The sequence below is a fragment of the Microcaecilia unicolor genome, chromosome 3 (assembly GCF_901765095.1).
Source record: "Microcaecilia unicolor chromosome 3, aMicUni1.1, whole genome shotgun sequence".
Classification (NCBI taxonomy): Eukaryota; Metazoa; Chordata; class Amphibia; order Gymnophiona; family Siphonopidae; genus Microcaecilia; species Microcaecilia unicolor.
Window position 1 is genome coordinate 534,062,266 of NC_044033.1, and position 144,179 is coordinate 534,206,444.

At 44.8% G+C, this 144,179-nt stretch overlaps 1 protein-coding gene across 1 annotated transcript; it reads right to left on the bottom strand.

Annotated features, from left to right (window-relative positions):
• Positions 1-40,830: 40,830 nt before the first annotated feature.
• On the bottom strand, positions 40,831-80,363 carry COL10A1 (collagen type X alpha 1 chain). The gene is made up of 4 exons (XM_030199226.1): positions 80,246-80,363; positions 64,242-64,372; positions 57,091-57,244; positions 40,831-43,199 (listed from the first exon to the last, which is right to left on the bottom strand). Exons 3-4 carry the CDS (start codon positions 57,227-57,229, stop codon positions 41,335-41,337), a joined length of 2,004 nt encoding a protein of 667 aa, XP_030055086.1. The 5' UTR covers positions 57,230-57,244; positions 64,242-64,372; positions 80,246-80,363; the 3' UTR covers positions 40,831-41,334.
• Between the last annotated feature and the right edge of the window lie 63,816 nt (positions 80,364-144,179).

The following is a 144,179-nucleotide window of genomic DNA, read 5'->3' on the forward strand; positions in this document are numbered from 1 at the left end:
TGTGGATTTTGCTGCCTTGGATCATTGGTTTTCTTATATTTTGTCCTTGTGATGACTTATACTGTGCCTACGTCATGCCCCCCCCCCCCCTGCCATTGCTGCCGCCACAGTAATACCGCCATCCCCCTACAATCCCCCTCTCCCACACATTACAACCCTCCCAAGAAGACCTACCTTGATCTTTGAAGGCTGCCCTGGTGGTGTAGTGGCCTCTGTGGCTACGGGGGCAAGAAAGAATCCCACTCTTTCCTGCCCTCTGCCACTCCTCCATCTCTACTTTACTCTTCTGTGCTGAGGGCGAGACTGCCGCCGGAAGCCTTGGAATACTGCAGTGTCACCCGCGGCACAGAAGAGCAAAGTGGAGACGGAGGAGCGGCAGAGGGAAGGAAAGAGTGGGATTCTTTCCTACCCCCGCAGCCGCAAAGGCCACTAAACCACCAGGGTGGCCTTCAAAGATCAAGGTAGGTCTTCTAGGGAGGGTTTCTGGTGCCTCTCAAATGTTGGTGCCCCACTGCCATGCATACCCTGCTTACCGCATTCCTCCCACCCTGCTTCACGGAAAGGGTAGTGGATGTGTGGATTGGCCTTCCGGTGGAGGTAGTGGAGACAAAGACTGTGCCAGAATTTAAGGAAGCTTGGGACAGGCATGTGAGATCCCTTCTTATCTAACATCATGTTTCTATGTTTAGATACCTGAATTCTCATTGTGCTTCCAACCCTACAAAAGTACAAGATGTTCAGCTTTTTTGCGTTGAAACTGGAATGATCTTCTTCCTTCCTTCATGAAATCCGCGTTTGTCCAATTTAAAGAGCTTTCGAAAACTCGCCTCTTTAACCAGGTTTTTGGTGGCTAAGTGCTGGATGTTGCTGTCTAACCATGACATCTGTATGACCTGTATCCAGTATGACTGTTGTTACTGGTTAACTGTTTCTGTCCTATCAATTATTATTGGGAAAGAGATTATTAGGAAAGGAATAGAAAACAAAAATGAGGATGTTATAATGCCTTTGTATCGCTCCATGGTGCGACCGCATCTCAAATATTGTGTTCAATTCTGGTCGCTGCATCTCAAAAAAGATACAGTGGAATTAGAAAAGGTGCAGAGAAGGGCGACAAAAATGATAAAGGGGATGGGACGACTTCTCTATGAGGAAAGGCTAAAGTGGCTAGGGCTCTTCAGCTTGGAGAAAAGGCGGCTGAGGAGAGATATGATAGAGGTCTATAAAATAATGAGTGGAGTTGAACGGGTAGATGTGAAGCATCTGTTTATGCTTTCCAAAAATACTAGGACTAGGGGGGCATGCGATGAATCTACAATGTAGTAAATTTAAAAATGAATCAGAGAATATTTTTCTTCACTCAACGTGTAATTAAACTCTGGAATTCGTTGCCAGAGAATGTGGTAAAGACGGTTAGCTTAGCGGAGTTTAAAAAAGGTTTGGACGGCTTCCTAAAGGAAAAGTCCATAGACTGTTATTAAATGGACTTCGGGAAAATCCACTATTTATTTTATTACATTTGTACCCTGCACTTTCCCACTCATGGCAGGCTCAATGCAGCTTACATGGGGCAATGGAGGGTTAAGTGACTTGCCCAGAGTCACAAGGAGCTGCCTGTGCCTGAAGTGGGAATTGAACTCAGTTCCTCAGGACCAAAGTCCACCACCCTAACCACTAGGCCACTCCTCCACTCTGGGATAAGCATTATTATTATTATTTATTTATTTATTGCATTTGTATCCCACATTTTTTCACCTATTTGCAGGCTCAATGTGATTTATAGAGACCTGTTATGGCATCGCCATTCCAGGATAACAGATACAATTGGTGATACAAGAAGATTAGGGATGGGAAGGAGGATCTAAGCTGATAGGTATAGAAAGATGACTTTCAGGTTTGGGGTGGTGTTAGCGAGGTGGCATAGTTGTTATGGGTTCTCTTTGTAGGCCTTGTTGAAGAGATGTGTCTTCAGAGATTTACAAAAGTTAGATATGTCATCAATTGTTTTCAGGTCAGTTGGTAGCGCATTCCACAACTGCGTGCTCATGCAAGAGAAGGTATTAGCATGTATTAGCTTGTATTTTAGTCCTTTACAGCTGGGGAAGTGTAGATCAAGAAATTTGCGGGAAGATCTTTTGGCATTTCTAGGAGGTAAGTCCACGAGGTTTTGCATATAGGTCGGGACGTCACCATGTATGATTTTGTGTACAATCGTGCAGATCTTGAATGCGGTACGTTCCTTAAGTGGGAGCCAGTGAAGTTTTTCTCTTAAGGATTTTGCACTTTCATTTTTTGATTTTCCAAATATGAGCCTGGCGGCGGTATTCTGGGCTGTTTGGAGTTTCTCGATAGTTTTTTCTTTGCAGCCAGCGTATAGTGCGTTGCAATAGTCCAGTTGGCCTAGTACCAATGACTGTACCAAGTTATGGAAGATGGATCTCGGGAAGAAAGGTTTTACTCTTTTGAGTTTCCACATGGAGTGGAACATCTTTTTCGTTGTATTCTTCACGTGGATGTCGAGTGTGAGGTTTCGATCAATGATGACTCCAAGAATTTTCAGATTATTTGAGACGGGGAGAGAGAAGTTTGGTGTGTTTATGGTGGTGAAGTTGTTTGTTTTATGTTGTGAGGTGAGTACAAGACATTGTGTTTTTTCTGCGTTAAGTTTTAACTGGAATGCATCTGCCCAAGAGTGCATGATTTGGAGGCTTTGGTTGATCTCGTTTATGATTTCATTTAGATCGTGTTTAAACGGGATGTAGATCGTGACATCGTCAGCATATATGTAGGGGTTGAGGTTCTGATTGGCTAGTAATTTGACTAATGGTATCATCATTAGGTTGAAGAGGGTTGGTGAAAGGGGGGATCCTTGGGGAACTCCACATTCAGGTGTCCATGGGGCTGATATATCCGCATTCGTAGTTACTTGGTATGATCTAGTGGTCAGGAATCCTTTGAACCAACTAAGAACTTTACCTCCAACTCCAAAGTATTCTAGTATATGTAGTAGTATTCCATGATTGACCATGTCGAAAGCACTGGACATGTCGAATTGTAGGAGGAGTATGTTATTGCCAGTTGCAATTGTTTGTTTAAATGAGTTCATTACAGTCACTAGTACAGTTTCAGTGCTGTGGTTCGACCGAAATCCTGATTAAGACTCGTGTAGAATTGAGTATTTATTTAGATATTCAGTGAGTCGTTTCATCACGATGCCCTCCATAAGTTTGGTTATGAGTGGGATGGACGCTACTGGACGATAATTAATTAGGTCCATTGTGTTTTTCTTAGCATCTTTAGGTAGAGGAGTAAGTAGAATGTTTCCTTTATCTATGGGGAAGAGGCCATTTTGTAGCAAGTAGTTTAGGTGTTTTGTGAGGTCTGTTTTGAATCGTTGTGGAGCAGATCTAATCAGACTAGTGGGGCAGATATCTAATTTGCATTGGGACTTAGCATATTTTCCAAGCGATTGTGAGACGTCGTCGAACAAGAGTGTGTCAAAGTTGGTCCAAGATCGGTCTTTTTTGGGATCTTGCCAGGTATTTGTGACCTGGATTCGCCACTGTTGAAAACAGGATGCTGGGCTTGATGGACCTTTGGTCTGTCCCAGTATGGCAATACTTATGTACTTATGACTTTCCTGTCCAATCATTATTTTTTGTATGCCGCCTTGACCTGTACATCAGACTAGGTAGTAGAACAAATAATGAATAAACAAAATCTAGCTATCATTATGAAAATATCTGACTGTCTTGCTTATATTTGTTATTCTGTTAATTGTTTATTCTTAACTGTTAATATAAGTAAAGTGAGTTAAAAAAAGATTTAATGCTAAAAAATGCGGGGTCATGCGTTTGGGCTGCAGAACATGAGGGAACGGTACAGTTTAGGGGTGAAGAACTTTTCTACATGAAAGAGGAGCAGGATCTCTGGGTATGATCATAGGTGGCCAAACAGGTAGAAAAGGCGATGACGAAAGCTAGATAGATGCTTGAGTGCATAGGGAGAGGAATGGCCTGTAGCAAAAAGGAGGTGATGATACCCTTGTATAAGACTCTGGTGAGACCTCATGTAAAATATTGCGTATAATTCTGGAGACCGCACCTCAAAAAAGACGTAAACAGAATGAAGTTGGTCCAGAGGACGGCTGCTAAAATGACTTCTACTGTGAGCTAAAAAAAAACCCCATAAACAGGATGCAGTTGGTCCAGAAGGCGGTCAGTGGTCTTCGTCATAAAGGGTATGGGGACAGATGTAAAGATCTCAATATGTATACTTTGGAAGAGATACAGAGACATTTAAATGCACAGGAAGCAAGTCTCTTTCAATTGAAAGAAAGCTCTGCAACAAGGGACATAGAATGAAGGTGAAATGTGAGAGACTCCAAAGTAATCTAAGGAAGAGGGAGGTGAATGCTTGGAACAGCCTCCCAGTAGAGGTGGTGGAGATGAGGACTGTATCTGAATTCAATAAAGCATGGGACAAGCACAGAGGATCTTTAAGGGAAAGGAAAGGACAGTAGAGTGGGTTACCATATGGCTCCATAAAAAGGAGGATGGATTGAGCCAGCCGGGTTAGTTAGTATGGATGGACAGACTGGATAGGCCCTATGGTCTTCAGTTCCCACTGCGGCTCCTTGTGACTCTAGGCAAGTCACTTAACCCTCCATTGCCCCAGGTACAAAATAAGAGCCTGTATATAATATGGCAAGTGGCTGAGAAAATAAAGGCTAAAGAGTTGGCGTTCCAGAAATACACAAAAACTCAAGAACAGGAACACGGGAAGGAATACCGGAGGAAACTGAAAGAAGCCGAGAGAGATACGTCTGGCGAAAGCGGAAGAACAAATGGCTAGAAATGTAAGGAGGAGTGACAAAAATTTCTTCAGGTATATAAGTGAAAGGAGAATGACTAAAAAGGGAATTGTGAGACTAAAAGATACTGTGAACCGCTATGAAGATAGTGATGAAGGAAAAGCAAATTTGCTAAATAGATACTTTTGTTCTGTTTTCACAGAAGAAAATCCTGGAGCAGGACCGCGATGGACTGGAAAAAGTACAAATGATAGTGGAGTGGATACAGCATCATTTACAGAAGAAAGTGTGTATGAACAACTTGTAAAGCTAAAGGTGGACAAAGCCATGGGACGGGATCCACCCCAGGATATTAAGGGAGCTCAGAGAGGTCCTGGCGGGTCCTCTTAAAGATTTGTTTAATAAATCCTTGGAGACAGGAGATGTTCTGAGGGATTGGAGAACGGCGGAGGTGGTCCCTCTTCACAAAAGTGGTGATAGGGAAGTAGCTGGAAACTACAGGCCGGTAAGCCTCACTTCGGTTATTGGAAAAGTAATGGAAGCGATGCTGAAGGAAAGGATAGTGAATTTCCTGGAAGCCAATAAGTTGCAAGATCCGAGACAACATGGTTTTACCAAAGGGAAATCGTGCCAAATGAATCTCATTGAGTTTTTTGATTGGGTGACAGGAGAATTGAATCAGGGACGAGCTATGGACGTAATCTACTTAGATTTCAGCAAAGCTTTTGACACGGTTCCCCACAGGAGCCTTTTAAATAAACTGGATGGGCTGAAGATAGGACCTAAAGTGGTGAACTGGATTAGGAACTGGTTGACGGACAGACGCCAGAGGGTGGTGGTGAATGGAGTTAGCTCGGAGGAGGGAAAGGTGAGTAGTGGAGTGCCTCAAGGATCGGTGCTGGGGCCGATTCTGTTCAATATATTTGTGAGTGACCTTGCCGAAGGGTTAGAAGGTAAAGTTTGCCTATTTGCGGATGATACTAAGATCTGTAACATAGTGGACACCCCGGAGGGAGTGGAAAACATGAAAAAGGATTTGAAGAAGCTAGAACAATGGTCTAAGGTCTGGCAATTAAAATTCAATGCGAAGAAATGCAAAGTGATGCACTTAGGGAATAGAAATCCACGGGAGACGTATGTGTTAGGTGGCGAGAGTCTGATAGGTTCAGACGGGGAGAGGGACCTTGGGGTGATAGTATCTGAGGATTTGAAGGTGACGAAACAGTGTGACAAGGCGGTGGCTGTATCTAGAAGGTTGTTGGGCTGTATAGAGAGAGGTGTGACCAGCAGAAGAAAGGGGGTGTTGATGCCTCTGTATAAGTCATTGGTGAGGCCCCATCTAGAGTATTGTGTTCAGTTTTGGAGGCCATATCTTGCTAAGGATGTAAAAAGAATCGAAGCGGTGCAAAGAAAAGCTACGAGAATGGTATGGGATTTGCGTAACAAGACGTATGAGGATAGACTTGCTGACCTGAACATGTATACCCTGGAGGAAAGGAGAAACAGGGGTGATATGATACAGACGTTCAAATATTTGAAAGGTATTAATCCGCAAACGAACCTTTTCCGGAGATACGAAGGCGGTAGAACGAGAGGACATGAAATGAGATTGAAGGGGGGCAGACTCAAGAAAAATGTCAGGAAGTATTTCTTCACGGAGAGAGTGGTGGATGCTTGGAATGCCCTCCCGCGGGAGGTGGTGGAGAGGAAAACGGTAATGGAATTCAAACATGCGTGGGATAAACACAAAGGAATCCTGTTCAGAAGGAATGGATCCTCAGGAGCTTAACCGAGATTGGATAGCAGAGCCGGTAGTGGGAGGCGGGGCTGGAGGTTGGGAGGCGGGGATAGTGCGGGGCAGACTTATACGGTCTGTGCCAGAGTCGGTGGTTGGGAGGTGGGGCTAGTGCTGGGCAGACTTATACGGTCTGTGCCCTGAAGAGCACAGGTACAAATCAAAGTAGGGTATACACAAAAGTAGCACACATGAGTTGTCTTGTTGGGCAGACTGGATGGACCGTGCAGGTCTTTTTCTGCCGTCATCTACTATGTTACTATGTTACTATATGTAAATCGCTCAGATTGTAAGGACAGAAAGGCAGTATATCAAATCCTTTCCCATTCCCTTATTTGTACATATTTGAATTATACTGCCATCTACTGGTGTTTGTAATGAACTGAAGTAATATATAAGGGCAGGAAAGGGACCCAGCAGCTCATAAGAGCTGGATTTTCAGTAACACACAACTCTGTGATTGCATGCTCACTACTTCTCTCGGAGTGGGTTAACTACTAAGCTGTTCTGGACATAAGAATATAAGAATAGCCATACTGGGTCAAACCGATGGTCCATCAAGCCTAGTGTCCTGCTTCCAACAATAGCCAATCCAGGTCACAAGTACCTGGCAGAAACCTGAACAGTAAACCAAGCAAAAAAGAGAGCCAAGCTCATGTGGCATGAACGAAAATAGTAGACCAAATAGAATGTGATAAACTGTGACTATGAGGCCACTGGATCTTGTATACCGCTGAGCTATTCCAATCCTGAGCCTCCATGTCATTATCAATCACTTGCATCCAGCATTCACTGACTTACTCTATATTTTACTCAATATTTTATTATAATATATGTCATGTCAAGTCAAGTCCAAAAATAAGTACATAAGTAATGCCACACTGGGAAAAGACCAAGGGTCCATCGAGCCCAGCATCCTGTCAACGACAGCGGCCAATCCAGGCCAAGGGCACCTGGCGAGCTTCCCAAACGTACAAACATTCTATACATGTTATTCCTGGAATTGTGGATTTTTCCCAAGTCCATTTAGTAGTGGTTTATGGACTTGTCCTTGAGGAAACCGTCTAACCCCTTTTTAAACTCTGCCAAGCTAACCGCCTTCACCACGTTCTCCGGCAACGAATTCCAGAGTTTAATTATGGTGACTACTTATCTGTCTAATCAGGCACAGCGCTGTCTCGACCTTCAGACACCCGATGCTACTGGAAACTGAGGACGTTTCGGGGTCTAAGTGAGTTGACAAAGCTAAAAGCAAAACAAAAAACATATAACATGAGCAAAAAGAGAAAAACTTCATACCACACACAACAAAAGAAGTACAAACGCCATCTGAGACAAAAGACTGAGGGCGGAGTTCGAAGACATCTACGAGTTTAAAAAGACTCACGTGACGTGATGACGCAATAATAACGTGACTCATATGAACTGACAGCTCAAACAATTTGGAATATAGAAAACACAATCAATGAAAAATCCATGATATCAATAAAACTTTTCAAAAATCACAAGTTCCATTCAAACCCCTGGGTGTTACAGTTTGTACAAAATATATCCAGCGACGTTCTTTGTTTCATAGCAGTGCATTCAGATTACAGAATGACACGGGTACAAGGACCCGCGATAACCACAGGGATGGGGATGGGGACAGATCCCACAGTGACAAGGCGGGGATGGAGACAGAGCCCATGAGGACGGGGACAAACTTTGTCCTCCTGTCACTTTCTACTTTGAAGCCTGTTAATGAACTGGACTGTTATTTATGTTTGATTGATGTAGACGACAATATTTTTCTCTGAGAACAAACAGGCTGCTTATTCTCACACGTGGTTCGACGTCAGCGTCGGCCCAGGAATCGGTATTTTACAATAGCAAAAGTTTTGCCAGAGTCTTCTGGTGCACGTGTAGCGCACTGCGCATGTGCGGAGTAACTTCCCTCCCACACGAGCAAGTACCTCGGTTTTTCTTTTTCCGCGACGAGGTGCAGCAGGTTCCTCCTGTGCTCCTCGTTGAGGCCTGGAAAAGGAGTCTTGTTTTTTCATGAGTTTTTTTGCTGTTCATCGTTGGTTTGTTTAAAAAAAAAAAGAAGAACTTTATCCTTTTAGTTCCCTCTGAGTATTTTTTCCTAATTTTAAGTTTTCTTTCTTTTTGATGCAGACATCTTTTAGGCCGCGCGATCGGGTTTCTCCCCTTTTTGTGCCCTTTCATTTTGGCACAATTGCGTCTTTTGATTTTGCCGAAGCTGTTTTTCCTTCCATGTCATCGAAGACACCCAGCGGCTTCAAACGTTGTACTCGGTGCAACCGGACCACCACAGGTACCGATACCCATTCTTGGTGTATCCAGTGCCTTGGGCCCAACCATAGCCCAGCTGCTTGTAGTCTGTGTCTTTGTATGAAGAAACGGACCCAAGGGGCTTGAGAAGCCCAGTGAGCGAAACCTTTTGGGGCTCGGTCCGGTCCTTCGATGTTGGCATCTACATCGGTACCAAGGTTGGCGGCGGCGTCTACATCGAGGGAGGCATCGACGTCAAGTACAGAGCTAACGCCTGTTGAGAGACCAAGTCGCACTAGGAGCAGTGAGGCATCAAGTGGGTATCCACCTGTCTCAAGGCCTCCTGCTATGCAGGCTCCCTGGGACCGACCATCGTCAGATCCGACCCAGAGGAGACGTGAGGATTCGACGTTGTCCTCGTCGGTACCAAGGAGTCTCGATGACGGGCATTGAGTGAAGGCAAAGGAGCACCATCATCAATTTCCTTCTACACGCGGTGCTGGGAGCTCCGGGGCATCAAGGGATTCGGCACCCGAGAAGCATTGGCGCCGAGAGGACCGCTCCCCCTCTATACAGGATGTGCCGATGTGTCGGTCTCCTAGCAGCCTGGTACCTGCACCTGAAACTCCGCAGATTCTACCACTGGCTATTCCACTGACCCCGCAGCCTTCGATGGCGGCTCTCGACGAGTGCATTCAGGCCCTGTTTCCACAGCTTCTGGAAGGACTTTGGTGTCGGGGGTGCTTGCTCCTTCCGTACCGTCTGTTGCAGCTGTGTCTGGCCCTTCACCTGTGGTGAGGTCCCAGTCCTCAGTGCCACAAGTCTGCTGCCACCCAAGTCGACTCCCCTTCGACATCGGTGGAGGAAGTTTTGCCAAAGTCCATGCGGGTGTCGGCCTCTCGACATCACCATCAAGGACGTCTATCCTCGGCGTCAAGGCAGGCTCAGTCTCGGAGTTCCCTGAGGGAGATATTATCCAATACTGAGGAGGAGCGTTCATGGGAGTCAGAGAGAGAGCCCAGATACTTTTCTTCTGATGAGTTGTATGGGATTCCCTCTGAACCTTCCCCTCCACCTGAAAGGAGACTATCTCCTCCCAAGAGTCTTTCCTTTACATCTTTTGTCCGGGAAATGGCTATGGCTATTTTGTTCCCTATGGAGGTTGAGGATGAGCCCAGGGCTGAGATGCTTGAGGTCCTAGATTATCCTTCTCCACTTAAGGAGGTTGTGACGGCGACTCTATATAAGGTACTGAAGGACGTCCTTATGCGAAACTGGTCATTCCTTCTATCTAGCCCCGTGATCCCGAAGAAAGCTGATTCCCAGTATCGGATCCACAGTGAACCTGAATTGATGAGGTCTCAGTTACCCCACAATTCCATGGTGGTGGACTCTGCCCTCAAAAGAGCCAAGAGTACAAGGGACTATGCCTTGGCGCCCCCAGGCAGAGAAGCTAAGACCTTGATTCTTTTGGGAGGAAGACGTATCAGGCCGCTATGCTCGCTGCCCATATCCAGTCCTACCAGCTCTTCACGAGCATCTTCTTGCGGAACTCGGTGAGGCAGCTGTCTAGCTTGGTCGATGGCCTCCCTCCGGAGCAGGCCCAGCCTTTTCGCCAGGTGGTCAGGCAGCAGAAGGCGTGTCGTAAATTCCTGGCCAGGGGCACTTACGACGCTTTTGATGTGACATACAGAATCATTGCTCAAGGCATAGTGATGCGCAGACTCTCATGGATGCGTGTCTGTGACCTGGCTCATTCGGTCCAGCAGCGGATGGCGGATGTTCCTTGCTGGGGAGACAACCTTTTTGGTGAGAAGCATAATGATGCATAATGATGCTATGGATTCTCTCTCCTGCCGAGTGACTTCTGCTACAGCCTCCTCATCTAGGAGGTATTTGGGCGGGAAGAGGAGCCTACCCATGCTCAGTCCCAGCACGCACATTCTCGTCAACATCGTGCGCCTCAGGACCCTGCTGCTCCCCAGCAAAAGCAAGGGACAGGCTTTTGACTGGCTCCAGTTAAGCATAGCCTCAGTAAAAGTGTCCGTGCCAGACAACTTGCCGGTTGGAGGAAGGTTAATATTTTTTCACCAAAGGTGTCCTCTTGTAACCTCCGACCGGTGGGTTCTTCAAATAGTCCAGTTAGGATACACCCTCAGTTGGGAATCCAAACCTCCAAATTGCCCAGTGGGAGTTCATTCTTACAGCTCCCAGCACAAGCAGGTACTTGCAGAGGAACTCTCCGCCCTTCTAAAGGATCATGCGGTCGAACCCGTTCCACCAGGAGAAGAAGGACTGGGATTCTATTCCAGGTACTTCCTTGTGCAAAAGAAAACAGGGGGGATGCGTTCCATCCTAGACCTAAGGGTCCTGAACAAATTTCTAGTCCGAGAAAAGTTCAGGATGGTTTCCCAGCTTGGAGAAGAGACGCTGAGGGGAGACATGATAGAGGTATATAAAATAATGAGTGGAGTGGAACAGGTGGATGTGAAGCGTCTGTTCACGCTTTCCAAAAATACTAGGACTAGGGGGCATGCGATGAAACTACAGTGTAGTAAATTTAAAACAAATCAGAGAAAATGTTTCTTCACCCAACGCATAATTAAACTCTGGAATTCGTTGCCGGAGAAAGTGGTGAAGGCGGTTAGCTTAGCAGAGTTTAAAAAGGGGTTGGATGGTTTCCTAAAGGACAAGTCCATAAACCGCTACTAAATGGACTTGGGAAAAAATCCACAATTCCAGGAATAACATGTAAAGAATGTTTGTACGTTTGGGAAGCTTGCCAGGTGCCCTTGGCCTGGATTGGTCGCTGTCGTGGACAGGATGCTGGGCTCGATGGACCCTTGGTCTTTTCCCAGTGTGGCATTACTTATGTACTTATATTATGCCATACTTTTTATTATTTGAATATTTTTACTGCTGTAATTGCCGATTCTCCGAGGACAAGCAGGCTGCTTGTTCTCACGACTGGGTGACGTCCGCGGCAGACCCCACCAACCGGAAGAAGCTTCGTGGGCGGTCCGCACGCAGGGCACGCCCACCGCGCATGCGCGGCCGTCTTCCCGCCCGTGCGTGACCGTTCCCGTCAGGCTTTTCTTTTCCGCGCCTGGAGAGAGTCGTGCGTCGCCGCTCTCTCTTAGTCAGCCCCGGAAAACCGTCGCGTTGTCCGAGAATCTTCGCTTATTTTCTGTTTTTTGTTGTCGCGCGCCTCCAAAACTTTTTTCTTAAAAAAAAAAAAAAAAGAGAACGCGCTGAATTTTCCCTTGTTTTCTAGCGGGGGCGTCGCGTTGCGGCCTTGTGGCCGTGCGGTCGATTTATTTTTCGAGGTGTGATTTACCGCCACCATCGACAACTTTAACTTCGCCGACGCGATTTTTCCGTCGATGTCCTCAAAGGTCCCGAGTGGATTTAAGAAGTGTGGTTGGTGCGGCCGGCCTATCTCGCAGACCGACACCCACGCTTGGTGCCTCCAGTGCCTCGGGCCGGAGCACGATATCAAGTCGTGTTCTTTGTGTCTTGGTCTCTGGAAACGGACTCAGGTTGCGAGGCAAGTTCTTCGGGACCGTTTGTTTGGAACTTGCGCCGGCCCCTCGACGTCGACCTCAACGGCATCGGTATCGACGGCCGGTTCTTCGGTACCGGTATCGATGTCCGCGAAATCGGCACCGATGGCATAGACCCCAGGAGTACAGGTCCCGTCGGCCTGCCGGTCCTCCGGTAACGGTAGGGGTGAGAGGCCGCGTGGGCAAACGGCCCCGGTCACTCCCTCTGCTCATGGCCCTGGGGACCAAACCCTGTCTGACCCTGCTCCTCGAGATCGAGGGGGATCAACCTCCTCCTCCTCCGTTCCACCTGGCGCCGATGACGGGCATCACAAGAAACAGAAGAAGCACCGCCATCGGTCCCCATCGGTGCGCCCGGCCCTCGGTGCCGGAGAGGAGTCGACGCCGAAGCGTCCACGTCGGGAGGAAAGGTCCCCCTCGGTAGTGGAGGTATTGACGCGTCAGGGTCCCAGCACTTCGGTGCAGTCTCCTGGACCCGAGCAGCTTCCGGCACCGACGCCTCTACCGGCCCCCAGTCTTTCCCGACAGCGGGCCTGGATGAGTGCCTCCGAGCCATCCTTCCGGGGATCCTGGAAGGGCTGATGCGCCAGGCTGTGCCGGTGCTGGGGGTGCTTGCGCCCTCGGCGCCGTTGACTGTGGCGCCGGCGAGCTCCAGCCCGGTGCCGAGGCCTTCGACACCGCCGCCGCTTGCAGTGCCGGTCTCAACCGCCACGCAGGTGGAGTCCCCGTCGACGTCGATGGAGGGAGCTTCGTCCCCGCCGGCGCGGGAGTCCACCGCTCGACGACACCGAGGCCTCGGTGCCTCGACGTCGAGCCGGGCCCGGTTGAGGACTCAGCTGCATGAGCTTATGTCCGATACCGAGGAAGAGGCCTCGTGGGGGAAGAGGAGGACCCCAGATATTTCTCCTCAGAGGAGTCTGTGGGCCTTCCCTCTGACCCCACGCCTTCACCAGAGAGGAAGCTCTCGCCTCCTGAGAGCCTCTCCTTTGCCTCCTTTGTCAGGGATATGTCTATTTGCATTCCCTTCCCCGTGGTCTCTGTGGATGAGCCGAGGGCCGAGATGCTCGAGGTCCTCGACTATCCATCACCACCTAGAGAGTCCTCCACGGTGCCGTTGCACAATGTCCTTAAGGAGACACTGCTTCGGAACTGGATGCGACCATTATCCAATCCCACCATCCCCAAGAAAGCAGAGTCCCAGTACAGAATTCACTCGGACCCAGAGTTAATGCGGCCCCAATTGCCTCATGACTCGGCGGTCGTGGATTCTGCTCTCAAGAGGGCACGGAGTTCGAGGGATACCGCCTCGGCGCCCCCGGGGCGGGAGTCTCGCACTCTGGACTCGTTTGGGAGGAAGGCCTACCAATCTTCCATGCTCGTGACCCGCATCCAATCTTACCAGCTCTACACGAGCATCCACATGCGGAACAATGTGAAGCAACTGGCGGACCTGGTTGACAAGCTCCCGCCGGAGCAGTCCAGGCCTTATCAGGAGGTGGTCAGGCAGCTGAAGGCGTGCAGAAAGTTCCTGTCCAGGGGTATCTATGACACCTGTGACGTGGCATCTCGTGCTGCGGCCCAAGGTATAGTGATGCGCAGGCTCTCATGGCTGCGTGCCTCTGACCTGGACAACCGCACCCAGCAGAGACTGGCCGACGTCCCTTGCCGGGGGGATAATATTTTTGGTGAGAAGGTCGAGCAGCTGGTGGACCAACTGCATCAGCGGGAAACCGCCCTCGACAAGCTCTCCCACCGGGCGCCTTCAGCATCCACCTCAGCAGGTGGACGTTTTTCCCGGGCCCGGCAGGCTGTGCCCTATTCTTTTGCCAAGCGTAGGTACACCCAGCCGGCCCGAAGGCCTCGTCAGGCACAGGGACAGCCCCAGCGCGCTCGTTCTCGTCAACAGCGTGCGCCTAAGCAGCCCCCTGCGCCTCCACAGCAAAAGCAGGTGACGGGCTTTTGACTGGATCCACGGGAACATAGCCGCCCTCAAAGTGTCCGTACCGGACGATCTGCCGGTCAGAGGGAGGTTAAAATTTTTTCACCAAAGGTGGCCTCTCATAACCTCCGACCAGTGGGTTCTCCAAATAGTGCGGTGCGGATACGCCCTGAATTTGGCCTCCCTGCCACCAAATTGTCCTCCGGGAGCTCAATCCTTCAGCTCCCATCACAAGCAGGTACTTGCAGAGGAACTCTCCGACCTTCTCAGCGCCAATGCGGTCGAGCCCGTACCACCCGGGCAAGAAGGGCTGGGATTCTATTCCAGGTACTTCCTTGTGGAAAAGAAAACAGGGGGGATGCGTCCCATCCTAGACCTGAGAGGCCTGAACAAATTCCTGGTCAAAGAAAAGTTCAGGATGCTTTCCTTGGGCACCCTTCTGCCAATGATTCAGAAAAACGATTGGCTATGTTCCCTGGATTTAAAGGACGCATACACTCACATTCCGATACTGCCAGCTCACAGACAGTATCTCAGATTCCGCCTGGGCGCACGGCACTTTCAGTATTGTGTGCTGCCCTTTGGGCTCGCCTCTGCCCCACGAGTGTTTACAAAGTGCCTCGTGGTGGTAGCGGCGTATCTACGCAAGCTGGGAGTGCACGTGTTCCCATATCTCGACGATTGGCTGGTCAAGAACACCTCGGAGGCGGGAGCCCTCCAGTCTATGCAGTGCACTATTCAACTCCTGGAGCTGCTGGGGTTTGTGATAAATTACCCAAAGTCCCATCTCCAGCCAACACAGTCTCTGGAATTCATAGGAGCTCTGCTGAATACCCAGATGGCTCGGGCCTTCCTTCCCGAAGTGAGGGCCAACAACCTCCTGTCCCTGGCTTCGCAGACCAGAGCGTCTCAGCAGGTCACAGCTCGGCAGATGTTGAGACTTCTGGGTCATATGGCCTCCACAGTCCATGTGACTCCCATGGCTCGTCTTCACATGAGATCTGCTCAATGGACCCTAGCTTCCCAGTGGTTCCAAGCCACCGGGAATCTAGAAGATGTCATCCGCCTTTCCACCTGTTGCCGCACTTCACTGCTCTGGTGGACCGTTCGGACCAATTTGACCCTGGGACGTCCATTCCAAATTCCGCAGCCCACGAAAGTGCTGACGATGGATGCATCTCGCCTGGGGTGGGGAGCTCATGTCGATGGGCTTCACACCCAGGGTCTGTGGTCCCTCCAGGAAAAAGATCTGCAGATCAACCTCCTGGAGCTCCGAGCGATCTGGAACGCACTGAAGGCTTTCAGAGATCGGCTGTCCTGCCAAATTGTTCAAATTCGGACAGACAATCAGGTTGCAATGTATTACACCAACAAGCAGGGGGGCACCGGATCTCGCCCCCTGTGTCAGGAAGCCATCGGGATATGGCGTTGGGCTTGCCAGTTTGGCATGCTCCTCCAAGCCACATACCTGGCAGGTGTAAACAACAGTCTGGCCGACAGACTGAGCAGAGTCATGCAACCGCACGAGTGGTCGCTCCATTCCAGAGTGGTACGCAAGATCTTCCGAGAGTAGAGCACCCCCTCGGTGGACCTTTTCGCCTCTCAGACCAACCACAAGCTGTCTCTGTTCTGTTCCAGACTACAGGCACACGGCAGACTAGCGTCGGATGCCTTTCTCCTCCATTGGGGGACCGGCCTCCTGTACGCTTATCCTCCCATACCTTTGGTGGGGAAGACCTTACTGAAGCTCAAGCAAGACCGCGGCACCATGATTCTGATCGTTCCATTTTGGCCCCGTCAGATCTGGTTCCCTCTTCTTCTGGAGTTGTCCTCCAAAGAACCGTGGAGATTGGAGTGTTTTCCGACTCTCATTTCGCAGAACGACGGAGCGCTTCTGCACCCCAACCTTCAGTCTCTGGCTCTCACGGCCTGGATGTTGAGGGCGTAGACTTTGCTTTGTTGGGTCTGTCTGAGGGTGTCTCCTGTGTCTTGCTTGCCTCTAGGAAGGATTCCACTAAAAAGAGTTACTTTTTCAAGTGGAGGAGGTTTGTCATTTGGTGTGAGAGCAAGGCCCTAGAACCTCGTTCTTGCCCTGCACAGAACCTGCTTGAATACCTTCTGCACTTATCAGAGTCTGGACTCAAGACCAACTCAGTAAGGAATCACCTTAGTGCGATTAGTGCTTACCATTATCGTGTGGAAGGTAAAGCCATCTCTGGAGAGCCTTTAGTCATTCGATTCATGAGAGGCTTGCTTTTGTCAAAGCCCCCTATCAAGCCTCCTGCAGTGTCATGGGATCTCAACGTCGTCCTCACCCAGCTGATGAAACCTCCTTTTGAGCCACTGAATACCTGCCATCTGAAGTACTTGACCTGGAAGGTCATTTTCTTGGTGGCAGTTACTTCAGCTCGTAGGGTCAGTGAGCTTCAAGCCCTGGTAGCTCATGCTCCATATACCAAATTTCATCACAACAGAGTAGTGCTCCGCACCCACCCAAAGTTCCTGCCGAAGGTGGTGTCGGAGTTCCATCTTAACCAGTCAATTGTCTTGCCAACATTCTTCCCCAGGCCACATACCCGCCCTGCTGAACGTCAGTTGCACACATTGGACTGCAAGAGAGCATTGGCCTTCTACTTGGAGCGGACACAGCCCCACAGACAGTCCGCCCAATTGTTTGTTTCTTTCGACCCTAACAGGCTAGGGGTCGCTGTCGGGAAACGCACCATCTCCAATTGGCTAGCAGATTGCATTTCCTTCACTTACGCCCAGGCTGGGCTGGCTCTTGAGGGTCATGTCACGGCTCATAGTGTTAGAGCCATGGCAGCGTCAGTGGCCCACTTGAAGTCAGCCACTATTGAAGAGATTTGCAAGGCTGCGACGTGGTCATCTGTCCACACATTCACATCACATTACTGCCTCCAGCAGGATACCTGACGCGACAGTCGGTTCGGGCAGTCGGTGCTGCAGAATCTGTTTGGGGTTTAAATCCAACTCCACCCTCCAGGACTCGAATTTATTCTGGTCAGGCTGCACTCTCAGTTAGTTGTTCTTCGTAGGTCAATTTTCTGTTGTATCCTCGCCGTTGCGAGGTTCCATTGACCTGGGTTCTTGTTTTGAGTGAGCCTGAGAGCCTGGGATACCCCAGTCGTGAGAACAAGCAGCCTGCTTGTCCTCGGAGAAAGTGAATGATACATACCTGTAGCAGGTGTTCTCCGAGGACAGCAGGCTGATTGTTCTCACCTACCCTCCCTCCTCCCCTTTGGAGTTGCGTTTCATCATTTTTGCTTGTCATTCAACTGGCGGGAACGGTCACGCACGGGCGGGAAGACGGCCGCGCATGCGTGGTGGCCGTGCCCTGCGTGCGGACCGCCCGCGAAGCTTCTTCCGGTTGGTGGGGGCTGCCACAGACGTCACCCAGTCGTGAGAGCAATCAGCCTGCTGTCCTCGGAGAACACCTGCTACAGGTATGTATCATTCACTTTGCTCATGTTTGATCTATTCTTACTGTACACTGCCTTGAGTGAATTCCTTCATAAAAGCGTATTTTTGGAAAGAGCAAACAAGCGATTCATGTCTACCCGTTCCACTCTACTCATTATTTTATGTACCTCTATTATATCTCCCCTTAGTTGACTTTTCTCCAAGCTGAAGAGCCCTAACTGCTTTAGCTTTTCCTCATATGGAAGTTGATTTGATTTCTCCTTAGTGTTTGGGGTGTCAGGTGTTCTACAAAGTTTAAGACTAGGCTAGTGTGTGTTATCTTTGCCTTGACAGGTACATGAAGTCATTGTTCTACCACCATTATGGGTAATTCTACATAATTATTGTCTCTAATTACATTTGCAGCCATTATCTTTAATAAAACAGCTTTTCTATTTTTCTAATACCTAAGCCTTTTGTCCTTTCCTCCGAGTGTGGACTGTTCTGAATTTGGATTGCATGAGTGGGACGTTTAGTGCTGAATTACCATTATTTGTCATATTTGTACTTTCCTTTCTTTGCCTGCCCTCTAATGAGGCTTGGTAAATCTGTTTAGTCCCCACATCCCCATCATTGTTTAATGTTCTGCTTCAATCTCTGGGATCAGTGCTGGAAAAGTACCATTTTATATTTATGCTAATGACATCACTTTGTTGTTCCCTGTGGCTGAGTTATGACCCAGTACATTGAAGGATATTGTGAGTCATAGGAGCTGACTCTGTGGGTGCTTTGGGGGTTTGAGCACCCCCAATATTGAGAAAAGATTCCCTATCAAGTTGTACCGATTAATAACTCCAAAGATTTAGTTGCACTAGAAACTGGGTTTGGGGATACAAATCTGTGGCTCGAATGGGCCCACTATACTACAGCGAGTTTGAATGTTTCTAACTGTTATTTTTGCGCCCATGCAAGGGCAGAACCTACAGTAGTCCCTTTTCCTTTAGATCTTTACAATGATCCAGATGGTTTTTGGTGTATGTTAGAGCTATTGCAGGTAAAAGAAGAAATTAATCAGTCTTGTCAACATCTTGACAAACATCACCCCTACTTGCCCCCTCGGCTGAGGGTACCATCTGCATTCAGAATCCCAGACCCTGCTACAAGGTATCATACATGTCTGGACAGACATGCAGTTAAAAACCCACGGTTTCTGGGAAATTTGACCAATTGCAATACCACCCTAGGAAAAGGGGCTCTGCGAGGTCTGAACCTCACAGACTTTTCACAGGCTAGAGCCGATGTATGGTGGTATTGTGGAACCCACACCATCCACCATCCACTTCACAGAAGTTGGACAGGCAGATGTGCCCTAGTCAAATTGGTAATTCCAATCATTATAGCATCTTTGATTCCTCCTCATAGCAGCTATTCCTCACGAGTGAAGAGACATGCAATGCCTGGATCTTTTGATGATCGGGTCTATATAGATGCAATTGGAGTTCCAAGAGGGGTCCCCGATGAGTTCAAAGCCAGAAACCAGATTGCTGCAGGATTCAAATCTGCCTTCTTTTGGTGGTCGACCATCAACAAGAACGTAGATTGGATTAACTACATATATTACAACCAGCAGAGATTTGTGAATTATACTAGAGATGCGGTTCAAGGTATTGCAGCACAGTTAGACGCCACTAGCAGAATGACGCTTGAAAATTGATTAGTGCTTGACCAATTGCTAGTGGCAGACGGCAGCATATGCCGCAAAATAGGTACACAGTGTTGCACCTTTATCCCCAACAACACTGCCCCAGATGGGTCAATTACCAGAGCTTTGAAAGGCCTTACCTCACTGTCAAAGGAATTGGCTGAGAACTCGAGTGTTGATACATCCTGGACTGGTTGGATGGATAAAGCATTTGGTAAATGGAAGACATTTATCATCTCTGCAGCCACCACCATAATCATAGTGGTTGCAATTTTTGTATTAGTAGGATGCTGCATAATCCCGTGTGCTAGAGGCTTAGTAGAACGCTTAATTGAAACTGCCATAACCAAGAAAGCAGCCACCGGACAATATGTCCTGTATGAAAATCTCCTTCCCAATACCACAGGAGACAACACATTGGACTATCTCCCTATGAGATGGACCAATCGCTATGCAAATGTTAGAGACACTGTAGAGATGTCTGCAACTGTATAATCGATTAAGAGCACACAGGGATGCAAGATAATGATGTAAGGCTTTATAAAATGATGTGATCAATAATCAATATGACTATGTAATCAATGCAAACGTATACTTAGCAAATAATCAGTATATAACCAAAGAATTTATGATTGTTAGCAATATATATACATACATACGTAAAAGCAAGATTTAACCTGCATATTAATAGGTTGAAAGATATTATCTTTGTAATCATAGTATGTTACTTAATCGCAGATATGGGTAAGCCCCAAGAAGGGTTAGAATAACAGAAACAGTGTCTATGTTGTGACCTGAATTCCAAAATCTTGGCCATACCAGCTTTTAATCAGACTCTCTAATCTGATAGTTTTACAGGATACCTTCTGGAATGGATGGTACCATAATGAGATAACCCTGGTGTCACCCTATGAGATAGGGTGAAGAGGGGAATGTTAATATGTGTCCCAGCTTGAGACCCATCCACTGGAATAGTGGTGGGCCGAGTTACATAGCTTAAACTGCTGAAAAGCACTGACTAGGCCTAAAAATCTGATGATGGCCTTGTTGCTGAGCACCTGCAGTAGCAGGGCTGCTTGATAAGCCTTATTAGAATTTAGTGTGACATTCAAAAGCAGTGCAAAAGCCAAGATCAAGGAATTGATGGCTAAAATCCTAAAACGTTTGGTTCAGAACATGGAGTCTGTTGCAGTTAAAATGGCTCCCAGAGTCACAAGATACAAAAAAAACTGATCTCTCTATATTAGGAGAGATGTTTACAAGTCCGGAAATTGACATTATTAAGAAATATCAGAAAGGAGGGGCAGGTGGGCACCTGACCTGCGGTTAAGTATGATTCATAGATGAAAAAAAAAAATAGAAAAAAAGTCTTTCTCAATTGAGTTGTATGGACTGCAAATACTATATAAGGACTGTGAATCTGAGTTAAAATCGGAGTCCTTCCCCAACGGCGAAGCTCCGGTCCGTTGAACCCAGAATTTGACTGATGTGTGCACCAGCTGGCAGTTTCATTTGGTGAGAATAAAAGACTATCTTTATCACTAAACTTCTCCAGCCTCAGTTTCAGTCTTTTCATTATCTATTTGTCTCTTTGAACTGTCTCATACAAATAGTACACACACAAGTAAATTATCTTTCACTCATGTAGACATTATGTGGGAAAATAAATGGCCAAAGATTCACATAGATCTTAGAAGACAGAAAGTTGAGGTCATGGGAATTAGATTTGAACTGCGCCTTCTGTCACCCCCTCTACACCTCCGTGTCCGAAGGCGGTCCTTTGGTCCCCTGTTCACCTCACCGTGGAAAGGGGTTCCACGGAGGTCTAGAGAGGGGTGGATAAAACAACTCCTGAATAAACAATGTCCAGGAAGAGTTTATTTCCACTGGGCTTAGCACCCCCAATAATTCTGAAAAGTTGGCTCCTATGTTGTGAGTTGTGTTCAACTTACTGAGGATTGGATTTTAAACAACCAACTTAAACTAAATCAAGAAAAAACAAAGTTTTTCCCGGCTGTGACTTCTTGATCCTTTAAAACTTCCTCAGCACTTCCTTATCGGAAGCAACTTTCGTCTTTGAATTCTGTTCAAGAATTCTAGAGATAGAGATGGATAGTTTATTAACTTTTTCTAATCACTTCAAATCTTTAATTAACAAGTCATTCCTTTCTCTGAGGAAATTCAGAGCAATTCGGAATTATTTTGAACCTGCTAAATTCAGATTACTGGTTCAAGTGCTGATTTTGTCCAGACTGGACTATTGTAATGCAGGTTTGCATCAGCTACTCGGTTACAATGAAACTGCTTTGGCTTCCAGTGGAGGCCAGAGTTAAGTTTAAATTATATGTCATCGCTTTTAAGATTATCTATGGTGCTGCACCAATACATAATAGCTCCATCAGAAACAGAAAAACTTGTAATCAGATCCGTCAGTTAGACTACTCAGATCAAAAAAGTTGTTTCATTTCTCTCTTCACTATCGTATAGTATTCTCTACCCCTAGAGATTCGTTTGCTCAACAATTATCAACTCTTTCATAAAGCCCTTAAAACCTTTCTATTCAATAAGTGGGATAAAAATTAAGTTGCAACAATGCCTTTAGACATTGCATTGCCTTTGTTTCTACTACTACTTGACATTTCTAAAGCGCTACTAGGGTTACACAGCGCTGTACAATTTAACATAGAGGGACAGTCCCTGCTCAAAGGAGCTTACAATCTAAAGGTTTGTTTTGACAGGTTTCTACTGTAAATGCTATTTTTATATGTTTTGGTTAGGTTGTATTTAACTGAATTATTTTGTATTTTCTGGAGTTCTGTCACTTTCAGTCTTGGATGTAATCTGCAATGAATTAATTTTTGGCATTTGTGGACTAGAAGTCCCGTATAACATAACATAATATTACATCTTTTGGATGGAATTAATAACAACTCAGCAATTTAGTTAAAATATAGTAACATAGTAGATGACGGCAGAGAAAGACCTGTACGGTCCATCCAGTCTGACCAACAAGATAAACTCATATGTTCTACTTTTTGTGTATTTCAAATTTCAACAAACAATTCTAATAAATTCGGAAGGCAATACTTTTTGTGTATACCTGACCTTGATTTGTATCTATCATTTTCAGGGCACAGACCGTAGAAGTCTGCCCAGCACTAGCCCCGCCTTCCAACCACTAGCCCTGCCTCCCAACCTCTGGAATCTCCGCTAAGCTTCTGAGGATCCATTCCTTCTGAACAGGATTCCTTTATGTTTATCCCACGCATGTTTGAATTCTGTTACCATTTTCATCTCCACCACCTCCCGCGGGAGGGCATTCCAAGCATCCACCACTCTCTCCATGAAGAAATACTTCCTGACATTTTTCTTTAATCTGCCCCCCTTTAATCTCATTTCATGTCATCTAGTACCGCCTTCCTGTCTTCGGAAAAGGTTTGTTTGCGGATTAATACCTTTCAAATATTTGAACGTCTGTATCATATCATCCCTATTTCTCCTTTCCTCCAGGGTATACATGTTCAGGTCAGCAAATCTCTCCTCATACGTCTTGTAACGCAAATCCCATGCCATTCTTGTAGCTTTTCTTTGCACCGCTTCAATTCTTTTTACATCCTTAGCAAGATACGGCCTCCAAAACTGAACACAATACTCCAGGTGGGGCCTCACCAACGACTTATACAGGGGCATTAAAATCTCTTTTCTTCTGCTGGTCACACCTCTCTCTATACAGCCTAGCAACCTTCTAGCTACGGCCACCGCCTTGTCACACTGTTTCGTCGCCTTCAGATCCTCAGATACTATCACCCCAAGATCCCTCTCCCCGTCCGTACATATCAGACTCTCACCGCCTAACACATACGTCTCTCGTGGATTTCTACTCCCAAAGTGCATCACTTTGTATTTCTTCACATTGAATTTTAATTGCCAAACCCTAGACCATTCTTCTAGCTTCTGCAGATCCTTTTTCATGTTTTCCACTGCCTCCGGTGTGTCTACTCTGTTACAAATCTTAGTATCATCCGCAAAAAGGCAAACTTTACCTTCTAACCCTTCGGCAATGTCACTCACAAATATATTGAACAAAGTGAACAATGACCTGCATGAAAAAGTGCAGGGGCATCTGTGAATGCTCAGCTGCATGGATGGGAAAATGTAATCCAGATATTACCTTGTTTCTGAACTGTTCAGCAGCTTTCGTACTGAATCAATCTCTTACCACCCATCAAAAGGCCATTTCACCATTATCTGCCCATAAGAGGAAACATCCTATATATTAATTTGTACCTCCAATGTTCTCTGGCTGGCTGGCTGGCTGGCTGTCTGGGTTTGTAACATCTCCTGACATCAGCAAGCCTCCAGCGTTCCCTTCTCTCTCACTGTCCTGCCCTTGCATAACGACGTAATGACATCAGAGGAGAGCAGAACAGTGAGAGGGAAGGGAACACTGGAGGTGAGCTGACGTCAGGATGTTACGAACGGAACGGAAGCCAGCCAGCTAGAGAACATTCAGGTACAAATCGCTGGACATGGAGGGGAGGAGAGAATCGCGAGACATCGAGGGAAGGGGAGAGGAGAATCGATGGACATGGATGGGATGGGAGGAGAGGAGAGAATCGTGAGGCACGGATGGGAGGGCATGGGATGGGATGGGAGGGAAGGGAAGAATCGCTGGACATGGAGGAGAGAGCAGGGGGAGAGAGAAAAAAACGCTTACACAAGAGCCTTCCTAGGGCCCGTTTCATTGTTGATGAAACGGGCTTGGTTCCACTAGTAAGATATAACATAGACTGATTCCTTTTATTGGACTAAATTAATATAAGAGAACATTAATATAGTAATTATTTCTTGATTGACTTTTGGAAATTAATACCTGCTGATAGAATGAGACTGTCAGAGCTTAGGAGGATACTTTTAAGTGATAGTCTAGGTATTCAGTATCATGTGTGTCCACTAGAGGGTGCAGCTAGATAAGTTTCGTTTAAATGTTAACCCCAGGCATGCATGTAACAGATGACTCTGATTTAGGATGTAGAGGGAATGTGCATAGGAAAATTGATGTCTACCTTAATTACATTTTTATAAACATTCTCTAAAGAAATAAAACAAGGATCATCTAGCAAGCAAACTAATTTCAATTAGATAAACATCTGACCAGGTGGAACCGAATAACAAACCGTTCCAGGATCCACCAACTGGTCAACAAACCTTTTTGTAAGGAAAGTAAATAAAAGTAAGAGGAAAAGGAGGCCACTTTGGTTCTCAAAGGCAGTAGCTGAAAAGATAGGAAAAAGAGGTTAGCCGTTATCAACTGCAAGAGATCAGAGAAAGAGGAAGTCAGGAGCCAGTATCTGGCAGTGGCATAACCAGACCATCAGAAGCGGAGCTAGGTTGACGAAGTGGGGGAAGCGAGAGCGGACTTCCGCCGGCACTGGCGCACATTATCAATTATTATCAGAAAAAAATAGGCGCCGGAGCTGGCAGAACTCCATTTGGGGGAGTGGCCGCTCCCCTGGCACCCCCCCCTGGCTACGCCACTGCAGTCCATGTATATAAGAAAAAACAGTTACTCAAAACAGAACATAGCTCATTAACAAGCAAAATGAGACATAGTAGTAGATAATTTTGTCAAACAATCATCAGATAAAAGTGTGATGTGGAATATCCTCTATATAAACACTCAACGCCACCTGAAATTAAATATGACCAAAACCGAGCTTCTCATTTTCCCCCCCAAACCCACCTCCCCGCTCCCCCCGTTTTCTATTTCTGTTGATGGCTCTCTCATTCTCCCTGTCTCCTCAGCTTGAAACCTTGGGGTTATCTTTGACTCTTCTCTCTCCTTCTCTGCTCATATCCATCAGATCGCCAAGACCTGTCGTTTATTTCTTTACAACATCCGTAAAATCCGCCCCTTTCTTTCCGAGCACTCTACCAAAACCCTCATCCACACCCTTGTCACCTCTCGTTTAGACTACTGCAATCTGCTTCTTGCTGGCCTCCCACTTAGTCACCTCTCCCCTCTCCAGTCGGTTCAAAACTCTGCTGCCCATCTCATCTTCCGCCAGGGTCCCTTTACTCATACTACCCCTCTCCTCAAGACCCTTCACTGGCTCCCTATCCGTTTTCGCATCCTGTTCAAACTTCTTCTACTAACCTATAAATGTATTCACTCTACTGCTCCCCAGTATCTCTCCACACTCGTCCTTCCCTACACCCCTTCCCGTGCACTCCGCTCCATGGATAAATCCTTCTTATCTGTTCCTTTCTCCACTACTGCCAACTCCAGACTTCGCGCCTTCTGTCTCGCTGCACCCTACGCCTGGAATAAACTTCCTGAGCCCCTACGTCTTGCCCCATCCTTGGCCACCTTTAAATCTAGACTGAAAGCCCACCTCTTTAACATTGCTTTTGACTCGTAACCACTTGTAACCACTCGCCTCCACCTACCCTCCTCTCTTCCTTCCCGTTCACATTAATTGATTTGATTTGCTTACTTTATTTATTTTTTGTCTATTAGATTGTAAGCTCTTTGAGCAGGGACTGTCTTTCTTCTATGTTTGTGCAGCGCTGCGTATGCCTTGTAGCGCTATAGAAATGCTAAATAGTAGTAGTAGTAGTAGTAGTATTACAGAATATAGAGATATAAAACTTGACTACAAAACATGACTAAAAATTGGACATATAAGAGTCAGTGGCAGTGGAAATAAACTTCTCTTCTCTGTGACCGATACTTCTGATGACGTTGCAAGACAGAAATGTCTATTTAGTTTTGTGTTGTCCTTCCAGTTAGATAATGCTGACTTTAAAGCCACTGTAAGATATTCAATAGTTTAGAGTTATATATGTCCAGGGAACTGTCCAAAGCAAGTGAACCAAAAAATAACCAGTTTCCATGACAGCAGTTGTTGAATGTGTAGAATTCTTGAAATGATGTTTCCAGAAATGGTGAGTAAAACCACATTGAAAAAGAAGGTGTTTCAGAATACCTGGATAAGACTTGTGAAGAAATGAAGCAGATTGGCTTTGTCTCATTAATCCATGCTTATTTATATGCTATCTAGTGTTGTTCTGTATAATGGTCTCTTCCATTTTGCCTGGCACTGACGTCAGGCTCACCAGTCTATAATTTCCCAGATCACCTCTAGAACATTTTTTTAAAAATTGGCATTATATTGGCCACTATCCAATCTTCTAGTACCATGCTTGATTTTAAAGATAAATTACATATTACTAAAAATAGGTCTGCAAGCTCATTTTTCAATTCTATCAGTACTCTAAGATGAATACCATCTGGTCCAGGTGATTTGCTACTCTTCAATTTGTCAAATTGCCCTATTACATCTTCCAGGTTTACAGAGATTTGTTTCAGTTTCTCTGACTCATCAGTGCTGAATACCATTTCTGGCACTGGGATCTCCCCAACAAGCAAAACCAGCACTAGGGGCCTCCAGAACTGGGATAGCATGCTATTCTTTATTGTGAGACCTGATAAGGGTCGTGTTTCAGCATCTGCTCCTGAAAAATTTATCATATAAAAACTATCCTAAAAGATGGTTCAAAGAGTCTTACACAGAAGCCTCACTGTTCTTTACTAGGAGGTGTTTCCAGCTGTGGCAAGGAAGCCCTGGAGGGCAGGACAGGAAAGAGAACTAAGCTGAATGGAAGCGGTCTTCTGGGAATTGTAGTCATAAACCTTTGCCAGGCAGGAAGAGAGTGCCTCATTAGCAACCTTTCCAAGCTGCAGAGAAAGGGTGGAGCAGAACACTGTTCCATTCAGTCAGGCTTATGTATAAGACCCTTTCAAGCATCTTTTTAGATAGTTTTTATAAGGTGACTTTCGCAGACCTCTGACACAGGCAACAGATGTCAAAACACAGCCTGTGTCGGGTCTTATAATAAAGAATTACTCCCAGTTCTGGAGACTCCTAGTGCTGTTTTTGCTTGTTTTGTATTGTGTGCTTTGGGTTTCCCTCTCTTTTTTTGCTATTGGTATCTTCTCCATATCTTCCTTGGTGAAGACTAAAGCAGAGAATTAGTATAGAGGCTCATTTCCAAAGCACATAGACTTACAAAGTTACATTAGGTTACTATCCTGCTTATTTTTGAAGGAGAGGGGCGCCCATCTTCCGACACAAATCAGGAGATGGGCGACCTTAGGCGTCCTCAACTACTTTCCATCGTGGGGATGACCAAAGTTCATGGGGGGGTGTCGGCAGTGTACCGAAGGCGGGATGGGGCGTGGTTAACACGTCCTCGGCCGATAATGGAAAAAAGAAGGGTGTCCCTCACGAGTATTTGGCCAACTTTACTTGGTCCATTTTTTTCACAACCAAGCATCAAAAAGGTGCCCAAACTGACCAGATGGCCACTGGAGGGAATCAGGGATGACCTCCCCTTACTCCCCCAGTGGTCACTGACCCCCACCCCAAAATGTGATTATAAACATTACTTGCCAGCCTTAGATGTTATACTCAGGTCCATTAGAGCAGCATACAGGTCCCTGGAGTAATCTAGTGGTGGGTGCAGTGCACTGCAGACAGGTGGACCCAGACCCATACCTCCCCCTACCTGTTTCACTTGTGGTGGATACAGAAAGTGAAAGTGCCTTGTTGCTTTGTAGCTTTTACTATATGAGACGTGGGGTAAGGAATAATATATTGTAGAAGAATATATTCAAATTATTCCCAAAGTTTTCCACGTCATCACTGTGACCCCTGACGCAGGTGCTAGTCACCGAAACACGGCCCGTGTCGGGTCTTTTTGTCAAGGCTCATTCATTAAAGAACTGTGTTCCATTTTTCAAGGCCCGTGGTGCTGTTTTGAATAGAATTAAGCACAAGATATTAGAGAAAATAAAAACTGGATCAATGAAGATATTGGCCATGATTGGGTTCAAAAGAAATTAATAACTCATCGGAGGATCCAAAAAAGTAGATGTATAAAATTGGTTGGTGGTATTTTTTCTATTGAATAGATTTATTTGTGCCACAACTCTAGAATCGTGGCATGGATATTTTTGGCACTGCTACAATTTTGCTGGATGTATCTCAGTACACCCATATTACTCCTGTCCTTAAAAACTTTCATTGGCTGCCAATAGAGCAACAAATACAATTTTAAAATCATCTGTTTAGTCTATAAGGCACTTCATCAAATGCTTCTGTCTACTCTTGTCTCCAGTTTATGACTTTATCAACCTGTTAGATCTCTTCGTTCTGGTACTCCAGATCTACTGGAGGTTCCTTCTTTTCATTGGCTATTTCAAGAGACTTATGGCAGTGAGATTCATTAATTGGTGTATACATTTTGATTAATATGTCATCTTAAAATTTGTTTTTTTGTCTGTGTGAAGAAACAGTGGATCCCTTTTAACAAGCTGCAGCAAAAGGGGACCAGCACTGGCATTGGCGCATGTTTTACACTCGCACCGAGGTCCCCTTTTACCGCAGGAAGTCTCGCCTTCCTACAGGAAATGGCCGGGCGGCAAGTAAAGCACTTGCCACATGGTCATTTCAGGGGGGGGAAGCCCTTCCCACCACCCATTGAGGTGGCAGTAAGGGCTCCTGGCTCCTGCATTAACCTGGCAGTAACCGGGCAGTGTGCGGCACTGCCCAATTACCACTGGATACATTCCGGTGCTACAAAAATAAATACATTTTTGTAGCACCGGAAATGATGGCGTACTAGGGGTGGAAAGTACTGCCAGGCTGCTGCGGTAGCTTGGCAGTACTTCCTGTATAGCGAGCAGTAAGCCTGCATTGGGTTTACTGCCACTTAGTAAAAGGAGTCCAGTGTGTTTTAAGCCTTTAAAATGTAGTGGATATTTTCCTGTCTTAATTATGTCCTGAAGTGTATTTCTCCTATTTGCCCAGCAGGTGGTGTTTCTTTGCTGTAAAGCTGTTATAGAGAAATGAGTATTCTTTTTTTTAGTTTCACACAAACAGAAAGCAAGAAGCAGTATATATTTGAAATCTTGTTGACTGGGCTCTGATTGCCCAGGAGCTCATTTCCTTTAGAGTGTGCTGATTTTGTTTCTAGTTTCAGCCCGGGAGAAGAGAGAGAGAGAGAGCTCTTTGCTGAAGCGCTATATAAACCAGTTATATTTGCTAACTGGTGAACAACTATATGCCCCGATCTCCCCAGATACTTTCTAGGAAGTAAACAAATGTTTAGTTAGTGTTATAATTGAACCATATTTCAGTTACCTGTTATTGTTTGCTGATTGCACTGTTCAATTTTTAAAGACACTAAACATTCCTTTTCAGTTTATTGCCTCTGCCTGTCTGGACTGATAAAGAATCCTGGTGGTTTGTGTGTTGGGTCTGTGAGTGCTTTCCGGGAACTGTGGGACCACTGGGAATATAGCCCCAATAACCTAGAAATCACTGGGGATAATTTAAGAGCGGGAGACTTGCCCAGAGGTGGTTGGGACCCAGTCGATGGGGTGGAGGCTGTTAGAGTAGAGCACGTGGCAGGTGCAGACTGACCTGAGCTGTGCTTGGGATAGACTCTCTAAGTGGACGCGGGGTAACCCCAGGCGGGTGGCTAGGTGTTTCGTGACAGTATGTTATCATTGTATGAGGCATTTTTGTGAAGCAATATATATGTATGTGATATTTCTGTTAATTATTATGTATGCATTTTGTAACCCAACCAGAACTGTGGATTCAAATCTTTCTTTTTAACTGTATTTGTCATCTACAGTTAAGACTTACTTCTTTCATCTAATTTATTTATTTATTTATTAACTGCCTTTATGAAGAGATTCCCCCAAGGCAACGTACAGCACCTTAGGTCAGTCCAACGTCTTTTTGATCAAGACACTTTATGTACCCTTATCCATGAGTTTTTCATCACATGCACAGACTATTATAATGCGCTTTTGAAAAGGGTCGGTCAGAGAGAGATCAAGCGGCTGCAGTTGATACAGAATATTGCTGTGAAATTGTTCCATAATGGAAAAAAAATTTGACCAGGTGATGCATCTGAGCATTGGCTCCCAGTGGAACAACGGATTATAACTAAGATCTTCTTGTCGGTTTACTTTTGGGCTCCCCCTGTATTTTTGTCCTCTCATTTGTTACCTTATGTCCCTACCAGGACACTGTACTCTAGCCAACAACATTTGTTGGCTATTCCCACAATGCATCAGTGTTTAATGTAGTGGGTCCCACTGCCCTTCCTCTATCATTACATACAGAGTGCACTTTCCCAAAGTTTAAAGCCATGCTAAAGGCTCATCTATTTCATGCAGCATTTAATAGGTGATCTGGGCCTGTATATAGGTATGAGCCGCTCTCTGGCTAGGGCCGCTTGGACCACAGCAGAATTATTTTTGGTTTATATTTTTGTTTATGATGTTGTTTGCATGTTATGGATTGTAATTTTTTAATTATTATTTTAATTTATATACACCGCTTTGATGGTCTGACCTTAAGCAGATAATCAAATAAACAACCTTTGAACCTTTTAGATTATATTAAATCCCCCTAAAATCAGAGGTCAGGAATCTTGAGATACTGCTAGACTCATCACTCAACCATCCCACAAATTCAAAGAACCTTTAAAAATTGTCTCTAACACCTATAGCAGCAACAAAATCTCTCTATATATATGAGTCTGACCACAGTGGTCCATGCCATGACATCGTGACTAGACTACTGCAATATCCTGTACAGTGGTCAAACCAAAAGAGTTTGCATCAGCTCCAACTAATTCAGAATGCTGCAGCACGACTGATAGAAGGATGCAAGTGACGTGACCACATCACGCCTGTCCTGCAAAAGCTACACTGGTTACCAGAACCTTACAGGGCTAAATTTAAAACTCTATGTTTGATTTTCAAGGTCCTCAGACAAAATGGACCACACCCTTGTCACCTCTCGTTTGGACTACTGCAATCTGCTTCTTGCTGGCCTCCCACTTAGTCACCTCTCCCCTCTCCAGTCGGTTCAAAACTCTGCTGCCCGTCTCGTCTTCCGCCAGGGTCGCTTTACTCATACTACCCCTCTCCTCAAGTCGCTTCACTGGCTCCCTATCCGTTTTCGCATCCTGTTCAAACTTCTTCTACTAACCTATAAATGTACTCACTCTGCTGCTCCCCAGTATCTCTCCACACTCGTCCTTCCCTATACCCCTTCCCGTGCATTCCGCTCCATGGATAAATCCTTCTTATCTTTTCCCTTCTCCACTACTGCCAACTCCAGACTTCGCTCCTTCTGTCTCGCTGCACCCTACGCCTGGAATAAACTTCCTGAGCCCCTACGTCTTGCCCCATCCTTGGCCACCTTTAAATCTAGACTGAAAGCCCACCTCTTTAACATTGCTTTTGACTCGTAACCACTTGTAACCACTCGCCTCCACCTACCCTCCTCTCCTCTTTCCTCTACACATTAATTGATTTGATTACTTTATTTTTTGTCTATTAGATTGTAAGCTCTTTGAGCAGGGACTGTCTTTCTTCTGTGCAACGCTGCGTACGCCTTGTAGTGCTATAGAAATGCTAAATAGTAGTAGTAGTAGAGTACTTAAAGAATAAAATATTGTTAGTCCTTTATACACCTTTGAGACCTGTAAGGTCTTCTCTGTGAGGATCACTATCTGTCCCCTCATCAAAAGAAATTGTATGATGCAGTATCCACCATCGATCCTTCTCAGGAGTAGCCTCCATGCTCAGGGGGTCTATGTCTAACCTGAGACTACCTCTACTTCAGAAAGCAGGTAAAAGCCTGGCTCTTCTCTCAAGCCATTAATACATAGGGTGACTGACTAAACACTCATTCTGCACCTGGACTAGCTTGCTACACGCACTGTAACTTAGACCAGTTTCTTATCTCTTACTTAACTATACAATTAACTTGCCTTGAGTTTAACTAACCATCAAATTATCCCAACAGGCTCTGTGCCACGCATCTTGTTCCCATCATACATCTGTTCTTGGTCCCTCAGCTACACGGTAAGCAGTATTGTAGAAAATCTATGTTAGTTGAATGTTCTAATGCTGCTTATTAGGTGTATCATTAGTATCATATCTCTGGTATTTGAATTCCAGGACTCTTAATTGTATATTTTTTATACTCTTTCACGGTAGTTCTATTATTAGGTTTTAATTTGCTGTTTACCTCATTTAGGGCCCTGTCTACTAAGCCATGCTGTAGGCGTGTTAGTGTTTTAATATGCGCTAATGATCAGCGTGTGCTAACTGCTAGAGAAACCCATAGGAATATATAGGTGTCTCTAGCATTTAGCACGTGCTAAAAATGCTAGCGCACCTTAATAAAAAGGGCCCTTATTGTATTTATGTTTATATTTGGTCATTTTTACTATTGTTTTGCTGTTAACAAAATCGTAAGCTTTAAAACTGCACCTCCTGTACACCGCGATGGGTAAATCTCTTCATAAAGGCGGTTAATAAATCCCAATAAATAAAATTTAAAAATAAGGTACCCAAGTTAGAGAATACCTTCAGTTATTCGCCTAGTCAATTGACAAATTAACTGCTAAGTAGGAATAACAACCAGTGGAGGAGTGGCCTAGTGGTTAGGATGGTGGACTTTAGTCCTGGGGAACTGGGTTCGATTCCCACTTCAGGCACAGGCAGCTCCTTGTGACTCTGGGCAAGTCACTTAACCCTCCATTGCCCCATGTAAGCCGCATTGAGCCTGCCATGAGTGGGAAAGCGCAGGGTACAAATGTAACAAAAATAAAATAGATACTATTGGAGATTCTACATGGAATGTTGCTATTCCACTAGCAACATTCCATGTAGAAGGCTGCGCAGGCTTCTGTTTCTGTGAGTCTGCAGAAGCCTGCGCGGCCACATTGGTGATCTGCAAGGGCCAACTTCTACATGGAATGTTGCTAGTGGAATAGCAACATTCCATGTAGAATCTCAAATAGTAGCAACAGTGGAGGAGTGACCTAGTGGTTAGGGTGGTGGACTTTGGTCCTGGGGAACTGGGTTTGATTCCCACTTCAGGCACAGGCAGCTCCTTGTGACTCTGGGCAAGTCACTTAACCCTCCATTGCCCCATGTAAGCCGCATTGAGCCTGCCATGAGTGGGAAAGCGTGGGGTACAAATGTAAAAAAAAAAAAAAATTATTAGCAAGCTGAACCAAATTAACCCCATAAGGGTAAGGCATTTGATCTACTGTCTCTCCGTGGTACCATCAAATCAGTTTACGTATTATATGTAGGTAGCTTCCCTGTCCCTGGTGGGCTCATAATCTAAGTTTTGTGCCTGGGACAATGAAATGTTAAGTGACTTGTGCAGGGTCACAAGGAGCTACAGTGGGAATCAAAGCCAGTTTCTCTGGTTCTCAGTCCACTGCTTGACCTATTGGGCTACTCCTCTAGGCTGAAAATCCAGGGCTGAGAATGGTGAACATGTAACTGGCTTTGAATATCAGCTACTCCAGTCATCAGTAAAGATGCATATCTTACTATTTCCTCAGATCCTTCCTCTCTCCAGCTTCCTATCAGAGCCCCTTGGTCTTCAGTTCTTTGTATATGGGAAATGTTACCTTACACTTTTTTTAAGCCCTTCTAAGTGTTAGTTCCATTTACCTTCTGCTTTGTAAACAGGTGTTATTTCTTCAGATGATGGTTGAATAGACAGGAATTATGAGAACTTAATTAACTGTATGCCTTTTCCCATGAAATACAACTTGTGAGCATCAATTGTCAAATGACATTTAACTGCTGCCCCAAAGACTGGTCTCTGTGTAAAAGGGAAAGGGAACTGGGACTTGACATACCGCCTTTCTGAGGTTTTTGCAACTACATTCAAAGCAGTTTACATATATTCAGGTACTTATTTTGTACCAGGGGCAATGGAGGGTTAAGTGACTTGCCCAGAGTCACAAGAAGCTGCAGTGGGAATTGAACCCAGTTCCCCAGGATCAAAGTCTTCTGCACTAACCACTAGGCTACTCCTCCACACTTCAGGCATCCTATTACCTTCACTGCAATACCAGGAACAGTCACTGCTTTAACAGGGTCATGTCTCTGAGGAATGCACATTAGAAGGACCCATCACCTGAAAGAAATGTGACTTGTATGAAAGACATCTGTCTCCATGAAATCCACTCTGTGGGGTTCCATTATCTGAAAGATATTGTAAGGCTCTACCAGAAACATGTGGTTAGAGCCAGAGAGAAGAGGGTTCAAATCCCACTGACACTCCTTGTGCCCTTGGACACTTAAATACTCCATTGCCTCAGGTACAAACTTAGATTGTAACCCTCTTGGGACAGGGATAGGGTGGCATATGGAGTCAGGTCACTTCAAGTGCTCACCCCCAGTAAAGCTAAAGACAAGATATGACAGTAGAAAAGAAAGCAATGAAAACAACAATCTTAGCAAATCACTTCTTACCAACACAGCAGGAAGTGAGACTAAACAAAAAACTAAACAGAAGATAAAAATTCCACTGAAATGTAGATGGAAAGCGATGACTACAAATGCACGCAGTGTAAGCAATAAAGTTCATGACCTTCAAGCCCTAATGTTGGAGGCAGACTTAGACGTTGTTGCAATCATGGAGACATGGCTCAATGGTTCCCATGAATGGGATGCGAACGTACCAGGCTATAATCTATTTAGGAAGGATAGAGATGGTCGTAAAGTGGAGGAGTAGCTCTGTATGTGAGAAATGACATCGAGGCAACTGAAATGACAGGGACCTGGGGAAAGGAAGAAGCGATATGGATCACCTTAAAAAGAGATGATAGAACCTCTGTCCACGTGGGTGTTGTCTACAGACCTCCGACACAATTGGAGGAACTAGATAAAGATCTAATCGCGGATATTCAAAAGTTGGGAAAGAAGAGAGAGGTGCTGTTGCTGGGAGATTTCAATATGCTGGATGTAGATTGGAGGGTTCCATCTGCCGAATCGGAAAGAAGTAGAGAGATTGTGGATGCTTTTCAAAGTGCTCTGCTCAGACAAATGGTGACGGAACCCACGAGGGAGGGAGCGACGCTGGATCTGGTGCTCACAAATGGGGATAGTGTATCAAATGTCTGAGTGGGTGCCCACCTGGGCAGCAGTGACCATCAAACAGTCTGGTTTGATATGACAGCTGAAGTGGAGGGCGGCCACTCAAAACTCAAAAGTCCTGGATTTCAAGCATGCTGACTTTAGTAAAATGGGGGAATACCTGAGTAAGGAGCTGATGGGCTGGGAGGACATATGAGAAGTGGAAGGACAGTGGTCCAGGCTGAAAGAAGCTATAAATATGGACACAAACCTTTATGTAAGAAGAGTAAATAAAAGCAAGAGAAAAAGGAAACCAATATGGTTCTCCAAGCAAGTGGCTGAGAAAATAAAGTCTAAAGAGTTGGCGCTCATGAAATACAGAAAAACTCAAGAAGAGGAACACGGGGAGGAATACCGGATGAAACTGAAAGAAACCAAGAGAGAGAGACGTCTGGCAAAAGCGCAAGCAGAAGAACAAATGGCTAGAAATGTAAAGAGAGATGACAAAAATTTCTTCAGGTATATTAGTGAAAGGAGGAAGACTATAAATGGAATTGTGAGACTGAAAGATGCTTGAACCGCTATGTGGATAATGATGAAGAAAAAGCAAATTTGCTAAACAAATACTTTTGTTCTGTTTTCACTAAAGAAAATCCTGGAGAAGGACCACGATTGACTGGCAAAAGTACATATGAGAATGGAGTGGATATAGCACCGTTTACAGAAGAGAGTGTTTATGAACAACTTAAAAATCTAAAGGTGGACAAAGCCATGGGACCAAGCGGGATCCACCCCAGGATATTAAGGGAGCTCAGAGAGATTCTGGCGGGTCCTGTTAAAGATTTGTTTAATAAATCCTTGGAGACAGGAGAGGTTCCATGGGATTGGAGAAGAGCGGATGTGGTCCCTCTTCACAAAAGTGGTGATAGGGAAGATGCTGGAAACTACAGGCCGGTAAGCCTCACTTCAGTTATTGGAAAAGTAATGGAAGCGATGCTGAAGGAAAGGATAGTGAATTTCATGGAAGCCAATAAGTTGCAAGATCCGAGACAACATGGTTTTACTAAAGGTAAATTGTGCCAAACAAATCTCATTGAATTCTTTGACTGTGTGACCAGAGAATTGAATAGACGTGCTATAGATGTAATCTACTTAGACTTCAGTAAAGCTTTTGACACTGTTCCCCACAGGAGGCTCTTGAATAAACTAGACAGGCTGAAGATAGGACCCAACGTGGTGACCTGGATTAGGAACTGGTTGATGGACAAACGCCAGAGGGTGGTGGTTAATGGAATTCGCTCGGATGAGGGAAAGGTGAGTAGCGGAGTGCCTCAGGGATCGGTGCTGGGGGCCTATTCTATTCAATATATTTGTGAGTGACATTGCTGAAGGGTTAGAAGGTAAAATTTGCCTTTTTGCAGATTTGTAACAGAGTGGACACTCCAGAGGGAGTGGAAAACATGAAAAAGGATCTGCAGAAGCTAGAAGAATGGTCTAATATTTGGCAATTAAAATTCAATGCAAAGAAATGCAAAGTGATGCACTTAGGGAGTAGAAATCCACGGGAAACGTATGTGTTAGGCAGTGAGAGTGTGATATGTACAGGCAGGGAGAGGGATCTTGGGGTGATAGTATCTGACGATCTAAAGGCGACGAAACAGTGTGACAAGGTGGTAGCCAGAAGGTTGCTAGGGTGTATAGAGAGAAGTGTGACTAGGGTTACCATATGGCTCCAGAAAAAGGAGGACGGATTGAGTCAGCCGGGTTTCATATGTGTGACCAGCAGAAGAAAGGAGGATTTGATGCCCCCACCTAGAGTATTGTGTTCAGTTTTGGAGGCTGTATCTTGCTAAGGATGTAAAAAGAATTGAAGCGGTGCAAAGAAAAGCTACTAGAATGGTATGGGATTTGCGTTACAAGACGTATGAGGAGAGACTTGTTGACCTGAACATGTATACCCTGGAGGAAAGAAGAAACAGGGGTGATAGGATAAAGATGTTCAAATATTTGAAAGGTATTAATCCGCAAATGAACCTTTTCTGGAGACAGGAAGGCGGTAGAACTAGAGGACATGAAATGAGATTGAAGGGGGGCAGACTCAAGAAAAATGTCAGGAAGTATTTTTTCACGGACAGAGTGGTGGATATTTGGAATGCCCTCCCGAGGGAGGTGGTGGAGATGAAAACGGTAAAGGAATTCAAAAAATGCATAGAATAAACATAAAGGAATCCTGTTCAGAAGAAATGGATCCTCAGAAGCTTAGCGGAGATTGGGTGGCAGCGCCAGTGGTGGGAGGTGGGGCTAGTGCTGGGCAGACTTCTACGGTCTGTGCCCTGAAAATGGCAGATACAAATCAAGGTCAGGTATGCATATGAGTTTATCTTGTTGGTCAGACTGGCTGGACCTTACAGGTCTTTTTCTGCCGTCACCTACTATGTTATTATGTAGCTTATTTTCGAAAGGGAAGAACGCCCATCTTCCGACACAAATCAGGAGATGGGCATCCTTCTCCCGAGGTCACCCAAATCGGCATAATCGAAAGCCGATTTTTTGCGTCCTCAACTGCTTTCCCTCGCGGGGGCATGTCGGCAGTGTACCGAAGGTGAGATGGGGCGTTGTTAAGAGATAGGCATCCTTGGCCGATAATGGAAAAAAGAAGGGCGTCTCTCATGAGCATTTGGTCATCTAGACTGCCCCAATTTGATTGACTGCACTTTTTTGTCCTTTAGATTGTAAGCTCCTTCGAGCAGGAACTGTCCTCTGTGTTAAATTGTACAGCGCTGCGTCACCCTGGTAGCGCTTTATAAATGTTAAGTAGTAGTAGTAGTAGTAGACTTTACTTGGTCCCTTTTTTTTTCATGACCAAGCCTCGAAAAGGTGCCCGAACTGACCAGATGACCACTGGAGGGAATCAGGGATGACCTCCTCTTACTCCCCCAGTGGTCACCAACCCCCTCCCACCCTAAAAAAATGTTAAAACATTTTTTTCAAGCCTCTATGCCAGCCTCAAATGTCATACCCAGCTCCATCACAGCAGTATGCAGGTCCCTGGAGCAGTTATTAGTGGGTGCAGTGCACTTCAGGCAGGCAGACCCAGGCCCATCCCCCCCACCTGTTGCACTTGTGGTGGTAAATGTGAGCCCTCCAAAACCCACCCGAAACCCACTGTACCCACATGTAGGTGCCCCCCTTCATCCCTAAGGTATATGGTAGTGGTGTACAGTTGTGGGGAGTGGGTTTTAGGGGGGTTTGGGGGGGTTGGAGGGCTCAGCACCCAATGTAAGGGAGCTATGCACCTGGGAGCAATTTGTGAAGTCCACTGCAGTGCCCCCTAGGGTGCCCGGTTGGTGTCCTGGCATGTGAGGGGGACCAGTGCACTACGAATGCTGGCTCCTCCCATGACCCAAAGGGCTTGGATTTGATCGTTTATGAGATGGGCATCCTCGGTTTCCATTATGGCTGAAAACCGGAGACGGCCATCTCTAAGGTCAATCATCTCAACATTTAGGTCGACCATCTCTAAGGTCAACCTAAATGTTGAGATTTGGGCGTATTATCGAAACGAAAGATGGACGTCCATCTTGTTTCGATAATACGGGTTTCCCTGCCCCTTCGCCGGAACATCCTTAGAGATGGTCATCCCCGTTCGATTGTGCCCCTTCACGTTACTTTACCTGAATGTAACGTGTCTTGAACTACCACTGGAAAACTAAATCCTAAATACTCTTGTACTAGAGATATTTCAGTACTATGGTCACTGCTATACCAGAGATGTGTCTTCATGGACTGCACCTCTATGGGGATCCGTCTTCTGGAGTTCCACAGAATGTATCGGCATCTTCTAAAAGCAACTTTATTTTTCTGCTAAAAAAATGGGTTCATGAAGTTCACCATACATGGACTCTTTAGCTGAAAAGATATTGTAATACTCTACCATATATCAATCTAACATCAAAATTAGTTTGCTATAATTCAGTTTAGTGAACCCCGAACTTATCACTGCTATATATATAATAAACAAATGCAACTTCAAACACTCCAGGGATAGGCATTTAGGCCTCATAAGCAAAACTTCATCCCTAAATGGATTCCACTTCTATCATAGGTTTTTGTGTCAATACTGTAAAGAAAAGAAAAGCCACAAGAAACTCCCAATGGGAGAAAAAGTGGCTTTTCCAAAAAAACAGTATCAAACGCTCAATAAATACAAAAAACAAACTGAGCTCTTTCTCCTAATGCAGCTGTTCTGCGAAACAAGTGGCCCTTGTCGAGATTCTCAGATGAAGCTTTGAGCTCATGGAAGTTATGTTCAATTCTGGAATTTTGGGAAGATAAGTGGCTCTTTGAGTTCAGGGTGTGTGATTTTTTAACTCTGTTCTTTTGATTCAGTTTTTGTGGACTCTGTACTAGTTTGTTTTTTTGTCCTTATTGCGTGTTTGATACTGGTGGAAATTTTTTGTGGTTTTTCTTTTCTACCCTGTTGACCCAGAAACTTACGATAGAACTGGACTCCATTTAGGGATGAAGTTTTGCTTATCCCTGGAGTGCTTGAGATTTCATTTGTTTCACAAACTGAATTATAGCAAATTATTTTTGATATCTGTGACCTTGTTTCCCCATTTTTTTTAATTATTTGAGAAAAATATTCTACCAGATAAATGTTTGCATGGAAACCACTCACGTTGACACATTATCTCGGTAGAATCATTGTCTAAGAGACATTCCATTCCTATACCAGAAATTCATGTCCATGGATGTACCTTGTTGCGACCCACCATGTTCACTGCTGTATTGATGGGCCCCCACCAGAAGAAAGGCCTCAAGGTCATAGAAACTTAGGTCTTAAGGTAGGAAAATAGTGTGACAAGAAGGTGGGAGGGTTGAAGAGATATAGGGAGAGGTAAATCCAGCAGGAAAATGGAAGTGATAATGATTATGTACAGGTGATTGGATATAAATTGTTCTACTGAATGAATCAGGAATACACTCCAAAATTTAAAATTTACAAGGAAATGGTGAAGGGATCTCTTGCTGATGTTCATGAGAGTATATAGGGTTAGCTCTCTGCTCCCTTGGTGTCAGGTGGGAGGTTGGATGCCTGGTTTGAGCGCTCTGGTCCCCTGTGTACCTGCATCCTCTATCAATATACAACTTCAGGAGGAGGTGAATTAATAGAAATTCAGTTTTATATGATGACTTTGTGGGTCCTTCTCTGTCTTTTTCCTGCCAGTTCTATCAACCCCTAATTCATATGCTTGGTCGTGTTCTCTAGGATCAGGAAAATTGTACCAAATTTGGAGCGTTGAATGAAGACAGGAAGAAGGTTATAGGGATGGAGAATAACACAAGGTCAACCACATTCATTTATTATCAGTTCTTTGAGACAGAGGAGGTCTGCTTAGCAGATGTGATACACTGTGCTGGCTGCAGAGAAATCGTTAGGTTTCCCAATATTTTACTTTACACACGCCTTTAACTCTCCATAATATTCCACTTCAAACCATGTCATAGTGTACCTGAATGCTTTCACTGTCCCTGATGGAGGCTCTCTACAATGTCACAGTACTGAGGAGACCTGGTCAGGATGTTGAGGTGCAGAACAATAAATCCCCCAAAACATCCCCCCTCCCCCACCACTACTCCTACTGATGACTTAGTACATTTTGTAAGACGTGAGCTTCATCCCGAGGGCACATCTGGAGATCAGGGATTCCTTCAGAACATCAGAAGTGAAACCATTTCTTTAAGGGTTTTGGTTAGGAAGCAGAGAATGCGGGATGCGGGCTTGTTAATCCTCAGACAGTAGACACATCGGCGATAGATTCTCACATGCACATTACAGATTCATATCATGTGGAGCCAAAGAAAAGCCCAGAGAAGGAGGAGTGAACATACTCTGAGGCATACAGGCCATTGGATTCTGCACTCGGTAACTGTAGCCAGACTTGATCATTTTCAGTTAATTCTAAAACAGCGCTTCCTGATGCCTGGTCCAGGTATCCTTTCTTGTACTCATCAAATGTATACATGACAGGTTTGCTGTTCTTATACAGGGCGACCCAGACATTAGTTCCTTTCACATGAACATGGTAAGCAAAATAGTAAAGTCCTGGGATCCTGCATGTAAATATTCCAGTTTTGGGATCATAATGCTGCTGCTGATTGTATAGGGTTTTGTCAAATTTGATGGGAAATCCTGTCAATGGAAAGGCTTTCGAAAGCATGGCTGTGAAAGCTGACACAGGCCTCCCTGTTAAGGCTGGAATTTGTCCTGTCTTTATGTAGCCAGTTGGTATGTGGTCAGGAATTACTGTTTGGCCCGGTGAGCCAGGTGGACCGGGAGGACCAGGTAGACCTGGCTCCCCATTAATACCTCTTGGCCCTGGAGGTCCAGGTGGCCCTATTGGTCCAGTCATACCTTTTGTAGGAATGGCAGCAGGCCCTGGCAATCCAGGCATTCCTGGTTCTCCCTTATGGCCGGGAAGTCCAGGAATGCCTGGAGGCCCAGCAGGGCTTCTCATACCTGGTATTCCAGGAGCTCCTCTGGGACCTGGTTCACCATTGTATCCTGGTATTCCTTTAAGTCCTATTGCACCAGGTGCACCAGGAGGACCTGGACGACCTACAGACCCAGTGTCTCCTTTCTGGCCTGGTAAACCTGGGTGACCTTTAAGGCCAGCAAGACCCTGCTCTCCTGGGTGACCTGGATTTCCCTCTACGCCTGGTAAACCTGTATCCCCTTTCAGCCCAGGATATCCAGGTAGACCTCGAGGTCCTACCACACCTTTAGGTCCTAACAGACCAGGTTCCCCTGGTAATCCTTTCTGTCCTTGAGGTCCCACATTTCCTGGTTCTCCAGGTATTCCTGGTGCTCCTGGAAGACCAGCTGGTCCTTTTTCCCCTTTAATCCCTGAAATACCTGGAGGGCCTTCATGTCCTTTTTGTCCTTTAATCCCTGGTACACCTGGTTTACCAAAGCCCTGTGACCCTGGAGGCCCAGGCATACCTGGAAGCCCAGTTACTCCTTTCTGTCCATGAGGCCCTGGCAAGCCTGGTACTCCAGTAACTCCAGGTTTTCCAATCCCTGGTGGCCCAGGCTCTCCTTGAAGCCCTCGATTTCCTGGAATGCCTGGAAGTCCTGGTTCACCAGGTAACCCTTGGTCACCTTGTTTTCCTGGTTGCCCTTGAAGTCCCCGTTCACCTGGTTTTCCATGGCCATTTATTCCAGCAGGTCCTGGTGGTCCTAGAAGACCTGGAGGACCTCTCTCACCTGGACTTCCTGGAGTACCATAACCATTTTCTCCTTTTAATCCATTTATACCAGGCATGCCCATTTCTCCCTTCAGCCCTGGAGCACCTCTTGGACCTGGTGCACCCGGTACTCCTGGGGAACCTGGCTTCCCAGCAGCAGAAATTCCAGCAGGGCCTAGATTTCCTGGTGGCCCTTGTAGCCCTCTTGGTCCTGGGAAGCCAGTGAGTCCCACGTCTCCTTTTTCTCCAGGAAATCCCTTATCTCCTGGTTTTCCTGGAAGACCTGGTAGACCTGGTTTTCCAACTGCAGAAACTCCCTGTGGTCCTGGGAGACCTGGAGGGCCATGTGGGCCTGGACTTCCATATCCTATCTTTCCCTTTTGTCCAGGGGGTCCTGGATGCCCTCTCAGACCTGGTGGCCCTGGTGGGCCAGGAGGTCCTTGTTGTTCCTTTCCTTGCATAGCTGAAAGACAATAAAAAAGGTTTATTTTGTTTCATTTTGAATATTTCTTCTTTCGAAGTTGTAAAAATCCATTGTAAACATCATTAAAAATGATCAAGCAAATTCATAAGTATGTATAAATAGTGGTGACATTTTATGCTTGTCTAATTGTGAAAACTATGAGTCATGTTTAATGTTTAAAAAACATGTTTATACAAACATCTTAAATTCTGCCCAATGTAAAAATTACATGCACGATACAGAAAAGAAACAAAATGTAATAGATTATAAAACATTACAGTACGGTGTTAAAATCATTACATTAAAAACTGAGAGTACAGCATCACTTCAACTAAGAACATAAGAGTTGCCCTAAGGGTCAACCTAGCCCAGCATCCTCTTCCTAACAGTGGCCAGTCCAGATTACAAGAACCTGGCAGAGCCCCCAAAAGTGGCAAGAATACCTGATACGTAACTTCAGGGATAAGCAGTGGGCTATCCTCAAATCTACCTTAATAACTGTTTATGGATTTTTTCCTCCAGGAATTTGTCCAAACCTTTTTTTTAACCCAGCTATATTAACTACTTTTACCACTTTCTCTGGTGTGAGTTCCACTATATGGTGAGTGAAAAAATATTTTCTCCTATTCATTTTAACAGTATTACCATGTAACTTGATGGAGTGGCCCCTAGTCTTTGTACTTTTTGAAAGAGTAAACTATCGTTTGGCGTTTTCCACACCATTCTGGATTCTATAGACGTTTATCATATCTCCCCTTAACTGTCTCTTCTCCAAGCTGAAGAGCCCTAAACTCTTTGCTTCCATATTTACGGAAGATATAAGAGATCCGCCTTTACCAGAAATGGTTTTCAAGGGTGATGATGCAGAGGAATTGAAAGAAATCTCAGTGAACCTGGAAGATGTACTGAGCCAAATTGACAAATTAAAGAGTAGTAAATCACCTAGCCATCGTTTCAATAAGATAAGTGACTTTAATCTATTAAGCCCATATGTTATTAGCACTGTGGGGGCTATAGTTGATTATAGCTCCAGTTCAGTTCATTAGACAGGGTAGGAGGTAGTTGGTGCAATGATGACTGGATGGGCTTAACACCATGAATAACTTCCAGTTAGTTCGAGTGACAGCCCAGTTACTGAGCACTATTTGCATATTAAAAAATTAAAAAAAATTTTGTTAAGGGATGTACTAGTTTGGATTTCTGGAAATTTTGTAGATTTATCTTGAGGGAAATCGACCAGTTAAGTTCAATATCTACTATAATGAGGGGATTAATGGCAGCCGGCTGGGACTGCAAATTGGAACTTCCAGAGGAGAGGGTCCAGGAATTATTGATGGGGGAGAGATTATTTACAACAGACACTGATGATGCTGGAATTGAATGGGATGATATTATGAGACAACATAAATTACTTATACGAACTGAATTTCATGTGAAAACGTTGGTGGAGTACTGTCACAGGCAAAGGATCCCCAGGGGTCTAAGATGGAATAAAGAACCTAGATTTTTGGACGATAAGGAGTTTGTAGCTAGTTGGAATCAAGCAATTTCTCGATGTTCCCTGGACCTCATGTTGCTCACTGTCAACAAGTTACAAAAACAACTTATCCAACAGAGATTGGAATTTAATAAAATGTTGGATATGTTGAGGGCTACCATGGATTCTTCCACATATGATACCCAATACCAACAACCTGTGAAGTCGATAGAAAAATACACACAGGAAATTAGGGCACAGAAAGTGTCCAAATTCAAGAGGGATGAGAGGGATTACACTCGCGGATATGTTTATCCATGGATGGACACCAACAGGCGATCCAGGAGATACAAGCATATGAAGCGAGTGGGTTTCACTAACACGTCCAGCGAATCCTCAGGGGATGATTTGCCTATTACTAGATCCAGCAATGTAGGATGGGTCACTCAACAGCATGAGATGGAAAACATCCCACCATCTTCAGCATCAGGAGGGTCATCTTCAGCCTCATCTTCTTTTGTACCAACAGCGGATTCGTTGCCTCTGGAGGGACCGTCTCAGCAACTCACCAAGTCAGACAGGGCACGTTGGAAACCATGCCAGAAAGAGTGACATACAACTTATCATCTAAGGTTCTCACACCCACCCAGGTTGACATTTTAAAATTTGGTTTGTCATTCGTCCCATCCACAAGTTATGATTTCTCCAATAGATTATATCTTCAAAAAATATTTCGAAAATTGAGATTGAAGGCATATTTTGGACCACAGGACACAGACATGAATACATCTGAGATCACTCCGTCTTTTTCCAGCAAGTACCACATCCCGTCCACTTGGATGCCACCTGGACCGCCTGATGCAGTGGTGGAAACTTTTCAAAGGCTTGTTTTAAAGGATTTAGCCCACATGGAACAACATCGGGGATATTTTTATAATAATTTGAAGAGATCACAAATACAAGCACTGTAGGGGTATTTCCCTGTGATCTAGCCTAAGCTGGTCTTGGCCTATACAAGCTTATGACATCTTGGTATAATAAGATGGCTGCTGCAACATCTCTGTGTCAGCAAGATTCAGCTTCAGCTTGTGGAAAATCACTGACAGGCTTGCTAAAGCCAAGGACAGTCTGTGTTCTAAACACCCCCTTCTATCACCCTGAGAACAGAGTAGGGAGGCAGACATGGCTCCAGAAGTTACCATTCTCCAAGGTCACAAAACAAAGAACTCTTCTTGCCCATGTACTGAACTGGACAAGATCATGATTGGTTCCTACCATCACCTGACCGAGAGGTACGGGGAAAGCGGGAACAGAAGTAAGGGAGTGAGTCGGAGACCCTTGGAAGAGGGGCAACTGGTAAGAGGACCAGAGAAATCCAGCAAGGCTCGGGGGAGCCAGAGACTTTGTATGATACCAACCTCGTGACCTGCATCCTGGTGCAAATACCTGTGGCAGAGATATTGGCTCTGATAACCAAAGGAGTGACGGGAACCTACGTGGGCTGATAAAGACCTGCACTACAAAAGACACAGACAGCTAAAATAGCGTCTGGGGAGATTCTGCTCCGGTCTTATCTGAAGCCGTCATCAAGACAGCGTGGTAAGATCACAGTGATATATTTCCTGGTCTGGGGTTAGGCAGTGGTTTTATCTAAGTACGACTGGTTTATGTCAGCTCTTGGTCAGGGAAAGCAGCTAATGTGTATTTTGCATAAGATGTGATAAGTTTCATAAGGATTATTAGGTTATCATTTGTACTGTTCTAATCATTACCGTACTTAGTCTCAGGATAATCAGAGTGTAGTTTAGACAATATATTTTGGTAGTGCTCATATCAGTAAGGGATATTTTTATTGCATAAGCTAGCGCAGAGTATTTCTATTTCCTTATCCATAATAAAGCTAATATATCTATCTATCAGCTGTGTCTTTCTTTTTCACTCTACACACCAAAACACCTGGAGAGGTGCCAGAAGCAAGATTCCTGTATCTCACCCTAGACAGAGCTAGTGAGTCTGTTAGGCAGACTTATGCATCAGGGAATCTTGGTATAAGTAATCTGTGGGTACCTGTTGCCCTAGGTATTATGTATCTCACCCTACAGCACTTTGTGAATTACAATCTGATTCATCCATCATAATTCAGAGAGCAGATAAGGGGGGTGGTATGGTGATTCAAGATTTAGAGGATTACAGGAAGGAAGCGAGCCATCAACTCAGGGACACTAATCTTTACATGTCTTTATCCCAGGATCCCACAGATAAATATCAGATGGAAATTAAACAAATTCTTCAATCAGCTAGCTCAGCAGGGACCATTTCTACTAGAGAATACCAGTACCTATATATGTCCCACCCTAAGATTCCTCAGATACATTTTATCCCTAAGATACACAAGTCATTAGTTAATCCTCTGGGGAGACCAATAATTGCTAGCAGGGGGGCTCTGAACGAACCCCTATCTCAGTACTTGGACTTCCACTTACAACCTTCTACATTAACGATCCCATCTTACATAAGGGATTTGACGCATCTGATTAATAACTTACAGGAGCTACCACTCATAAAAAACCCCTTTGTTTTGGTAACAATGGATGTCCGATCATTATATACGGTGATACCCCAGCAGAAAGCTCTCAAATTGATTGATTTACAACTTCAATCGTTGGACTTATCAAATGAGAAGATAACATTGCTAAATGCTATAGCTATTTAAAAGATGATCTTGAGGCCCAGACCCTGAGAAACCATGCCTTGCCTGTGTCAGTGAAGGTCACCACTGCACTGGCCTTCCTTGCAACAGGTACTTTCCAGCATGTTGTTGGAACAGCCACTGACATCTCACAATCTGCCACCAGCCATGGTATAGAGTCCTTTTTGAGAGCTCTATTCAGAAGGCTGCCAGATTATATCACCTTTCCATGCAGCCAAGAGCAAAGAGAGCAGACCATGGGGATTTCTATGTCATCACTGAGTTTCCTTCAACATTAGGGCAACATGTGTGCAGTCTATGGTCCCCAAGACCACCTGGGCAGGATGAGAGAGAGAGCTTATAGAAACCGCAGACTCTACCAATCACTGACCATGCAGGTAGTGTACAATGCGAGGTTCCTCCTTATTGAGGTGTGTGTAAGATTTCCTGGGCCCTGTCATGATGCCCATGTGCAGTCACAGTCAAGGCTGGCTCAAGGCTGTGAGGCTGGACTACATGGAGATGCTTGGCTGCTCAGTAAAGGCTACAACTGCATACCTACAGTATTCACTACTGTACCATCTAATACACTTTTTTTTTTTTTTTGCATTTGTATCCCACATTTTCCCACCTATTTGCAGGGTCAATGTGGCTTACGTAGTACCGTAAAGGCATTCGCCAAGTCCAGTAGAGAAACAAATACAAGATGATATTGTGGTTAATTCAAGGTACATTCGCCTAGTCCGGTAGAGAACCATATACAAGATGATATTGTGATCGATTAAAGGTACATGTGTTTCAGGGATGATGGGGAACGAGGAGAGGAAAGGTTATGTATGTTTATTACGAGCTTTGGTTATGCTGTGTTGCAGAGTGTAGGTATTTATGTTGGGTCAAGTGGTGTATGCCTTTTTGAAAAGGTTGGTTTTTAGTGATTTCCTGAAGTTTGTTTATTTATTTATTTATTTTCTGCACTTGTATCCCACATTTTCACACCTATTTGCAGGCTCAATGAGGCTTACAAATTGTTATAGCAACATGCACACATTATAGGTTAAGAATTTCAGAATATAGATACAGATGGGTACATAGAATATCATAGCAATCATATTAACGGAATAATAATTTTACAGTTATTACAAATAAGAGTGCATAAGTAAATCATATTGGATTGGAAGTGGATTGAAAGATCAACATAACATAACATAATGATATCAGGGCAAGATATAATATTCAGTCGTGAGGATGTAATTAGGATGAACAGACAGGAGGGTTCCTTAATAGTTGTGATTGCAATAATTAGGAAGTCAGATCGTTATGGGGAATCTTTATTGTACGCCTTTATGAATAAGTAGGTCTTTAATAACTTTTGGAAGGTTGTCAGGTCGTGTGTTGTTTTTATGGTGATCGGTAATTCATTCCATAGTTGTGTGCAGGTGTATGAGAAACTGGATGTATGTACAGACCTGTATTTAAGTCCTCTGCAATTGGGATAATGAAGGTTTAAGCAGGTGCGTGATGAACTTTTGTTGTTTCTCTCTGGTAAGTCAATTAGGTCTGACGTGTATGATGGGGTTTAGGTGGTCGTAGATGGTTTTCACAGTTTTTGTCAATGCGTTCCATAGTTGTGTACCCATGTAGGAGAAGCTGGATGCGTTGGTTGCTTTGTATTTAAGTCCTTTGCAATTTGGGTAGTGGAGATTTAAGTATGTTCGAGATGATCTGGTTGTTTCTGATTGGTAGGTCTATGAGGTCAGTCATGTATCCTGGGACTTGGCCATAGATAATTTTGTGGATCAGGGTGCAGATTTTGAAGGTAATACGTTCCTTGATTGGAAGCCAGTGCAATTTTTATCAGAGGGGTTTGGCGCTTTTGAATCGCGATTTACCAAATATCAGTCGCTGCTGTATTTTGAGCGGTCTGGAGTTTCTTAGTAAGTTGTTCTTTGCATCCCGCGTAGATTCCGTTGCAGTAGTCTGCATGGCTTAGAACCATTGATTGTATTAGGTTACGAAATATTTCCCTCGGGAAGAAAGGTTTTACACGTTTAAGTTTCCACACTGAGTGGAACATTTTCTTTGTTGTAGAGTTAACTTGGCTCTCGAGTGTGAGGTTGCGGTCAATTGTAACGCCGAGTATTTTCAGGCTGTCTGAGATAGGGAGAGTGTGTTCTGGGGTGATTAAGGTTGTGGGTTTGTACGTATTGTGTTGAGATGATAAGATGAGGCAATGTGTTTTTTCAGTGTTCAATTTCAGTTGAAAAGAGTTTGCCCACGAGTCCATGATGTTCAGGCCGAGTTTGATTTTATTATTGATTTCTGTTAGATCATGGCTGAAGGGGATGCATATTGTGACATCGTCTGCGTAGATGAATGGGTTGAGGCCTTGCTTTGATAAGGACTTGGCCAGTGGAATCATCATTATGTTGAAAAGTGTTGGTGATAATGGTGATCCTTGAGGTACTCCACAGTCTGCCTTCCAAGGTGGTGATATGTTTAGGTTCGATTTCACTTGGTATGTTCTAGTGGTTAGGAAACCCTTGATCCAGCTAAGTACATTTCCACCAATTCTGAAGTGGTCTAAGAGTCTTAGTAGTATATTGTGATTTACAATGTCGAATGCGCTCGACATGTCAAATTGGAGAAGTATGCTTTTACCTATAGCTATTTCCTGCTTGAATTTAGCCAAGAGGGTGACTAGCACTGTTTCAGTACTGTGGAGGGGGCAGAATCCTGATTGTGATTCATGTAATATTGAGAATTTGTCCATGTAGTCGGTGGTCTGTCTGGTCACCATGCTCTTCATCAGTTTAACTACTAATGGAATAGATGCAACTGGGCGGTAGTTGGCAAGTTTGGATGTTTTTTTCTTGGTATCTTTTGGGATTGGGATGAGCAGGATATTGCCATATTCCTCAGGGAAGAGGCCATGTTGGAGCATGTAATTTATATGGGATATGAGGTCTGTAATGAAGCGATCAGGGGCAGATTTTAGTAGGTAACTGGGGCAGGTATCCAGTTTTTCAGTGTGTGCTGGAGAACATCTCTCCAAATATATCTTGCAGATTCACATGGCAGCACTCTCACTCTGGCATATACTGTCCCCTTCCGTATACACATATATCATTGGGAACTCTGCCTGGCACAGGGGGACAGGAGAACATATCAACTGCAAGTTCACACATTGCCTGCATGACATGCTCCATCTTTTCCATACTTCCCAGGCCTCAACAGTGCTTTTTTGGTTTATAAATTTTGTTTTCTTTCTTTCCATACTCTACATGACTGGGGCTATCCTTTCAAGACCAGTGTTGTGTCACCTATCAGGCAGCCAAACATGCCTCAGGAACAGAGATACAACAGAGCCTATTGGCAGACCAGATCTGTCATAGAGCAAGATCCGCTTCAGGTGCCTCGACAGGACCAGAAGTAAGCTTCTATACAGCCCTCAGAAGGTGTGCAGTATTTTCACAGCACGCTGTATGCTGTACAATATCATCACCCAAAGCTTGATCTTCTGAGGAGGACATCACTGAAGACCCTGACAGGAAGTTTGCCTCAGCAAATGATGCTCCTCCCCATCTCAGGCTGCCAAAAATAGACTTATTCAACAGGCCTTTTAAGTGCAAAAGGTGAGATATTTTAATAATAAATGTGAATATCAAACTAGTGCAAAACCAGTGAATTAATGTCTCTGATGTAATGGTCCCTTATCTCCCCCTGCTGAACCTCCTCCCTCCCTGGTGAATGTCCAGGCAGGGATAGAGTACCCTAATGGCAGTCAGGGGTTCAGGACAGTGCCCTCCTTGATGTTGTGCAATCTGATGTAGAGAGGCAGCAGTGCAGGCCAGATGTTGGGCCTGTTCTTGCTGCAGCACCAGATGTTCCCTCTGGAGGTGATATTGTCCTTGTAGTGTAACCTGTTGTTCGTGCTGCAGCTCTACCTGTTCACACACTGCATCACAACACTGCTTCTGCACCTCCAGCTCCAGCTGCAGGTTCACACACTCCCAGATGGCCACTAGATCATTTACCATTTCAGATGTTTGGGGGACCATCTCCTCCTGCACCAGCCATAGGAGGTGATCCCCGTCCTCTTCTGCATGATCCTCTTCCACCTGGATGGTATGGTGATGGAGGGAGCAGGGATTCTGGGCTCTCAGCCCAACCTGCAGCTGACACTGTCTTCTGCTGGTGCCCAGGGTACGGTGGCTCCTCTTACTAGTCTTCGGGGGATGGAGGTTCCACCACCTCTTCTTCCAGTAGTGGAAGTTCATCAGGCTGCCCCTCCTAAGATGGTGGCTTTTCAGGCTGCCCCACAGGTGGTCCTATGTCTTGCTGCTTGGAAGTTCCTGCTCCTGGTACCCCTGCAGATAACGGTTAAAAAATACTCATGAGTAAACCACACTAATCACGCATTCTACCTCCTATCTGTTACAGATACTATAACACCTGGCTGTCCGTATACAGCGTGTCTTTGCAGTGTCTTCTCATCTGTCATCTTTCCTGAGGGGAGATATATGCCAATGATGATATTGGTCTAGTGACATAAGAACATAGGAAAATAAGAGTAGCCATACTGAGTCAGACAAATGGTCCATCTAGCCCAGTATCCTGTTTCCAACAGTGGCCAGGCCAGGTCACAAGTATCTAGCAGAAATTCAAATAGTAGCAATATGCCATGGTACCAATCCCAGGACAAGCAGTTGCTTCCCCAAGTCTGTCTCAATAGCAGACTATGGACGTTTCCTCCAGGAATTTGTCGAAACCATTTTTAAACCGAGATATACTAACCACTGTTACTACATCCTCCAGCAAAGAGTTCCAGAGCTTAACTATTTGTTGAGCAAAAAAATATTTCTTCCTATTTGTTTTAAAAGTATTTCCATGTAACTTCCTTGAGTGTCCCCTAGTCTTTGTACTTTTGAAACAAGTAAAAAATCAATTTACTTCTACTCATTCTACACCACTCAGGATTTTGTAGACCTCAATCATATCTCCCCTCATCTGTTTCTTTTCCAAGCTGAAGAGCACTAACCTGTTTAGCCTTTCCTCCTATGAGAGGAAATCCATCCCCTTTATCATTTTGGCCGCTCTTCTTTGAACTTTTTCTAATTCCACTATATCTTTTTTGAGATACGGGAACCAGAACTGAATGCAATACTCAAGGTGAAGTTGCACCATGGAGCAATACAGAGGCATTATAGTAAGTTATATCTGGTTGCTGAACTTCTAAGTCACCCTGAGACATATCCTTCCTTGCTCATCTAGCGTTGAGACAGTCACTAGAATACTATGAGGCATATTTTCAAAGCACTTTGGGAGGCTAAGTTCCATAGGTTTCTATGGAACTTTGGGAGGCTAAGTGCTTTGAAAATAAGCCTCTATGTGCCCTTCAGATTTCATTGGGTCCTTTCTTAGGGGTTTGAAAGTCCCAAATCTCTATGATGTCTTCCTATTGCATCACAGAAAACCTCCTCCGAGGACAAGCGGGCTGGATTATACTCACAACTGGGTCGACATCCGCATCGGCACGTGAACCGGCATTTGCATTAGCAAAAAGAAAAACTTTGCGAGAGCCTTCTGGAGCACGTGCAGCACGCATGCGCGGACTGACTTTTTGCCCGCTGCGCAAGCACGTACCTCAGTTTTCTTTTTTTCCGCAACGAGGTGTGGCAGGTTTATTCTGAGTTCCTTGTAGTGCCCGGGAAAAGAGCCTTCTGTTTTTTATACTCGACTTGTAGTCGTGTATTTTTCCTTCATTTATTTATTTATTTTATTTTTTTGTTTAAAAAAAGTCCTTTATTTTCCCAAGTTCCTTTTTTCCTTTATTTTTTTCTTTCTTTTTAGAAAGCGGCCGGTTTCAGGCCACGCGTTTGGGTTTCTATCCTTTTTTGTGCCCTTTTTACTTAGGCACAATCGAGTCTTTTGATTTTGCCGGTGCCATTTTTCCTTCCATGTCATCAAAGACACCCAGCGGCTTCAAATGTTGTAATTCGGACTATCTCAGGTACAGATACCCATTCTTGGTGTATTCAGTGCCTTGGGCCTGACCATAGCCCAGCTCATTGTGCCCTGTGTCTTCATATGAAGAAAAGGACCCAACTTGCTCGAGAGGCCCGATGTGAGAAACTTTTTGTGACTCAGTCCGGTCCATCGAAGTCGGCAGCATCAACGTTGACATCGGGGGATGCATCGACGTCAGGAGCAGAGGTACACATGGCTGCTGAGAGGCCAAGACACGCTGGGAGCAGAGAGGCATTGAGTGGGTCCCCACCTTACTTGAGGCCTCCTGTGCAGGCCTGGACCCAAGCCCAAGGTGAAGTGAGGATTCAACGTTGTCCTTGTCAGCACCAAGGAGCCTCGGTGACGGGCATCGAGCGAAGGCTAAGAAGCACCGTCACTATTCTCCCTTGGCACAGGATGCCGGGAGCTCCGGGGCATCGAAGTATTTGGCACCCAAGTGTCACAGTCCCAGGCTTTAAACAGTCACGAACTCTGGAACAACGTGAGCCCTTGGCCTACTGTCGTCAAGCAGCAACAGAAAGCAACCCCCCCCCCCCCCCCAAGCAGGACTGGACAGGATTCAGGATGCACTTGGCTTGGCTGGAACCAAATGCTGGAACAGATTTGACTTGGCTGGAACAGGATTCAGGATACTGGAACGAGCTTGGCAGGAACAGGATTCAGGATACTCAAGCAGGATTCAGGATTTTCAAACAAGCTTGGCAAGAACAGGACTCAGGATACTAGAACCAGATTCAGGATACTCAAACAAGCTTAGCAGGAACAGAAGCTGAAAGCAAACAGGGCAGAGACAAGCAGGAAGGGGACTGGAGCTGAAGACAAACAGGGCAGACTAGGCAGGACACAAAGCTGACCCACACAGACAAACAACAGAACTATGGCTGAAGGCTGAACCTAGCACACAAACAGACCGAGAAGAACATAAGCAGAAGTGCACAAAGGCACCCTAAACAAGGAATCAAGACAGAAGTGCCCACAAGCACACAGACAATAAAATTCAAACATATCACCATCGTGGAAAGCAGCCTGTGGAGTACCCCAAGGATCACCATTATCACCAATACTCTTCAACATGATGATGATCCTATTGGCAAAGTCCCTATCCAAACGAGGCCTTAACCCATTCATCTATGCAGATGACGTCACAATCTACATTCCCTTCAGACATGACTTGATTGAAATAACCAAAGAAATAAATGATAGCCTGAACATCATGAACTCCTAGGCAAACTCATTCCAACTGAAACTGAACACTGAAAAAACACACTACCTTATCCTCTCTTCCCAACATAACAACTTCAAACCCGCAACCTTAAACACCCCAGGACACACACTCCCTATCTCAGATAGCCTAAACATACGCTGAGTAACTATCGACCGCAACCTCACTCTCGAGAGCCAAGTAAAAACAGTAATACAGAAAATGTTCTACTCAATATGGAAACTCAAATGAATAAAACCTTTCTTCCAGAGGGATACCTTTCGTAAACTAGTACAATCAATGGTCCTAAGCCACGCAGACTACTGCAACGGTATCTATGCGGGGTGCAAAGAACAACTCACTAAAAAACTCCAAACCACCCAAAATACAGCAGCCAGACTGATATATGGTAAAACACGATTTGACAGCGCCAAACCCCTTCGAGAAAAGCTGTACTGGCTCCCAATCAAAGAACAGATCATCTTCAAAATCTGCACCTTAGTCCCAAAAGAGGGGCATAATTGAACGAAAACGTCTATCTCCATGGGCGTTTATCTCCGAGAACAGGTCCATGAAGGGGCGGACAGAAACCGTATTTTCGAAAAAATAGACGTCCATGTTTTATTCGACAATTTGTGAGCTGGGCGTTTTTGTTTTTCAGCGATAATGGAAAATGAAAGCGCCCAGCTCAAAAACGAATAAATCCAAGGCATTTGTTCGTGGGAGGGCCAGGATTCGTAGTGCACTGTCCCCCCTCACATGCCAGGACACCAACCGGGCACCCTAGGGGGCACTTTTACAAAAACAAAAAAAAAGGTAAAAGAGCTCCCAGGTGCATAGCACCCTTCCCTTGTGTGTTGAGCCCCCCCAAATCCCCCTCAAAACCCACTGCCCACAAGTCTACACCATTACTATAGCCCTAAGGGGTGAAGGGAGCACCTACATGTAGGTACAGTGGGTTTGGGGGGTTGGACGACTAATAAGCATTAAGCAGCACAATTGTAACAGGTAGGGGAGGGATGGGCCTGGGTCCACCTGCCTGAAGTCCACTGCACCCCCTAATAACTGCTCCAGTGACCTGCATACTGCTGCCAGGGAGGTGGGTATGACATTTGAGGGTGAAAATAAACAGTTGTGAAATGGCATATTTTGTGGTGGGAGGGGGTTTGTGACCACTGGGGGAGTCAGGGGAGGTCATCCCCGATTCCCTCCAGTGGTCATCTGGTCATTTAGGGCACTTTTTGGGGCCTTATTCGTGGAAAAACAGGGTCCAGGAAAAGTGCCCTAAATTCTCGCTAAAAACGCATATTTTTTTTCTATTATCGGCGAAAGGCGCCCATCTCTGATCGGCTGATAACCATGCCCCAGTTCCGCCTTCACCACGCCTTCGACACGCCCCCATCAACTTTGTCCGCATCCGCGACGGAGTGCAGTTGAAAACGTCCAAATTCGGCTTTCGATTATACAGCTTTATTCGCTTTTGTGAGATAAACGTCTATCTCCCGATTTGAGTCACAATATAGGCGTTTTTCTATTTCGATTATAAGCTGGAAAATCATCTATGGCTTAGTCCCAGGATACATGACAGACCTCATTGATCTACCAACTAGAAACAGACTCGGATCAGCACGATCGTACCTAAACTTACATTACCCAAACTGTAAAGGGCTAAAATACAAAACAACTCACGCATCTAGCTTCTCCTACATAAGCGCACAACTATGGAATGGACTCCCGTATGCAGTGAAAACAATACATGACCACCTAAACTTCAGGAAATCATTGAAAACCCACCTCTTCAAAAAAGCTTATCCCACCGATCCAACATAAATCCCCACACCCAGCAACACAAGATAATCTATGATCATACTAGACAATTTATTATCCTTGACCCCATGACGCCTGAAACACTTCTACCAGTGACCATAACACAACCTTGTATTTGTTATCTTCCATAATGGCAATCGCCTTATGATACTATAAAAGCCACATTGAGCCTGCAAATAGGTGGGAAAATGCGGGGTATAAATGTAACAAATAAATAAATAAATGTCATGAGTGGGGAGCAACAGGTAAATAGGAAATTGTTATTTACTCTTTCAAATAGTACCCAGACTAAGGGCTCCTTTTACTACGGTGCAGTGACAGATTTACCATGTGTTAAGTGCCATGCAGCCTATTTTATTTCCAGAAGCTTCTCAGCATTTAGTGTGCACTGACGACCTTCCTGAGTGGTCTCTCATCCAAGATCCCACAGCATCAAGATCAGTTGAGAGGCAGAAAAGGACTGAGTGGGAGGCTCAAATGGTCCTTAGCGCAAATGTCTTCTATTTCTATGAGCAAATTTATTGTTCTTGAGTAGGTATTAAGGAAAAAGATTAGTCACCGAGGAAGAATGAGAGGTTGTTATATCCAATGAACCACCACATTTCAAAATAAACATGTTTTATCAATGAGTTGATTTATGCCACTGGTTTGAGAAGGGGCCTAGACTTACTCTGGCTTTTGACATTGTAAGGATGATACATGGGACCCTTCACGCCATTCTGCTTTGAGGATCTTTCAGAGTAATAAACGCCTCCGTGGAGCGAGCCTAGTGATGACAGTAAAATCAGCAGTAGTGAAGGCAACTTCATGGTCCCAGCTCAATCCTGCAAGGAAAGAAAGGAAAACGTTCAGAACTCACCGTGACCATTGCTACACTGATAGTTAACACAGGAAATGACATCAAAGTGTTCCATCCAGGGTGTACAGTAGATGTACACATACATTCCCTTATGTAGCCCCAAACCTGCTCCTTTTCCTCACTTCCAGGACTTCTTCCCTGGGACTGTTAACATGGAATGCTGCTACTATTTGGGTTTCTGCCAGGTACAGTACTTGGGACCTGGATTGGCCACTGTTGGAAGCAGGATATTGGGCTAGATGAACCATTGGTCTGACCCAGTATGTCTATTCTTACATTCTTAAACATTTTCCAACCATCACCATCCACCTCTACTCCTAGCATGCCTATAATCTGGCAAAGTGATTTCCTCTTCACCTTGCCATCCTCCACTTTGCTACATGAATGTTCAAAACTCATATTCACGAGCAACAAAGTTCTATAGACAGAAGGGTTGAAAATAAACTGATGGTGGCCGTTTCCTCCTTCGGTTATATATATCTCCACACAGGGCTTTTCGGGCGAAAATAGCGGAGGCGGGTTCTTGTGCAAAATGTGGGGGAGCTTGGGCCTCACTGGGGCATATGTTCTGGTTATGCTCAGCTGCGAGTCGCTTTTGGAAGAGTTTACTGGGGATGGTGGAGGACATGTGGGGGTGTTCTTTGGTATTGGACCCATTGCTTCTCTTTAATCAATATAAGTATACGACTGCCCCCCCAAGCTGGATTTAAGGGGTTTATAGAGATTGCTATATATTTTGGAATAGCGACTATCTTAAAGTTTTGGCTCTCCTCTTCGGGCCCCTCCTTGCAGTGGTGGAGAAAGCAACTGATATGCCAAATGAAGATTGAAAGATGTGAGGTAAAGAGTATGGATAGCATTCCAAGAGCCCGGTTTAGGAACAAATGGGAACCCTTATGGGAAACCCTTCCCTCGAAGGGACAAAGCTACATCTTAAACTGTTAACTCACTCGAGTAATTAAATTGAGAGTGGGGGGGGGGGGGGGGAGGAGTTAGGGCTGAGAGGGCAGGTGGGTGGGGGAGGGAGGGGTTGGAGGACAATTGGTTGACAGCTGGTAATACTTTTATTTATGTATTTATTTATTTATTGCATTTGTATCCCACATTATCCCACCTTTTTGCAGGCTCAATGTGGCTTACAGTTCATCATGGATACTGGAAATAGAAGAGAATATACATTTGGTTTTACAGAGGGTTTTAGGTTACATGGTGGTGAAATACATGATGGTATTAAAGCAGAAGACATTATAAGACATTTCTGGATGTATTAAAGATTATACAGTTACACGTGTTGATCTTTGTGATATATCTTGTCGAAGAGATACGTTTTCAATAGTTTACGGAAATTGGTCAGTTCATAGACCGTTTTCAGGTTACATGGCAACGCGTTCCAGAACTACGTGCTCATATAGGAAAAGATGGATGTGTGCATTAATTTGTATTTCAGACCTTTACACTTGGGAGGATGAAGATTGAGGAATGTGCGAGAAGATTTTTTTGCGTTCCTGGGTGGTAGGTCTATTAGGTCTGACATGTAGGTTGGGGCGTCGCCATGGATGATTTTATGGACTAGGGTACAAAGTTTGAACGTGATGCGTTCTTTGAATGGGAGCCAGTGTAGTTTTTCTCGTAGGGGTTTCGCACTTTCGTATTTTGATTTGCTGAATATTAGTCTGGCTGCCGTGTTCTGGGCTGTCTGGAGTTTTTTAAGTATTTGCTCTTTGCAGCCGGCATAGAGTGAGTTACAGTAGTCCAGATGACTGAGTACCAATGATTGTACCAGATTGCAGCAGACAGTCCTTGGGAAAAATGGTCTAACTCTTTTTAGTTTCCACATTGAATGAAACATCTTTTTAGTTATGTTTTTCGCATGATTCTCAAGTGTTAGGTGTCGAACAATGGTGACTCCCAAGAATTTTTAGGGTGTCCAAAACTGGTAGATTTATTTTAGGTGTGTTGATGGTGACTTCCTGGAGTACATTTTCATATTTAGAGCATTTGTAAAAGTACAGTTTTAATTGTTTTGTTTGGAATTGTTATCAATAAAAGTGTTGCAATATAAATACATAATAGAGGGTGGGGGTGAGATGGGGATAAAAATGTTAAAAGTTTGATGATGGACAGTACAATTTTGCATTTGTTGTACACATTTTCTTATTTGAATTTTGGTATACTTCTGTTGTCTGGAGGTGTTTATGGTGAACTGTCATCAATAAAAATATTGAAACATAAACTGATAGTGGACCATTGTACCAAACAAAAACATTTTTTTTAAAACCTGAAATTTGGAATATTGCATGTAACCACTTTAAATGGTAGAAGTGGAGACATTAATAAGATACTGCTTAGAGAAGAACAAACATTTATTTCGGAATTAGAAATAGGGTTTCACCAAGGAGACTTGATCTATGTGTTCCTGTGAATCTCTTCTTAGCTCTCGCTCTCCCTTTCTTTCCTCTTCCGCTCTCTTAGCTCCTCTTGTTTTTCTTTCTTCATTTGTCTTCTTCCTTTCTCGTCTTTTCTCTTCTTTCTTTTTTCCTTTCTTCCCATCTTTCCTTCCTCCTCTCCCTTTTTTCCTCTTCTTTCCTCTTTCTCTTTTCCTTCCTTTTTTTTCTTCCTCAAATTATAGACCCAAGGCTTCTATTCCTTTTTCTTTATTATTAAATTTTTGGAAGATCTGGTAGCCAAAGAGTTTAGGGGTCCTTTTATTAAGCCATGGTAAAAAGTGTCCTGCGGTAGTGTGGGTGGGTGTTTTGGGTGCCTGCTGGGCCATTTTTTACCGCAGTTGAGGAAAAGAGCTTTTTTTAATGGGCCAGGAAATGGGTATGCACTGAAATTAAATCTAGTACAGGCCTATTTACAGCCTAAGCCCTTACCGCCACCCATCGACTTAGTGGTATGGGGTCACACGCATGTAGCGCGGTCACCATGCAGCACACGCCAATTGCTGATTACCACCAGGAATGCCCCCCACGGTAGAAAATTATTTTCTACCATGGGATTCATCGTGCGCCAAACTCAGAACTACCATCGAATTTCAAACTTTCATTTGCACAGTGATATTACAGTCTTAATTCTTTTAGTTACTTCATTGGAATGTTCCACATCTTCGATTCAGAGATGCATAACTATAATTGATGAATGGATACCTAAAACAACATCTGAAATTAAATAAAGATCAAGATGTTAATGGTAGGAATTCAACCGGCCCATGGTCAAAAAAGTTTCATCATGATAAATAATAGGGTTTAACATTTTTCCTCCTTGATGTGGATCTTGGTGGGGGGGGGGGGGGGGTGGAGAACTGCTGCACCATGAGGGGAGAGAGAGGGGAGTTGCAAACTTCTATGTTAAGGGTCCCCAAATTATTGCCCAAGAGTTGATACTGGGGCTTGGAACTGATGCAGGGGGCTGGGAGTGGAGAAGAGGGCGGGGCTGACACGGAGCATGATTGGGTGCAGTTAGGTTCACATTCAGCCTTACCACATGACCCAGGATTATTATTATTTATTAGGATTATTTAGATTAGGATTTATTAGGTTTAGCCATCTGAGTGGCCCAGGGAAGCTGAGGAAGCGAAGTGTTGATTCCCTAGTGTAGCACATAATCCACTTTGGATGACTGAAGGGGGAAGGGCTTGACAGAATTGCAGAAGGACAAGGGACAATGCAGAACCTGAGACCTGGAAGCTCTATGAAGGAAGTCTGTTACCCCAGACATCAAGAAAGGGAAAGAATAAGGTAATACTTTGTGCAAACTTTTAGACTGACCTGATAGGGGAGGCCAGTAGAATTGACTAGCTGCCATTTCTTTTTGTCTTTTGATTTCGAGTACAACAGATAGTACTGATTTGTGTTTAACAGCTGGGGATGTAGGATAGTTACCAGAGTTTGGAATAGTGAAAAGCTTTGGTACTATCCAGGGTTTGGTGGCTGTTGAATGAGAGCTCAAGCTGTGTTATTGAAACGAGCCAGTCTTATTTATTTTAAGGACATTGAAATAGAAGGAAACCCCTCATGTCGTCTTTCATCCTAATCCTTGGTCAGAGAGAGCTGGGGCTAATTTGCATATGGCAAATGCCTGCTGGGAAAGTTGTCCACTATTATAAGAAGCTAGAAAATATGGGTAGCACATATATAAATTACAGAAACAGGAAGTTACTGTTCCAGAGTGAGAATATATACTTATTTGTTTTTCTCTTTCACCCTGAGTACATGAGGTACTGGAAAGAGGGACCTGGTCAGCTCTGGGACCTATTTGCTAAGTATTGTAACACTACTAAAATATATGGTGGGGATCATGCTTGATTCCTTTTGCTCATTTCTTTGTTGGGTCCTTACAGCATGGGGGGAGTTAAAAAGATAGAAATAAGAAGTAAAATGGAGTTGTTGACTGAAAATATACAGAAAAGAAAATACGGACAATAAGTGGAAATCTTAAGATCAGTATGTTAAGAATAATTTTTAAAGAAATGATAATAAGATAGATGATATTATAATTCTCTCTATAGATTCATGGTATAACCATATTTAGAATAAACTTTGGTCAATCTCAAAAAGATATAATGGAACTAGAACTATACAGAGAAGGGCAACAAAAATGAAGGTGGAACAACAAAATCAATTTAATTTGAAACACCTCTAAACTACTCAAAAGACAGCCGCTCATATAATTTATGGAGCCTCAAGATACGATAAGGCTACGCCTTTATTACATCAACTTCATTTGATCCCGATCTATCTGAGAATTTCATTTAAGGTTCTTATCCTTACATATAAAGCGCTATACTTAGCTTATCTTGAAACTTAACTATTCTATACACACCATCACGAACTTTACACAGTGGTGTACCAAGGGGGGGTGGTCCACCCTGGGTGCACGCCGCTGGGGGGTGCCGCGCGCCTGTTGGCTCTGAGTCCGCTCATTCCCTCCCTGCTGCTCCCTCTGCACGGAACAGGTTACTTCCTCTTCCGGGGCAGAGGGAGCAGCAGCCAGGGAACGAGCGGACTTGGAGCCAACAGGTGCGCGGCACCCCCCCCCCCCAGCAGGTAAAAATGCACCCGGGGGGGGTGTAATTTCACCGGGGGGGAGGCGCATCGGCGATCCGCCCCGGGTGTCAGCCAGCCTAGGAACGCCACTGACTTTACACTCACTTATTGATAACAGGCTGGTAATTTCCACCTCCCTCGAGACCTAGGTGAGAATCAACTCCAGCCTTAGCCTTTCTTTTTCTATCACCATCACTGTGGAGCTCCCTTCCAAAATTTATCATGGTGGAAGAATCATTTACGTTCTTTTGTAAGGCTTTGAAATTTAGCACTGTTTATCTAGAGAACCACTCAGAAAGGAAAGGAAATATGGTTATTTAAACAGGGAATATATACTATCAAAGGAAATAGTATATGTATGAATGATACAATTAATTGTCCTCTTTGGTATGGAAGTTTTTGCTAGAGCTGTCCTATCACAAAATGGATTTCTTTTATGTTAGAATATTATTGTATGTTATTTGTACTTTTTAAAGATGTAAATCATTTTGATTTGCTATATAAGAAGTAACAGTATAGTAAATAAATAAACGATAAACCTTTTTCTAACTCTTTTATCTTCACTTTGGGCCATTTAATGTTGACTCATTCCAAATTCTGCATCTCAGCTGTGGTCTACAGGATCCTCATTGCTTCAAACAGCTTTAGTTGATGATGTTTTCACTGACCTGATGTTCTTTCCCAGATCCCTATCGAACTCTTTTGGATTATCTTTGAGCAGTTTGATCTCTCTGCAGATACTACTTGTAATTTATTGTTGGAGTGTATGAATTTAAGATCTTCCTTCATTGATACAGATTGTTTTTCTTTTTGTTTTGGAAGTTCCTCATTGTTTTTGGTGATCTTGATTCTTAATAACCATCTATCAAGGGCACTTCTGCTTTTGGTGATTTTGTTTTTCCTTCAATGTATTTTGTCCAAGGAGTTGTGTTTTTCTCTCTTTTTTTTGTTTCCCTCTGGCTCTGCATTCTCATTGATAAAACTCTCCTGCTGGTAATTTTGGGTGCACAATACGATATTTGGTTAATTTCTGCATTATCTCTAGACTTTTCCTTTATACATGTTATGACCTTATTCATCTTACTTATCACAATCTTTATTCTCGATGTTAAATTTTATATGATGTTGCTCTGGCTCTGATTGAGACAGACCTGGGGAACGAGATCAGTAACATGGAATATTGCTACAAATTGGGTTTCTGCCAGGTACTTGTGACCGGATTGGTTACTGTTGGAAGCAGGACACTGGGCTAGATGGACCATCGGTCTGACCCAGTATGGATATTCTTATGTTCTTATTCAGAAAGGACCTTGTAATCTGAATGTTTTTTCAGTAAGGCCCGGTTTGCTTTCTTTGCACCACACAAGTATTTAGGCAAGATATTATGAAATGTATTAAAAGCACTTGAAGGAGAACTGGGAATCTGTTTCTGGTATGACTAATTCCCACTGCTCACTCCATCTCTTTCTCTTTCATCCAGATACAAATTCTTGGCATGACAACTTTTCCTTCTGCTGCCAAAGTTAAAACAAAGTGATGAAAGAAAAGAATTACAGAGCAGAAACAGCAGCACAGTTCTGAATTCTGGTGCTGATCCATATTCTCCCTGTTCAGGTCACCCCGTTTCCTCCTGTACTGTGGCATGTCTTCCCTTAAGAATTATCTTGCACAACATTTAAATGTAATCTTAAAACAAATCACTTTCAGAAGGCTTTTGTTCTTATCCTTCTTTGAACTGATAATTGTAGTTGTGTTTTGCATTAGGCCACGGTATGGGGAAGTCTGATCAACAACAGAATGAGCTGTTTTAAATTCATCATTTTTGTTAACCTTCTATGAGATGTTACTGTAAAGTATCTAGATATTGACTTTCATGTCCAATATATCAGATAATGAAGAAACTGTGAAACTTGCCTGGTGCCAGGATACAATGTATCTCCTCGTTCCCCCAGGATTATACAGCCTTGGTCATAAGAAAAGAAGACTGAAAGTCCATCAAGCCCAGGATCCAGTTTCTAACAGTGGCCAATCCAGATCACAAGTACCTGGCAATATACCAAAAGAGAAACATTTTTTGCAGCTTATCCCAGATATAAGCAGTGAAATTTCCCAAGTCCAACTTAATAATGGTTTATGGATTTTTCTCTTAGGAAATTAGCCAAACCTTTTTTCAACCCTGCTAAGCTAACTGCTTTTACCAGATTCTCTGGCAACAAACTCCAGAATTTAAATACACGTTGAGTGAGCAAATATTTTCTCCTATTTGTTTTATATTTACTACTTAGTAGTTTCATTGCATGCACCTTAGTCCTAATATTTTTGGAAAGAGTAATCAAGTGATTCACTTCCACTCATTCCACTCCACTTAGTATTTTATGGATCTCTATCATATCTCCCCTCAGGCATCTCTTCTTCAAGCTGAAGAGCACTAGCTGCTTTAGCCTTTCCTCATAGGGAAGTCATCCCATCCCCTTTATCATTTTCATCGCCCTTCTCTGTACTTTTTCTAATTCTACTACATCTTTTTTTGAGATGTGGTGACCAGAATTGCACACAGTATTCAAGGTGTGGTCGCACTATGGAGCAATACAAAGACATTATAATGCAGTGGCGTAGCAAGGAGGGGCGGTCCGCCCCGGGTTTCAGCTGGGGGGGTGCTCCCTGCCAGCTCCCCCCCCTTGGCGAATCGACACCCCCCCCCGACCAGCTCCCGCACCCTACCTTTAAAAAGAATACCGGGAGGCGAGGCGCAGCGCCTCACGCCTGCCCTGCACGTAAAAGAAATGTGGACCGTCGGGTCTTCCCTCGCTCTATCTGTCCCGCCCTCCGCTGACGCAATTTCCTATGTCCGCAAGGGCGGGACAGACAGAGCGAGAGAAGACCCGATGGTCCACATTTCTTTTACTTGCAGGGCAGGCGCAAGGCGCTGCGCCTCGCCTCCCGATATTCTTTTTAAAGGTAGGGTGCGGGAGCTGGTCGGGGGGGGGGGTGTCATCGTGCTGCACCCGGGGGGGGTGCAACGGCGAACCGCCCTGCCCCGGGTGGCAGCCCCCCCTGCTATGCCACTGTTATAATGTCCCCATTTTTTGTTTTCCATTCCTTTCCGAATAATAACTAACATTCTATTTGCTATCTTAGCCGCCACCGCACACTGAACAGAGGGTTTCAACATATTTTCAACGATGGCTCTTAGATCCCTTTCTTGGTTGGTGATTCCTAATGTGGAACCTCGCATCATGTAACTATAAGAACATAAGAGTAGCCATACTGGGTCAGACCAATGGTGCATCAAGCACAGTATCCTATTTTCAACAGTGGCCAATCCAGATCACAAGTACTTGGCAGAATCCCAAATGGTAGCACCATTCCAAGCTACCAATCCCATGGCAAACACTGGTTTCCCCATGTCTGTCTCACACCACTCATACCTCCACTCACAGAAATATGTATACCATATGTCTTCATGCCTTAATATTGCCCTTTAAGCCTTCCATTGTCCCCTTCCAATGTTTCAATGTCTGTGTTCCATTGTTATATTCCTTAACGTTACTTGACTGTCTCGCTTAAATCTACACAATGTAATCCATAACCAAGTTGTAACAAATTGTATTTCCATCATTCATAATGTATTGTAAGCCACACTGAACCCGCAAAAAGGTGGGAAAATGTGGGATACAAATGCAATAAATAAATAAATAAATAGTTTGGGTTCCCCTTTCTCACATGCATCACTTTGCACTTGCTCACATTTATTTATTAATTATTTATTTATTGCACTTGTATCCCACATTTTCCCACCTATTTGCAGGCTCAATGTGGCTTACAGAGATCTGTTATGCAGGTATACAGTGAGACATTCTGGATAAAGAAGTGTAAGGGTTGTGTTCTAGTCATTATTGGTTCTCGTGGTAGGCTTTGTTAAAGAGATAGGTTTTCAAAGCTTTGCGGAAGCTATTTAGTTCGTTGATTGTTTTCAAGTGAGTTGGTAATGCATGCGTCAAACTTTACCTACCCGAGCACACAGTTATGGAACGCACTGCCGCGCAACTTGAAATCGATCTACGAAAGAACGAACTTCTACATATTACTGAAGACCCCTCTCTTTAATAAAGCGTACCACAAAGATCAACCAATGTGAATATACACAACTCACCCATCTATATTCAGAACTGTTTCACAATATCTGCTTGTATACTATAACTTTGCTTAATTATCATCATGCTGACCAAGATCCTGCAATACTAAATGTTTATTTACTAACATTCTTCCACTACTCATGATGTATTGTAAGCCACTTTGAGCCTGCAAAGAGGTGGGAAAAGGTGGGATACAAATGCAACAAATAAATAAATAAATAAATAAAATAAATTCCACATTTTTGTGCTCATGTAGGAGAAGCTGGACGTATGTGTTAATTTGTATTTGACCCCTTTACAGCTGGGGAAGTGTAGGTTGAGGAAGGTGCGGGAGGATCGTTTAGCATTTCTGGGTGGAAGATCAACAAGATCTAGCATGTAGGACGGGGCGTCTTCATGAATGATTTTGTGAATAATCGTGCATATCTTGAACGTGGTACGTTCTTTCAGTGGGAGTCAGTGTAGGTTCTTTCTTAGGGGTTTTGCACTTTCATCTGCCATCTAGATGCCCAGTCTCCCAAGGTCCTCTTTCAATTTTTCCTGCTTTGATTTTCTCTCTATTTTGGGAAATGTGCAGACAAAGAAATCATTTTGTTTCGTTTCCTTTTGCCATCTGCAGTTTCTTCTTGTTTTTATTTTTATAAAATATCATTTCATGATAATCTTGTTAATTTAGTTAATTAAGAGGTGGTAGTGGTTACTGCACAAGCAAAAAAAAAAAAAAACCTTTTGGCAAACAATCCCAATTCCTCCCATCAAAACCAGAACCTGATGGTAACATAAGAACATAAGAGTAGCCATACTGGGACAGACCAATGATCTATCTAGCCCAGTATCCTGTTTCCAAACAGTGGCCTTTAGCCTCTTTAGTCTTTCCCTATGAGGAAAGGCTAAAGTGGCTAGGGCTCTTCAACTTGGAGAAAAGATGGCTGAGGGGAGATATGATAGAGGTCTATAAAATAATGAATGGAGTGGAACAGGTAGATGTGAATCACTTGTTTACTCTTTCCAATAATACTAGGACTAGGGAACAGACAATAAAGCTACAAAGTAGTAAATTTAAAATGAATCGGAGAAAATATTTCTTCACTTAATGTGTAATTAAACTCTGGAATTCATTGCCAGAGACTGTAGTAAAAGCAGTTAGCTTAGCAGAGTTTTAAAAAAGGTTTGGACGGCTTCCTAAAGGAAAAGTCCATAAACCATTATTAAATGGGGAAAATCCACTATTTCTGGGATAAGCAGCATAAAATGTTTTGTACTTTTTGGGGGTATCTTGCCAGGTATTTGTGACCTGGATTGGCCACTGTTGGAAACAGGATGCTGCGCTTGATGGACCTTTGGCCTGTCCCAGTATGGAATACTTATGTATTTATGTATAGGTTACAAATACCACCCTAACAGTATCTGGCACCAGCCTTTTCCTAGCAATGAAGAGGCCACTTACCCTCGGTACTGCAGGTGGTATAAAGTTTGGGCAGGAGCGACCCTCCTTCAGTGCCAGCCCCCTTGTCTAGGATCAAAATGATAGCTCTGCTCTAATACAAAGATACCAAATTACCCAGGTCTAGAAGGGAGATCATTTTGGACCAACACATGCCAAAGCAGTGTGGGATTAATAGTCCCTAAAACTACCCAGAACTGCCATAAAATCTCCCTTTTGGAACTGACTGTCTTGGCAGCTCTGTTAATGCTTCTTGGAAGCATTTAAGATTTAAGTCCCAGAATTAAACAAGAAAAGAAATTTAATAGAATAATTTCCCCAGAACATACAGGGCTAGGAGCATCTCTGGCTGTCTTCAAATCTAAGCTAAAAGCCCAACCTTTTGATGCTGCTTTTAACTCCTAACCCTTATTCACTTGTTCAGAACCCTTATTTTATCATCCTCACTTTAATATTCCCTTATCTCTTGTTTGCCCTGTTTGTCTGTCCTAATTAGATTGTAAGCTCTGTCGAGCAGGGACTGTCTCTTCATGTTCAAGTGTACAGCGCTGCGTACGTCTAGTAGCGCTTTAGAAATTATAAGTAGTAGTGATAAGTAGTAGTATGACACAAGGAAAGTCCTTGGAGTAAGTCTTTAGAGCCAGGTTCAAATTCACAAGGCAAAAAATCCAGGAAGGGTTTTACACAGAGTTCAAGACCAGACAGGGAAATGTTGCTGTACACCTGTATGCACCATGGCCTATTTTGGGGGGATGAGGGGACATTGCTCTTCATATGATACAGGACAGAGAGCCTCCCTCCCCTTAAAGCATCGCTGCTCCCCTGACCCCCCCCCCCCCCAAGAAACCTGCTCTCTTAAGACTCCTTCCCATTGCATGACTGTCAGTGTAAAACATCCCAGCAGCTGGCACAAGGCCTCACACTGAAACATTCAACCAAGTTGTACTGGTTCCCTCCCCACCCCCCCACCCCCACCCCGATGCACCCATCCTGCTGACAGTTGTGACATTGGGAAGAAGCTACAAGAGGCATAGGAGCCGACTCTGTGGGTGCTGTGGATGCTTAAGCACCCCCAATATTGAGAAAATTCCTTGTATGTGTCCAAGGAGGGGTTATTTCCATTGGGCTTAGCACCCCCAATAATTTTGAAAAGTTGGCTCCTGTGACAAGAGGAGAGCAGGTCTGGTGAGGGAGGGCCTAGTCATGAGAGAAAGGGCAACAAGCAGCAATGCTCAAAGAAAGAGGGAAGAGAGAGGAGGAAGATGCTGGACCATGTGTGTAGGGGTGGGAGAGAGGAGATGCTGGACACTGGGGATGAAGAAATAGATAGAGGGGAGATGATAGATTGGGGGTGGCAGGGGGAAGCAACAAGGACCCTGACAAATGATAGGGTGGGAGAAGGGTCTGATGTGAGGACAGGAAGGAGGCTGAATGGGAACTGGGGAATAGGAGAAAAGAGCAGATGCTAGGGCTGGGGGTCGAGTTGAGAGAATGGGTCTAATTTAGGGAGAAGGGTTTACTACTACTAGGGCTGGAATAAGGGGTGCAGAAGGCTGGAGTTCTGAACTGATTTAGTGAGAAGGAGGCTGGGAGCTGATGCTGGGGTTGGGAGAAGGAGGCTGAGTGTTGACACAGATAGAGATTGAGTTGGGAGAAAGGGGCTGATTTAAGGAGAAGGGTGCTGGAGACTGAGTTGACAGAAGAGGTTTCTGGGAGGTGGCAGTGGGAGAAAGGGGTTGATGCTGGGGGAGTGAGAGAGGACGGTGTGGTGGGGATGAAGCATGGGTGTGTGCAGCAGAAGGTGGGGCTGGGGAGCAGAGGGAAAGATGCTGTGGCAAGTAGAAAAGGCAGAATAAATGAATATTGGAGGAGCAAGTAGGTGGGCAGATGCTGGGGAAGGGGGAGAGGAGGAATTGATGCTAGGGACAGGGTAGAGGTGAGAGAATGGATGTTGAGGTAAGGCGGAGAAAGAGGCAGCGTTATGAAGAGGGTGAGATGCAAAGTAAGGAGACAAATCTTTGAAGGAGATGAGAGATGGTAGAAATGGGGAAGTAGAAGGAGGAATGGGGTAAAACATAAGAGATGGAGAGGAGAGAGGTGACAGGGAAGGACTGAGGTAAATGAGGATGGATAGGGTATGAGTATAGAGGGTAGAAATGGGGAACTAGAAGGCACCTGAAAGACAAGAATGAGCAACACAAGTGGAAATGAGAGGCTGGAGAAGCAGCTGAAGTGGAAGGACAAAGGGCTGCAGAGGGAATGGGGGGAATAAAATCTAGCTAAAAGATAAAAAAGGCAGGCAAGAGAAATGGGAGGGGGGAGATGAAACAGGGGGATCAGTTACAGAGCGAGACGAAGGGAAGAAACAGAAAATGAAGATGAAATCCTGGAAAAGGACTTCAGCAAAAACAGACATTGCTAAAGACAGACCAGGAAAGTTAAACAATCAGACAAAGGTACAAAATATTTATTTTTAGTTTAGTTACAAATTAACAAAAATAAAACAACAAAATGGAAAATAAGGTGACACATTTTTATTGGATTAATTCAATATATATATTTTGACTAGCTTTCAAAAGCCAAACCCACCTTCCTCAGGTTAGATTTTGACCTCTGAAATGTAGTCAAAAATATACTGAATTAGTCCAATGAAAAGGTGTTGCCATATTTTCTGTTCTTTTGTTTTGTTTTATTTTAATTTATTAACCTTTAACCTTGACTAACAGTGCTACAACACTACTTCACCCTAAATTAAAAATAAAATTATTTCCCCTACTTTTGTTGTCTGGTCATTTAACTTTCTAATTGTGTAAGTCCCAGTTTCTCATTACTGCTTTCCTGTCATCTCTTAGCTGTCTTTCCAGGATCTCCTGTTCAATGGTTCTTTTTTTCTCCCCTTCTTCAGTTCCAACACTATGTCCACCTCTGACACTAATCTTTTACTTTCAGCGTTTTTCTATTTTTCTGCCTCTCTGTCCATTCAGGTTTCATTCATGCTTAGTACCCAGTCTTCAGTCTCTCTCTTTTTTTGCACTGTATTCACCTACAGCTTTCCACATCTTTCCCCCATCCAGGCCCTCCTGTTCCCCTTCTTATTCCCCAGCCTTTCATTTACTCTTCCATTTCTCCCTCTACAGTCGAACATCTCCTTTGTCTGATCCCCAGCAGCATTGCCCCATCCAGCATTACTCCATTCTCTTTCTCTATATGTCTCTTGACCCCATCAAGCATTAACCTGTTTTCTCTCTCTCTTCTCCCCTATCCAGCATTACCCCCATGTGTGTTTGTCTCTCTTCTCCTCATCTACTATTACCCATCCAGCTTTACACTGTTCTCAGTTTCTTCTCTCCCATCTAGCTTTAGTGTGTGTGTCTGTCTGTCTTCTTCCTCATCCAGCATTATCCTATGTGTGTCTCTCTTTTCCTTATGTAGTATTACCCCATCCAGCATTATCCCTTTTGCTTTCTGTCTCTTCTTTCTCATCTGCCATTATCCCATGTGTGTTTCTCTTTTTCTCATGATGGAGTCTATGTCCTATCACAGGTTGAGGAATCCCTGCTAAAAATAAGTGCCAGAAATAAGCACCTGGGTCTGAGGTTAGTCCATGGTCCAACCTTACAGTTAAGGTAAAGACTTGGAACTCCTGTGTGGGACTGAGCAAGTACCTTCATTTGCATATGGTTTGCAGAGACAGATGAACTATGAACATTTCTTATAAATAGGGCCTGAAAAAGGAGAAAAGACTTTGTTAGGCCAACAGGGGAAAAACTATCCTTGCCAGGATTTGTTAGGGCCAAAGCGGGATGGACTGCTGGAGAACAGTAAACTCACTATGACCTGAAGGGGAGAGCCAAGTCAGGACACTGTGTCTGGAGGCTCTGCTGAGTTGGAGACTTATGGGTGCACCTCTTCTTCAAATGGTGATTGCTGTGGAGGATTGTAGATGGACTTCTTTTTGGATTATTGTTTGCTTGAGGTCCACTTTTTTGCTTTAGGACCTTTACCAAGGATTGGTGGACCTACTTTAATGCTGGATTGTCATTTTGCTGTGGAATTCACAGACATTTAGTTCACATCCTTGGGTAGATGGTGAAGTGAGTTAAATGCTTGGACCACACAGTCGAGTGGGCGGTGTAAGAGGAAAGTCTTTACAGACACTCAGCCAAACCTTTTCAGTGAGTGGGGTGTGATACCTATCTGTCTCTCTGTATTTCTCTTTCTCTCTCTCTCTCTCTCCCGTCTAGCATTTCCCCATCTGACTCTCTCTTCTCATCATCTAGTATTACCCCATCTTTCACTATCTCTCTTCTCCCCCATCCAGCATTACCCCATGCTCTTTCTCTGTGCGTTTCTTGTCCCCATCCAGCATTACCCCATTCTCTCTCTCTCTCTCTCTTCTTCCCCATCCAGCATTATCCCATATGTCTCTCTTTTCCTCATCTGGCATTACTGCATCCGGTATTTCCCCTTTCTCTGTCTCTTTTCTCTCAGCCACCAATACCCTATCTATATTGTGTGTGTGTGTCTCTGTCTCTTTCACTCTCTCTGTTCTCCCCAATCTAGCATTAACCAATCTCTCTACCTCATCCAGCATTACCCTGTTCTCTGCCTCTTCTTTCCCATCAAGCATTACCCTGTTCTCTGTTTCTTCTCTCCCATCGAGCATTACTCCTTTCTTTCTCCGTCTTTTCTCTCTCATCTAGCACTAGGGCTATTCAGCTTGGAGAAGAGACAGCTGAGGGGAGACATGATAGAGATATATAAAATAATGATGGAGTGGAACAGGTGGATGTGAAGCGTCTGTTCACGCTTTCCAAAAATACTAGGACTAGGGGGCATGCGATGAAACTACAGTGTAGTAAATTTAAAACAAATCGGAGAAACTTTTTCTTCACAACGTATAATTAAACTCTGGAATTCGTTGCCGGAGAAAGTGGTGAAGGTGGTTAGCTTAGCAGAGTTTAAAAAGGTGTTGGACGGTTTCCTAAAGGACAAGTCTATAAACCGCTACTAAATGGACTTGGGAAAAATCCACAATTCCGGGAATAACATGTATAGAATGTTTGTACGTTTGGGAAGCTTGCCAGGTGCCCTTGGCCTGGATTGGCCGCTGTCGTGGACAGGATGCTGGGCTCGATGGACCCTTGGTCTTTTCCCAGTGTGGCATTACTTATGTACTTATGTACCCTACAGTATCTGTCTCTCTCTCTCTCTTTCACTCTCTCTGTTCTCCCCATCTAGCATTACCCCATATGTCTCTCTCTCTCTCTCTCTCTCTCTCTCTCTCTTTCTTCCTCCTCCTCCTCCTCCTCATCTAGCATTAACCCATCTGTCTACCCCATCCAGCATTACCCTGTTCTCTCTCTCCTCTCCCATCGAGCATTACCGTTATCTGGTATGGGGGAGGGGAAGCCAAATTCTGTCATCAGTTTTCCATAATTATCTTGTAACAGCAGTGAAATATCTTCTCTGGCATTACCTCTAAGTTATGCACTCTGTTAGTCTTACTTGCCTTACTTGATCTCTCCCACCAACAGCTCTGGAGCTCTGTACTGCTGTCTGTGTAAACTTAACCAGTGCTGCAAGCGTTCGAGCAAAACCAAAGTCACATAACTTTACTAGTCCAGAATGGGAAACCAAGGTGTTTTCTGGCTTAATATCTCTGTGTATGATCTAGAAGAGGAGGCGAGATATCATTGCCACATCTCTCTCTCTTTTTCTTCTCCCCCCTCCCAATCCAGCATCACCTGCTTTCTCTTCTCCCCTGCTGCCCGTCCACTCATCTTCCAAGTCAGCAGTAAAGGCAATGAGAGAGAGATGAGGCCATGATATTTCGCCTCCTCTTCTAGATCATACACAGAGATATTAAGCCAGAAAACACCTTGGTGACTGGCAGAGCTAGCAGCGGCATGCAGAGGAAACTGGTCCCACACGTCTTTGCATTGCTTGCAGCATTGGCACCAATCCCAGAAGACAACGGTCCCCACATGGTGCCTGCAGGAGAGAAGGGAAGGCAACAGTTGGGGTTGGGGAGGCGCCTATGATGTCTGGAGATGAAAACAGTAATGGAATTGAAAAATGCATGGGATAGACACGAAGGAATCCTGTATAGAAGGCAGGAACCAAACAAACTTAGCAGTAATTTGGAAGCAAATCCAGTTCTGGGCAGAATTCTATGGTCTGTGCCCTGATTGTGGCTGGACAGATTTAGCTTCAGTAGCTGGAGTACAAGCAGACTTCTGTGGTCTGCGCCCTTAAAATGGTAAGGACAAATCAAGATCAAGTAATGAATATGTAGTATCACATCAGCTATGAGTTTGTTGGACAGACTGGATGGACCTTAAGGGTCTTTATCTGCCTTCATCTACTATCTTTGTTTGTATGTATATTATTGTCTCACCCTGCTACAGCTATAACTGAGAAAAGATGGTCAAGGGAAGATATGATACAGGTCTTTAAAATACTAAGTGGAGTGGAACGGGTTGACGTGAATTGCTCGTTTATTCTTTCAAAAAATATTAGGACTAGGGGGCACGCAATGAAGCTACAAATTAGTAAATTTAAAACAAATTGGAGAAAATATTTCTTCAGTCGATGTGTAATTAAACTCTGGAATTCGTTGCCAGAGAATGTAGATAAAGTGGTTAGCTTAGCGGGATTTTAAATAGGTTTAGATAATTTTTAAAAAGAAAAGTTCATAAAATAGACTTGGGAAAATCTACGGCTTGTTTCTAGACTAAGCAGCATAAAATGTATTGTACTTTTTTGGGATCTTGCAAGGTATTTGTGACCTGGATTGGCCACTGTTGGAAACAGGATGCTGGGCTTGATGGACCTTTGGTCTTTCCCAGTATGCAACGCTTATGTTCTTATGAGTAGATGGGAAGAAAATTTGCTCCCCACCTCTTGCCCCCACAAACAAAATAGGCAAACCACTGTACGAAGATGGTTAGCACACTGATTAGCGGTCAGGAATTGTGCAGAGGAAGAGGAAGAAAAAAACTCCGGACATCTTTTATTATTTTATTTATTTAAAAATGTATTACCTGCACAATATATAATTCTCCACGGGGTACAGTTATACACACATAATAAAATATTTAAATCAAACCCTTCAGATAATGTGACGAAGCTCATTTTCATAGCACATAGACTTACAAAGTTACATAGGTTACTTTCAGGCTTATTTTCGAAAGAGAAGGATGCCCATCTTTCGATACAATCGCAAGATGAGGGTCCTTCTCACAGGGTCACCCAAATCGGTATAATGGAAAGCCGGTTTTGGGTGTCCCCAACTGCTTTCCATTGTGGGGATGACCAAGTTCCCAGGGGTGTGTCGGAGATGTAGCGAAGGCGGGACTTGGGCGTGCCTCAGTGGCGTAGCTACAGTACGTGGGTCCATGGGGGCCTGGGACCCCATAGATTTGGCCCTGGACCCCCCTGCCAACGACCCTCTTGACCCCCCCCTACCACCACCAATCCGCCGTCGCTTACCTTTGCTGGTGGGGGACCCCAACCCTCGCCAGCCGAGGTCCTCTTCTTCCGGCGCAAGGCTTTGTTCTGTTTTTGTGAGTCTGACATGCAGGACATCAGACTCACAGAAACAGAACGAAGCCTTGCAGATCAGCCAGCGGCTGCATTGCTGGCTGATCTGCAAGGTTTCGTTCTGTTTCTACTACTACTACTACTACTATTTAGCATTTCTATAGCGCTACAAGGCGTACGCAGCGCTGCACAAACATAGAAGAAAGACAGTCCCTGCTCAAAGAGCTTACAATCTAATAGACAAAAAATAAATAAAGTAAGCAAATCAAATCAATTAATGTGAACGGGAAGGAAGAGAGGAGGGTAGGTGGAGGCGAGTGGTTACAAGTGGTTACGAGTCAACAGCAATGTTAAAGAGGTGGGCTTTCAGTCTAGATTTAAAGGTGGCCAAGGATGGGGCAAGACGTAGGGGCTCAGGAAGTTTAATCCAGGCATAGGGTGCAGCGAGACAGAAGGCACGAAGTCTGGAGTTGGCAGTAGTGGAGAAGGGAACAGATAAGAAGGATTTATCCATGGAGCGGAGTGCATGGGAAGGGGTGTAGGGATGGACGAGTGTGGAGAGATACTGGGGAGCAGCAGAGTGAGTACATTTATAGGTTAGTAGAAGAAGTTTGAACAGGATGCGAAAACGGATAGGGAGCCAGTGAAGGGTCTTGAGGAGAGGGGTAGTATGAGTAAAGCGACCCTGGTGGAAGATGAGACGGGCAGCAGAGTTTTGAACTGACTGGAGAGGGGAGAGGTGACTAAGTGGGAGGCCAGCAAGAAGCAGATTGCAGTAGTCTAAACGAGAGGTGACAAGGGTGTGGATGAGGGTTTTGGTAGAGTGCTCGGAAAGAAAGGGGCAGATTTTACGGATGTTGTAAAGAAAGAAACGACAGGTCTTGGCAATCTGCTGGATATGAGCAGAGAAGGAGAGAGAAGAGTCAAAGATGACCCCAAGGTTTCGAGCTGAGGAGACAGGGAGAATGAGAGAGCCATCCTGCACGTACGTCAGACTCAGAAACAGAACGAAATCTTGCACCGGAAGAAGAGGACCTCGGCTGGCGGAAGTTGGGGTCCCCCACCAGCAAAGGTAGGCGGTGGCGGCGGGGGAGGGTTGGCGGCGGGAGGGGGGGTCGAGACGGTTGTCGGCAGGGGGGGGTCAAAGTTGGTGGTGGTGGCGGGGGGGTTGGCAATGGCGGGGGGGGGGGGTCGGCGGCGCCGGGGGGGCTAAAATGTGCCCCCTCATCTCGGGCTCTGGACCCCCCTCCCACCGAAGTCTGTCTATGCCCCTGGCGTGCCTAACACATGGGCGTCCTCGACCCATAATGGAAAAAAGGCATCCCTGATGAACACTTGGACGACTTTACCTGGTCCTTTTTTTCTTATGACCAAGCCACAAAAAGGTGCCCAAACTGACCAGATGACCACTGGAATGAATCAGGGATGACCTCCCCTTACTCCCCCAGTGGTCACTAACCCCCTCCCATCCTCAAAAAAAATGTTTAATATTTTTTTCCAGCCTGTATGCCAGCCTCAAATATCATACCCAGCTCCATGACAGTAGTATGCAGGTCCCTGAAGCAGTTTTAGTGGGTACTGCAGTGCACTTCAGGCAGGCGGACCAAGGCCCATCCCCCCATTTCTGTTACACTTGTGGTGGTAAATGTGAGCCCTTCAAAACCCACCAGAAACCCACTGTACCCACATCTAGGTGCCCCCCTTCACCCATAAGGGCTATGTACAGTTGTGGGTTTTCGGGGGCTCAGCACACAAGGTGAGGGATCTATGTACCTGGAAGCTTTTTCTCAAGTCCACTGCAGTGCCCCCTAGGGTGCCTGGTTGGTGTCCTGGCATGTCAGAGGGACCAGTGCACTACGAATGCTGGCTCCTCCCATAACCAAAGGGCTTGCATTTGGTCATTTCTGAGATGGGCGTCCTTAGTATCCATTATCACTGAAAATCAGAAACAACCAAGTCTAAGGACAACCATCTCTAGGGATGACCTAAATGTCAAGATTTGGGTGTCCCCAACCGTATTATCAAACGAAAGATGGACGCCCATCTTGCTTTGATAATGCGGGTTTCCGCGCCCCTTCGCCGGGACGTGCTGAGGAAAACTTGGGTGACCCTTTCGATTATGCCCCCCTCCACGCATTACTATGTGACTTTGTACGTCTGTGCTTTGAAAATGGGCACATAATCTAAGATGCAATGACCATAAACATTAAACATCATCCCTTGAACAGCTGGGATTCTTTCTCTCGTAAGCCATAGCTGCCAAGTTACCCAGTTCCAAGAGGGAGATTTGAGGCCAGTTCTAGTTTTCTGACAATTTTGTTCTGATGTATTATGGGACCTGCAGCACTGATTTCAATGGCTAGATTCAGGGACCACAAATACCACATGGCTTTGGGATGAAAGTTTAAAATCAGGATTGCCAGAAAGTTTCCCTCCTGGAACTGGGTAACTTAGCACTTTTGCTTACATTGCTGTGAGTATTCAAATTTAGTTAAGTCTTTATATCAGTTTCCTTATATAGATGACTAACAGGTACTGGATTTAGCCTACGCTAATGAGTAATGTCTGTTAAATGCTGTTCAGCGCATAGGAATACAATGGTCTGCACAGTATTTAGTCAACACTAATCATTACTGCAGGCTCAATCCATTAATGCACCTTAGTAAAAGGACTCCTTAGTCATTCTGTGAGTCCCAGGGTGGAACATGCTCAACTACTACCCTGTTTCCCCAAAAGTAAGACATCTCCCGAAAATAAGACCTAGTAGAGGTTTTCCTGAATTGGTAGATATAAGGCCTCCCCCAAAAGTAAGACCTAGCAAATTTTTGTTTGAAAGCAGGGCCGCCGAGAGCCGGACAAGGCCACCCCCGGGCCGCCCCCCCCCACCCGAAGTCGCTGGGCCCCCCCTCCACCCACCCTCCGTCGCTCCCGGAACTAACCTTAAACGCCTCCTTTCACCTTCACAGCAAGCAGCAGCAGGGCAGACCTCTCCTTCCTTCCGTGCCCCGCCCTCGCGGACGTTACGTCAGGCGAGGGCGGGACACGGAAGGAAGGAGTGGCCTGCCCTGCTGCTGCTTGCTGCGAAGATGAAAGGAGGCATTTAAGGTTAGTTCCAGGAGCGACGGAGGGCGGGCAGGCCAACCCCGATCCAGCCCCAATGTTTCCCCGAAAAATAAGACAGCCCCTGAAAATAAGACCTAGTGCATTTTTGGGGGGCAAAAATTAATATAAGACAGTGTCTTATTTTCGGGGAAACACGGTAAATAGGGACTCCCAAGATGGAACACTAGACAAGAAGATGAGAGATAGGATTGTTCAAAGTAAGTTTTAATGTCGCTGTACTTCCAAGAAGTGTGTCCAGTGAAAAGGACAACCAAGGATTACTGGAAACAAACGCTGAACAGAAGCTGGAATTGTAAAGCATCAGGGAAAAAAAAAAAAGCAAAGAAAGATGAAGCAAATGCAGAAATAACAAGAAAATAGGACTGAAGCAGCAAGACAGGAACAAATACCCAAACCTGCCCTGAGCTGGTCCCCATTGCCCCAAAGATTACTAGAAAGAGAGATTCTCAGAAAGGAAGACAGGTGCTCTCCAACCCAAGGGGACTGGTCTGAGGCTGGCTCATGTCTAAACCTCTGCAAACAGCATGGAAAATGTCTAGCCTTCAAATGTGATCTTTTTGGTCTTTTGCACACAATGCATTTCTCTTTCCATTTGTTCTTTTCCCCAGGATTATACAGATTTGCTCTGGTAGTTTTGGGAAATGTGCATCTCTGATCTCTTTGTATTTTGCACAGTACAGGAGGAAATGCATTTCTGTTTCTATGTCTCCTCTTCTGTTGTAGGGAGTCTTTGATTTTTCTGTATCTTTCAACTAGTCCCAGGAAAGATAATTACTGTGTGACCTCTAGAGAACTGAAGTGCTTCCTTCATAATAGCAGAATCGCTGCCTTGTGTCACTTGCAGAACATAGACAGACCCTGTGACCACAAATAGCAGAATTCAGACAAGACATGGAAACACCAAGAAGCCGGACTGCACACTGACCTATCCAGGTAAAGCGTCTAAGATCCTTTTTCCAGAGTAATGACTTCTGCTGGGAAGTTTGTCTATCTAGAGTCAGGTATTCCTACCTGAATATCGGCCCCTGCAATGCATCGCAGCCCTCCAGCACATCAGGATGACATTAACTAGGCATCATCTTGCTTTCTGGCCAAAAGCATTTGCAGTGTTGAAAGGAATGGTTCATCTGGGTAATTTCTAAAGTTAAGCAAATATTGACTTCAAAAGATATCAGAGATGCCCATTTCCCAAACTGAGAGAAGATCAAAGACTTCCCACAAAACATTTAGCAGGGAAAAGTGTAAATTACAATCCTGGGGGAAAGAAGAGGTCAGAACCTGGAAATTGTCCTGGCTAGATATCTGTTTAGCACTGTATTTTTAATTTTAGAACTGGTATATGTGTGTGTGGATATTTTTCCTCCCACTTTGGCATTGCATGTCCAGTTTGTCATGCTAATTCATTAGGTAATTAAGGTACCTGAGCCTGACTGCCTGAATTGCTCCTGTTTTGTGACTTTTTCTGCCTATAATGCACATTCTGAAGTGCAGAACTGACCTTCCCTTTGACCTTTACACAGTCTGAAGTAAAACATCTCCCCACTGTACAGCTTTTGACTTATCCCTGCATTCCAAGAGTCTCAGTAGCTCATTTTATGACTACTTGGGTGGTCTTTAATGCAATCCTCATTCCAGCTATGACTGTCTGAAATGATGTTGTTTTCTCTTACCTCTTTGTGCAAAATGTGGTTTCTCAGATGTGCCCCTCTCAGCAGGCAGTAACCAGGGTGACTCTGCTGCTGCACGCTCACTCACCAGGAGAACTTTCCTGGCTTCTGGACGCCGTCATTTTTATACAGAACCGGAGTGATGAGTCTGACTCATGCCAGAGTGGGCTTCTTTCCAGTACTGAGAGGTGGAAGGGGGATGGGGTTTTCTCAGCATTTTCTTTTGGCCGTCTTGTGGTACTACTAGGATGGGAACAGAATGATTTACATAGTAAACATCTGGTTTTCTGACTACTTGATCTTGACGGGTCAGTGCAGTGGGATATGTTAGTGAGATCTTACTAGAGACATCTTCTGTCAGCAGTCTCCAATTTACAAAGACTTCTGAATACCCATTTCAAAGTGGTGATATCTCTAAAGCACCTTTTCTCCAGATCTTTATTTTTCTATAACTTTAAGAGCCTGTGATGTACAAACGCTGAGCCTGCTGTAAAAATATAACATACCAAACCATCATGGTCTGCTTTGCCCTTTTGGAAGTGAACTGTCTTGTAGCTGGGTCAAAGAGTACAGACAAATATTTTCTTGGTCTACCTGAAAGGGTGATATTGTCTTAGCATGACTGGTCAATGTTGTCTTTTCTTCTTGTGTCCTACAATCAGAGTTCTACTTCTTTCCATTGATGAGAATTATTTCAGCTATCATATGGTCTTGGCATGTTCAAACACTGTGCAAAGGCTCTCAGGCAGACTTCTATGCTCTGTGCCCCAAAATTGGCAGGGAGAGAGAGAGATTAACTATACCAGTGTTAGGTAGGATAGGAGGTAGTGTTCTATTGTTAAAGGATAGAAAACAGAGGGTAGGGTTAAATGGTCAGTATTCTCAATGGAGAAGGGTAGTTAGTGGGGTTCCCCAGGGGTCTGTGCTGGGACCGCTGCTTTTTAACATATTTATACATGATCTAGAGATGGGGGTAACTAGTGAGGTAATTAAATTTGCTGATGACACAAAGTTATTCAAAGTCATTAAATCGCGGGAGGATTGTGAAAAATTACTAGTGGACCTTACGAGACTGGGAGACTGGGCGGCTAAATGGCAGATGACATTTAATGTGAGCATGTGCAAAGTGATGCATGTGGGAAACAAGAACCCGAATTATAGCTACGTCACGCAAGGTTCCACGTTAGGAGTCACCAACCAAGAAAGGGATCTCAGCGTCATCATTGATGATACATTGAAACCCTTCTGCTCAGTGTGTGGCGGCAGCTAAGAAAACAAATAGAATGATAGGTATTATTAGGAAAGGAATGGAAAACAACATTATAATGCCTTTGTATCGCTCCATGGTGTGACCGCACCTCGAATATTGTGTTCAATTCTGGTCGCCGCATCTCAAAACAGATATAGCAGAATTAGAAAAGGTGCAGAGAAGGGCGATGAAAATGATAAAGGGGATGGGACGACTTCCCTATGAGGAAAGGCTAAAGCGGCTAGGGCTCTTCAGCTTGGAGAAAAGGCAGCTGAGGGGAGATATGATAGAGGTCTATAAAATACAGAGTGGAGTGGAATGGGTAGACTTGAGTCGCTTGTTTAATCTTTCCAAAACTACTAGGACTATGGGAAATGCAATAAAGCTACAAAGTAGTAAATTTTAAATGAATCAAGAGAAAATATTTCTTCATGTAATTAAAGTCTGGAATTCGTTGCCAGAGAATGTAGTAAAAGCAATTAGCTTAGTAGGGTTTAAAAAAGGTTTGGATAGCTTCCTAAAAGAAAAGTCCATAAGCCATTATTAAAATGGATTTGGGGAAAATCCACTGCTTATTTCTAGGATAAGCAGCATAAAATGTTTTGTACTTTTTTGGGATCTTGCCAGGTACTTCTGACCTGGATTGGCCACGGTTGGAAACAGGATGCTGGGCTTGATGGATCTTTGGTCTGTCCCAGTATGGCAATGCTTATGTTCTTATGTAATGATGAAGAAGTGGAACCCGTGCAAAGTGTCAGATTCAACTCTAGCAGCCGTGTTGGGCAAACTGGATGGACCGTTCAGATGTTTATCTGCAGACCAAAAGGCAGATAAACACCTGAACAATCCCAGGCAGATAAACACAGGTCCCATGATGGGTAGAATACACCTTTTTCCAAGTTTACGCTTAACCGCAGGTGGGTGCAGATGTAATACAGGGCCTGCAGGTGGTCAATTCCTCATGTTCCTGCAGCAACCTATTTAGCTACTTGTCCATGAATCCCAGAGACTAGACCTCCAAGTTAGGCCTTTTTCATTACATCATATGCAGTCAGAAGTCTGCTATTCATTAATTCTGTTTTAGGATGTTTCTGTAATATATACATAAGAACATAAGAAGAGCAATGCAAGTCAGAACGAGATTCATTGGCTTAACCCTTGCACCCGTTACCTTCGCTCCTGCACCCAATCAGCTGAACGCCTATGGAGGAAATCTCGCACCCATACTGACTTCATTCACTACAAATTCATGCTATCCTCCTTCCAGTCCTCCCTATTCCTCGCCAAACAGGACTATTACACCCAATTGACTAATTCCCTCAGCTCTAACCCTCGTCGTCTCTTCGCCACCCTCAACTCCCTCCTCAAAGTGCCCTCCGCTCCCACCCCCCCCCCTCACTCTCTCCTCAATCACTGGCTGACTACTTCTGGGACAAGGTCCAGAAGATCAACCTCGAATTCACCACTAAACCTTCTCCTCCTCTTCATCCTATCACCCACTCCCTCAACCAACCAACCCAGGCCTCCTTCTCCTCTTTTCCTGATATCACCGAAGAGGAAACCGCCCATCTTCTCTCCTCCTCGAAATGCACCACCTGTTCCTCAGACCCCCATCCCCACCAACTTACTTAACACCATCTCTCCTACTATCACCCCCCCCCCATCTGTCATATCCTCAACCTCTCTCTCTCAACTGCAACTGTCCCTGACACCTTCAAGCATGCTGTAGTCACACCTCTCCTCAAAAAACCTTCATTTGACCCTACCTGTCCCTCCAACTACAGCCCCATTTCCCTCCTACCCTTCCTCTCCAAAATACTTGAACGCGCCGTTCACAGCCGTTGCCTTGATTTTCTCGCCTCTCATGCCATCCTCAATCCGCTTCAATCTGGCTTTCGCCCATTACACTCGACAGAAATGGCATTATCCAAAGTCTGCAATGACCTGCTCCTCGCCAAATCCAAAGGTCATTACTCCATCCTCATTCTCCTCGACCTATCCGCCGCTTTTGACACTGTCAATCACAACTTACTTCTCGACACACTGTCCTCTTTTGGGTTCCAGGGCTCTGTCCTCTCCTGGTTCTCCTCTTATCTCTCCCATCGTACCTTCAGAGTACACTCTCATGGTTCTTCCTCCACCCCTATCCCGCTCTCTGTTGGTGTCCCTCAGGGTCCTGTCCTTGGACCCCTTCTTTTCTCAATCTACACCTCTTCCCTGGGCTCCCTGATCTCGTCTCATGGCTTCCACTATCATCTTTATGCTGACGACACCCAGCTTTATCTCTCCACACCAGACATCACTGCGGAAACCCAGGCCAAAGTATCGGCCTGCTTATCCGACATTGCTGCCTGGATGTCCAACCGCCACCTGAAACTGAACATGGCCAAGACCGAACTTCTTGTCTTCCCACCCAAACCCACTTCTCCTCTACCTCCACTCTCTATCTCGGTTGATAACACCCTCATCGTCCCCGTCTCATCTGCCTGCAACATCGGTGTCATCTTCGACTCCTCCCTCTCCTTCTCTGCGCATATCCAGCAGATAGCCAAGACCTGTCGCTTCTTCCTCTATAACATTAGCAAAATTCGCCCTTTCCTCTCTGAGCACACCACCCGAACTCTCATCCACTCTCTCATTACCTCTCGCCTTGACTACTGTAACCTACTCCTCACTGGTCTCCCACTTAGCCACCTATTCCCCCCTTCAGTCCGTTCAGAACTCTGCTGCACGTCTTATCTTCCGCCTGAACCGATACACTCATATCACCCCTCTCCTCAAGTCACTTCATTGGCTTCCAATCAGGTACCGCATTCAGTTCAAGCTTCTGCTACTAACCTACAAATGTTCTCGATCTGCAGCCCCTCCTTACCTCTCAACCCTCATCTCTCCTTACGTTCCTACCCGTAACCTCCGCTCTCAAGACAAATCCCTCCTTTCAGTACCTTTCTCCACCACCGCCAACTCCAGGCTCTGCCCTTTCTGCCTCGCCTCACCCCATGCGTGGAACAAACTCCCCGAACCCATACACCAGGCCCCCTCCCTGCCCATCTTCAAATCGCTGCTTAAAGCCCACCTCTTCAATGTCGCCTTCGGCACCTAACCACTACACCTCTACTCAGGAAATCCAGACTGCCCCAACTTGACATTTCATTCTTTAGATTGTAAGTTCCTTTGAGCAGGGACTGTCCTTCTTTGTTAATTTGTACAGCGCTGCGTAACCCTAGTAGCGCTCTAGAAATGTTAAGTAGTAGTAGTAGTAGTTCAGTACCCATGTCTGTTTTATCACTCTCACCTTATCTAATTCCCTTATCCTTCATTTTCCTGTTTGAAATATCTGTAAATCTGGAAGATGTAATGGAGCAGTTCTGCAAACAGAAGAGTAGCAAATCTTCTGGACCAGATGGTATTCACCCTAGGGTACTGATAGAACTAAAAAATGAGCTGGCAGAGCTACTGTTATTGATTTGTAATTTATCCTTTAAATCGAGTGTGGTACCGAAAGATTGGAGGGTGGCCAATGTAACGCCGATATTTTAAAAAGGTTCCAGAGGAGACCCGGGAAATTATAGACCAGTGAGTCTGACGTCGGTGTCGGGCAAAATGGTAGAGACTATAATCAAGAACAAAATTACAGAGCACATTCAAAAGCATGGACTAATGGGACAAAGTCAACATGGATTTAGTGAAGGGAAGTCTTGCCTCACCAATCTGCTGCATTCCTTTGAAGGGATAAACAAACATGTGGACAAAGGTGAGCCAGTTGATATTGTATATGTTGGTTTAATTGCATTTGTATCCCACATTTTCCCACCTATTTGCAGGCTCAATGTGGCTTACATAGTTTTGTTATGACATTGTCATTCCAAGATATCAGATACAATTAGTGATGTGCAGAGATTAAGTAAGGGAAGAAAGAAGGGGGTTGAGTATAGAAGGTGAACTTTCAAAGCTGGGTGGGTTGGTGAAGTGGATTAGTGAGGTTATAGGCTCTCTTTGTAGGCCTTGTTGAAGAAATACTGTATGTCTTCAGAGATTTGCGAAAGTTAGTTATTTCATCGATTGTTTTCAGGTCTGTAGGTAGTGCGTCCCATAAGTGCGTGCTCATGTATGAGAAGGTAGTGACATGCATCAGCTTGTATTTTAGTCCTTTACAGCTGGGGAAGTGCAGATTGAGAAATTTGCGAGATGATCTTGTGGCGTTTCTGGGAGGTAGGTCCATGAGGTTTAGCATGTAGATTGGGACGTCTGCGTGAATGATTTTGTGTACAATCGTGCAGATCTTGAACGTAATGCATTCCTTAAGTGGGAGCCAGTGAAGTTTCTCTCTTAGTGGTTTTGCACTTTCATATTTAGTTTTTCCAAATATGAGTCTGGCAGCAGTATTCTGGGTTGTTTGGAGTTTTTTGATAGTCTGTTCTTTGCAGCCAGCATACAGTGCGTTGCAGTAATCCAGATGGCTTCTTACTAATGACTGTACCAGGGTGCGGAAGATATATCTCAGGAAGAAGGGTTTTACTCATTTGAGTTTCCAAATGGCGTGGAACATCTTTTTCGTCGTATTCTTCACGTGGGTGTCGAGAGTGAAGTTTCGATCAATAGTAACTCCAAGAATTTTCAAGTTTTGTGAGACAGGGAGAGAGCAATATGGTGTGATTATTGTGGAGAAGTTTTTTGTGTTGTGTTGTGAGGTGAGTACAAGACATTGTGTTTTTTCTGCGTTAAGTTTTAGTTGGAATGCGTCCGCCCAGTTGTGCATGATTTGGAGGCTTTGGTTGATCTTGTTGGTGATTTCATTTAGATCATGTTTGAACGGGATATAAATTGTGACATCATCTGCATATATGTAGGGGTTGAGGTTTTGATTGGCTAGAAGTTTGGCTAAAGGTATTATCATTAGGTTAAATAAGGATGGTGAGAGGGGGGATCCTTGGGAACTCCACATTCAGGTATCCATGGGGGTGATCTGTCCGCGTTCGTAGTTACTTGGTAAGATCTTGTGGTCAGGAATCCTTTGAACCATTTGAGAACTGTGCCTCCTACTCCGAAGTATTCTAGTATATGTAATAGTATTCCATGATTAACCATGTCAAAGGCACTGGACATGTCGAATTGTAGGAGGAGTATGTTGTTACCAGTTGCAATTTCTTGTTTGAATGAGTTCATTGCGGACACTAGGACTGTTTCAGTGCTGTGGTTTGACCGAAATCCTGATTGAGACTCGTGCAGAATTGAGTGTTTATTTAGGTATTCAGTAAGTTGTTTTGTCACTATGCCTTCCATGAGTTTAGTTATGAGTGGAATAGATGCTACTGGGCGATAGTTGGTTAGGTCCATTGTGCTTTTCTTAGCATCTTTTGGCAGCGGAGTAAGTAGGATGTTTCCTTTCTCCATGGGATTTAAAGTGGATACCCTTTGGACTTGGATACCTTGATACTTCAACCCTGCATGAATTTGGGAAAAGGATTAGATCCAACATATAAGATTGTGCATTCCCATATAAGATACTCTGACACCTTTTTGGTGTCAACAGCACCGCCAGGTACTAACCCTCGGCATACAAGGATATTTGTTATTCCCTGGAATCATGACACCCTTTCCCTGGGAGGGAAATCCCCAAGGCTGAAGTTTAAGTATTCTCACCTTGTAAGGCTATACAGGATGGCCCACAGGGTACAGAGGTGAAGTGCTGCTTTCAGCTGGGAGGGGGGGGGGGCGGGGGGCTGCTAAATTCACAGTAAGCTGAAACCTGAGGGTGAGTTATGAGGGCTCCTGATTCCTGAAGTGACAGGAGGCTCAATTGGAGGGGAAGCTCTCTGACCAGGTTTTGCAGAGACTGCAGTGAGAGGGTGGGGGCAGTGGCGTAGCCAGAAGTCAATTTTTGGGTGGGCCAACAGGTTGGATGGGTGGGCACTAGACAGTGGTGTGCTGGTAAATGTTTAACAACAGGCTCTCTCCCCGGTCCACCTCTGCGCCCGTCCACCTCCCCCCCCCCCTCCCCGTCCACCTCCCCTCAAAATTGCAGAGCTGGCTATAGCCGGGGAGAGAGCCTGGGGGGGGGGGGGGGCAATGCATTACTGTCTCCAGGAAAAAAAAAATTAAATGATCCCAGGTTCCAATTTAATTCATGTTTAATGTGGGATAAAATGCCATAAATAAGTAAATAAATATAAACTTTTAATGTTGAGCACCTGATTCTCAAAGTGGACATATTCCAAACACTATAATGAAAATAAAATGATTTTTTTCTACCTTTGTTGTCTGGTGACTGTTTTTCTGATCATGCTGGCCCAGTATCCGATTCTGCTGCTATCTGTCCTCTTAACTCCGTTTCCAGGGCTTCCTTTCCATTTATTTCTTTACTTTCCTCCTTTCTTCTTCATTTCTTGCTCTATATCCATAAGTAAAAGCTGGGTCCTCTGCAGACTTGACTGTCTAGTGGATCCAGCTTCTGCCTATTTTCTTCATCCATGTGCAGTTTTTCTCCTCTCTTCCTTTTCCCTCATCTCATCTCCTTCCTCATTCTTCCATCCCCTCCATCCATGTCCAGCATTTCTTCTCTCTCCCTTCCCTCTCTTCCATCCATGTCCAGCAACCCTCCTCTCCCCTTCCCTCCATCCAGCAACCCTCCTCTCCCCTTCTTCCACCATGTCCAGCAACCCTCCTCTCCCCTTCCCTCCATCCAGCAACCCTCCTCTCCCCTTCTTCCACCATATCCAGCAACCCTCCTCTCCCCTGCCCTCTCCTCTCCCCTTCTTCCACCATGTCCAGCAACCCTCCTCTCCCCTTCCCTCCATCCAGCAACCCTCCTCTCCCCTTCTTCCACCATGTGCAGCAACCCTCCTCTCCCCTTCTTCCACCATGTCCAGCAACCCTCCTCTCCCCTTCCCTCCATCCAGCAACCCTCCTCTCCCCTTCTTCCACCATGTCCAGCAACCCTCCTCTCCCCTTCCCTCCATCCAGCAACCCTCCTCTCCCCTTCTTCCACCATGTGCAGCAACCCTCCTCTCCCCTTCTTCCACCATGTCCAGCAACCCTCCTCTCCCCTTCCCTCCATCCAGCAACCCTCCTCTCCCCTTCTTCCACCATATCCAGCAACCCTCCTCTCCCCTTCTTCCACCATGTCCAGCAACCCTCCTCTCCCCTTCCCTCCATCCAGCAACCCTCCTCTCCCCTTCTTCCACCATATCCAGCAACCCTCCTCTCCCCTTCTTCCACCATGTCCAGCAACCCTCCTCTCCCCTTCCCTCCATCCAGCAACCCTCCTCTCCACTGCCCTCTCCTCTCCCCTTCTTCCACCATGTCCAGCAACCCTTCTCTTCCCTCCATCCAGCAACCCTCCTCTCCCCTTCTTCCACCATGTCCAGCAACCCTCCTCTTCCCTCCATCCAGCAACCCTCCTCTCCCCTTCTTCCACCATGTGCAGCAACCCTCCTCTCCCGTCTGCCCTGTTTCCTTCCTGCCCCCCCCCCCCGGCCGTACCTTTAAATATTATAGTTTTGCTGGAGTCGCGGGCAGCCGGCATTGAAGACATCGGCAGGCTTACACCGGTTCCAGCAGCCTTCCCTTCCCTCGTTGCAAGTCAGATGATGGCTCCGCCCTCATAGAAACAGGAAATACGTCAGAAGAGGACGGAGCCATCATCTGACTTGCAACGAGGGAAGGGAAGGCTGCTGGAACCGGCGTAAGCCTGCCGATGTCTTCAATGCCGGCTGCCCGCGACTCCAGCAAAACTGTAATATTTAAAGGTACGGCGGGGGGCGGGGCAGTGGCGGGCTGGGGAGGCAGATGCGGGATCGGAGCTCAGCCTGCTCTCTCCGCTCCGCTGCCTCCACTGCTGGGTGGGCCTGAACCAAAACTGGGTGGGCCTGGGCCCACCCAGGCCCACCCGTGGCTACGCCCCTGGGTGGGGGTATGGTTACCATATGTTATCTTTTAAGAGAACATGTCCTCTTTTTGGACATTTATGCCCTCCAGTATTTTAAATTTTTAGGAAAAAAATCCTCTTTTCCTTTTATGTGCCTTTGACTAGCACACCTACCCACATAATGAGAGAACCCATATCTGGCCTATTAGTTAGTCTGGACACATGGGGGCGCTAAAGAGAAAGCAAGACATTGCTGATCTCCTCTCTGTTCCCCCTGCTGGTAGAATCTGGCAAAGGGATTTTGTTTGTGCAGCACAACTTTCACCCATATATTACAAGGCAGCCAAAGTTGTTGAGGGATTTGATATTCACTCTTCTGATCAGTTTACTTGGGCTCAGACGCGGTCAAAGTGAAACCCGGAAGTTTGTGAAAAGTAGATTATTGTCTACTACCATACTGCAAGTCAGTCACCGATTGATATGTGTTCATGAATTAAAAGCCATTTACACATTTGCTTGATTCAATATTTCTTTAGCAAAGGTAGTAACCATTTTTGTTTTTTCTGACTTCTTTTTTTTGTCTCTTCAAATATGGTAACCCTAGATGGGACTGAATTAGCTGCTGCAACAGAACAAATACTCCAGAGGAAGCGGACAGAGAGGAGCAAAAAGGCTGCAGCTGGAAGACATGCCAGAACCTACCCTGGACCTGGGCAGCTGTTTTGGAACTGTGTTTAAGCTCCCTGAACTGTAGCCAAACTTTGATACTGAATTGATGCAAAGACTCCAGCCCTGGGATTTAAGTTTTGCTGTCATAGGGACCCATTTTTGAACTTTAATTGCTTGCCCACGGAAGGTGGGGGAGGGGGGCTGACATAAAGGGAACGGGTGGTGCCTTCCTCTTTGCTCTGGGAAAGCCCTGGCGGAGCAGAGGTGTGCAAGGGGCAGCAACTGTTTAAAAAGGACGCTGGAAAGAAACACCAGTCCGGAGTTTGTTCTTTATGAACGCTTTGGCGAGTGAGAACTGAACTTGAGGATTTGGGACAGTATTACTGCGGAAGTCCTGCTAAGGGGGCTGGTGCCAGCCGTACTGTTCACCTGTTTAAAGACCGTGATGCTGCTTGGCAGAGACAGTGCAAGGTTTAGAAACACAGACCTTGCCTATAACAAGAAGGACATGGTTAAAGCCTGAGGAGCTGTGGCCATGTAAAGTCTGCTGTCTGGCTTATGTTCTAGGTGCTGGAGAAATAATAATCTGCTCTTTGAAGTGCTTCTGACTTACGTCTGTAGCCAACTGATAGGCCCGGAATAAAAGCCTGGTCTGGAACTGTGCTGTTTTCTTTCATGACTTCTTCTCTGAGCCTAGTTCTCCTGAAAGGGAAACTACTTCCATGATTGAGAGACCTAGAAATAGAGAAGGGTGCGGCTTTCCCACAAACTACATCCAGACCCAAGACGTCCCAATCATGGCACACCCTAGGCGGGGGCCTTAGGTCTCACAATATTAAAAATCATTGTGCATAACTTAAATTGAATATGTGCCTCCACTGGCAACTAATGCAACCTCTCTCTTTTATGTGTGGAGAATATCATTCTAACAGCTGTATGTATTTTGAATTATCTGTAGCTTTCATAATAAAAATTTTGTACATCCCAAATAAATTATTGTGCAGTAATCCACTGTCCCAAAACAAGACTGAACCACCAATTTAAAAGGTTCTAAGAAACCTCTAGTTCTTCTTAACTTCCTTAACATTAGGAAACCTTCTTTACCAACATATTAATCTATATTTCTGGGGATAACATATTAGAAAAGATAAGTCCCACCTTTTTGATGCTGCTTTTAACTCCTAACCCTTATTTTATCATCCTCACTTTAATATTCCCTTATCTCTTGTTTGTCCTGTTTGTTTGTCCTAATTAGATTGTAAGCTCTGTTGAGCAGGGACTGTCTCTTCATGTTCAAGTGTACAGCGCTGTGTACGTCTAGTAGCGCTATAGAAATGATAAGTAGTAGTAGTAGTCTTTGGGATTCCGGAATCCTGCTTTTATTTGGGTTTTGGAACCTTGCTACTCTTTGGGATTCCGGAATCTTGCTACCCTTTGTCCTTATCCCTTATTTGTCCTGTTTGTCTGTCCTAATTAGATTGTAAGCTCTGTCGAGCAGGGACTGTCTCTTCATGTTCAAGTGTACAGCGCTGTGTACGTCTAGTAGCACTATAGAAATGATAAGTAGTAAAATCTTGCTACTCTTTGGGATTCTGGAATCTTGCTACTCTTTGTTCTTATCCCTTATTTGTCCTGTTTATCTGTCCTAATTAGATTGTAAGCTCTGTCGAGCAGGGACTGTCTCTTCATATTCAAGTGTACAGCACTGCGTACGTCTAGTAGCGCTATAGAAATGATAAGTAGTAGTAGTAGTCTTTGGGATTCCGGAATCCTGCTATTATTTGGGTTCCGGAATCTTGCTACTCTTGGGGATTCCAGAACCTTGCTACTCTTTGGGATTCCGGAATCTTGCTACCCTTTGTCCTTATCCCTTATTTGTCCTGTTTGTCTGTCCTGGTTAGATTGTAAGCTCTGTCGAGCAGGGACTGTCTCTTCATGTTCAAGTGTACAGCGCTGTGTACGTCTAGTAGCACTATAGAAATGATAAGTAGTAAAATCTTGCTACTCTTTGGGATTCCGGAATCTTGTTACTCTTTGGGATTCTGCACGGAATCTTGCTACTCTTTGTCCTTTTCCCTTATTTGTCCTGTTTGTCTGTCTTGGTTAGATTGTAAGCTCTGTCGAGCAGGGACTGTCTCTTCATGTTCAAGTGTACAGCGCTGTGTACGTCTAGTAGCGCTAAAGAAATGATAAGTAGTAGTATAAGTCCTAGAATCTTTAAACAAGACTCAGAAGTAAAATTTGGGTCACTCAGTTTTAAGGTGTTATCATTACAAATGCCTGTTTTTTTTCAGAATTCAACTTTAAATAGTGTGACCTGATCCAAACCTCAAGCAAATTAATAGAGTCTGCAATCTGCCTAGATACTGCAACCTGTGAGAGTAATATTGTTAACAACATAGTAATATCATCGGCAAAGATAAAAGATTTATAGCCTGCCTGACTTAAACTACACCCTAATGAACTTATGAGCACATGAAACAGAGAGGGTGAAAGAGGAGACCCCTGAGGGACTCCACACTCAGTTCCCCAAGAGTCAGATCTGTATATATGATTCTCCAAAAAGCCCTTAAACCAAGTTATTACATTACCTAAAACCCCAAAAGAACTAAGGGTTAACAACATAGTTTCGTGATCCACCAAGTCGAAAGCACATGACAAGTCAAATTGTAATATGATGGCTCTGTGCCCTCTACTCAGTAACGATCTTCCCGCCCCCCCCCCCCCCCGCCCCCCTTAAAGCACTGACAACTGTTCCAGTACTAAATTGTCTGTGAAAACCTGACTAAGAAAAGTGTAATAGCTCAAATTTATCCAGGTATATTTGTAATTATTCATTAACAATTCCCTCCATGATTGTAACAGTCGATGCCACCGGCCTGTAATTAGTCACATCTTGCAATCCTAGTTTAGGGATTTTAGGAATTGGAGTATTATATTTCCTCCCCTCAAGGGGAAAGACCCTCTCTTAAGCATAGATGAAGCCCAATTACTTAACTGTTACAAAAAAGGAAGGTGCATTTTTCATGAAATATAGTGGACAGCTATCCAAGACACAGAACGCTGATTTATACTTATTGAACAAAATCTTAAACAAAATTATCCCAAACTCTGTCTATTGGAACTTCCTCACTGTTTATAGGCTCATTCTGGCTGAATTCACTGAAGGGAAAAAAGCTTGTGGGATCCATGATACGTACTCTGAATGGAGAGAGCTGGATCAGAATGAGAGAATTAAAAAGAATTTGCTGTCCATGAGTTTAGGGGAGGGGGGAGATTGGTGGTATGGTCCTGTGTTTACCTTTGGTGAATGGTCCCTTTGGTTAAGATGAGAAATGGTCCTTTAGAAGAGAAACCCTGTTAAGGCCTGGTAATTCTGAACCCTAGGAGGTAGAGTACAATTGGAGGCTTCCTGGAAGACAAAAAGAACAGTAGCCGTTGGGAGCAGCTCATGGTAGAATAAAAGGGCCTGCAGGTGTCTAAAGCTGAGAAGAGCAGAGTTGGGCCTCTAGTAGAAAAACCTAGAACTGGTGATTACAGAGCCCTGTTAAAAGTTGGTAAGCCTGAACCCCAGCTGGGAGAAACCCCAGAGGCACCTACTGAAGAGAGAACTAGAGACAGACAAGGCCTCCAGAGTGCGGTTGGATATTTCCTGGGGGGGGGGGGAAGAAGAGAGGGTAATCCCACCCACTAATGCTTTTCTTCACCAGGTGAATAAGGGACCAACAGAGACTGACCTCAGGAGGCTCCAGCTAGGTCGGAGCCTGGATCCAGGAGCACCATGTAAGGGGGTATTAGTTGCATTTCCAACTGTGCTGCTCACCTCTCACCGCTCCCCCCTTTAGCTCAGGGATGCAACAGTTTACACATGGTTCCATTTCTCTCACAGGGCTTCTGCTAGAGCAAAATATGTCAGTTAAAAAGCTGTTACCCAAAGATTTCTTACTTTCCGTCCGTTTCTCATAAACTCCCTTCCTTTAGGGGATGGGGGAGTTCATTTATATGGACATACATAAGGTTAGACCCCTTCCCCCAACCTACTCCTTTTCTCCTTCAGGTACGCTGATATGTTTTGTACATAACCTGTGGCTCAGAAGTCCCAACATAGTGGCACTGAATCCACGTGGGATCAGTAGCTCTGGAGTTAATCAGGACCGCTTGAGGTAAACTGGCAGAGTGCCACTGTGCTTAGATTAGACCGGCACTAGGGGGAGCTCTAGCTCTAAAAGGCCAGGAGCTCTTAGGAATGATGGGAAATGTAGTCAGAGAGCACGGGAGGAATCAATCAAGCACCTGAGACCAATTAAAAGCAACTTTCTGAAGAGCTCAAAAAGGCAAAGGAGCAGACAGGCTTGAGGCAATGGGGAATGATGGTCCAGGTGTGGGGTTAGGAGGAAAATGAGGACGTTGAAAACTTAGGAAAAAAGGTAGGAACTTAGATGCTGTTCTAGGTTTATGTTTGAGGAATATATAAAGTGCCAATGTTTGAGGCAGAAGCAGAGGAGCAAAATGCCCCCTTTGTTCAAAATGTGGCCAGTGAGGTGTGAGAGGCCTCGGTGGTGCTGACCAGAGGTCCAGATAAAGTGGCCTCTTAGAATGAATGTCGTGCCAGTGCTGTGCAAAGTTTACAACTTGTAAAGACATGTACTGTAAGCCAGGAGCAGCAATTGTGAAAGGTCCCTTGTGTGTTTGTGAAGGTAGCTTGCATAATGCATAGAGGCGGCTGGGCAGGCCAGGAGCAGGGCGTGAGTACCTGTGTTTAAGGAGGCTTCATAGGATGTTTGTGCAAGCAAAAGACGCATAAGCTAAAGTAAGCACAAGGGAACTTGTTTTGTCAATATGAAAAGTTAACTACCTGGGAAGTGAGCTGCTTAAATCTACCATCTGTGAGCTGGACGTTAGCTTTTTAAAGCTGTACACTTTACTTATAAGCTGAGAATTTTAAGGCTACAGGTTGCAGTTTGGATGGATTGAGGAAAGCGCTTGGGATTAAGTTGTCCAAGTGAGTAGATAGTGTTCACTGTGGAATTGTTACTAGCAGGTTGGGTCAATAGTGGTCAGTGCTGAGAGGAACCCTACGGACCCTTATTTAACACACTAGTGGGGCAGTTTGCAAGGTAAAAGCCTGTTCCATCCCAACATCTGGACACCCAGATTACACTGTTGAATACTAACATAACCTGGCATTGGTGTTCCCTAAATCTGGTGTAACTGTAAATGTGGAAGGGTGCTGATAACTGGGAGGCCCCTGTGTTCGCACTCTGTGTTGCTTACGCCTGCTCTTATGAAATGCTGCTGATGGACATATGCACGCACGTTGTTCGAAGGGGCACTCGCCTTTGAGCGCCTTGTTATACACATACAAGGTCCCTTCACTTATATCAAACAGCAGAAGACTGGTGGGAAGAAAATGATGCATATGTTAAATCTGTGCATTATTTCCATTAAATTTTCCACAGAAAGGCTGGTGCAAATACCCATGGATGCTTTCACCCTATGAGTGAAAGGGAATCTCTGCAAAAAGCACAACGCAACCAGAAACATGACTGAATCACAGTGTCAAGGAAATGTAGTCAATAATATATACCATAATAAATAAGGTTAGATAAAATCAAATGAATGAATAAAATGCAGCATCACTGAATTTCAGCTCACATTGCTATCAGCTTAAGGTCACTACGGTTTGGACAGAAAGTAACTCCTCCGTTCCCCTACCCTCCAGATTATTCTGTAGATGTGGGAATATAGAGGTGGATTTTAGAAACACAGACAACTTCAGAATCTGCTGACCTGTTCCAAAATATATCAAGAAAAGACCGTGTTTGCAGCGAGACCATCCATTTTATAATCATAAATGCCTAACATATCAACAGGGTCAACCAGAGCCACCACATACTCGTACATTTGTCAGCCAATTAAAAACAAAATACTGGGTCGATATTCACCAGTCAGAAAAAGCTCCTGGCTGTCATTTTCAGCAGAAATTAAACAGTTACTGCTGCTGAAAATGTCCATTTAGCGCCTACCTCAAAACCAGCTGTCAACCCCTCCATCTGTCGCATCCTTAACCTCTCTCTCTCCACTGCAACTGTCCCTGACACCTTCAAGCACGCCGTAGTCACACCTTTCCTCAAAAAACCATCACTCGACCATACCTGCCCCTCCAACTATCGCCCCATCTCTCTCCTACCCTTCCTTTCCAAAATACTAGAGCGCGCCGTTCACAGCCGCTGTCTTGATTTTCTCTCCTCTCATGCCATCCTCGACCCACTCCAGTCTGGTTTCCGCCCTCTCCACTCAACAGAAACAGCACTCTCTAAAGTCTGCAATGACCTGCTCCTGGCCAAATCCAGAGGCCACTACTCCATCCTCATCCTCCTCGATCTTTCTGCCGCTTTTGACACTGTCAATCACGATTTACTTCTCACCACACTGGCCTCAATTGGGTTCCAGGGCTCTGTCCTCTCCTGGTTCTCCTCCTATCTCTCCCACCGCACATTCAGGGTGCACTCTCATGGATCTTCCTCCACTCCCATCCCGCTATCTGTTGGAGTTCCCCAGGGATCTGTTCTTGGACCCCTTCTCTTCTCTATCTACACCTCTTCCCTAGGCTCACTGATCTCATCTCATGGTTTCCAGTATCATCTTTACGCTGATGACACCCAGCTCTATCTCTCCACACCAGACATCACCGCAGAGACCCAGGCCAAGGTATCGGCCTGCCTATCTGACATTGCTGCCTGGATGTCCAACCGCCACCTGAAGCTGAACATGTCCAAGACCGAGCTCCTCGTCTTTCCACCTAAGCCCACTTCTCCTCTTCCCCCACTTTCTATCTCAGTTGATGGCACCCTCATTCTCCCCATCTCATCTGCCCGCAACCTCGGGGTCATCTTCGACTCCTCCCTCTCCTTCTCTGCGCATATCCAGCAGACTGCCAAAACCTGTCGCTTCTTCCTTTTCAACATCAACAAAATTCGCCCTTTCCTCTCTGAGCACACCACCCGTACTCTCGTCCACGTTCTCATCACCTCTCGTCTCGACTACTGCAACTTGCTCCTCACTGGCCTCCCACTCAGCCATCTATCCCCCCTTCAATCCATTCAGAACTCTGCCGCACGTCTCATATTCCGCCAGAACCGATATACACATATCACCCCTCTCCTCAAGTCGCTTCACTGGCTTCCGATCAGATACCGCATCCAATTCAAGCTTCTCCTCCTTACTTACAAATGCACTCACTCTGCTGCCCCACCCTACCTCTCTACCCTCATCTCCCCCTTCGTTCCTGCCCGTATCCTCCGCTCACATGACAAATCCCTCCTCTCAGTACCCTTCTCCACCATTGCCAACTCCAGGCTCCACTCATTTTGCCTTGCCTCACCCTATGCCTGGAACAGTCTTCCTGAATCCCTACGCCAAGCCCCCTCCCTACCCATCTTCAAATCCTTGCTTAAAGCTCACCTCTTCAATGCTGCATTCGGAACCTAACCTTTCGAACATATAGGTTGCCCCAATCTGTCTGACCTATCTGATTAACTGTACATTTGTCTTTTTAGATTGTAAGCTCTTCGAGCAGGGACTGTCCTTCCATGTTAAATTGTACAGCGCTGCATAACCCTAGTAGCACTTTAGAAATGTTAAGTAGTAGTAGTAGTAGTACTATTTTGGGGACATTCCAGGGCAATGTCAGCAGTTGGCCAGTTAAATGGGCCTAGGCAACCAAAGTCAGTCCTACCTATTTGCGCTGCCCCGTAACTGATTAAAGGCCTCTTTTATCAAGACACACTAGCGGTCTCCGGTGCAGTAATTCACTTTGAATGGGCTTTGTCAACATTGCTGTGTGGCAACCACTAGTGTGGCTTAAGGCCCTAAGAGCTGGATATCATACTTAACCAACTCTGCATTAGCCACCTCCGGAATCCCAGAAATCCGATGCCGAAACCTGGACATGGCCCAGCACTGAGTTTCTGGGCATATTGTTGGTGGCAGATTAAGGACCACAGTACTACCTTCTAATTGTGACCCAATTAGATTATTGCAACTCTATGCTGGCTGTGAGGGAGTCTAGGATGCTGCAACTTCCCTTTAAGGATAGTTCTTTACATTGGCAAAGCCACCTTAAAACCCATAGTCCTGCCCAAGGGGGAAGTGACACGGGAGGGGTGGAGCCTGGAGGGCATGGTCCAGGAAGTATAAAAGCCTGAGGCACAAATAGGTTAAGGAGGCCCAGAAGGAAGTAGCAATCCTCAACCTCCTTCTGGGCCTCCTTAACCTACATGTAAACTGCAACTGCTACAGTCAGATAGGCCAAGTTCAACTTGGAACCTTGACCCAAGTAACTGCTAGGTACCTCTGGGGAACCAAGCCAGAGACAAGTAAAGTGTACTGCTGTGCTGAGACAGTAATGTACAGCATGACCCTGCAGGGACATTGTTACATCTAAAGAACTTTTTTGTGTGTCGTCTTATTTCCCTACCTGTGAATGGATCAGGACCCCCTACTCGATACTTATAATAAATAGTATTTTCTGTTACCTGCACCTCTTGTGTAGTAAGTTCCAGGCCTGTCCTTGCTCACGTTACCACCCTGGGATTTCAGTCACATTACAAAAGAAGATACAGCTTCTTCAGAATACGGTGGCTCGAATGATTATAGATCAACAAGATTTGAACATGTCTCTCCATTGCTGAAGTCTCTTCACTGGTTGCCTGTTCAAGCTATGATCATATTTAAGATTTCCTGCTTTCTTTGTAGAGGAGTGTGGTAGCCGTGTTAGTCCACTCTTAAGGTTATCAATAGAAATCAAACAAAATAAAACATCTTATTTTCTTTTCCATGTTTTATTTTGTTTGATTTCTACTTTCTTTATAAAATCTGTTTTGGTACAGCACCGAGTTATGTAACAAATTTAATGCTTATTTTGCTAACTAAATTTTCACTTGTCTTTTCCTTCCTCTAGGGGTGTTCGATAAAAATTCTGTCAATGTTCTCTTTTAATTTTCCCTTCTTAAAAATTTCTGTTGATTGATGTTGATGCCTAGTTTTTTCTTTACCCCCTCCCCACCCCCACCCCTTTGCATATGTATTTACGATTCTTTCTTGTGTGGGTTTATGGTTTTTATTTCATATTTTGTTAGCCACATTGAACTCAAATTTGTGTGGGAAAATGTGGGGTATAAATGTCATAAATAAATAAATATTAGGGCTGCATAAAATTTGGAATAATTTACCTTTAATTGTTAAACAACAATCTTCAAATTATTTTATAAATATTTAAGAACGTTTCTTTTTCAGAAGTATATGTAATAGTATGGTTTATTGGATAGTGAAATTGTTATTATACTAATGTCTCTGAACCAATTTCATTTGGGATAGAGCGAGTTATAAATGCTTGTGATTATGATTAATCAAAAAATGGCGACCATTTTTTTCTTTGCATAAGAGAACGATTTTTCTTCACTGAACGTGTAATTAAACTCTGGAATTCATTGACAGAATGTGGTAAAGGCGGTTAGCTTAGCGGGGTTTTAAAAGGTCTGGGTGGCTTCCTAAAGCAGCATGAAATGTATTGAACATTTTGGGGATCTTGCCAGGTATTTGTGACCTGGATTGGCCACTGTTGGAAACAAGAGGCTGGGCTTGATGGACCTTTGGTCTGTCCCAGTGTGGCAATATTTATGTACTTATGTAGGTGGGAGACTGTGGGAGAGTTGGGCGGGGTTGGGATGTTGGGGTCTTGTTGAGTTTGGTGGATGATGCAGGGGAGTTTGAGTGATTGTGAGGGAGGTTAGGCTGCATGGTCTTCTTGGTGTTGGCATTTGTCACTGTGGACCGGGGGCTGGAGGCTGGGCTGCTCCCCCCCCCCCCCCCCCCCCCCTCCTGGGTCTCAGGGCTCTGGCTGCACATTCGATGGTACTGATTTCTTTCTATGCTATTACTACTACCCTTGATCCCTGATACTTAAATGTGTTTCCTGGAACATGGGGGAGAGATTGTCTTCCATTAAAAGACAGAAAATACTCCAGGCATTGAACCCAAGCATGCCAAATTTTTATCATTGTTTTTCGGAAAGGGTTATTGGTGGGAGTGCAGCAGATGGTAACTGATGCCACAGGATATTACATCATACCCCGGGTCACCACAGAAGGCAGCCCCTTTGTAGTTTGTAACCTATATGTCCCCAATGTTTACAGTAAATAATTTTTTGCTACTATTCTGAAGGAGCTCCATAGATGGGGGGATACACCCTTAAGTGTAGGGGGGGGGGATTCTTGATAAGTCCTAACAGTGGTATGAAGGTCACTGGCCTAGAATTAGATTCTTCGCTCATGTTAGCCTTGGGGTTCTTAGGAATATGCATGAGAATTATTTTTCCTTTGTCTGTAGGGATAAGCCATTAGATAGCATGAAAGAAAGGTTAGACAATAGACAACTAATGAAAAGGTCAGTTGCAGACACCCATCAAGAAGACAATGCGAAGAAGAGTACTTAGAGAGAGAGAATTTGACAGAATCAATAGTTGGCAAAGAAAAGGATGACCAAACCCTATCTGCAGGCGAGCCTGGGGCTGAACTAAGGTGGTCAGTGAAGGAAATATTAGTACCACTTAGTTTGTACGTTTGGGAAGCTTGCCAGGTGCCCTTGGCCTGGATTGGCCGCTGTCGTGGACAGGATGCTGGGCTCGATGGACCCTTGGTCTTTCCCCAGTGTGCCATTACTTATGTACTTACTAGTAAAAAAGGCCCGTTTCGTAAACAAATGAAACGGGCGCTAGCAAGGCTATAGAGAGAGTGAGAGTGTATATATGTATGTGTGTCTGTGTGTGTATAACACAGAGAAAGTGTGTGTGTGTGTGTCTCTGTGTGAAAGAGAGTGTGCACAGGTAGGGTGAAAATGAAGACACAGCAGTGAAATTTTACATAGGACAGCTGAACCATTTGAGGCGTGTTTGTGTGTCTGTGTGAGAGAGTGTGTATATATGTGTGGGTGCGTGTGTGTGTGTGTGTGTGAGATAGAGACAGTGTAAGTGTGTGTGTGTGCGTCTGTGTGAAAGAGAGTATGAAAGGGTAGGGTCAAAATGAAGAGACAGCATTATAATTGTACATAGCACAGCACAAACATTTGAGGCAGTTATTGCCTTATCTCCCCTGCCACCCCCTCCATACCCAACGATTTGTTCCTGGTCTTCCATCCCCTCTGTGTCCTATGTGTATGTGTGTGAGAGAGAGAGAGAGGTGCTAGCAGTCCCTGTGATAGTGGCAGGTCAGTTGCTCATTATAGCCAGTTAAGAGTGAGAGTGTGTGTGTATGTGCTGGCAGTTAAGAGTGAGAGTGTGTGTGTATGTGCTGGTTTTTTTCCTTCCCTCATATGCCCTCCGTGTCTGTTGTTTGTGTGGAGAGCAGAGATCTATATGGTCCTTTTAGCGTTGCTGTTGACGTCGCGTAGCAACTGTTGCTGCTGGTTTTCATTGTTCCGCGATGTGTCTTATGTCACGTTCCGTTGCTTAGTAACGGGTTCGCGATGCGATTGGTTGAGTGTCATTGGTCCGCCCTCGACGTCATGACGTTTTACGTGGGGGGCGGGGCCAACACTCATGGGTGAATTCCTGGTTTCACCACCATGCATTTAGAACGTTGGGACTTGTGGAGGCTTCAGAACGTTGGAGGTGCGTTTTATATAGAGAGATGCGTCTAATTTTAATAATTTTCTGCTCAAGATAGGGGATGAAGCATTTCTGTGCATGAAAGAAGAGCGGAAATTGAGGGTGATCATATCTGATGATCTTATGATGACCAAGCAAATAGAACAGTTGACAGCACAGGTGGAGAGGAGATCTCTGGGGAGATACAACAGAGACATTTAAATACCTCCATGGTGTAAATGCACAGGAGGGGAGTCTCTTTGAATTAAAAGGAAGCTCTGAAATGAGGGGGCATAGGATGAAAGTGAAATGGGTAGACTGGGGAGTAATCTAAGGAAATACTTCTCACAAAAATTGTGGGATGCCCTACCAGCAGAGGTGATGAACTCAAGATTGTCTCTAAGAAAGCATGGTATAAATACAAAGGATCTGTGAAGGAGAGGAAGGGATTGTGGAGGTTAATAGAAGGTGTGGAGAGGTAGCCTAAGTCATTTTCTTATAATTTTATGTTGGGAAATAGCATCCACTAATCCTGCATTCAAATGGGTCTCTACCCTGAGCTTGGTTGGGCACTAGAGACTTTATTGCTTCCATTCAATACTTTGGAGAAAACTTTAGAACATGAAAAACAGAGCTTTGCCTTTGTACAGACAGACTGCGAACTGTGTTTCATTCTGAAAGCATTTGCCAAAAATAGAAAAACCAGACCTTATTCATGTGAGAGTGTGTATGAAAATTTGTAATAAGAGAAGGCATTTTTAGACTGAAATAAAATTTAAGTTACAGTATATGCAGTCATGGCTACGTTTCCTGCTCTACGAACAAGAGGCTGAGTGAAGTTTGATTTTAAACATGCTGAGAAATTATAAGAAACAGCACAAGGTCCCTTGAAACCTGAGGCAATATTAAATTCCTGCACTGGTTTAAATGCCCAGAAATGAAGACAAAATCATTTTTGTCCATGACTGACAGATTCCACTGACTAGTTCCACTTTTCAAAGAAATATTGAGTCTGAATCTCTGAACAGCTGTCAGTGGATTCACATAAAAAGCTGATAGTTAAGAAACAAATTTGCTGCACTGATTCTGAGTCCATGACGACACTGGCTGCCGCAGTAAAATGGTTATATTCAGGGGCAGAATCAGGATAGTGGCTGTGATGGGTAAAATGGTAACATAGTACATGATGGCAGCTAAAGACCTAAACAGTCCATCCAGTCTGCCCAACAGTCACACTCATTAAAAATTCATGATTAAACCATATGTGTATTTGATCCTGATCTTTCATTTTTGGGACACAGACCGTAGAAGACCACCTGGCATTGTACTTACGTTCCAACTACTGGAGTTGCCGCCAATGCCTTCTCCAGCACACCCTAATCTGTCCTGCCATATACAGGACAAGACCGTACAAGTTTGCCCAGCACTGACCATAGTTTCTCATATCTGGAATCTTCATCAAAGCACCACTCAACACATCAAAATGCAGCCATTTAAGTTTTGTTTTTATACCCGGTGATAAAGCTACTAACCGTGGACCCAAAGAGAAGCAGCTAATCCTCAAACTACAATCCCCAGAATCCCTTGAGAGAAGGAAAGAGAAGAGTAGACCCAAAAGGGTGGAAGGGATTTCTAACACCAGCAGGGGGAGAAGTAGCTCAGCACAAGGAGGTCCATTCACTCCATTCACCACTAGGAGTGGCCTAGTGGTTAGGGTGGTGGACTTTGGTCCTGAGGAACTGAGTTCAATTCCCGGCACAGGCAGCTCCTTGTGACTGTGGGCAAGCCACTTAACCCTCCATTGCCCGCCGCATTGAGTGGGAAAGTGCGGGGTGCAAATGTAACAAAAAAAAAAAGAAGGGAAGAAGCCCAGTTCCCTTGGCTGCAAAGGAAATATATCATTCCTCCCAGCTGTGAGGAGGAAAAAGCAGATTTCTTGGAAGCTCCCAGCATCCAGGGGGGAGAGGAGACTTACTCAGAAGAAAAGGAATCCATGGAGTACTTCCCTGCCTAGAAGAGCAAGCTACCATGGATTGGGAGAATACAAATGCAGACCTTTCCAGCACATAAAGGCAGTGTGGGAGGCCACAGACATGTTGGTGTTGTGAAGTGCCAGCCCTGCTCACTGCAGGGTCTCTGAAGTGCAAAGAAGAAAGAAAGGTGATTTAATATTATTTTTCTTTTGAAGGCATTTTCTATGTGGGATTGTTGAACTGTTTGTGACACAGAGAAAGGGGGGGGGGGGGGGGACAGAACTGTTAATAAGCCCTTCTTAGGGGGGGGGGCAAGGTTCCCCTTGGAAAGGAAGGAGAGCCCCCACCTGGCCTTTTGGGGAGCGTTGGAACTGAATTGAGCCTGAGTTTGGAACTGAATTTTGATTGTGCTTTTTGGAACTGAGCCTGAATTAAACTTTTTGAACTAAGTCTTAATTAAAGTGTTCACCTGCACCAGAACTCTGTGAGCTGAACGGGATTTCCAGTGACAACCCCGGAGCGGAAGTGGAGGACCCCTTTACAACCCTCTCCTTTCTAATTAGGGATCCTCTCTGTTCATCCCATGTTTATTTGAATTCAGCAACCTCAGGAGGGCATTCTAGGCATCAACCACCTGCTTTGTGAAAAGGATTTCCTGATGTTACTCCTAAGTCTACCAGTAATGGAGTCGCTGCTGAAAGAAAGGATAGTTAACTTTCTAGAAGCCAACGGGTTACAGGACCCAAGGCAACATGGCTTTACCAAAGGAAAATCCTGCCAAACGAATCTCATTGACTTCTTTGCCTGGGTGACCAAAGAACTGGATGAAGGATGTGCACTAGATGTAATCTACTTGGACTTCAGCAAAGCCTTTGATATGGTCCTCCACAGAAGACTCATGAATAAGCTGAAAGGGTTGAACTGAGGACCAAAAGTGGTGAACTGGATAGGAAACTGGTTGACGGGTGGCAGAGGGTGGCGGTAAATGGAATCCGCTCGGAGGAAAGGAAAGTGAGCAGTGGAGTTCCTCAGGGGTCAGTGCTGGGGCCTATTCTGTTTCATATATTTGTGAGAGATATTGCTGAAGGGTTGGAAGGAAAGGTTTGCCTTTTTGCAGATGACATGAAGATAGCCAATAGAGTGCATACCGTGGAGGGAGTAGAAACAATGAGAAGGAATTTCCAAACGTTAGAAGAATGGTCAAGGGTCTAGCAGTTAAATTTTATTTCTTTTATATTTTATACCAGTTTATCCGTTCAACACATTTTTTTATTTTTGAAATATGTAGTGCTCAGTATGTTGAAGTGCCAAACTATGATGTTCCTCAGAACCAGCATGTAGCACTACAAGTTCATTCCCATCATTGCACTGGACCCTGCCTGCCTTCCTATATACCAACAGTGTCAGTTACTAAGATGGTAAATTACTAATCTGCGATTCAAACCACATTTCACTGCTTGATAAAGACATTCGGTACTTATCTTGTTGCTGGTCCTTAAGTGCTTGAATGCTTCTTGTGCGTTGCTGCTGTCAGTGCATTAAAAAGGCTTCTAATGAGTTCTCAGTCTCAGCTGTTCTCTACGCGGTGCCACGTTTTGCCTTGTTGGCGTCCTCAGGAGAACATATTCTGCAAGTATTATAATATTTGTACTTGGCTATTGTCCACTCTGTTACACCTTAATGTATCTAAATAGATTTCAATATTATTATTTTACCTTATTTCTTTAGTGAACTTCCTTCGCTCAGTCGACCCGGGGAGACTGATAATCAACCAAGATGCCGGTGCATGCTCAATGGGGTTATTTTTACAGGTCTTCCATAATTATCTACTGAACGCCCATTGGCTAAAGACCCATACCACCCCACCATCAAGCTAGCCATTCTATTTCTTTGTTTAGCCCATTAGGTTGGATCATGTCCCATTCATAGATAAAACGTTGTTCCCTGTGAGTGAGAATTCTAGATATATCTCCTCCCCTTTGTAAATGTACATGTATCAAAACCACGTATTTCAGATCCTTATCCGTACAATTGTGTTGAGCCCAGTGGTCCGCTAGAGGAACGTCACGTTTTTGTATTTGCAAATTGCTTAGATGTTCTGCAATACGTTGTTTTCTTTTGCGTTTGGTTTGTCCTATGTACCATTTATGGCAAGGACATTGTATCGCGTATATAATGTGTCTTATTGCAATCAGTGTACGTATGCAGAATAAATCTCTTTCTGGTTTTGGGGTTAATTATGTACTGAGCCTTCATTACATGAGGGCAATATACACATCCACTGCATTTGTGATGTCCCCTTTCCTCATGGGCTTCAGTTCTAAATTGTCGTGAAGTTGATAGAAACTCTCCCGTGTTTCTGCCTCTGGTATATGATATTAGAGGATTTTGTGTAAACCGTTCGTGTACACTCAAAACAGGCCAGTATTTTTGGATAATCTGGGACACTTTATTTGCATGAATCGAATATGGGATAATGCATTGTGCTGTGTCTTCTGTCTGATGGTGGGTCGTGCTCGGGTTTATCAACCAATGTCTGTGCGCATTTTTTGCCCGCTTGTGGGCTTGTCTAATCACCCTATTGGGGTATCCTCTCTGTTTGAATTTTGTTGTCATTCAAGTAGCTTGTTGATAGAATGTATCTTCTGCACTGCATAATCGTTTAACCCTTAGGAACTGTCCTATTGGGATACCGTTTTTTAAACTGGTAGGGTGACAGTTGGTGTAGTGGAGAATTGAATTTCTATCGGTCGGCTTCCTGAATAATGATGTTCTAAATTGTCCCTGTTGATACTTTATGTGAATGTCCAAAAAGTCTATCTCTTGGTCACCAATGTGAGATGTGAATTTTATATGTGGGTCACAGTTGTCCAAATATACCAAAAACTGTTGCAACTTGTCCTTGTTACCTCTCCATAGTAGAATGAAGTCATCTATGAACCGTTGCCAGATGATTATATGAGGCTGATGTATTGATGAATATTTTCTCTCAAATTCTGACATATATATACAAGCTACTGTGGGTGCCACCGTTGCTCCCATGGCAACGCCGCGTGTCTGTAGATAGTATGTTTGTTCAAAGCAAAAGTAATTGCGTGCCAGAATCATTTGTGCTATCTGATTTAGAAAAATGTTCTTGTCTAAAGATGCTTATTTATTTATTGCATTTGTATCCCACATTTTCCCACCTATTTGCGGGCTCAGTGTGGCTTACAATACATTGTAAATGATGATAGTCTAGATGATAGTCTGGTTGTGAGCCCTTGAGCCCCGGCCGAGGCCTAGTATAGGTGTTAGGCCAAGGCCGAGGGTGGGCCGAGCAGGCACTACACACTACCCCAACTACCAAGCCCTGTACACACAAGCAGCAACCAACTTGCACCTCCAGAAAAGGGAAGATAGGGCAATCAGGTGGACCTCACGGCCTATCAGGAGCCCATTCACTCAGAATTCAAGCATGCGGGCCTCACGGCATAACCGGAACTGACTCAAACGTAGGGATGGGAGAAAGAGACTAAAGGGGGGGTCCTAGCCACACCCTCGGTGCTGGCAATCAAGGAGAAAGGGAAACATACACAGAAACACGTCAAGCCATAGCCCACCACACACAAAGAAAGTGAGGGACTGCAAAATAAGATATTGTAGGCAGAGAGCCTCAGCAGACAGGGAAGGGAAAAGTCCGCAAAACGGACTGCGGAGCCTAACACACACCCAGCACAGAAAGGGACAGTGCTCTGTAATACAGGAGGTAGTTACAGCAAAGAAAGGACTGAAGCAGTCACAAAAGGAAGACTGCAGTAAACAGACAACTGCCAGAAGCAGAGAAACTCTGTAGGCAAAGGGTTAAACCAAGCTCAGCATACACACAGCAACCAGAGGCAGGGAACACTGCAGACAACGGGTTAATCGGGAGTACAATGAAAGAGCAAACAAACAACCCCCACGGAGAGAAACAAAGGGTCCCGAGTCTGCTACAAGGGCAGGACCTGCAAAGCAGAGAACAAACACAGCACAAAGGGAACTCCGAAGGAAGAGGAAGCAAAACAAACAAACTGGAATGGAACGAGGTAGGAACTCACCACACAGCACTACAGCCATGGGCGTAGACTGGGGGGGGGGGCGAGGGGGGGGGCAATGCCCCCCAAACGACGATGAGGTGCCGCCGTGCCAGTAGTTTAAAAAAAAAAAACAAGCAGGCACGTGCTCCTCTCCGTTCGCTTGGCTTCCCTGCCCTCTCTGTCTGCGTCCCGCCTTCCTCTGACTTCATTTCCTTTCGGGTGGGATGCAGACAGAGAGGGCAGGGAAGCCAAGCGGACAGAGAGGAGCGTGTCCGTCTACCCCCTCTCTTCCTCCCTCCCTCTGGCGCAGGCAGCAGTCTTTTTCATCGTTCCTGGTAGCGGTAGCGATGTACATGCTGCCTTCGGCTCTGCCCCGAAGCCTTCTCTTCAAGTTCCTGTTCCCGCATAGGTGGGAACAGAAACTTGAAGAGAAGGCTTCCGGGGCAGACCGAAGGCAGCGTGTACATCGCTACTGCTGCCAGGAACGCTGAAAAAGACTGCTGCCTGCGCCGGAGGGAGGGAGGAAGAGAGGGGGTAGACGGAGTCACGATCTTGGACCTCGCGGGGGGGGGCAGCAGAAGGAAGATGGATGGAACTGAGAGGGGTGGGGAGCAGATGGAAGATGGATGGGACTGGGAGGGGTGGGGAGCAAAGGGAAGGAGCAAGAGATGGATGGGACTGGGAGGGGTGGGGAGCAGAGGGAAGGAGCAACAGATGGATGGGACTGGGAGCATTGGGAGCAGAGGGAAGGACCAGGAGATGGATGGGACTGGGAGCATTGGGAGCAGAGGGAAGGACCAGGAGATGGATTGGACTGGGGGGGGGGGAGCAGAGGGAAGATGGATGGGACTGGGAGGGGTGGGGAGCAGAGGGATGGACCAGGAGATGGATGGGATTGGGAGAGGTCAGGCACAGCAGAGGGAAGGAGCAGAAGATGGATGGGACGGAGGGATGGTGAGCAGAGGGAAGGAACAGAAGATGGATGGGACTGGGAGGGGTGGGGAGCAGAGGGAAGGAGCAAGAGATGGATGGGACTGGGAGGGTGGGGAGCAGAGGGATGGACCAGGAGATGGATGGGATTGGGAGAGGTCAGGCACAGCAGAGGGAAGGAGCAGAAGATGGATGGGACGGAGGGATGGTGAGCAGAGGGAAGGAACAGAAGATGGATGGGACTGGGAGGGGTGGGGAGCAGAGGGAAGGAGCAAGAGATGGATGGGACTGGGAGGGTGGGGAGCAGAGGGAAGCCTACTGGAAAGAAGACACTGCATAAAACAGAAGACACTGGGACCAAAGCGAATAGAAAAACTAAATGATCAGACAACAAAGGTAGATAAAAGTATTTTATTCAGAATTTATTAATTGAAATATGTCAGCTTTTTGAAATGTGCATCTGTGATATTTTGCCTGTAAATTTCAATTCCTTCCTCCATATTAGCATATCATTTGCATATGTATATATGCAAATTAATATGCTAATATGCTCCGCCCACCCTTTGCCCCCCCAAATGAAACAGTCAAACTATGCCTATGACTACAGCCAAACAGAGAAACCCAGGTGCAGTGAGAGAGGTAATTAGACACACACAGGCAGCAGCAGCTGGCAGCAGTGGCATACCAAAGGGGGGCGGTGGGTGCGGTCTGCCCCGGGTGCACGCCGCTGGGGGGGGGGGGGTGCTGCGCGCCTGTCTGCTACGTTCGTTCTGTGCTCCCTCTGTCCCGGAACAGGTTACTTCCTGTTCCGGGGCAGAGGGAGCATGGAAAGGAACGAAGTGGACAGGCGTGCGGCACCCCCCCCCCCCCCCCCCAGCGGCGTGCACCCAGAGGGGGGTTCTTTTGCCAGGAGGGTGTCCTTTCGCCGGGGGGGGGGGTTGCGCTGCACCCGGGGGGGCGGGGCGCATCGGCGATCCGCCCCGGGTTTCAGCCCCCCTAGGAACGCCACTGGCTGGCAGACAGAGACAGAGCAACAGAAACTGCATGCAAGGAAAGGAGAAATCAAACTCCATGCAAGCACAGAGCTAACAGCTCAGAAAGAGCAAAGGTAAGGCTTCAGCAGAAAAGGAATAACGCCAAAGCAAGGGTTATAGGGAAAGGTAAGCTTAAGTAGATCAGACTGACATCAGCTCAGCCCCTGACAGCCAATCATGAGCAGTTCCAAGCATTCCCCTGCCTGACTAGCAGAATTCTAACAGAGTCATAACATCACCCCCCCCCCCCCTTCAAGGGACCCCTCTACCTTGGAACCGGGGTTTGGGTTTATGAGAAAAGAGGCGGTGAAAACGTCTGACTAATACTGGAGCATGCACATGAGTAGTGTCCTCCCAGGAGGTTTCCGCTGGTCCATATCCTTTCCAAGTGATGAGATATTGAAGATGTCCCCTGAGACGCCGAACGTCTAGGAGATCCCGGGCTTCATATGCTCCCTGAGAGGCTGATACAGAAGGACTAGCAGGTAAGACAGGCAAGGAACCTCCTCTCAGAACCACTGGTTTGAGCAAAGGCACTTGAAATGTGTTGTGTACCTGTAGAGTGGATGGTAATTTAAGCTGATAGCACACTGGGTTAACTTCTTTCAAAATGGGGTAAGGTCCCACAAATTGTAGCGGAAATTGAGAGGAAGGGGTTTTCAGTCGAAGATTATGGGTAGACAACCACACCAAGTCACCCTGCTGAAAGCGGGGCTCCAATCTCCGACGCTTATCTGCTTGGCGTTTCATGTGAGCGGAGTTTAACTGAAGCATCTTGTGGACACAAGACCAAATGGACTGGAGAAAGGTTATGTATTAGCGGCTGCTGGAACATCTGAGTTAGTCTTCAAGGGAAACGGTATACAGGGATGTCTTCCATACACTTTGTAGAATGGGGAAGCGCCTGTACCTGAGCTCACTTGGTAGTTATGGGCAAACTCTGCCCAAGGAAGCAATTGACTCCAGTCATCGTGGTGATCAGTAACATACATTCTCAGAAATTGTTTCAAGGATTGATTGATGCATTCTGTTTGACCGTTGGACTGTGGGTGACATCCAGAGGAAATGTTTAGCTTCACCTTAAGGGCCCATTTCAATGCGCGCCAAAACTTAGAGACAAACTGTACTCTGCGGTCAGATGTGATTGATTCTGGTAGGCCATGGAGATGAAAAATAGATGTGATGAAGTGTTGTGACAACTTCACAGCTGACGTAAGGTTAGACATGGGTACAAAATGTGCCATTTTGGAGAACCGGTCCACCACGACCCAAATGACTGAGTGTCCTTCCAATTTGGGAAGATCCGTAATGAAGTCCATGGCAATATGGCTTCATGATTTCTCAGGCACCGGTAATGGCATTAAGAGACCCTGGGGTGTTTGATGATCAGGTTTATGCTGAGCGCACTCCGGACAAGCGGGCACAAATTCTCGCACCTCTCAGTTGAGTGTAGGCCACCAATACTTCTGTGCGATGAACCACTTAATTCCCAGGATACCAGGATGTCCGGCCATACGAGAGGCATGCCCCCATTGAAGTATTCTTTCCCTCAACCGAGGTGGTACAAAAGTCATACCTGTGGGTACCACAAGCATCATAGCAGGAATAATGGCAGCAGGTTCAATTACATGTTGAAGGGGCTCGTCTTCAAGGTCAGACTCCATAGATCTTGAGAGTGCATCTGCCTTGGTGTTCTTCTCTGCCGGATGGTAGGTCAATGTGAAATTAAAGTGGGAGAAAAATAATGCCCAACGGGCCTGTCGGGGATTCAATCTCTTTAATTCGCGCAAGTAAATCAAGTTCTTGTGGTCTGTGAATACGGTGAAGAACTCCTGCACCCCTTCCAGAAGGTGTCGCCATTCCTCTAGGGCCAATTTATTTATTTATTTATTTGTAGCATTTGTATCCCACATTTTCCCACCAATTTGCAGGTTCAATGTGGCTTACATTTGCCGTAATGGCGGTTGCCATTTCCGGGTAACAGAATTACAGATGGTATTACGTTTAGGTGTATACATACATGGCAACATGGTATTACGTTAAGGTGTATACATACATGGTAACATACATGGAACATAATATATAGAATAGATCATGGTATATATATATACCATGTGCATACATACATGGTATAGCAGAGTGTATTATGGTATTGCATGAAGGTTCCTAAGTAATAGGTTGGATTGTATTATACATTAGGACTTTGACTATAGAGAGACCCTGTTCGTCATAAGGTTTAAGGTGGTAGTGCTTGATCATTAATAGCATAGAGTTTAAGCAGGCATGCAATGAAACTTCGGTTTTGTGTAGATCATGTATAATGTTATTATTTAGTTTTCAAGATGGGTGCTTTTGATATGCCTTCTTGAAAAGATCTGTTTTCAGTAGCTTTTGAAAGATGGTTAGGTCTTGCGTTGTTTTTATGGCCTTCTGCAGTGTGTTCCGTAGCTGTGTGCATATGTATGAGAAACTGGTTGCATATGTGGAATTATATTTTAGACTTTTACAGTTAGGGTAGTGAAGGTTGAGGAATGTACGTGATGATCTTTTAGCATTCCTTGTAGGCAAGTCAATGAGGTCTGACATGTAAGTCGGGGCTTCTCCTTATATGATTTTGTGGACCAGGGTGCAGACCTTGAACGTAATTCGTTCTTTTAGTGGGAGCCAGTGGAGTTTTTCTCTTAGGGGTTTAGCGCTTTTGTATTTCGTTTTCCCATATATGAGTCTGGCTGCTGTGTTTTGGGCGGTTTGAAGCTTCTTGATAATTTGTTCTTTAACTCCGGCATAGATGGCGTTACAGTAATCTAGATGACTTAGCACCATTGATTGTACTAGACTACGGAATACTTCCCTTGGGAAGAAAGGTTTAATTCTTTTAAGTTTCCACAAAGAGTAGAACATTTTTTTTTTTTTTGCTGTATTTTTCGCATGATCTTTAAGTGTGAGATTTCGATCAATTGTGACTCCCAGAATTTTCAGGCTGTCTGAGACCGGAAGTGTGGGGTGTTTATGGTATTAGGTTTATTTGTGTTGTATTGTGAGGACAGGATGAGACATTGTGTTTTTTTCTGCGTTTAGCTTTAATTGGAATGCGTCCGCCCATGAGTTCATTATTTGAAGGCTATGTGTTATTTCATTTGTGATTTCGGTTATGTCTTGTTTAAACGGGATGTATATCGTGACATCATCAGCATATATGTAAGGGTTGAGTCCTTACATATAACGATTTGGCTAGTGGGGGTCATCATTAAATTAAAGAGAGTTGGTGACAGCAGTGATCCTTGTGGTACTCCACATTCAGGTTTCCATGGTGTTGAGGTTTTTGAGTTTGAAATCACTTGATAGGATCTTGCTGTTAAGAAACCTTTAAACCATCTTAGTATGTTTCCTCCAATCCCAAAGTAATCTAGGATGTTTGGGAGTATTTAATGGCCAATAGTTCCTGGTCACCTATGGAATAATTCTTCTCTGCGGGGGAGTATTTCTTAGAGAAGAAGGCACAGGGGAGGAGTTTCCCGCTAGAGTGGATTTGCCCCTGTGCCCACCGACGATGCATCCACTTCTACAAAAACTTTTTCCTATCGGGTTAGGGTGTCATAGAACTGGCGCCACGAAGAAGGAACCGACTGAAAATAATAAGAAACAGCATAAGGAATGTCAAGTCAAATGCAAAGCGCTGGTAAGGAAGGCTAAAAGGGACTTCGAAAAAAGATTGCGTTGGAGGCAAAAACACATAGTAAAACTTTTTTTAGGTATATTAAAAGAAGGAAGCCAGCAAAAGAATCGGTTGGGTCGCTAGATAACCGAGGAGTAAAAGGGGTGATCAGGGAAGACAAAGCCGTAGCAGAGAGATTAAATTAATTCTTTGCTTCGGTCTTCATCGAGGAAGATTTGGGTGGGATACCGGTGCCGGAAATGGTATTCGAAGCTGACGAGTTGGAGAAACTTAATGAATTCTCTGTAAACCTGGAGGATGTAATGGGGCAGTTCTATAAACTGAAGAGTAGCAAATCTCCTGGACCAGATGGTATTCATCCCAGAGTACAGACAGAACTGAAAAATTAGCTTGCGGAGCTATTAGAAATATGTAATTTATCCTTAAAATCGAGTGTGGTACTGGAAGATTGGAGGGTGGCCAATGTAATGCCGATTTTTAAAAAAGGTTCCAGAGGAGATCCGGGAAATTATAGACCGGTGAGTCTGATGTCGGTGCCAGGCAAAATGATAGAGACTATTATAAAGAACAAAATTAGGAAAGGCTAAAGCGGCTAGGGCTCTTCAGCTTGGAGAAAAGGCGGCTGAGGGGAAATATGATAGAGTTCTTTTAAATAATGAGTGGAGTTGAACGGGTAGATGTGAAACATCTGTTTACACTTTCCAAAAATACTAGGACTAGGGGGCATGCGATGAAGCTACAATGTAGTAAATTTAAAATGAATCAGAGAAAAGTTTTCTTCACTCAACATGTAATTAAACTCTGAAATTCGTTGCCAGAGAGTGTGGTAAAGGCGGTTAGATTAGCGGAGTTTAAAATTACTACTACTACTACTACTTATCATTTCTAAAGCGCTACTAGACTTACGCAGCGCTGTACACTTGAACATGAAGAGACAGTTTGGACGGCTTCCTAAATTAAAAGTCCATAGACCGTTATTAAATGGACTTGGGGAAAATCCACTATTTCTGGGATAATCAGTATAAAATGTTTTGTACTTTGTGGGGATCTTGCCAGGTATTTGTGACCTGGATTGGCCACTGTTGGAAACAGGATACTGGGCTTGATGGATCTTTGGTCTTTCCCAGTATGACAATACTTATGTACTTATGAGGTCTCACCTGAGTTTTATACAGGGGCATCATCACCTCCTACTTCCTACTGGCTGTTCTACCCTCTCACTGGGTGTGATGGGCATGCAGCTTTAAACCAGAGTATAGAACATTCTATGAGAACTCTTGAACCAAATCTTTCAATGAAGAAATCAAATAAGGAAAAATACCTTACTGTTTAGATGTGCTGGACAAGAGTTTTTGCCTTGCAAACAAGGAGTCTGTTCTCTCTGCATGCAAGAGAGAAACTGGGAGTAATTCAGCAACAAACTGAGTAATGAAGCTGTTTATACTTTTACACTGGTAAAATCTTAATAGCGTCACAGTAACTTGAAGGGAGTCATATAGCAAAATACAGCGTAGGCAGTTTCAGTTCACAGAGGAGATATGCTGCAGACTAACTCTTCCAGACCCGATGGGAAGAGACTGGGGTGGGGGGATAAGTAGCCCAACATGCACAAAGGAAAAGGCAAGCCAATACAAAGAGTCCCATAAGAAACAGGGATCTGGACATGTGCTGTGAAAGAATCTATTACAGAGAAAGTCAGGATTGCAGGGATTTGTGGTTCAAAGGCACAACCCAATTCCCTGCCTCCATGCAAATGGGGGGCAGAACACTGTCCATTCCTCTTCCTATGCCAGTGGCGTAGCCAAGGGTTCAGGCCCACCCAGTAGCAGCATACCTATGAAGTGGCTAGCAGGGATCCCCAAGCCCCACCAGCCGAAAACTCCCAACAAGTGTCCCTCCTGCATTCCTTGTAAGTAGCAGATCTTCGCCTGCACTGAGCAGTGACATACATACTGCTTGTACCGGCCCCACAGCCTTCCCTCTGATGTATTTCTGCCTAGGCGGAAACAGGAAATTGCATCAGAGGGAAGGGTGTGGGGCCAACATGAGCAGTGTGTATTAGTTGCTGCTCGCTGCTGGTGAAAATCTGCTATTTAAAAGGTATACGGGAGATGGGGGATGTTTGAGAGACCATATGGCATTGCAGGCGAGAGAAGGAGAGACCAAATCACCTGTGGGACGGGGAGAGGTTCTTCTGCCCACGCATCTTGGGCCCAGGCCCACCCAAAATTGGGTGTCTGGCTACGCCCCTACACTATGCACCGAAGCATCCTTCTAACTTTCACCATCATCTTTTCTATCCGTTTGACTACTTTCGCATATGATTATAATTTATTTTTGGTTTGCTAGAGCGTTCTAGCTGTTAAAGCAGTACAGAGCGGTGTACAGGCTAAAAAAATTGAAACAGGAACGGAACGCCATTTAAAAATAGTAAAGATCATTACTCACACCGTACAGTTTAGACAGTCAAGCAAGGAGAGTAGTAAAGGAAGGCCTCTTGCTGGTGAAGCTCATGCCATCTAATCAGTCTGACCCTCCGAAAGCCTAAAAGCCTTGCCTTCAGGTAGGCCTTGAAGGTTTTAAAGGAAGATTCTCTACAAAGGGGAAGCAGGAGATTCTTCCATATATGTAGTGATAGAAAGAAGAAAGCACTGTGCCTAGTAGATTCGTTGTGGGCAGTCTTGGGACTGGGAAGGACAAAGTGATGGTCACTGGGAGAGCGAAGAGTGCGAGCAGGTGAGTAAGGTATGGTGAGACATGCACAAAAGTTCCTCTTGCATGCACAAATGTTTTTCAGCCCATAATGTGAACCATTCTCTCTGGTTCTTGCAGCCCAAATGCATGACCCTGCATTTTTTTAGCGTTATATATTAATTGCCAAATTCTGGACCATTCCTCAGGCTTTGCTAGGTCCTTCCTCATGTTATCCAGACCTTTGACCATTCTTCTAATTTTTGGAGATCTTTTCTCATAGTTACTCCCTCCGGGGGTATCCACTCTATTGGCTGTTTTCATGTCATTTACAAAAAGGCAAACTTTTCCTTCTAATCTTTCATCAATGTCTTACAAATATTTTAGAACAAACATAACCAGGAAAATGTACCAAATAAAATGATTTGTCTTAATAATAAAATGTAATGAGAGGAGCGCCCTTGGAGTTTTAAACATCCACATGATAGTCACTCAAGACCACTAAAGGGTGGAATATAGCACTTCATTCATTGGGTTGCTCACTCCATATAGTGATATTTCTGTGCAATGTGCTATTTTGTGCATCACAGTGCTGTAATGGAGCAAAAGAATTCTGTAGGGTCATCAATTGTGAGGGTGGATGCTTCTGTGCCACATGTCGTAGTCTACCTGAGCCTACTGCGATCCATCTGTTCTTAGGTGGTTTTATTCTTTGAGACAGTGGTGAGAAATTGGTATGATTCTGTGCAGTGATAGAAGCTGCTTTAAGTGCATCCAATTCCTTCTTTAGTTTGCAGAGCTCCTGTTTTAGAGTAGCAAGCTGAAGACAGATAGGACAAGCTTTAAGTCTCTAGATCATGTGCCTTGGAACTAAAGCACCACAATTATTTCACAGAATAAAAGTAATCTTGATTAGTTGGAATGGTATGAATAGGTGTACTATGATAGGGTATGATGGGGTAAGTCAGCATGGGTACATCCAAGGGAAGTCTTGCCTCATCAATTTGCTTCATTCCTTTGAATGCATGAATAAACATGTGAATAAAGGTGAGCCGGTTGATGTAGTGTACCTAGATTTTCAGAAAGCTTTTGACATAGTTCCTCTTGAGAGACTCCTCAGAAAATTAAAAAGTCATGGGATAGGAGGCAATGTCCTTCTGTGGATTAGGAATTGGTTATTGTACAGAGGGTAGAGTTAAATGCCCTTTTTCTCAATGGAGAAGGGTGAACAATGGTGCCACAAGGATCTCGGTAAACCTGAAAGATATACTGAGCCAAATCGACAAATTAAAGAGTAGAAAATCTCCTGGACTAGATAGTATACACCCTAGAGTACTGAAAGAACTCAAACATAAAATTACTGATCTGCTGTTAGTGATCTGTAACCTGTCAAGAATGTTATAATGCCTTTTATTGCTCCATGGTGTGACCGCACCTCAAATACTGTATGCAATTCTGGTCACCAAATCTCAAAAAAGATATAGCAGAATTAGAATACATACAGAGAAGGATGACGAGGGGGATGGGATGACTTCCCTATGAGGAAAGGCTGGCTGGAGCTCTTCAGCTTGGGGAGGAGACGGCTGAGGGGAGATATGATAGAGGTATATGGAAGGCTGAGTGGAGTGGAACAGGTAGACTTGAATTCCTGGTTTACTGTTCACAAAAGTTCTAGGCCTGGGGGGGCAGGCAATGAAGCTACTGGGTAGTACATTTAAAGCAAATCAGAGAAAATATTTGTTCACTCAACGAGTAATTAAGCTCTGGAATTCTGTCATGTTTAATTATTCCCTACACACCATCTTCTTCTCTTCGCTCACTTGTGCTTCCCCTAAACTAGCATGATACGAGTCAACTCGGCATTCTGCATTTTACTTTTTGGCACCACGTCTATGGAATAATCTACCAGTCAATATCCGATTGGAACTTTCCCTTCCAAAGTTTAGAAAACTTTTAAAGACTCATTTCTTTTAATTGGCTTTTCAAACTAATTGTGAATAACTATACTTCCTGCTTTGGATTGCACACACCATGCTTGTTACAGTTTATGTATCTGTGGTTTTTTTTTATCTGTGTATTAGTGTTCCTTTTAACTCATGTATGAAGGATTGTTTCTTTTCTATTGAACATTTTTGTAGTGTTGGTTGTAAGAAGCAGTGCCGTAGCGAGGGCGGCTGACACCCGGGGCGGGTCGCCACTGCTCCCCCCCTCGGCGCGCACCCTCCCCCCTCTGAAGCACACCCTCCCCCCCCCCCCCCCCCGGAGCGCATTCTTACATTGAATTAGGAAACGAGGGGCGGGCGAGAGGGCCGATCCGCCCCCGAGTGCACGTCGCTGGGAGCTGCATCGGCTCCGCTGGTTCCCTGCTCTCTTTGCCAAGGAACAGGAAGTAACCTGTTCCGGGGCAGAGGGCAGGGAACCAGCGGAGCTGACACCCCCCCCCCCCCCAGCGGCGTGCACCCGGGGCGGACCGCCCCACCACCACCCCTTCCTATGCCACTGGTAAGAAGCAAACTCCTGCAGGATCAGACCTACCTGTCTGTCCTTACTTCCAGAGATGCACTTCCTCAAGTCGCACCCTCTGGCCTTGAACAGGCTCATCCCTGTTCCTGTGCATGGGCTGGGTTACTGCCTTTGGATGACAATAACTCCCCCTTCAGATCAGCCTTAGGTTATTATGGTCTTTCCAGGACACCCCCTCTCCTCACGGGTCCTGGTGGGGGTAGAAGCAACCAAAGACCTTGTGCAAACCCCAACACCAACTTTTATTACCTCTAACTCCTCCCCCATCATTCAACAACTAGAAACATTTTCCTCTTCATTTTAACGCAGGAATCGACCTCCTTGGGCTGGATTCTTCACTCACCACAACTTCAGACCCCTCCCCTCTCATGACATTTAGTAATCCCCATTGTAATGGGGGATTAAACATAGGGAGAGTAGATGGCATGGGTGGGTAGACTGGATAGGCCATATGGTCTTTATCTGACTACATTTTTCTATGTGTCTGTTTCATACAGTGCTGCTCATTTGAAGCAGTTTTCAAGTCATTATACTGAATAGATTAAATGAATCAACAGCTGTTTCAATCTGTACCTTAGGATTGTATTGAGATGGATTTAAATGGATGCAAATTGAGTTCAGTTAGTATTCTTTCCCAGTGCTCAAACGGAAGGGCTGCAATGCACAAAAGCAACGGGATGCCAGCTTAGGAGTGGTGTTGAAGGTTTTCAAGAGATTTCTTGTCAATTTGGCATGCAGCTCCTCCACTGCATGCAAAAATCTCTCATGCATTTTCATTGTGGGTATCTTGAAAATCCAACTGGCCAGATAGACCTTAATAAGGACTGGGTTGAAAATTTCTGTGGTAGTGCAGGGATTCTAACCAGTCCATGGGACACACCCAGTCAGTCGGGTTTTCAGGATATTCCCAGTGAATATGCATCCGGAAAATTTGCATGCACTACTTCTGCTCTATGCAAATCTATCTCATACATATTCGGTGTGGGTATCCTGAAGGTCAGACAGTCTGGGTGTACCCTAAGGGACTGGGTTGAGAACCTCTGCTCTAGAGGTAGGGGAGAAGGGATGGTGCTGTAAATGAAAAACATTATCAAATTAAAGAGCTTTTTTTTTTGGGGGGGGGGGGGGGGATAGGCAGTAACCAAAAGTAATAGATACTTGGGGAAAATCCACTATTTCTGGGATAAGCAGTATAAAATGTTTTGTACTTTTTTGGGATCTTGCCAGGTATTTGTGACCTGGATTGGCCACTGTTGGGCTTGATGGACCTTTGGTCTTTCCCAGTATGGCAATACTTAATGTACTTACGTACAATCAGGAACTGTTGGCGATGAAAGAAGAAATTAACAACCCTCCCCCCTCACATACACCCACACCCTGGGGCTGTCCCCAGGACCCCCTGTCAGGCAGAGGAGTTGTGAATATGCTTAACTACCAGAAAATATGCTTAACTACCTTAGCTATAACTACCAGAAAATATATTCAAACAGAAATAATAATGAGCCTTTTTAGTCTAAATTGTAGTGTAAACAGCCAGGAATGTCTGCAAAACCACTGGAAAGAATGGAACAAAGTGAAAGCACCTTGAATGGTGCCAAGTGAATCATACATAGCAGAGATTATATGAGAAGTTTCAAATACACTTCTGTTTTTGGCTAAAAATGTGCAAAACTCCAAACCTTGACTGAGACAAGTCAGTTTTACAGTTCATTTGTGCAGAGCTGTGAAATCAGAAGAGATGATATTTAATCTGAAAATTAAAAAATATATAGAACACCAGGAGCTAAAGACAAATTGCAGGATGCTGAAAATCATAATTAAAAAAATTACTTGGAATTGGATTCCCAGAATATGGGGATAAGTAGGACATGACTCCCAAAAGCACTAGAACTTTCCATGCAAAAAAAGGCACAGGAACAAGACTTGTAACCCGAACTGGCCACTGCTGGATGGACCTTGCTCTGACTCTGAACAGATGCAAAAAGAAATAGCTCAGTTCTAATAAACAAATCCTTCTATTGATGTTGTAGCAAAGAGACATCATACATGCAAACTGTGCGAACAAGATTCTTGTAATCCCCAAAGGAGTCAGGGAGCGACTCAGTACCTTTCAACTCCTCCCTAGCTTTTATGTTTTAAAAAAATACACACATTAATGTCCTTCTTGACTTGCACACAGTGGCAAGGTTTAAGAAAAGGATCAGTGCTGGAATCTTTCTTCAAGTCCTGTGTCTCTGGTGATAAGGTTCAGTTACCATAAGTTTGTTATATCTGGTTTGTGTCCTTCATTCCTTTCAAAATGTCTCTTCCAATGTATATGTTACTAAACTGTAGATAGAGGAGCAGAAAGTCTGTCCTATGCTTCCAAGGCTTGTTTTTAAAATTTCTAGCACGTAAACCTTGATTGGTAAATGTGATTAACAGATATCATGGGTGAGAACATCTGGTTTTTATAACATGATGGAAGTCCATGTGTTTCCTACAAGGAAAAATGCAAAAGGAGACGGCTGAGTGGAGACAGACTATAAAATCAGTCATGAGTTGGGTGGAACAGGTGAACAGGAAACAGTTGTTCTCCTTTTCAAATAGTACTAGAACAAATGGGAAACACACTTTTTCATTCAACACAGTTAAACGATGGAATTTGTTGCTACAGGATGTGGTGAAAGCAATTAGTAGGGTTGGTTTCAGAAAGGGTTTCAGTACTTTCCAGGAACAAAGTTCATCAGCCATTATTAGCCAGGTAGACTTAGGAAAGCCATCGCTTAAGCAATGTATCTACTCTTTAGGATTCTCCCATTGTCCGAGATAGGATGCTGGCTTGACGGATCCTTGGTCTGACCCAGTCCAGAAATTCTTATCATCTTATATCATAAAAAGGGAAAGTTACTATTCTGCAAGAGACTTACATAGATCACTAAGAAGATAAAAAGCTGAGGATAAACTGAGCTGGGCAACGGCAGTCTTACTCAAGTAGAGAACGAGGTAGGAACAGGCAGTCGTTAATAAAGACATTCCTCTGTTATTTCCTGCCAGTGGCAAATGAAAAGGGCAGGGTTGTATTTATTAATGACAGGCCACTCCCTGCAATCCTTGCACCTTTCCATGATCCACAGCCTACCCCACCCCCCTTTTCCCTTAGGCCTCCTGCATCTACCTGAATCCCTGGTGGTCCAGCGGGGGTTCATTGGGAGTAATGCCCATCTACGCCTGCCTATGACCACAGCCACATCCAATATGGCAGCATGACCTTTCACCTAACTAGGTGACAGGTCACAGCCACCATATGAGATACTACTGCTGCCATCGGCAAGAGCGAATGGGCATTACAGTTACAGAAAGTTTATTTATAACCTGCTAATGCCAACAATGTATTTCATAGCGGATTACAATTTAAGATACCAAATCAAAAATCTGGGAAGTTACAATATAATTCAAGAAAAAAACAATTAAAATAGTTACTTTATCCAGAAGAAAGAATTAACCTACATTATCAAACGTATGTCAAGCATCATTTAAAATAAAACAATACAACTCATTCCTTCCTTGAAACATACTTGTAAAACAGCATCATCTTCAACCCCTTTTTAAAAGTGTCAAAACTAGACCTGCACTTTAGTTCGTAAGAAAGAGAGGACCATAAACTACTGATTGATATGCAGCATTTTCTTTAAAGTTACCCCTTTAAGACTAGGAAAAGAGAGTGACAATGTATTTCAAATTCAATATAACTGACCTGCCAGTGGTCTACAGACAAGAAAGATCATTTAGGGGGTCTTTTACAAAGTGGCGGTAAGCCCAATGCATCTGCCGGTGGTTTTTCCAGCTGGAGCACACGCCATTTCCGATGCTCTGGAATTGTTTTCTGTAGTGCAGTGCTAACCCGGTGGTAATCGACAGCGAGAGCCCTTACCACCACCACAATGGATGGCGGTAAGAGGTCCCATCTTACCTTGTGTCCATTTTGGGGAGGGGGGGCATTTTACCCGCTGCAGTAAAAAGGGCCCTGGCACGGGGAAAAGCAGCTCCTGCCGCTACCACAGGGTCCTTTTTCCTGAAGCTTAGTAAAAGGACCCCATAATTAGGAATCAAGCCAAATACAATTTTAAGAGTCAAACATCCCAATTGAAATACTCTGACCTCTACAGGAAGCCATTATAGTCTAGTAAAATAAATAATCCTATCTGATTTCCTTAAGGAGACGATCAACTGCACTGCCACATTTTGAATTTTTGGCATCCTTTTTAGCAATTGTTTCTTACAATAGAGCCTAAGCTGGAATTGATCTTCTCGTAAATATTTTCCAAAATGCTTCTTAGCTTCCTCATAAAGCAGAAGGAGCTTTTCACAAGAGAGTTAACTTGACTTTCCACCAGGGATTCAGGGAGGTCCAAGAGACTTACAGAGGGGAAACAGGCTACAAGGAAGGTGGGGAGGGGCTTGTCTGCTCTCGATTGGAGGGGGGGGGGGCACAACAAGGAGGCCTGGCATGGGGGTTCAGGGAAGCAGGAAATTTTCATTTAGTATCTTCTCCCATGATGACAAAGGAGGGAGTGAACCCTAAACACAAAACAAACATTTTCTACGTTCCCATCCCTAATTTTTAATACATATATCTCCTCCCCTTTATAGGGAGCTCTGGTACAGAGAAGGTAAACAGTCTAGTACTTTTCCTACTGTTCAGTCAGAATGTTGTCTTCTAAAATCTGTGTTTTATGCACATAACTTTTTATTTATTTTGTTTAGAACATTATAGAAAAATTAGTGAAATTTGAGATGAATGTATATTCATGGGGGAGGGGTTTTTATCACACAGGATCTTGAAAAAGACAGAAAGCTCCCCCCCCCCCCCGAAAAAAAAAAATTCTGATTGTCAGTTGACCATAGCCTCAGATTTGATCTTCAAGAATATAATGTTAATTGAGTCTTGAAGAAAATTAAACCCTAAAGTATGAAGTTTCAGTATGTTCCCTTTTCCAAACCACATGCAGCATTCTCCAGCTCAACTAGGCTCATATCTCTGGACAAATGTTTACCAGAATAACCTCTGTGGACATTGGAGAAACTCCCACTCCCATTTCAAGAGCAATAGATCCCCCTTGCAAAAAGAAGCCAGTCTTTTCTTTGGAAACATTGCCTTTGCCTATATTTGGACAAACATTTTTCAGAAGTGGGAGAACTATTTGTATCATAATTAAAAAAAACAAACCCTGGATAATTCCTCTCTGTTATGGGATATTTCAAAAGCAATTCTTAAGAAGCAACGTTTTTCACTGCAAGAAAAAAGGAAATCAGTTTAAAAAACGTAATAAAATCAACAACTTGAAAATGCAAAAACGAGCAAAGAGGACGTCGTACTTCTTAATTTTTACTCTCGCTCTTCTGTTTTAAATCTTCCTTTGAGACATTTTTCCCTTCCTCATCGGCAGCTGAAGAGAGGGCTAATGGACGATTGTGACTTGTGAGCCCCCCCCACCCCCAGCCTCTCAGCCAATCACAGCGCGTTTAGCTGACACCAGTGAGAGCTAAATGCGCTGTGATTGGCTGAGAGAGACCTGGAGGCGGGACATAATTGAGCACCCTTGAAGAAAAGCCCGTCCTGCTCGTCAGGGACCTCCTTCTAAAGTGCCTAACATGGACGTCCTTCACCAAACCAAAAAAGGACGTCCCTGACGAGCAGGACAGGCTTTTCTTCAAGGGTGCTCGATTATGCCCCTCCTGCAGGTCTCTCTCAGCCAATCACAGCGCGTTTAGCTCTCACTGGGTATGATGTTTCTTTGCCATACTACAGTTGTAGGAGCTATTTGTACCTGTGGATAAAATAAGTGAAGAGGCCTTCCAAAGACCAAACCTTATTTTTTTCCTTTATCTGTTCATTAAGTTACCGGAAGCAGGTAGTTTAATTGTAAAGTATATAGAGTACAGTAAAGAGAATGACTTCTTGCCCCCTTTGGGCAAAGGTAAGCCTGTAGTAAGTTTACGGTAAGAGAAGGTAAATTGATATAATTCTATTAAAGGGATAATTTGCAATCTTGAAAATCTGTCTGCTCTGTATTTAAAGTCATCTGGAGGCGCATTTTCAAAGCTAGATATGTTACTATGGAATTTGTAAGTCTATATGCTTTGAAAATGAGCCTCCTTGATCTATCATGGTGTCTATTGCTGCCCTATCTTCCCCTTTTTTGCTGATATCTTTGAAAGATACCTTGTTCTGAACCATGTGCCTTTGAGCCACTGAGGGCCTTCCTCTGCTTTTTAAATGTTGAAGCCAGCAGCAGCCTGGTTCCAGCCTGGTTAAGGAACATTTTCTAGTCAGGAATGCTTGCGGTTTGAATATGCTCTCTCATATCCCCCAGCAGATCTGAGACAAAGCCTAAAAGTGCTGAACTGCTTCATGTGGACAGGTTGAGAAATATACAAGCTGTTCATTTATACCTGAGCTAGAAGTGCTAGGTTATAAATATGTAACAGTAGCAGGGTGTGAGCCTGGTAAATTTCCTTTCCTGAGAAAGCACAGGAGACGGCCTTTCTTTAGGTGAAAGCAATGAGACTGGATCAGGAAATGAGTGTACCAGACAGACAATATTCTTCTCCGCTAAAATGCAAAGACTTGAGAGAGAGAGAGAGAGAGACCAATCTTATACTCTGAAGCTGCTATTCTAAATATTTGCCAGATAAATTCAGGAGTGATATGGATATACTTTACATAAATAAAATATCTTTTGAATTTCTCATCCCCTCACTCTGAATAGCTGATCATCTGGCAAAAGTTAACAAGTTAGCTATGGAAAGGGAAGAGATGTATGCCAAGGGCACTGTTTAAACCAGGGCTTCCCAAACTGGAGGTCACAAAACCCGCATTTGGAGTCGCAGCCGGAACAGGTTGTTCATATAAATGTCGTCAGTAGCGTGTTTTCTTTGGCTGTGATCTTGGGGTTTGATAGATGTTAGTTTAAACTTTAACCAGAGGACATTTTTATGCTGTGTTATCCAGGTAAAATATGGTCAGGCAAATCCCTAATCTAAAGATAAAGGGAAATGTACTGGTTAATTTGAAGCAGGTATATTCAATGCATTTAAATGCATAACTTATCTTGCTTAGCTTTGACCAGACTGGCCCAAAAATGTCTGCTGCTTTTATGTGTCACCCAGAGTGTCTTTTACAAAGCCATGCTAGCTTACAGTAAAAATCAGCTGGCAGTAAACGCGGAGAACCCATTATGGGTGTTACATTTTAAAACAAATAGGAGGAAATATTTTTTCACTCAATAAATAGTTAAGCTCTGGAATTCTTTGCCGGAGGATGTGGTAACAGTGGTTAGCATATCTGGGTTTAAAAAAGGTTTGGACAAGTTCCTGGAGGAAAAGTCCATAGTCTGTTATTGAGGCAGACACGGTAAGCAACTGCTTGCCCTGGGATTTGTAGTATGGAGTGTTGCCACGATTTGGGTTTCATCCAGGGACTTGTGACCTGGCTTACCGCTGTTCGGAAAATAAGATACTGGGCTAGATGGACCATTGGTCTGACCCAGTATGGCTACTCTTAAGTTCTTATGTCTGAGTTTAGCGCCAGCTGATTTTTACTGCAAGCTAAACATGCTAGCATGGTTTTGTAAAAGGCCCCCTCAGTGCAATCATAGAGAAAATCCCTTCAGATGGCAGCTCTTCAGTCATTCTCCTGTAATTCTAAAATTACAGCAAATATCTGTCAGCTGCCTCCATGACATGAGGGATTTACACATGCAGCGAGAGAAGAGTATGCAGGGCAACACATACTCCATAAGAACAGCCAGAGTGGGTCAGACTAGTGGTCCATCTGCCCTGCTTCCAACAGTGGCAAATCCAGGTCGCAAGTACCTGGCAGTACCTCCAAGTGGGTTAGGTCTTGCACATACCATGGATGTAGCAAAAGGGGAAGGCGAAGGCAGCCAAAATGGACGGCCACAACACGGAAATCAAAACAAACTCACGCACCACTCACAAATCGAAACAAACTCACGCACCGCTCGCTGCCGAAGGAGAGACGCCTCCCGTCTCATCAGCAGCTTTTATGCGGTGCAGAGGGCTCCTCTCTCCTCCGGCCTTCCCACCAATGACGGGCTGGGCCCCCCGTGACGTCACCCAGTTAGTGGGGAAGCCGGAAAAGAAGGGGAGCTCGGCCATGGTACTGCCGTGTGGCAGCCGCCATGTTACTTGCGGCTGCTCGGCAGTCACCTCGCTGGCCAATAGAAGTGTTATCTTGTGGTCGGACAATGCAGCTGTGGTACAGATTATAAACAAAGAAACAGCACATTGCCCGCATGCTGCAGCGCTACTCAGGCATTTCGTGCTACGCTGCCTGCAAATTAATCTGACTGTGCGAGTGAAGCATGTACCCGGGATTGATAACTACATAGCTGATGCTCTCTCATGCTTTTACTTTTCACTCTTTCAACAGCTGGTCCCTGCAGCAAACAAGGAACCAACTCCTGTGCCCGAACACCTATGGCAGCTGGTATCAACGCCGTGCGCTTACTCATCACCAACTCCTTAGCTGATTCTACTCTGCGCACATACCGGCGTGGCTTTCACCAGGTGTGCGAATACCTCCAGAGCCACGGGTGGAGAAGGGGAATGGTTCCAGATCACCTTGTCGCTTCTTACATCACGGACGCCTTCAAAGTGGGATTCTCCAGGACAGTGGTTGTCTCGCGCATTGCCGGTTTTTCCTTCTTTGCCAAGCTTCGTGGATGGGGCAACCCTCGTGCCAGTTTCCTGATCCAGATACTGTTGAAAGGATGGGCGCGGTATACCCCGGCGCTCCCAGACAGCAGGCACCCTGTAATGCACGACATCCTTCAGCAGCTATGAGTAGTGCTGGAAAAGGTGTGCCCCGATAACTACGAGACTGCACTTTTCCGGGCAGCCTTCTCTTTGGCCTTCTTCGCTGCCCTATGCATAGGCAAGCTGGCTGTGCAATTCAAGCACAAACCTACGGGGGGTCTACGGATGGATGACATTTCCATAGCGCAGGGGCAGGTCTGCTTGCATGTCGCTAGGTCCAAAATGGATCAGGCGGGGAAGGGGCACACCATTACCCTACATGGTGTCCCGGGCTTGCCGACCTGCCCGCTAGCCAACCTTGCATCATGCTTAAAGTTTAGACTGCCAGCGGGTTCTCCCCTTTTGCTGCATCAGGACGCCAGCCCCCTCACACGCTTCCAGTTTACGGCTGTCTTTAGACAAGCTCTCTGGGAAACCGGCCAGTGCCCCAACAATTACAGGACTCATTCTTTCCATATAGGTGCAGTGACTACTGCATTACGGCACGGCCTCTCCGCCCATGCCATCAAACAGCTAGGCCGCTCGAAATTCAAAGCGTACCAAACCTACATCAAACCATCCCTTACTGCGGTGCAATACAGCTAACCTCTTCCTTCCTTTTGCAGGTCGCCAGCCGCGCCCACGGGCAGTGTGGATCATCGGACACTCTTATATTACCAACGCTTGCAAGTGCTTGACGGCTCGGGGCACAGGCCTGCACCTAAGGTTGGACAGAAAGGGGGCGACACTTACATGGATCAGAATTCCTGGCAAGAGATGGCACCAGCTTATGCCATCCCTCCTCCGGCTACTAGACGCTGCACCCCATCCAGATGTCCTACTCGTTCACTTGGGGGGCAATGACATTGGGCACACTTCATGCCACCGCCTGATTGCCATGGCACAACAGGACCTCCTGGAACTTCATGCACTTATGACTAGCACCACTATTCTCTGGTCGGACATCATCCCGCGATGGCATGGATCCACTTCCAGGCTATGGTCCAGAGGTGTGACCAAGGTCAATCGCCAGATTGGCAAGTGGGTGGAGCAACTCGGCGGAGCTAAGATCTGGCACCATTGGGCTTCTCCTCTCATTCAGGGGTACTTTCTCCCGGATGCTACCCATCTCTCAGAAGTAGCGGACTACCTCCTTCTTAATGACTTTCAGGAGGCGCTTGAGAGACTGTACTAAAAATGACTGGGGAAAGGGGGGGATCCGGAGGACCTTGAAGTTCAGGTCCCCCGGGTTGTGGCGGAGGCACACAAGCCTGGGAATTCTGGGATGTGCTGGAACAACAGGTGAAAGGAAGATCAGCCGTTCAAGACAAGGGACGGGAACACTCACTGATGGCGGACCAATCACCTCGCTGGCTATTCATGGCAGGTGGAACACTGGTCGAGGAGTGCAGTCCCAAGCAGACGGACGCTCGGCCACGCTGGGGGCGGAGCTATGGCTGGCCGACGCGTGGGGCGGGGATGCAGGCTCTCTAGCTGGAAAGGCATAGTGGAGGGCAGAAGCATCCGCAACAGCACGCGCAAGGCTCGGGTGCTTCCCAGGGATTGTTTAATGTGTTTTAATAAAGCTGTGGCCGTTTATTCCCAGAAAGAAATCTGTCTCATGCTTGATCTGTGAGTGCGTTAAGGGGAAGAGCGAGGGGGAGGGGGCGAGAGTGTATACAGCCTGCCTATGTTATGAACTTCACAACTAAGCCATATATGTATATGGAGTATGAACTCCCCTTCCCCAACCTCCTAAATCTCCTAACCTCTTCTAATGTGCGCTCATTAGAGGAACGATCACTAAATACACTACCCCCCACCCATAAATCCCATAAATCTAGATTCCTTCTGCATTACCGGTTAGTACCCCCCACTGTACCAAAGCGAGCATTATTTCTCATTGTATTTCTTAGTAAACAGTTCCCGCAACATGTCCATATATCTTAACACATGTAGAGCAATCTACAGGGACAAAAAAATTCCTCCACATCAACCAACCCCTCCCTCCAGGTAAACCTCTGATATACTTCTACAGTAACAATGCAGTGTAAGCAAAAGTGGAGGCAAATGTTATCTAGTGTCCATCTGCCAACAAAGCCAGATTAAAGCATAGGCAAACTAGACACATGTCTCAGGCCCAAAAGGTGGGGGGGGGGGGGGGGGGGGGCTGTCAGAGGTGCTCAGGATTCAGGAGGCTAGGATTGCCAACTGTCTGGATTTTTTCAGGATTCTAGAAATGTGTAAATTGCCTGTCTCAGAGACAGGAGGATGGCTAAGTGTGTGGATATTTACAGAGTAAACTATAGCTCTCCAACTCCCCCCCCCCCCCCTCTTCCAGTGCAGAAGCTGCTGTGGTAGAATCCAGCCAATGGGAAGGCTTCTAGTCACAGGAAGGATGGGTTAAGCTGCAAGAGCTGTGGGAGAATCCAACCAATGGGAAGGCTTCTAGTCACAGGAAGGAGGGGTTAAGCTGCAAGAGCTGTGGGAGAATCCAGCCAATGGGAAGGCTTCTAGTCACAGGAAGGACGGGTGGGAGAAAAAGTAGTTGCTTACCAATAACAGTAGTTCTCCTTGGACAGTTGATCATCTAGCCACACTGCTGAAGTGACGTTTGGGTGACATTACTGATCCGACCTTCGCAGAAATTTCTAGAAGTTCTCTCTGCACATGCCCCAATACTCCCGCCACTGACATATAGTAAAAGCAATTAGCTTAGTGGGGTTTAAAAAAGGTTTGGATGGCTTCCTAAAGGAAAAGTCCACAGACCATTATTAAAATGGGCAAAATCCACTGCTTATTTCTAGGATAAGCAGCATAAAATGTATTGTACTGTTTTGGGATCTTGCCAGGTACTTGTGACCTGGATTGGCCACTGTTGGAAACAGGATACTGGGCTTGATGTGAAACGTCTGTTTACGCTTTCCAAAAATACTAGGACTAGGGGGCATGCAATGAAGCTACAATGTAGTAAATTTAAAATGAATTGGAGAAAAGTTTTCTTCATGCAACGTGTAATTAAACTCTGGAATTCGTTGCCAGAGAATGTGGTAAAGGCGGTTAGATTAGTGGAGTTTAAAATTACTACTACTACTACTTATCATTTCTAAAGCGCTATTAGACATACGCAGTGTTGTACAGTTGAATATGAAGAGACAGTTTGGATGGCTTCCTAAAGGAAAAGTCCATAGACCGTTATTAAATGTACTGTTTTGGGATCTTGCCAGGTATTTGTGACCTGGATTGGCCACTGTTGGAAACAGGATTCTGGGCTTGATGGACCTTTGGTCTGTCCCAGTATGGCAATACTTAAGTACTATATATTGTCGCCACACCCCTGTGCCGCCTCAGTTAATACAAAAGCTGGTGACAACTCAGAGTGGGAGGGAAGGTCTGTGTGGCTAGATGATCAACTGTCCAAGGAGAATTACCGTTACAGGTAAGCAACTACTTTTGCTCCACGGATAGTGTGATCATCTAGCCACACAGTTAGACTCCCAAGCTAAAGAAAAATAGGATAACAGTCAACAAGAATACATATGTACGAATGACAGAAAGTAAACTGTTACCTGATGTGGAGGAGAGGGTAAGTTGACACCTCATAGTGATGAAGACAGGACCGCGCTACCAAATGATGAATCTTCTGCAGATGTAGCATCAATACAGTAGTATTTTGTAAACATACACAAAGATGACCACATAGTTGCCTTGCATATATCTAATGGAGCAGCTTGTTGAAGATGGGCTGTTGTAGTTGACATCACAAAGTCGGTGTGCAGTGACATGTGGAATGTGAGTAGAGTCTGAAAGTGATGTCTGCTCATAACAAAAGGAGATGCAGTTAGCTATCCAATGAGATAATATAGATTTCGTTAACTGGTTTAGAAAATGGTGAGCTACGTATTGACAAGAGCTGTAAAGGATGATTATGAGAACGTGATCTCTTTAAGTATATTCGAAGAGCTTATTCACAATCAAGCGTATCACTACAGCTGTCGTCCTCTGATAAATGAGGGGGTGGTGAAAAAACAGGTAGAACTATGGTCTGATTTAGATGGAATGGTGAAACTACTTTAGGAAGAAATTTAGGGTGTGTACGAAGTATTTGCAAGTAGGGAGAGTAATGAACTAGATCTTGTACCTCACCTATGTGGCGAGCACAGGTGATTGTTATAAAAAACAGAGCCTTCCAAAAACAGAGCCTTCCAAGTAAGGGACTTGAAGTCAGCAGTATCCATGGGCTCAAATGGGGGAGCTGTTAGAGCTGTGAGAACCAAATTAAGATCCCAGGCAATTACAGGAGGATGAATAGGTGGTCTACAATGCAGCAATCCTCTCATAAATCTCTTCATAATGGGATGTTGAATAACTGTATGATCATCAATGGGATCATGAAACAACGTTAGGGCTGCTAAATGTACCTTGATTGATGAATATGAAAGCCTTGTGTTTGACAGATGTAATAAATAAACCAGAAGATGGGATATAGAACATGTAATTGGATTGCAAAAATTCTTAGAACTCCAAAGAGCAAACCGATGACATTTGGAAGCGTAAGATTCTTGCACAGAATCTTTGCGAGCCGCCATCAGCACTACAAGCACAGCTGGGGTGAACATACTTGAATCCATCACATCTTGTGGATTAGCCATGCAGTCAAATTTAGGGTAAGGAGATCTGGATGGTACAGGCAGCCTTTGTGCTGCATAATGAGGCCCGGTACTAAAGGTAAATGTATCGGTGGACTTTGAATCAGAGAGAACAGTATTGGAAACCATGGCTGACATGGCCAGTGTGGAGCAATGAGAATCATTCAAGCCGAGTCATTTCCAGAGTCATTGCTATAAGTGGAATTGGAGGGTAAGCATAGAGAAACTCCGAAACCCATTTGATGTGGAACGCGTCGGACACTGCTCTTCTCTGACTGGACCACTTTGAGCAGTACCTTCAGCACTTCCTGTTTTGAGGGAATGTGAAGAAATCTATTGAAGGACAACCCCATTTCCTGAATAGGTCAAGTATAATTGTGGTCTTGAGTGACCATTCTTGTGGATGTAATTTGTGGCTTCAGGAAACGCCAGAGTGTTGAGATAACCTGATAAGTCGCTGTCAGATAGGACCCTATGCTGAGAACCAGGTACCAGAGTTGTACTGCTTATTGACAAAGGAAATATCCCATTCCTCCCTGTTTGTTGGCATAGTACATGACTCCTGATTGTCTGTTTGTATATGAATGACTTGATTGGCCAAAGTGTTGTGGAAAGCTACTGCTGTAAGACAAATAACCCTGAGTTCCAACAGATTGATGCTATGTGTTATGATTGGGGTCTGAACCCCTCTCAAACTTACCTCTTTCCTGGGGGTCAGCTTCTTAGCTGGCTTCTGTTTCTTTGTCTGTCCTTTCTGAGCTGGCTCTGTCTCTCTGTGCTGGCAGCTTCCAGCAGCATGGCTCTAATTGTTTCACTATACTGCACCTGTGTGTGTGTTGCCTGAGTTGCTCTACCTCTCTTTGGGTGTACTGGCTTCTAGTGTTTCACAGTTTTGCATTGGTGTGGGTTGGGCCTCTCTGGGTCAGTGTGCTTTTGCCTAGGTCTAGGGAGTGTGACATCATCAGGGAGGGCCTTGATAAGGAAGTGGTGTTGTTTCCTTCAGGGCCTTTGCAACGGTGGTGTTTGCTTTAGGTAGGGTGGTGCAGTGTGCACTTCTGACTTTGTGTCTAGTTTCCCTGCTTGCTTTTGCTAAGGTCCAGGTTAGTGTTAGTGCAGTGTGCACTGGTGACTGTGTGTTTAGCTTTCCTGCTTTTCCTTCTTGGTTTTGGAAGCATTGCTGTGTGTAGGGCTTTGGAAGCTCTGTTGCTGATAGAAGTACTTCAGGGTTTGGTGTTGTTAGGAACACTGCAGAGTTTGCTGTTAGAAGTACTTCTGGTGTTTGTGCTATTGGGAGCATTGCAGTCTTTGCTGTTGGTGTTTGGTGATTTAGAATCACTTTTGGCTTATGTGTTAGCTTCCATGCTTTTTCCTTGTGCCTCCCCTGTCTTCCCTTTTAGTGCTAGGAGCTCTTCTGGTTCCTTGCCAGAGTAGTGCTTAGGAAGCACCTTGTTAGTTGTATCTAGCTTGCTAGTGCAGTGCTTAGGTAGCTTGGTAGTTCTGTGTTTAGCTTATTAGTGTAAAGCTCTGCTTGTAGCTTGGTGCTTAGTAGCACCTGTGTTAGCTTTGTGTTTAGTTCCCTGCTCTGTTAGTTTAGGGCTTAGGAAGTCCCTTTCTTGAGCAGGGATTAGGAGCTCCTGTTTAGTATAGGGCTTAGGAAGTCCTTTTGTCAGTTTACTGTTAGGAACACTCCTGCTGGTTTAGGGCTTGGGAGCACGTAGATCAGTTTGGGTTTAGGAGCACTTCTGTTTCCAGTCCTGGTCCCTATGTCATCCGGTATCCAGTAAGTCCTGTCGGCTACTCGAACCCAGGAGCTCAACTCCTGGGGGGCTTAGTAGCTAAGTGCAGGTGAAGCTGTGCGGACCAGTCCAGTGTGCTCCAGTCCAGTGTGTTCCGGTCCGGTGTGTGTTCCAGTCCTGTGTCCTCCAGTCCGGGGGATTGCAGTCCAGTGTTCCAGTCCTGTGTCCTCCAGTCCGGGGGATTCCAGTCCATGTGTTCCGGTTCACTGGGCAGTGCCTGCAGTCCCTGCCAGTGTGCTTACCCAGTGTTGGTTGGTGGGTTTTGCCTGCTGCTGTCGCTCCTCGGCAGCAGCCCAAGGGCTCACGTTTGCTCCAGAGCCCGGCCCCGCGGGCTCTGAACCTGAGAACCTGACACTATGTTGACTTTCTGGAAATGTCCACATCCCTTGTGTCATTTGATTGCAGCAGTGAGCCCCCCCCCCCAGCCAAGTTTGGATGCATCCGTTGTTAGATCTACTGTTGGCTGTGGAGGCTGCAATGGAACTCCCGTGGAAAGATTCTGAGGGTAGATCCACCACTGTAAAGTTCATTTGATCTGAGAATATACTATAATCCTTGTGGATAGAGGTGATGGTATTGGGACCAACAATTTCTTATGTACCACTGAAGGGGGCACATATGAAGCCTCGCCTGTGGAATGACCTACACCATTGCAGCCATCTAACCTAACAGAATTAATAAGGTTCTGGCTGTGGTAATTCGAGTGCGCTGAAGCTTGTGAATTAGTACAATAAGAGTCTGTACTCTGGAGTAAGGTAGTTTTGCTAAAGCTAATGGAGTGATCAGAGAAGCTCCTATATACTCCAATTGTTCGGTGGGATGCAAATGAGATTTTTCATTGTTGACTAGGAAGCCTAAAATTTTCAGACATCTGAGTGTTGTCTGCAGTGCTCGAAGGACAATGAGCCAGTCACCTAGCTAAGGAAAAATTATGTGACTTGTTGGTGTAGGTAAACAATAACTGTGATAACACATTTGGTAAACACTCGAGTTGCCGATGTGAGACCGAATGGGAGAACTTTGTACTGATAATACACATCCTTTAGAGTGAAACAGAGATACTGCCTTGGATGCCAGATGTATCGGAATATGCAGATATGAATCTTGTAAATCTATAGATGCCAGCCATACACCTAAATGGAAGGATGTTCGCTAACATGCGCATGTGGAATATTTCTGTCTTGAGAAATTTTGTTGAGCTGTCTGAGGTCCGGGATGGCCCAGTAGCTCTCTATCGTTTTTGATATTAGAAAGTATCTGGAATAAAATCCTTTTCCCTTCTGGGCTGATGGAACCAATTCAATTGCTTGAGCTGGTAACAATCTGTTTACCTCTGATCTCAACAGATGGAAATGACAGTCCAATTTCCTGCATCGATCTGGATCATTGACTGGTGGATAATGATGAAAATTGAGACAGTAACCAAGATGTACGACTTGAAGTATTTATTTATTTATTTATTGCATTTGTATCCCACATTTTCCCACCTATTTGCAGGCTCAATGTGGCTTACAGAGTTTTGGTAAGACAGTCATTCCAGGATATCAGATACAATTAGTAATGTACTAAGATTAAGTAATGGAAGAGAGAAGGAAGGTGTTAGGCAGGCTAGTATAGAAGGTGGACTTTAATAACTGGGTGGGTTGGTGAGGTAGTTTTGTAAGGTTATGGGTTCTCTTTGTAGGCCTTGTTGAAGAGATATGTCTTCAGAGATTTGCAAAAATTAGCTATTTCGTCAATAGTTACCATGAGTCGGTTGTAATAGTTCTCCAAGTAACATAGAGGGGCATAATCGAACGAAAACGTCTATCTCCATGGGCGTTTATCTCCGAGAACGGGTCCGTGAAGGGGCGGACCGAACTGTATTTTCGCAAAAAATAGACGTCCATGTTTTATTCGACAATTTGTGAGCTGGGCGTTTTTGTTTTTCAGTGATAATGGAAAATGAAAGTGCCCAGCTCAAAAACGAATAAATCCAAGGCATTTGTTCGTGGGAGGGGCCAGGATTCGTAGTGCACTGGTCCCCCTCACATGCCAGGACACCAACCGGGCACCCTAGGGGGCACTTTTACAAAAACAAAAAAAAAGGTAAAAGAGCTCCCAGGTGCATAGCACCCTTCCCTTGTGTGTTGAGCCCCCCAAATCCCCCTCAAAACCCACTGCCCACAAGTCTACACCATTACTAGAGCCCTAAGGGGTGAAGGGGGCACCTACATGTGGGTACAGTGGGTTTGGGGGGTTGGACGACTAATAAGCATTAAGCAGCACAATTGTAAGAGGTAGGGGGGGATGGGCCTGGGTCCACCTGCCTGAAGTCCACTGCACCCCCTAACAACTGCACCAGGGACCTGCATACTGCTGCCAGGGAGGTGGGTATGACATTTGATGGTGAAAATAAAAAGTTGTGAAACATCATTTTTTGTGGTGGGAGGGGGTTAGTGACCACTGGGGGAGTCAGGGGAGGTCATCCCCGATTGCCTCTGGGGGTAATCTGGTCATTTAGGGCACTTTTTGGGGCCTTATTCGTGAAAAAACAGGGTCCAGGAAAAGTGCCCTAAATTCTAGCTACAAACGCATACTTTTTTTCCATTATCGGCGAAAGGCACCCATCTCTGTTCGGGTGATAACCATGCCCCAGTCCCGCCTTCACCACGCCTCTGACACGCCCCCGTCAACTTTGTACGCTTCCGCGATGGAGTGAAGTTGAAAACGTCCAAGTTCAACTTTCGATTATACCGTGAGATAAACGTCCATCTCCCGATTTAGGTCGGAACTTGGGCGTTTTTCTCGTCCAATTATAAGCAGGATAGTAACATAGTAGATGACGGCAGAAAAAGACCTGCATGGTCCATCCAGTCTTTCCAACAAGATAAACTCATATGTGTATACCTTACCTTGATTTGTACCTGCCTTTTTCAGGGCACAGACCCTTCAAGTCTGCCCAGAAGTATTTCCCGCCTCCCAACCACCAGTCCCGCCTCCCACCACTGGCTCTGGCACAGACCGTATAAGTCTGCCCAGCACTATCCCCACCTCCCAACCACCAGCCCCGCCTCCCACCACCGGCTAAGCTTCTGGGGATCCCTTCCTTCTGAGCAGGATTCCTTTATGTTTATCCCACGCATTGCAAAAGTACAACAAACGACCTCTACCGGAAGATGTTGTTGGAGGGAGTTGTCAAAAACTAGAATTTGGCTTATGCTGTTGCTGATTGACAGATTTAGAAATGTTCTTATCACGTGCACTCCTATTAGAGTATGGCTGATTTTGCTTGGTCTGTTTGTTTTGGTATTTTGGCTTCTGATAAGCATTAGAATGCTTATTATGAAATCTGGTTTGGGAGTTATAATAAGGGAGACACCTGTATACAGATTAGGGCGTCTTTGACTGATCTTCCTCTAAAGTATTATTTTATTTTTTATTTATTGCATTTGTATCCCACATTTTCCCACCTTTTTGCAGACTCAATGTGGCTTACAAAGAACTGTTATGGCATTTTGCCATACCAGGGTCAAGAATATAGTTGGTGTTATAACACTGTTGATCCACCAAGTCCACTATTGCCTCATTGGGGTCTCAGAAGTACTGACAGGGTGGTGTCTGGTGATCAAGTGTGTCCCACGATGATATACAGTGCTCTCCCTTCAGATACATAGGCATAACTGGTGAGTTATTAGCCCTTCCCTTCATGGTCCTTCCATCCTGTTGGGAATTTTACCGATATCATATGGAAGGGGGTTGACCCTTAGAGGATGACCAAGGCAAGTTCCAGTCCAAGATCAACCAAATGAGGGCTCAGGAATTTCCATGTCCTTGTGATACGGCGAGCAAGGGTTGAGATTGGACCTGCATAATAACACAGCCAGACAAAGGTGTAAAAATGAAACAAAGTATTATTATATTTGTCATTTATATCCCACATTATCCCCAAAAAAACTTGAGTTCAATGTGGTTTACAATATAGATTAAGTGGACAAAGAGAAAATTACAGCAATTGTAACACAGTAAAGATGTAAGTGAGGAAAATTACCAGTTTAAAGCAGATAGAAGTAATAATGTATTAACAGAAACCTGAGGCCTGTTATATCACAGGGCCAGGAAAAAACGATGAAGTTTCTTTAGTTGAGATAACACAGTCTTAATCAGGGCCTGCAGCTGACAATGCCCAAAATACAGTCTGTGGGTGTTCATTGCCATGCCCCAAACACAGCCTGTAAGTTCTTCTCACTCTCTCGTCTTAAACCCAAAAGTTGTCTTACCTCAGCCAGGACCTGGTCACTAGACATAGGTTGTAAAGGCATATGCTGGGGCTTGAGTTCTTCCTTTCCTGGGCCTCCTTAACCCCACTACTACTACTACTACTACTCAACATTTCACTCTGGCCCTGCCTTTTATACTTCCTGGTTCAGACTCCACCCCTCATGTCTCACTTCCTCCCTGGGCAGGACTAGTGGTTTTGAGGTAGCTCATGCTATCTATTGTTAAGGGTGAGGGGCAGTGCTCTGTATACCCCCTCACATACCTTCCCCCTCAGCTCATCCCTGCCTAGTTGGATGCCTGCCATATCAGGGTCCATCTTCCAAGACAAAAATTCAGCGTTAGCACGGTCTTGGCCCGCCCGTTGTCTCACCCTATAGCTAAAGGGCTGGAGGCTAAAGAACCAGCGCTTGATACATGCATTTGAGTCTTTATATTGAGCCATCTACTGAAGAGGTTGATGGTAACCAGCAGGAAGTATCGCCCCAATAAATAATATTGGAATGTTTCCAGGGCCCACTTGACAACTAGAGCCTCCTTCTCAATCACTGCATAATTCTTCTCCCTTGGGAACAGCTTCCGACTAATGTTTGCCACTGGGTGCTCTTCCCAATCCACTTCCTGGGCCAGAACGGCCCTGAGGCCAACCTAAGATGCATAGGCGCCCCGGTATAAGAGGCTTGGACAGGCAAAGCCTCCCCTGCTGTGCTCTGAGAGGTTTAAATTGTTGATTTACCTCCATCCTCACAGCAGGAGCTGCAGTGAAAGCCCTCTAGCCTTGTGTAACCAATTGTAAAAATTGGTTTATGGTTTGTTTACCGTACTGCTGGGAGAGGAGGGGGGGGGGGGTTGACTGGGTTGCCAGGGAGATATTTAAGGAGGATGACTTCCTGACCTGCACTGAGAACAGATAGCAGCAGAATCGGACAACCAGACAACAAAGGTAGAAAAGATCATTTTATTTTCATTATAGTGTTTGGAATATGTCCACTTTGAGAATCAGGTGCTCAACATTAAAAGTTTATATTTATTTACTTATTTATGGCATTTTATCCCACATTAAACATGAATTAGGGTGTTTTGTGGCTCTACATGAGAATTGTGATGATATGATCCCTTGTTTCATATTGTTGACGGTCTGCATTTTCTGTATGGGTGGTATATTGGTGTATTAGGTTCTGCCCAGTGTAATATTTATGGTACAGTAAGGTTCTGAGTGTGTTTTTGCACAAAGTTGTGCATAGTGTTTTGCAGTTGAGCGATTGTGCTTAGAATATGCTTTGAGCAACCACTTTATTCTTTGACATATGATACATATCTAATATCTAAATTTAATAAAAGGTATTAATTGTGACTTTTATTTTTATTTATTTTTTCTGTGTATCAGACAATTATGGATTTAAGCTCCACCCCTGGCCCCACCCAAACAGTTGGGCCACTGACCGGCAATGCTAAGATGCATCGGTCTGCATGATAAAAGGCCGGTTGAAGTCTGGGCTGACCATAGTAACATAGTAGATGGCGGCAGATAAAGACCTGTACGGGCCATCCAGTCTGCCCAACAACATAAACTCATTACATATGGTATGAAGTGTTACATCATATACATACCTGTTCTTGATTTATCCATGCAGGCAAAACTAGAGGCTGACCAAAGACAAATCACTACTGGAGATATAACCCAACAGTCTTTATTGATGTAAATAAAGGAAGGACCCGACACAGGCTGTGTTTCGACGCATGCAAGCGCCTACATCAGGGGTCAAAGCTCTAGATAGAGGCACAGGACCACAGCTCTGCTCATATACGAAGCTGTAGACCGTCCAAAATACTTGAACACTAAAAACAAATGGGCAAACACTTGCAACAACTGTAGTTCTGTTCCTACAATCGTTGCAAGTGTTTGTCCATTTGTTTTTAGTGCTCAAGTATTTTGGACGGTCTACAGCTTCATATATGAGCAGAGCTGTAGTCCTGTGCCTCTATCTAGAGCTTAGTGTTTGACCCCTGATGTAGGTGCTTGCATGCGTTGAAACATGGCCTGTGTCGGGTCCTTCCTTTATTTACATCAATGAAGACTGTTGGATTATATCTCCAGTAGTGATTCGTCTTTGGTCAGCCTCTATTTTTGCCTGCTGTGATTCGTCGTCATAGAGGGTTTCCCTGTTTTGTATTTTGGATCTTGATTTATCCATGCCATTTTTAGGGCATAGACTGTAGAAGTCTGCCCAGCCCTGGCCTTGTTCTAACATTTCTGAAGTTGTTGTATAGTCCCTGACAAGCTCCACTCCATCCCATCCAAGTCTATTCAGCCTTGATCAGGGCACAGACCGTAGAAGTCTGCCCAGTACTGGCTTTCCTACTTAATGTCCCCTAAGATTCTTTGGATCTGATCCTTCTAAACAGAATTCCTTTGTGTTTGTCCACGCATTTTTTAATTCTGTTACCATTTTCATCTCCACCACTTCCCGTGGGAGGGCTTTTCATGAATCTATCACCCTCTCAGTGAAAAAATACTTCCTGACATTATTCTTGAGTCTGCCCCCTTTCAATTTCAATTCATGCTCTGTAGTTCTACCACCTTCCCGTCTCTGGAAAAGGTTTGTTTACAAATTAATACCATTCAAATATTTGAACATCTGTATCATATCACCCCTGTTTTTCCTTTCCTCCAGTGTATACATGTATAGGTCAGCAAGTCTTTCCATGTGCGTCTTGCTGTCTAAACCCCCTACCATTTTCGTCGCTTTTCTCTGAACCACTTCAAGTCTTTTTACATCCTTAGCAAGATAAGGCCTCCAAAACTGAACACAATACTCCAAGTGGGGCCTCACCAACAACTTGTACAGGGGCATGAACACCTCTTTTCTTCTTCTGGTTTTACCCCTCTCAATGCAGCCTAGCATCCTTCTGGCTGTGGCCACCACCTTATCGCACTGTTTTGTCACTTTGAGATCTTCAGACACCATCAGCCCAAGGTTTCTGTCCTGAGCAGAGCTTACCAATCTCTCCCCTCCTATCTGAGTCATCTCTTTTGTATTTCTGCACCCCAAGTGCATTAATTTGCACTTCTTGGCATTAAATTTTAAGTGTAAATAAATTTAGGGTTCTAATTTTTCTACCTAGTATCACATAAAACGTAATATTTACTCAAATTTCATACCAGTCAAACTTATTACAATAATATTTTAAATGTTTTAAATTTTTTGAAGTGCCAAACCACCACTTAACACGGTACCAGCATATAACACTCCAGCCTTATACCATCATAGCACCGGATCCCCCTTCCCTGTTTATATCTTCCTATTATTATTGGTAATCACATTTTCAGCTGATATATCAAATGATTTCTAAAGTCCACAGTCCATATGATGTCATATCAAATATCACTTGCCTCAAAATACTTATATCAAAGCAGGTGTCTTGTTATGAAGTGATGCTGGTATCCTGTAAGTTGAAACAGTGAAGTGACTGGGCACTGGTTTGGATATCGACCGGTGCCCGGTTGACTTTCGAGTCGGCATACATATCTGGATACTCAGTACTGGAAGCTGTACATAACCCAGCATTAAATCTCCAGGACTAAGTCAGCCCATAGCTGGAAGGGGCTGGCTATTACTCCCTTATTTTTGGAGATGTGAAAAGAAAGCCATATCTGCTCTCAGCTTCTATTTCTAGCTGCAGGACTTGGGGACAGTGGACAATAGGGATGTATTAGTACTGAGGTACTGGGAATGGGAGTGAGGTGTATTCTTAGCCCCAAGGATGGTACCGTGTTTTGTGATATGAACACTGGGAGGTCCACTGCTGGCTACGTAGAGCTGTTCATGCTTGTGTTTTTGACAGATCCAGTACTGAGAGGACACGATGACTTTGCTTGTAATTAATTCTTGTCAAAAATTACAACAAAATCCCTCAAAAGCTGACAAAATATAAACCCACCCTAAAAGAAATGAGAACACAACATTGAGCTGAACCAAGTAAATTATTTATATCATATTTTAAAATACAGTGGAGGCTTTTCTTCTTCTTTGAAATTGGATTTATTTTTGACTTATCTCCACGGATTGATTGTAATAGTGGGACAATATTTGGACTGACATAACTGCATATTGATGTTTGGCTGTATCACTAAGGAAGGTGATGTGATGTGAATAAGAGCATTTATCAGAGGGGGTATTTCATATCAATTGGTGTAGGGTTTTTTAGCCTCTACAGAAACCCTTCCTAATATAGTTCATTTTAAAATATGATATAAATAATTTAGTTGGTTCAGCTCAATATTCTGTTCTCACTTTTTTTTAGGACTGCTTGTAATTAAAACATTCCAGGGCTGAAATGATTCCCTGTTTTCAGAGTGTGACAACTAATTTTAGCTTTCTTTTCACAGTAAACTATAAGAATTATATTTAGACAATGTTTTTCTACAGCTCAGATCAAATAGCTCCTGAGGCTTACTTTGGTGCTTTTCAAACTGCTGCAGGATGTGTTGAGTGTTTTCTGTCTCTGCTGTTGCTTATCTCAAGGAAAATGTATTTTCAGGTGTCTTTTTCTGACTTTCTGCTAGAGAGATAGAGAAAGAATGTTGTATTTTTCATTACACAAAAGTGGCCTGAACTACACAAAGCAATGAAAAATATGTTTTAAAAAACACACATGAGCAAATCTTCAGCCACTGTGGTCAGACTGATTTAAAATGCTGGCCATGCAGTCAAAAAATATCTAAATATTCAGTGCCAATATCTGGATATCCAGACGATGGGAATACTTGGGCTGCTGCCAGATAATTTAAAACAGCCTGGTTGCTGTTCTAAGTTCTCTGGATACGTGATTTGGATAGCGGATTGAATGTCATTGATATCTGGTCTGGGACCACTCTGGCTGCACCACATACAGGCAGATATTCACAGTAGTTTAAACATGAGTAGAAGAGTGGCCTAATGGTTAGTGCAATGGACTTTCATCCAGGCAACTTGGATTCCCACTGCAGCTCCTTGTGACCTTGGACAAGTCACTTAACCCTCCATTGCCCCAGGTACAAAAACTTAGATTGTGATCCCTCTAGGGACAGAGAAAGTACCTGCATATAATGCGTACAGCACTGCCCTCTAGGGACAGAGAAAGTATCTGCATATAATGTGTACAGGGCTGCCCTCTAGGGACAGAGAAAGTACCTGCATATAATGTGTACAGCACTGCCCTCTAGGGACAGAGAAAGTATCTGCATATAATGTGTACAGCGCTGCGTAAATTTAGTAGCGCTATAGAAATGATTATAGTAGTAGAAGTATATTAAACAGCCAGGAGAGGCTCCTGGCCATCAAAATAGTTTCTGCGGGGCTCCAGGGATATTTAGCAGCATTTAACCAGACAGTTGCCAAGGAATAGCGCCTCTAACTGGCCATGCCGTAACAGGCTAGTTTGTAGCGGTCCAAGGGCAGAAGCTTAGCCAGTTACCAGCGACTTTCAGTCCGCTAAGCGGCTGAGCAACCACATAAAGTTAAGACAGAAAAAAGGTTATCCTAAATTATGCGGGGAGTTAACCGAGCACTGGTCTGAATATCAGCTGGTGCCTGGTTAACTTCCAAGATCTGGCCAATGTATTGCCAGCTCTCTCTCTCTCTCCCTCCCTCACAGTCCCCTTCTGATCCTCCTCCTGACCTCCCCTCCCAAAGGGCAAAAGAAGGGCCGAACGAGACCAGACCCCACCCCTACCACCCCCTGGTGAGATCCATATCACCTCCTTCTCAACCCTAACCTCCACTCACAATAAGCCCCTGGGGCATACCTGAAGTCTGGGGTGGTCCAGTGGGGGTGATGGGGGAAGGATTTAGATTTGTTAAGAACTGGGCAACATTCTGGGAAAGGAGCAGACTGTTCTGAAAGGATGGGCTCCACCTTGACCGGGATGGAACCAGGCTACTGGCGTAAAAATGAGATAGTGCAGCTTTTAAACTAGAATGGGAGGGGGGAGCCGAAAATCGCCCAGGAGCGCATGGTTTGGTGTGGAGTATCCTTGAAGGATACTATTGAAACAGGACAGTTAGGGAATCCCAGTAGAGAGGTTTCAACAATGCTCAGGATAAAGGATGAACATTATCCCCTTCAACTTCTAAGCA

Excerpts from the sequence above, each read along its gene's own strand:
- COL10A1 (XM_030199226.1), bottom strand. The coding sequence starts at position 57,229 with ATGAAGTTGCCTTCACTACTGCTGATTTTACTGTCATCACTAGGCTCG. Across the intron at positions 43,200-57,090 it reads TTACAATGTCAAAAGCCAGA|CTATGCAAGGAAAGGAACAA; the intron begins GTAAGTCTAGGC and ends ATTGTCTTTCAG.